The sequence below is a fragment of the Salvelinus namaycush genome, chromosome 25 (assembly GCF_016432855.1).
Source record: "Salvelinus namaycush isolate Seneca chromosome 25, SaNama_1.0, whole genome shotgun sequence".
NCBI lineage: Eukaryota > Metazoa > Chordata > Actinopteri > Salmoniformes > Salmonidae > Salvelinus > Salvelinus namaycush.
Window position 1 is genome coordinate 436,347 of NC_052331.1, and position 112,312 is coordinate 548,658.

At 42.1% G+C, this 112,312-nt stretch overlaps 1 protein-coding gene across 1 annotated transcript; it reads left to right on the forward strand.

Annotated features, from left to right (window-relative positions):
* Positions 1–34,738: 34,738 nt before the first annotated feature.
* On the forward strand, positions 34,739–97,006 carry LOC120020502 (unconventional myosin-IXb-like). Its single transcript, XM_038964206.1, has 40 exons — positions 34,739–35,551; positions 48,689–48,783; positions 49,291–49,353; positions 50,834–50,933; positions 57,107–57,207; positions 57,862–57,985; positions 58,111–58,200; positions 58,676–58,792; positions 59,083–59,217; positions 59,383–59,504; positions 59,745–59,886; positions 60,171–60,360; positions 60,580–60,658; positions 61,923–62,009; positions 62,213–62,252; positions 62,436–62,558; positions 62,768–62,848; positions 63,455–63,688; positions 63,828–63,977; positions 64,209–64,366; positions 64,469–64,726; positions 66,496–66,678; positions 67,538–67,697; positions 69,520–69,726; positions 71,549–71,679; positions 71,810–71,913; positions 73,376–73,548; positions 74,046–74,153; positions 75,829–76,075; positions 76,244–76,254; positions 78,718–78,829; positions 87,262–87,335; positions 87,436–87,628; positions 87,883–88,011; positions 88,303–88,408; positions 88,740–88,871; positions 89,125–89,248; positions 90,326–90,447; positions 90,891–91,018; positions 96,582–97,006. Exons 1-40 carry the CDS (start codon positions 34,739–34,741, stop codon positions 96,767–96,769), a joined length of 5,934 nt encoding a protein of 1,977 aa, XP_038820134.1. The 3' UTR covers positions 96,770–97,006.
* Positions 97,007–112,312: the final 15,306 nt, after the last annotated feature.

The following is a 112,312-nucleotide window of genomic DNA, read 5'->3' on the forward strand; positions in this document are numbered from 1 at the left end:
TTCATCCAGTTCTTCCATGGCCTGCATGGAAGAACTTTCTCATTATGGTGTATTGTGTGTAGATGGACAAGAACAATAAATTGATGTTTAACATAAGGGCTGTAAAACCAACAGCCGTGTCTCTAATATAAGATTTCAAGAATGTTATAGTGGTGGAAATATACAAAGTGTGTGTGTGTGTGTGTGTGTGTGTGTGTGTGTGTGTGTGTGTGTGTGTGTGTGTCTGTGTGTGTGTGTGTGTGTGTGTGTGTGTGTGTGTGTGTGTGTGTGTGTGTGTTTGTGTGTTTGTGTGTGTGTGTGTGTGTGTGTGTGTAAGCTGTCTTCTTTCTCCAAAGGGTGACAGACCAGTCCTCCATTATTCCTCCTCTTCTAAACTACTGAACAATCATGGTGTCTCTGCCTCCAAGAGAAAGTTTACAAATAAATCAAGTCAGATCTTACCAGTTCATTGCATTAAGTCAAAGCTACTGTGGGTCAGTACAGATTCAGTAGATACTTTCATGCTGAGTAAAGTACCATTAAAAAGAGATTGCCAGTTCTATGATGTGTGTGCTGAATATTGAGTGTCTCCCTGGATAGCAAGATGGTGGTGGCTAACCTCACTGCGCTGACACCACCACCTTGAGTCCCAAATGGCACCCTATCGGCCCTGGTCAACAGTAATGCACTATATAGGGAATAGGGTGCCATTTGGGACCACTCCACATCTATCTGGGCAGGCCTCTGGACCTGAGCCAGCTCTTATTCTCTCTAACGTTGGCATGTTTAGTATTGTTTACTGTTGTCTAAATGTGCTGAACGCTAGCCTCACTGCCTCTTTATCTTTAAGTTGTAACTAACCGTGTATAATTGTGAGATTAGCTCATGTACTGAATAGGAGAACTCCTGCATTCACTGTTTTTTTGTATGACAAATCTGTATTGATACAGAAGTTTTCTATGTAATACATATTTTTCTTTCACAGCTTTCTGAAAAATGTCCTGCATTCACTGTTGTTTTCTGTATGACAAATCTGTATTGATATCGTAGTTTTTTGTATGACAAATCACCTTAATTGACATCTGTATAAGAAATGTCCTCAACTCTCTTTCATTCAAAGTTCTCTGAGAACTGTATCATAAGGATTTCCACAGGAATGGTGAAGCTAGTTGTCTTTCAATAAAGTTCCAAGAGCGGTCAGTGCTACTGCTAGTACCACGTTAACACATCCTCAACACGGAAACAGGATTTGTTCCTCTCCCCCTTTTGAAAAAAAGAATGTCTGTCTATTTACTGGTTACTGGTATTACTGGTGACTCAAGGCTCCACCACGGGTTTACCACAACGTAGTTACTCAAACTATAACATCTCCTCCCTTCTATTCTGTGCTCAGTACTTACTGAACATGATTCTGGAATTTGGCAGTAAGTGACTCCCACAAACCACTATGAGGTCGAGGGTCATAGAGCTAGTTCACACTTCCCAGATGTTGTTTACATTAAATCAAATTTTTCACATGCGAAGAATACAACAGGTGTAGACCTTACAGTGAAATGCTTACTTACAAGCCCTTAACCAACTATGCTTAAAAAAAATTGATAAGTAAAAAATGTAAAATAGAAAATTAAAGCAACAAATAATTAAACAGCAGCAGTAAAATAACAAAGCGAGGCTATATACAGGGGGTACCAGTACAGAGTCAATGTGCGGGGGCACTGGTTAGTTAAAGTGTCTATGCATAGATTATAAACAGAGAGCAGCAGCAGCGTAAAAGAGGGGTCTGGGTAGCCCTTTGATTTGCTGTTCAGTAGTCTTATGGCTTGGGGATAGAAGCTGTTAAGAAGCCTTTTGGACCTCAACTTGGCGCTCCGTTACCGCTTGTCGTGCGGTAGCAGAGAGAACAGTCTATGACTAGGGTGGCTGGAGTCTTTGACAATTTTTAGAACCTTCCTCTGACACCGCCTGACATAGAAATCCTGGATGGCAGGAAGCTTGGCCCCAGTGATGTACTGGGCCGTACGCACTACACTCTGTAGTCGGAGGCCGAGCAGTTGCCATACCAGGCGGTTATGCAACCCATCAGTATGCTCTCGATGGTGCAGCTGTAGGATGTTTTGAGGAACTGAGGACCTATGCCAAACCTTTTCAGTCTCAAGAGGGGGAATAGGCTTTGTCGTGCCCTTTTCACGGCTGTCTTGGTGTGTTTGGACCATGATAGTTTGTTGGTGATGTGGACACCAAGGAACTTGCAGCTCTTAAACTGTTCCACTACAGCCCGTCGATGAGAATGGGACCGGGCTCGGGCCTCCTTTTCCTGTAGTCCACAATCATCTCCTTTGTCTTGATCACATTGAGGGAGAGGTTGTTGTCCTGGCACCACTCGACCAGGTCTCTGACCTCTTCCCTATAGGCTGTCTCGTTCGTTGTTGGTGATCAGGCCTACCACTATTGTTTCATCGTCAAACTTGATGATGGTGTTGGAGTCGTGCCTGGCCATGCAGTCATGAGTGAACAGGGAGTACAGGAGGGGACTGAGCACGCACCCCTGAGAACGCACCCCGTGTTGAGGATCAGTGTGGCACATGTGTTGTTCCCTACCCTTACCACCTGGGGACGGCCCATCAGGAAGTCCAGGATCCAGTTGCAGAGGGAGGTGTTTAGTCCCAGGGTCTCAACCCTGACAGACTCAGTCAGGGTTGAAAATGTCAGTGAAGACACTTGCCAGTTGGTCAGCGCATGCTCGGAGTACAGGTCCTGGTAATCCGTTTGGCCCTGTGGCCTTGTGAATGTTGACCTGTTTAAAGGACTTACTCACATTGGCTACGGAGAGTATGATCACACAGTCGTCCAGAACAGCTGGTGCTCTCATGCATGTTTCAGTGTTACTTTCCTCGAAGCGAGCTTAGCAGTAATTTTGCTCATCTGGTAGCCCTGCCACATCCGACAAGCGTCGGAGCCGGTGTAGTACGATTCAATCTTAGTCCTGTATTGACACTTTGTCTGTTTGATGGTTCGTAGGAGGGCATAGCGGAATTAGCTTCCGGGTTAGAGTCCAGCTCCTTGAAAGCGGTAGCTCTATCCTTTAGCTCAGTGCAGATGTTGCCTGTAATCCATGGCTTCTGGTTGGGTATGTACGTGCTTCTACACCTGCATTGCTTGCTGTTTGGGGTTTTAGGCTGGGTTTCTGTACAGCACTTTGAGATATCAGCTGATGTATGAAGGGCTATATAAATGAAATAAATAAAAACAATTTTGATGTACGTACGGTCACTGTGGGGATGATGTCATCGATGCACTTATTGATGAAGCCAGTAACTGATGTGGTGTACTCCTAAATGCCGTCGGAAGAATCCCGGAACATATTCCAGTCTGTGCTAGCAAAACAGTCCTGTAGCATAGCGTCTGCTTCATCTGACCACTTTCTTATTGACCGAGTCACTGGTGCTTCCTGCTTTAGTTTTTGCTTGTAAGCAGGAATCAGTAGGAATGAATTATGGTCAGATTTGCCAAATGGAGGGCGAGGGAGAGCTTTGTACATGTCTCTGTGTGTGGAGTAAAGGTGGTCTAGAGTTTTTTTTCTGTCTGGTTGCACATTTAACATGCTGATAGAATGAGGTAAAACTGATTTGAGTTTCCCTGCATTAAAGTCCCCGGCCATAAGGAGCGTCGCCTCTGGATGAGTGTTTTCCTGTTTGCTTATGGCCGTATACAGCTCATTGAGTGCGGTATTAGTGCCAGCATCAGTCTGCGGTAGTATATAGACAGCTACGGAAAATATAGATGTAAACTCTCTTGGTAAATAGTGTGGTCTACATCTTGTCATAACATACTCTACCTTAGGCGAGCAAAACCTTGAGACTTCCTTAGATTTCGTGCACCAGCTGTTGTTTACAAATATGCATCGACAGCCGCCACCTTGTCTTACCAGAGGCCACTTTTCTTTTCTGACGAAAAAGTTTAAAACCCGCCAGCTGTATGTTAATCATGTCGCCATTCAGCCACGACTCGGTGAAACATAAGATATTACAGTTTTTGATGTCCCGTTGGTAGGATATACGTGCTCGTAGTTCATCTATTTTATTATCGATTGATTGTACGTTGGCTAATAGGACCGATGGTAAAGGTAGATTACTCTATCGGCAACGGATCCTTACAAGGCACCCGGACCGTCATCCACAATACCTCCTGCGAATGACGGGATGAGGGCCTTGTCGGGTGTCTGGAGTAAATCCTTTCAATCCGACTCGTTGAAGAAGAATTCCTCCAGTACGGGGTGAGTAATCCCTGCTCTGATATCAAGAATCTCTTTCGGTCATAAGACACGGTGGCAGAAACATTATGTACAAAATAAGTTACAAATACCTCGAAAAAACATACACAATAGCACAATAGGTTACGGGATCGTAAAACGGCGGCCATCTCCTTCGGCGCTGAAGCCATTACCTCCCCACTGCTGGACCTTCTCATGGGTCTGGGAGTGGAACTCAGGGTGTGACGCGGAAGGTGTTGAGATTATGTACATATTTAACATTCTGGGGCCAGATTTACTGCATCAGTGTAAAATAACATCCATCTGTAGTAGTTTTCTGTGAGTTTTCAAATGAAAACACAACTATACAGTGACATGAACTCCTCTATTCAGGGATACGTTTGATGCTTTTTTCTTTCTTTGAACTTTTTGCTCATTTGCTCACTTCACATCAGAGCAAACAGCTTTGTTTGGTTTGGTTGAGTTTGTATGCTTTTTTTTCTGAAATAATTGTTCATTTCCATTATTAAGAGCACTAAGTGGTGCTCACTTACCTATCTATAACATAACAAGAGATAACATTTCTCTGTATGCTACATGTTCTGAAATTCTCATTTATAAAAGGCCTTCCAGGACAAAACATATTCCCTCTTATAAACAATTTTTTTTTATTACTTTTTAATGTAAACATTTACTGAGTACATGTAATTGCAATCATGGCGCTGCAGAGATGGATAGCTGCTGTATCACGGGTTCCTGATACTATTTTGTGTTTTTTTTACACTGATCTCTGAACTGTTTTTGCACATAATATTTCCGCTATCATTTCCTATGACCAAAAACAGCTTCTGGACATCGATCCCTAACCTCAATATTGATGAAGATTTCTATTTCAACGAGTCTGCAGCTGCAACTACCCAATGGATATTGACTTAATTATTCACGTCATTCTTTTTTTTAAAGTATGTATTTGTTTCATATTTTTTGTATTTTATTTTTAGGCTTTGGATCAGCTTTAAAATTGTGGATAGATTGTTGCTTCCATCAAGGGCGGCAGGTAGTCTAGTGGTTAGAGTGTAGGGCCAGTAACCGAAAGGTTGCTAGATCAAATCCCTGAGCTGACAATGTAAAAATCTGTTGTTTTGCCCCTGAACAAGGCAGTTAACCCACTGTTCTTAGGCCGTCATTGTAAATATGAATTTGTTCTTAACTGACTTGCCTAGTCAAATAAAGGTACAAAAATGTAATTGTCTCTATCATTTCCAATCCCCCATATATTTTTGGGGTAAATATATATTTATATATATACACACACACACACTACCGTTCAAAAGTCCTCAACTGGCAGCTTCATTAAATTGTACCCGCAAAACACCAGTCTCAACGTCAACAGTGAAGAGGCGACTCCGGGATGCTGGTCAGAACTGATCGATTTCTGCTAGATAGGCCAGCTGAAAAGTCAAAATGTGCTATTTTTTCATTCTTCATTTAAGGTTAGGGGTAGGCATTAATTTTAGCGGTTTTGTTAAGGTTAAGGTAAGGTTTAAAATCAGATTTTATTACTTTGTGGCTGTGCCAGCTATGGACCACTCTGCAGAGCTGCCTCCAGGGCAAGATTCATAACAATAAATGCCAACCAGTGACATCATCATGTCCCATGTATACAAACATAAAACAAGCAGGGGTCTAGCCCCATTGAGGTTCTTGAGAGTGCAGCCAAGGAAGTGATAGAAGGGAAGAAGTCCATTCGAGCAGCAGCAAGGGATGAAAAAATAGACTGGTACATTGACAAAAAAGAAAAATGAAAGAGAGGCTATGATAGAGTAGCAGAGGCACACAAAAAGGTATTATCTGATGACACGGAGTCTGATCTTGCTAAACATATTAAGAATTTCAAGGAACAGTTTCATGGGCATAGTAGCCTCAAATGCAGAGACTTGTCTACGAATTCGCACATCGAAACAACATCCCTGTCCCAGACTGTGGTGAAGAAATAGAAGGGTAAGTGATATTGAACAGAGAGATCTACAGTATATCCGAAAGTAGGAATGCATTTGAAATATACAATATACCACACCAACATTCTATTAATTAAATTTTGACCTACCAGCACCATCACCACTTACCCCAAGGCGGCTCAACATACCCAGTCCCTATGCTCAATTTACCCCATACCCGGGGTAAGATGTGCCAAGAGACCTCTTTTTTTGGACAAGCTATCTTTTCAAAACTGTTATGTTCCTAATGTTTTGTACACTCAGTGTATGTAGATGTCTTTGTTAGAAAGAATACTATATGTCCATTGAAGTAGTGATGCTGAATGTAAAAAATGGCTCAACTTACCTCACTCTCCCCTATCAGAGAGGAAGAGGCGAAGCGAGAGGGTCCACTCCCGTCAAAATGTGTCCATGCGGGAATACAGTGATAAGCAGACCGATAAGTAGATCGTCTGCCTCCCGCCTTTAGGACAAGGACTCCCATTGTTAGGGTGGAGACATGGTCATGGCCTTTTCTCAATTGGATTTGCTCAACTACTGCGTCCTCTCTCCTCCGTCCTCTTTCGCCTCCTTTTTTAAAAGATCAAAAGGTTATTGAGGACAGGTGGCGAGGAGAGGGAATTTGGACGAAAATGTGCTTGTATGAAATGAGACTCTCCTCCACTTGCACGTCATCAGGCAAATTACGTTTACAGGGGTGGATCCCAAAATGTATGTGTAAAGTGATCCAAACTAATGAAGTTAGTTGTGCAAGACATTTTATAGATAAAACGATAAATAGCATATTGTTTTTAAACGTGTGCATGATTTTCCCCTCTGACAAAACAAGAGCTGATTCAAAGGGGGTGTGGCAGATGTAAAAAATATTCTGTGAAGGACTTAGGTAAGATCATAAAGAATGATAGAGAGTGCATCCCTATATACTTCCTATTATGGTGTATGTGAGCACATGGGCAGCACCAATGAGGCAATCTCCATTTTGAAGTAGTCCATTTTCTTCTTCATGAGTGGCTGATCCCTCCTGATGACCCGGTTGGATGTGACTCCAACAGGTTTATCAGGAGGAATTGGCCCAGTGGCACTGCTCATGCTAAAACAACATTTTGGCCACTAGAGGGCTCTATCATTCTCTATGGGTAGGATACGCATGACTATCCTCGATGACAGGTGGCTATCGAGGAGGGGAGGACACTCTTCTGTTCGCCTACTAACAAATTGAGATCTCAAATTGACCACTCAACCACTTATCGGTTTCCGGGTCACGGAGGAGAGAGGACGGAGGAGAGAGGATGGACGAATGACTTTTTCCCAAATGAGAAACGCTTGTTATTTAACACAATATCTCTGCCAGTATTCAACTCTACTGTGCATTCCCACTTCCTGGTCACCTGTCCATACTGTCCTGTGAACCATGACCAGTGACCCATGACCCAACATATAGTGCCCTCTAGTCTAGTGGACAAATTATATGGACTATACAAAGACAGAAACTACAGACAACACAACCACATGGGAATGCCTATATTGAAGCCAGAGCCACAGATAATGATCAAAGAGGTCCAGCGGTGCCAACTAGCCCATTAGCTGTTAATGCATCCAGCCAGCCAGGACACCCTAACCCTACAGTGCTGCCATCACTTTATACTGGATCTGATTTCATACAGCATCTCTTCTCCTCTCGTCTCTGGTTCCCCTCCTCTTCTTTCTTTTTGTATCTACTCTCCCAACTCCACTCCTCTCTTCACGTCTTCTTTATTCTCTTCTCTTCGCTCTTACATTTACATTTTAGTCGTTTAGCAGACGCTCTTATAGCAATTAGGGTTAAGTACCTTGCTCAAGGGCACATCAACCGATTTTTCACCTAGTTGGGTCGGGAATTCAAACCAGCAATCTTTTGGTTACTGGCCCAAAGCGCTTTTACCGCTAGGCTACCTGCCGCCCTCTCCCAGCTCTTTTCTTTTCCTCTCCTTTTCTCTCTCCTCCTAACTCCTCTCTCCTCTCTCTTTCCTCTCCTCTCCTCCCCACTCCACTCCTCAATACCATCAAGATACACTTTCCATGAAGCTATGAGGGAACTGTTAATCCTTGCAGAACATCCAGAAGTGAAACTCTGAAATGATGATCAGGTAACAGAAGTGTAATGGACCCTAGACACACGCACACAGTAATCCATACAGGGTGTCTGTATTTCAAAGTCCAGAAGTGGACATTGACTCAATCTGTGGGTAAAAGTGTTTTCTACCTCATCTGTTATCTTTGGTTTCACTGGCTCCTCTCTGCTAAGTGGACTGGATGCATTAGGGCTGGAGAGGAGCTTGTATCAGACTAGTCTTAAAAGGCAACATGAAAACCCAGAATATGTCCCAAATGGCACCCTATACCCTATATATTGCACTACTTTTGACCAGGGTCCATAGGTCTATGGCCAAAAGTAGCACACTATATTGGGAATAGAGTGCCATTTGGGAGTTATACAATGTTATAAACACAAGACAGCTTCCCCATTGTCAGCTGTCTGCCCTGGTGTAGAGGGACAGTGACAGGTATCCGACAATCCTTGCCTGGAAGTGCCACCTATCAAGTTCTAGACTTGAAAACAAAACACATATCTGGACTGGTGAGTGTGAAAGGAGTATGCTCCTCTGACGGCAGTAATTTACAGGCAGAGAAGAAAGGATGAAAGTCTTCCATCTCTACATAGAGTAATGGTCCTGAAAAATACCTTTGATGCCTGATAATGCTATCTCCCTTGTTTATCTGAGTCTCTCTAACTCACTCACCCATTCTCTCCCTCTCTCTCACTCTGCTCTTTTTCTCTGCTTCTTTACTCTCTCTCTCTGTCTGTGTCATGCTGCGGTGGAGGAGAGACTTATCACATTACATCAAATCTGTACTGCTAGCAGGGTGTGTACATTCTACACCTGTCCCATCCCATCCGGCCTCCCTCGCTCTTTTGCTTCTCATCTCCTTCCTTCCTTCCCTCTCTCGTGCACCTTCTATCTCTTTCTCACACACAGACTCCTTAACACAACCTCACACATACTTCATAAGGCAGTGCTTTAAGGAGCATAATTTTCCCATGCAACAGGATACAGAGGTAATACATCTGAGGTTTGACACTGTCCTCCTGATCCACACCAGGTGAGTTTTTATTCCATTCCTTACTTATCCAATACCTTATCTGTATCACTAAATACAGTAGCTCTGATGTCTTTACCAACGGAATGAGACCAATTCAGCTCAGAGTTATGTAATAATATAAAAAATATTGCTAGCAATGCCAAATAGTAAATACATGCAGTGTTAACAGTGTGTACTGGAAGCGAAGTCAGGTGCAGGAGAGCAGAGTGTAGTTAACAGGCGCACGTTTTATTCCGGTCCAAACGAAAGCACATAAGTACATAAAATGTGCCCAAAACACGGAACATAAACAAAAGTCTGGCGCGTAACAATACCCAGAAAACATCAAAACAATTTCACACAAAGACATGGAGGGGAACAGAGGACTAAATACATTCAGTGATTAGGGAATGAACGATGGCTAGAGCGGCGATGGCTAGACAGTCGGTGACGTCGATTGCCGAACGCCGCCCGAACAAGGAGAGGAGCCGACTTCGGCGGAAGTCGTGACATGCAGTATAGAATTTCAGTATAGAATGCAGTATAGAATTTCTGAAGAATTTGTCACTAAAGCAGAAGAATACAATTCCTGTCAACGCACTACAGCAACAGCAAAAATGTATTATTTTTAATTGTTCCATATCTTTGTAATACTACTGTCTATTGAGCTGAGACAGTTGGTCCTATTTACTTAGCTTCAATATCAGGATCTTGCCTCACAAAGATGGCAGCAGTCTTTTCTTCTCCTGAGAGGAGCAGCAGTGACATAATGACAGTCGGACAGGTAACTGACTTCTGACATGGATACCATTGAAACTATTCCAACTCCAAGTCTGAATCATGTTAACAATGTTTATACTGTTGCATTGAAACCAAATTAAATTATTTAACATGTGCAATTTTTTACATAAAGAAACACAGATGAATAGAAGAAAATGCCAACAGAAGCCAACTGAAATCATGTCATCTATACAGCTGCCCACATGGCTTATCACTCACTATAGGCAGTATGACCACAAAGGCATCAATAAGAATAGGATTGTTACAGGTATATGACACCTGCTCTCAAAGTATTATGACATCTCAATAGGCTTGGTGTATCTGTGGGAGTAGTATAACATTCCTGTGGCGTATATTATTTTGACAAATTCAAATCAAATCAAATGTATTTATATAGCCCTTCGTACATCAGCTGATATCTCAAAGTGCTGTACAGAAGTCCCTTCCCCTGGTGTGTTTGACCAACACCAGCTTAGCGCATATGTGTGTGTGCGTGTATATGTGTGTGTGTGTGTGTGTGTGCATACGTACATCTGCGTGTGTGTGCGTACATGTGCTAGCTTGTGTGTTTGACTGACACCAGCTCAGCATGAGTGAGCGAGAGAGTGTCTTGGGCTCCAGTTAAAAGAACTTCAACATGAGAGTTGTTGTTACAGTGAAGCAATACGGTGATGTCATACCATCTCTATTCGGCTGGTTAACAGTGCATCAGGTTGCATCCCAAATGGCACCATATTCCTCACCTTGTGCACTTTAAACCAGGGACCATAGGGCCCTGGTCAAAAGTAGTGCACTATATAAGGAATAGGGTACCATTTGGGAAGTTACCTTGGTCTGTAAGCACATCCTCCTGTCCTGAGGCTCAGGCACACTATCTGAGAACAAACACTCAGCTAGGAGACTCTGTCCTCCTCACACCCAGGTCCCAGGGGACAGGGAAAATACCCATCCAGTGAAAAGACAGAAGATACATATTTACATCTAATCATTCCCTCCACTTTTGGAAAATAACTTTTTTTCTGGGATTACATTATCCAAGATTTTATTGAATACCTGCATCAAGTTATGAAATCTGTGTTCACCCAAAACCATTACTGGAAGGTTAGTGTAATGGATTAAATTGGTCTTATGTTAACCATTTGTAATACGGTGTCCAATGGTCTATGTATCCTCTACTACAGCACTGACTATAACACTGCATCCTTTCTGATATTGTCCTTGTGTATGATGTGCATGATGGGGAATCTCTCTTTTCCTCTATAGGCTAGAGCAAACTGGTGCTATACTTTCTGAAGATACAGAACTTAGCTTATTGGTGAGCATTGAGCTACAATGATTTGTTCACAGTGGCTAAGTTTAGTGTCTGGAATGAAAACAATTTTATAGCATACCAGGGTGTCTTGCCTACCACTTCGGAGATGGGAAAAAAGGGACGAGAAGAGGACAGAATCCTGAGGTTGGAAAAGACAATTTTAGTGGCAAAAGAAACACACACCTGTTTAGGAGAGGTGCTGGCTAGCGGAGTAGAACACTTGAAAAAGAAAAGGAGAGACATACACTCTAGGAGCGCAGATCCGATTATGGAAAGGACAGGCCACCTGTAAAATTAGCAGGAATGTTCTTTAAAAGACTTGCATGTTCCGACACACAGAGGAAGATTGCCCTAGATCACACTCCAGAGTGTTATAGTTTTTTTTTTCACTCCGGTGCCTGGAACCAGTGTGTGTGTGTGTGTGTGTGTGTGTGTGTGTGTGTGTGTGTGTGTGTGTGTGTGTGTGTGTGTGTGTGTGTGTGTGTGTGTGTGTGTGTGTTTGTGTATTACAGGGCTGTGTACTCCGGTGCCTACTGATCTGGAATCAGTGTGTGTCTGTTGACTGCTGGCTCAGTTCAGCAGGAACAGGAGTGGCTTCCAATGTGACATCATCATCTTCATCATCATTATCATCATCACTATCTTCATCATCATGTTATTATCATCATGTTGTGCAATGTTCAACAATGCATGAAACAGCTATAAACATGTGATAAATATACCAACACAATAGACTTACGTAATAAATATGCCAACACCTGTCTTGTCTTGTTCTGTACACTATTCCAGGCAACCCATCTGTCTAGTGAGACTACAGTATGCTAAATGGATTTAAAAAACCTTCTCATCTTGATTGTGAAGCACAGCGTCAACACAGTTGTAATAGAATACAGTTGTAAAGAAGTGTCTGCATATATGTCCTTTAAGTAACTGTTGCCAGTCAGTGCAAGGCATAACAAAGAGTCAAATGTACAATAAACGGGATAGTGTTACACCTGCAAGGAACCTAATCCACAGAACACAACAACCAGAGATTAAACTGATTGTTATTACACACAAAAGGACTTGGTGGGTTCAAAGAAAGCTATGACATCATACTGAATTGTGTCACTTAGCATTTTCTAGCACACCAGGGTTGAATTGAAATTAAACATATCTTTGTGGAAAAGATTCTGTGTCTAAATTCAGTATTTGTTTACTAGAGGAGCAGTGGAAGTATGGAAAATGATACTGAAGTTAAATCATATCTCACTTTTTATTTCATTGCATACATTTATGAATGAATGATAATGTTTGCTGTAGGCGTAGGCTAGTTATGTCATTCTCACTAACCCACTGATAAAACATACTGTATATTGTGGGTGTTCTTATAGAGATGTATGATCCGTGAATAATGCATATGCTTCTGAGGACAAGGGGCAGAGAGTTTAAAACAGGATGTTATCTTCTACAATAAATAGTTTCAGTTTCAGTTAATCTGACTGAAATAAAATGCACACACACTCCATGTTGTTCTGTTTTATTGACGAAGCAGACGCGCTCATGAGCACAAGGGTATGATGCCGCGTTCAAGTGCTGGTCGGAACTAGGTCACTCGAAAATGTCCGACGAGCTAATTGGTTGAAAGCGGCGCGTGAATAACTACAACCAGTTAGCAAGTCTAATATTTTCGAGTTTCCAAATTACGACTAGTACGTCAACGCAGCATGTCACCCGTACCTAACCCATAGATGAAAGCGCGTGAACAGGCGATACAGGAAATTACAATTCGCAAGAACTAGAAACAACTTGTCAAGAAGATTTTCGATGACCATTCATGTTGGATTAAATCTTAATTAAGCGTCCAGCACTGCAAACCAACTAAAGTATTGTTTATTTGACGTTTCGGTTGCGCAGGTGAACTCGTTTTTTCTAATCAACTTGTTTTGTAATGCTGGTGGATAAGGGAGCTTCCCTTTTGTCAATAATGTTCATGTGTAACGTTACAGGATTCAAATAAATGGATCGTTATGCCAGGTGAGGAATAACATTTGATTAGTATTTATGTTTAGGTGTTAAGTGACTTTGTGGGTGTATAGGCTACTGTAGGCAATGGAGTCTGGTGGTAGCCAATACTCACACAATACTACTGTAGTCAAACTAATGGAGTCCCACCTCTTCCCAGGTGAATTCCACAGGTATAGAAAACTAAACAGTACTTCATATGGCCACCAGATGGCCTAAACTCTTACATGCAAATACAATCTTTCAATCCCAAAGAGACAGTAATAGCTGTTAAAACGCATAGGCCTATGGTAAGAAAATCAACGCCTGTTGTCATTCTATTTGGCAATGTAAGTAGTAGCCTTTAGGTCGGTTAACGTTGATAGAACTTTAGTTGACCGAGTTTGTTGCCATTTCTGTTTTATTGAAAGGGAATGATACCGCGTTCACGTGCTGATCGGAATTAGGAAACTCGAAAATGTTTGACTCGCTTACTCAGTGGTTCCCTACCAGCGGTACTAGGAGACGCCTCATGAGACCATTATTCTACTAGTAAAATGCACATGAGGGGGGTACTTCTGGGGTACTCCGACTAGAGCAAAATGCAGTTGTTGGGTACAGTAATCGAAAAAGGTTGGGAACCACTGTGCTAACTTGTTGAACGCGGCACTTGAATAACTACAACCAGATAACGAGTCCAAACTTTTCGAGTTTCCAAATTGCGACTTGCGCGTGAACTCAGCATGTCACCCGCACCCAACCCATCAATGAAAGCGCGTGGACATAAGATATAGGAAGTTACAATTCACAAGAACTTGTCAAGAAGATTTTCGATGTTACTTTACGCGTCCAGTCACTGCCAACTGACTAAAGCATTGTTGCGTTTATTTGTATATTTTGCAATAAGGACGGGAACACCTTTTTTCGCTCAACTTTCGGTTGCGCAGTTGAACAATTTTTCTCCCCTTATCAACTAGTTTTTTACTACTGGTGGAAAAAGGGAGTTCCTTGTCGTCATTAATGTTCATATGTACAGGATTAAAATAAATGGACCATAATGCCAGGTGAGGAATAACATTTGATTGGTGTTTGTTATTACATAGCAGGAACATTCCTAGACCTAGCCCATTCATAGAGGCGAACTACTTATAGCGCAGTGACTATAGTAGTCTATCTTCTGGCAGGGGTCGTTTTGTCGAGAAGGGTGCAATTGCCTCCTGCAATTCGGGGCATTCCTGTATCTGCAGGAACCCCTTTTTATACTTATAGTGGACCATTTTAAAATTAGGCCAGGTGGGAGCGCTCCAGTGCAGTAGGTGGTGCTAATGCACAATAACGTTGGATGCCAGCCACCGATAAACACCACAGAGAAGGGGCGGGGATGACAACGGTAGCTAGCTAGCTAGCTGTAGGACTAGTAGGCAGTGTCGAGCTAACAAAGGACACTGTGCTAGCCGTAAGGATGACTCTTGTACACAGCAGGCGGGAGGCAGGGGCAACACCGTGTGCTAGCTCGCAAACTAACGATAACTGACGTGGATGTCGATTATGGCACCTCACCTTTCTGATTCAGAGGGGTTGGGTTAAATGCGGTAGACACATTTCAGTTCCGTACTTGACCGTGTCCCGTACATGTGACCGTATTTTAGCCCCCCTAAAAATGTATACTTCCAGGTCAACTGTATTATGAATACCAACCTCCGCTTTCCAGCAAGATATGAAAGATATTTTCACTATTACCGAGTAGCCTTCGCTTCCCCCTACGCCATTTAAAAAAAGACCAGGCGGAGATCCATTGCCTTCTTCAAACATGCAGAGACGGGCAGCATGAAGGTCGTCTGTGGGGAAACTTTTTTTCAACCGATTTGTCCAACTTATCACCTCAAGATTTTTAATAAAACACTATGAAGAGTTTTTATATATTGTGTCATTACATATCTATTTGAAGGTTTGTGTCGAATTTGAATAGGGTTTTTAGGGTGGCGCTAAAGTTATCTTCACACATTAAACTGCGGCTTTGCGAATCATGATGGCTTGCAGTGATGACGCGAAAAATATATGCATTCAGTTGTGCAATTGACTAGGTATCACCCTTTCCCTGTCCTTTTCACTTTCTTGTTTTTAATCTGCGAGAGAAGCGCGTACGATACGTCCTGATACATCACAATGTATCATACAGCGTCAGAGGGGTCTGTTTAAAAAAACTTTTCTCGAATACTATTGGCCTATTACCATGTCAATCAACACTTTTGAATAGAAACTTCGTTTACACCACGTATTTTAATGCCAACAGTCTACAATTGCATTTTTTTTTATCGCATCCTCGTTTGAATGCCGTGGTACGCAAAATCTGTACGGAACATTGTTGGCGACTGTTAGCTAGTACACAGTGTTTCCCCAACCTTCCACCTGCTTTGCTAGCAGGAGGCGGTTGGCGACCGGTACTAGACAGTGTCCTGTGGGGCACTATATTCCCACTGTTCTGTTAACGAAGAGAAGGACAGGCGGGAGCGAAGGACATTGTCTGCCGGTATCGCTCACACTAGCTAGCAAGTAGGACTCCGTTACACAGCAGTCGGGAGTAGGGGTCAACACCGTGTGCTAGATAGCTAACTATCACGATAGCTAGCACACGGTGTCAGATGACCGGTAGACAGTGTCTTTCACCGCCCCATGTTTTTTTCCGGTACACAGGAGGCGGGGGCGACACCGTGTGCTAACCAGAAAGCTAGTGGGGGGGACGTTCATGCAGGAACCATTGGGTTGCTCGAGGGGGGTGCTGGGGGGTTGTTTATGAAGGACCCAATGGGATTCTCGAGGAAACTGCAGGAACGCCCACATGCAGGAACGCCCTGAATTGCAGGCTGCAGTTGCACACTTGGTTTTGTTAAGAGCCCCGAAGCCTGTTCTAAACGTTAACATGCATCACTTGCGGTACGGTTTTGGAAACAGGAGGAACATCTTTAATATCAGTGAGAAATAATTTTAGAAAAACAAAAGATGAAATTACCAAACACCTTTTTTTAGGGTTAGTGTTCCCACACAGCCATATTTCCATGTTACAGCGTTTGTTTAGCGTACGGAAGACCGGGTCGAAAAATGCTGTTGGCTGCAACTGTTAAAATCTGTTAAAACAGTGGACAGTAAGTTTTTATATTTTGCATTTGTGAAATTATTTTGATGTGATATGAAAGTATAGGGCTTTATGTTTCTAGAACGGTACTGCAATTGGGGAACCCCATACCTGTCCTTGGGCTATAAGGAGCAACATTAGGCTCCTTTAGTCCATTATTGGGCTAGGTCATCCCTACTATCCGGTGCCTTTTCTGTCCCCAGGAAATATAACCTCTTATCACCTCTTATTTAGTCTAAAATGTGGATTCCAAAGGGCTTTAAATATACAGTGCATTTGGAAAGTATTCAGACCCCTTGACCTTTTCTACATTTTGTTACGTTAGAGCCTTGTGTATAACATATTTTTTTTAAAATCCTCATCAATCTACATACAATACCCCATAATGATAAAGCGAAAACAAGTTTTTAGAAATGTGCAATTTTTAAAATAATAATAATAATATTTCATTGAGGTATTGTGTGTAGATTGAGGGGGGGAAAGTGAATTAATACATTTTATAATAAGGCTGTAATGTAAAAGTCAAGGGGTCTGAATAATTTCTCAACTGTAAAGTTAGGTGTCGTTAACCATAACTCAGATATGGATCTCAAAGGGAATTTTATGTATTTAGTTTTTTGTGGATGTAGGCGTTATTGCCATGTCCCCGGGTCCTATTCATCAACTTCTATGAGAAATATAAGCCATCAAATAATAAAATATTAAATCCTTCATTATTTTAATATCCTACTTAAAATCTCAACTTTTTTCAGAATTATTGTGTTTAATATTATGGTTTTCTGTGTGTCCCTGAACACTTTCTACCCTGTTAGTTTGTTGTAATTCCCCTTAAAAAAACAGACCCTTCCCACAATGGCATCATGTTCAGGAACTATCTTAATTTTTTGGGTGGGAAAACAATAGTGGAAAGCTAAATAAATCATTATACCTCAGTGAAATTAACAGGGAGAGACTATGTAGACACATCTAGTGCCCAAAATTGATGACATATGTCGCACAGCTCAAGTTTTACAGGGATGAACAAATTATCTTCAGTCATTCTTTCTAATGAGCCCTTCCCAGCTTGCTAGTTTATACTCATGGCTAGATACTTCAATGATAATTTGAAACTTGTCTGCCTAAATTGGGACTTGGGAGAGTCTTCAGAATCATTGTTTTTATCTGAGTATTTTCTTTAAAAAAAAATAGATGTTAACCTTTCTAGCGCTGGCGTTCCGCTAGCGGAACCCCTCGACAACATTCCGCTGAAAAGGCAGCGCGGGAAATTCAAAAATATTTTTTAGAAATATGTAACTTTCACACATTAACAAGTCCAATACAGCAAATGAAAGATAAACATCTTGTTAATCTACCCATCATGTCCGATTTCAAAAAGGCTTTACAGCGAAAGCACAACATATGATTATGTTAGTTCAGAGCCAAGTCAAATAAACACAGCCATTTTCCAGCCAAAGATAGGAGTCACAAAAAGCAGAAATATAGATAAAAATAATCACTAACCTTTGATGATCTTCATCAGATGACACTCATAGGACATCCTGTTACACAATACATGTATGTTTTGTTCAATAATGTGCATATTTATATCCAAAAATCTCAGTTTACATTGGCGCGTTACGTGCAGTAATGTTTTGATTCCAAAACATCCGGTGATCTTGCAGATAGCCACAGAAATCCCAGAAATACTCATAATAAACATCGATAAAAGATACAAGTGTTATTCACAGAATTAAAGATAGACTTCTCCTTAATGCAACCGCTGTGTCAGATTTCAAAAAAACTTTTCGGAAAAAGCATAATCTGAGTACGGCGCTCAGAGCCCAATCCAGCCAAAGAAATTTCCACCATGTTGGAGTCAACAGAAGTTAGAAATAACATGATAAATATTCACTTACCTTTGATGATCTTCATCAGAATGCACTCCCAGGAATCCCAGTTTGACAATACATGACTGATTTGTTCCATAAAGTCCATCATTTATGTCCAAATAGCCACTAGTTGTTAGCGTGTTCAGCCCAGTAATCCATCTTCATAAGCACTAAGCCCAGACAAAAACTCAAAAAATTCGGTTACAGGTCGTAGAAACATATCAAACGATGTATGGAATCAATCTTTAGGATGTTTTTAACATAAATCAACAATAATGTTCCAACCGGAGAATTCCATCGTCTGTAGCAAAGCACTGGAACGAGAGCTAACTCTGTCGGGAGCGCGCGTCACGAGCCTGAGACACTCTGCCAGACCATTCAGCTCCCATTCCCCCCTCCTTTATAGCAGAAGCCTGAAACAAGTTTCTAAAGATGGTTGACATCTAGTGGAAGCCTTAGGAAGTGCAACTTAACCCCATAGACACTGTGTATTTGGTATGCCAAGCTTTGAAAAACTACAAACCTCAGATTTCCCACTTCCTGGTTGGATTTTTCTCAGGTTTTCGCCTGCCATATGAGTTCTGTTATACTCACAGACATCATTCAAACAGTTTTAGAAACTGCAGAGTGTTTTTGATACAATACTACTAATAATATGCATATATTAGCATCTGGGACAGAGTAGCAGGCAGTTTACTCTGGGCACGCATTCCATGCAAAAGTGAAAATGCTGCCTCCTATCCCAAACAGGTTTTAATGCTGTATTTCTAAATTTTCTGTTAAAATCACTCCAATAAATGTTTTAGCTTTCACCCAGGCCTGATATTAGCTAGACTATCTAGCTACTTTCCTCTCCTCATTGCAGGACAGCAGCAGGCAAGCTCACCAGCAGATCCGACCCGCTTGCTTACAATTGCACTATGGTCAGACAGGCTTCCTGTGTAGATTAAAACACAGCAGAGGTGACATGAGATATGTCTCGGAAAATGTACCTCAATCCAGGTAGCCTACAATGTATTTTACTCTGAATTGTCCCATTATACCAACTGTTACAACGAGAAGAATAAACTGCTAGTTTTTCCTGAAACTCCCCTTTTCATACTTATGCTAGGTAGTAGTAGACAGTAGTAGACTACGGTAGGGATTAAAACCTGTAACCGGGATCCCAGGACCACTTTTCACAAAAGCCAGGTTTCTAGAAAACAGTCGACTATATTGATTTTAAACTGGTGTTGAGAACAACGCGGCAGAGGCTGGCAACAGTGGAGTGAGGAGAGGAGGAAACTGCCATTGGGCCAAGAAAAAGAGCAGAGAAAGGAAAACTCACCTTAGTTAAGATCAACTGAATGGTGAAAATATTGGCCTGTTTCGCAATTGACAACGATGTCATTGTTAACCTCTTGGAACTATAGGGGGTGCTGTTCCGCATTAGCATATTTGGGTCTCCAAATTAAACTGCCTCGTGCTAAATTCTTGATCGTACAATATGCATATTATTGTTATTATTGGATAGAAAACACTTTATAGTTTCTATAGCCGTTGGAATTTTGTCTCTGAGTGGTACAGAACAATATCTACAGCACTTTTCATGACAGGGGTCAGATTTCAGAAATTTTTACCCCTGATCTGGAGTCTGTTTTTAAGGCGACAGTGAATGCTATGAAGAAACCGACACTGCCTACGTCTTCCTCTGGGTGTCTGTACGTCATCACGTTTTGAATGGAATCGATTGCACAATCCCAGCCCATATAAAACCACAAAACGTGGGAGTACACTCTCTTTTGTTCGCGCGTCACAAGCGGGATGGACATCGGACTTGCCTCATTCCAAATCGTTGTTTAACCAGTAATATTTCTCTGGTCATGTTTTTACTCGTTATAGTTGTTAAAAACATCATAATGTAGTTAATTTGAACCGTTTTATAGCAATTTATATCCGTTTAGTGCGATTCTGAGGAATTTCTTTGTCGTGCACTTTTTAGCTTTGGGAACGTTTCGGGGGTCTCGGTCGTTGGTAGTGGACATTTCGAAGGACAGAGGACATCTATCGACCAAAAGAAATTTATAACATAGAAAGGATACATTGCCCAAGAATCTGATGGAAGAACAGCTCAAAGTAAGCAATATTTAATATGATAAATCGTTGTTCTGTCGAAATATTTTAAACGCATATTTCGCCATTTTGTTTGGTATAGCTTCACTTGGCGAACCCTGTATTGAAAAGTAAGGATAATTTTAAAAATGTAAGTCAGCGGTTGCATTAAGAACTAATTTGTCTTTCGATTCCTGTCAACTCTGTATTTTTTAGTCAAGTATATGATTAGCTTTCGATTAAACTAGATCACTCTGAAAGCTGACGTCCCTCATTTTGATGCTTGAGTTGTGACTATTTCCATTGTATAACCACGGTTTTGTATGGCTAAATATGCACATTTTCGAACAAACTGTATATGTATGTTGTAAAATGATGTTACAGGAGTGTCATCGGAAGAATTCTGAGAAGGTTAGTGAAAAAATTAATATATTTTGGCGACGATAACGTTATAGCTCCCTTTGCCTTGAATTCATGCTCTACTAACGTTTGCACATGTGGTATGCTAACTTATCGATTTATTGTGTTTTCGCTGAAAAACGCTTAGAAAATCTGAAATATGGTCTGAAATCACAAGAACTGTGTCTTTCCATTGCTATGCTTTGTCTATTTTTATGAAATGTTTTATGATGAGTAAATTGGTCATACACGTTGCTCTATCTAGTAATTCTAGTCGATTTGTGATGGTCGGTGCAATTGTAAACTGTGATTTCTACCTGAAATATGCACTTTTTTCTAACAACACCTATCCTATACCATAAATATGTTATCAGACTGTCATCTGATGAGTTTTTTTCTTGGTTTGTGGCTATCAATATCTTAGTTTAGCCGAATTGGTGATAGCTAGTGGTGGAGAGAGAAAATGGTGGACAAAGAAAGATGGTGTATTTTGCTAACGTGGTTAGCTAATAGATTTACATATTGTGTCTTCCCTGTAAAACATTTTAAAAAACAGAAATGATGGGTTTATTCACAAGATCTGTATCTTTCATCTGGTGTCTTGGACTTGTGATTTAATGATATTTAGATGCTACTATTTACTTGTGAAGCTATGCTAGCGATGCTAATCAGTGTGGGGGGGGTGGGGGGTGATCCCGGATACGGGGTTGAGAGGCGGTAAAAGTTAACAACATTGCTCTATCATCATTACTAAATATCAGTTTCACTTGCTGTGAAATCTTTATATAGTGGCGCAGCCAAGCCGGCAATGTGTTGCAGCCACAATCTTATTTTGGGAGAACCCTGGCATAGTGGTCATATCTAGGTTTTAAAAGCTTTAAATGGGCACTTCTGATTTTTGCGGTATTTCTCGGGACTCTCAGGATAAATATGAATTATTCCCGGTATTGAAAGTTGTTAAATTTTCTGAAAATATTAATCCCTACTGTACAATGACATCCATATAGTTAGTACAAATCAGGGGTTGGAACTGAAATATTTTCCAATCGTTCTATCTGAATGGAAACATCATTTTTTGTTCCGTTTCACTGTTCCAACCAGCAAAATAACGTTCTAAACCAGTTTCAACCAAAGAAAAAGTTACGGTTGATATTGTTCCTTTTTTAAACCTCTGAAATCACATTGTTTGTTTTCTCCAATTAGCTCGACATTAAATTTCTTCACCAATCAGTGCGGGTAGAGAAGCTTGCTATATGGAGCGGGCAGGCAATTTGTTTACATACATTGTGTAGGACGCAAGAAGCGACTGATTTTGTGGGTGGGGAGAGGGTGGAGGCTTGGCTTGAAGAGCTGGCCATCTTATGACATACATTATCTGACTTGGGCTCACAATTATACCTACGGAAGAGCGGCTTCAATGAAGGTGTAATATTTGTGTTGTGGAGAAATGACCAGGCAGGAGACGGGAGTACAGTTAGTTTTCGTTTAGTCAAAACCTCTCCTGCTCTACAGTTCCCGGGCACACTAGTGCGCATGTACATTTCCTATTAGGTGTAGTAACGTAACACTGTCGTAATACATCACCGCTTAGTAACAGCTTAGTAACTAATATAAACAGATGTAGATCCCAGATACTACACTCCTCCCCCATAGTTTTTAACTCCCAGAGAACAAGGTAAATATGTTAGGGAACTACTAATGCAATATCTGAACAATGCATTCTTAACTTCTTTGGGATACCCCCCCCCTTCTCTCAATTTCCGCCTGAAGACATACCCAAATGTAACTGTCTGTAGCTCAGCCCCAGAGGCAAGGATAGGCATATTCTTGGTATCATTTGAAAGGAAACACTCTGAAATTTGTGGAAATGTGAATTGAATGTAGGAGAATATAACACAATAGATCTGGTAGAAGAAAATACAAGGAAATAAACATACGTTTTTTGTTTTTATTGTTGCTGCATCATCTTTCAACTGAACAAGAACAGGCAAACATTCAGATATGATGCTGGGGATAATTCTGATGCAGAACATAAGATGGCAACAGTATTAGAAAAAAGTTTCAAAACGATATCTTCAGGAACGAGTGAGCTACATGACATTGAGCATGTAGTCACCCAGGTGTCCCACACAAGTTGCCCAAATGTACCCAAATGGCCAAATTGGTACAGTGATACATTTTGAACTAAATGACTATATACAAAATACTAAAATGCTATTCTAACACACACCCCAACAAAAAATAATAATAATAATATAAAAATTTGAAAATTTGAAAAAAAATTAAATAACAAGGGTAACTATTTACACACATTCAAAGTATAATATACAATATTGTGAAGACCCTCAGTCCTCTACATAATATTGTTCTGCTGATGCCATGCCCAATAGCAGTCTCTTTCTGCTGTAAAGCAGAGGCTTACTGAACAGGTGGTGCAGGTGATAGGGCATTTCCTGTGACAAAGGGCACAACGACGTCTCCCCACGGTGCCCTTTTTTCCCTGAGGCACATTCATGCCTGCAGAGATGAATCTGGGCAGGTGAACAGCAGAGGTAGAGGGGCCAGAAGGTGCTGCAGTAGACTTGCTGTAGCAAGCAAGCTCCTGGATGAGCAGCTCTCGGAAGGCTAGCTGTGAGATGTGGGGCTGTCCACGGCTCTTAGCCATTTCCTTCTGGAGGATGAAGGAATTCACCACAGCAATGTCAATGAAGTGATAGAAAAATGTCTTGTAAAGGCAGTTGATAGAGGGGAGCAGTTTTCCAGTAGTCTTTCAGGGTTTTCAACTTCACAATACCCATGTAAATGACCATTGACAGGAAACAAAAAAGATCTGACATGGAAATGGGCTTCCATCCCTCTTTCTTGCCTGCCTGCTTCTTAGCACCATACTTGTTAGTGTTCAACACCAGGGAATCAACAACAGATGAGGTGAAAAACAGCTGGAAAAGCTGCATGGGGCTATACTTAGATGTCATATCCAGCTTTGGGCCTAATGGCCTCTTTGGTCTGAATAATGGAGGTGGAGGCGCCACATCCTCCTCCAGCACAGAGTGCCAACGACCCTCCTCCTCTCTGATTGCAGGTGTATCTCTTCCCCATCGCCGCTTCTTTGTCACACCTGGCAGGGCGGGGGTAGATGTGGAGCCGGAGACAGCAGGGGTCCGGCTAAATGAACAAGCTCCCCTGGGGGATGGGCAACTTGGCAGTGGGGGCTCCCAATCAGAATCGGAGGGACTGTGAAATAAAGACACAGACACACAGATTATATATTGAGTAGTGAAACAAAATCATTTTGGGGATCTGTGGTTCTATTCCATGTTTAGATCAAATAAATGTAAAATATCTCATATATACAGACACACAGATTATATATTGAGTAGTGAAACAAAATCATTTTGGGGATCTGTGGTTCTATTCCATGTTTAGATCAAATAAATGTAAAATATCTCATATATACAGACACACAGATTATATATTGAGTAGTGAAACAAAATCATTTTGGTATTATTTTCAAACAACAGCATGAGAGTTACTTACCAATCGAGAATTGCGTCTTCTCCATACAAAAACATGTCCTCAAATTGGGAGTCCAAACTTGACACACAATCTGATACATCTTCTTGTAAATCTGTGTCACTTTCTCTAGCAATCTCATCAATAATTGCATGTAGATCTGTATAGCTGGACTTTGCCTTTGATTTTCCAGATTTACTCGCCATAATTATTTCAATAATATAGAGGAAAATGATCTTGACTCAATACTGCTAACGCGCAAACAACGTGGCTCCTTCGGGTAGAAATGTCAATGGCGAATGTTAGCGCAAACAACGTGGCTCCTTCAGGTAGAAATTTCAATGGCGAATGTCTGCGTAATGCGTGACTTTCGTTCAAGACCGGGTCTTCCCAGATATAACCATTAGATATTGTTGTTTACCTCGGCTCATTGGCTCTCTACCAAACTAGATTTCAAGACGATCAGTGGTCATTGGGCCAAAATACAGTCAATCAAAGAAGCACTGGTCATGTCATAGGCGCTCAATGAGGTCATTGTTTGGTGTGTTCAAATCAGTTCATTTCGGTCAATATGTCCCGTAGAAATAACCATCATGTATGGTTGTGTTACTAACAAACAGAGGATTACAATGAAACCCACCTTGACTAGATACAGGTACATCTAGTGTGAGTAATTACATCAACTGTTTCGTCGAAAGTTGAAGGAGTCGAAACTCATGACACAAGCCGTTTACAAAATGTGTCGTGTTATGCTATAAAAAAAAAAAATATCGAACAAAATGACCATTCATTGTGAAGATTGGACCTTTTGTATTGCCAAAAGAAGATGATTTTTACAGGTAATTGATAATTTTATTGCTATTTCTGACTTTTGTGACGCTACTGTTTGGTTGGAAAATGCTAGTTATACTTGTGTGTCTGGCGCGCTGTCGTCAGATTATCGTAAGGTATGCTTTCGCCGAAAAGCATTATTGAAATCTGACACCACTGTTGGATTAAGAAGTAGATAAGCTTTTAAATGATGTTAGATACATGTATTTACAAGAACGTTTAATACTACGAATGGTGTATTTAGAATCTTTGCGCTATGCTATTTCACCGGATGTTAGCCAGATGGGACGCTAACGTCCCAGCTAGCCTAGAGAAGTTAACATTTTTCAACTACTGGGTTGAAGCAGACTTTTCAGAGCCCAGCACAAATCCAGGGGATTATTCTGCCCCGAAGATGGAGTTTGTGTCCTAATAACTAACCCAGGTAATGTCCGTTTTCTTTCCTTTTATCTAGGACATATTAAAGTGTTTGTTTGTTTTACTGTCTGTTACCTTAAACAGCTCAACTCACAGGTCAAGCTTTTGAGGTGCCCTTCGCTGTTGAATAGGATATCTCCGCTCCTCCTGGGCTTCCGGTAGTGGGCCAGGTTCGGGTGGAAGGTCAGGCTCTGTCTCTCCCGTACGTCCACAGTCAGGAGAATAGTCCTGGGGGTCGTTATTGTTCTCTCGGCGTGTCTCTGCTGGGGCGTTGGACCGTAGCAGATGATCCACATGAACGTTGACCTGGCGATGACCAATTTGGACTTGGTAAGTCAAAGGTCCTTTGCGTTGCAAGATCACACCTGAGTTCCACAGGCTCTTGGGGTGTCTGAAATCACGTACCATCCCCCTCTCTCCCTCTTTGAATTCTCTGACAGTCTTTGAGTGTCTGTCATGAGCTTTCTTCTGCTGTAGCTGGTGCTTTGCCACAGTGCTTGACAAGTCTGGTTTCAACAATGTCAGGCGGGTACGTGGTTGGCGTCTCAGAAACAGTTCAGCTGGTGTACATTCCGTTACTGTGTGTGGTGTGTTACGGTAAGTAAACAGGAACCGGGGAAGCCTTTGGTGGGTGGGCACAGACTGAACCTCGAGTCTAGTCCAGGCCTTCTTAAAGGTTTGCACGGCTCTCTCCGCTGCTCCGTTTGATGCCGGATGGTAAGGTGGTGACAGGATGTGCCTTACTCCATTGTTCTTGAGAAACATTTCAAAATCGTTTGACGTGAAAGGAGGGCCATTGTCCGATACGAGCTCCTTGACTAGTCCAAAGGATGCGAACAGGTGTCTGAGAAGATTGATGGTCTTCTCAGCTGTGGTCAGTTGAGTAGGGAACACTTCCATCCACTTGGAATGGACATCGACGACAACAAGGAAATGTTGCTTGTCAATCTCGGCGTAATCCACATGGATGCGTTCCCAAGGTGTCGCAGCCCAGGACCATGGATGAAGAGCTGCAGCAGCAGGCTTGTTGCGAACAGCTTCACAAGGTGAGCAGTGGCCTACATGCTGTTGAATGTCCTGATCCAGTCCAGGCCACCACAGATAACTGCGAGCGAGTGCTTTCATTCGAGTGATCCCTGGATGTCCCTCATGCAGGTCAGATAGCAGTCTCCTCTGGAATTTGTGAGGTACCACCACCCTTGATCCCCACAGAACACATCCTTGATCAGTGGACAACTGGTCTTTCTTGTCGATGAATGGACGAAGGTTATCGTCATTTACGAAGTTTGGCCAACCTCCTAATGTTAAGTCCAAGACTTTGGAAAGCACTGGATCTTTCCTTGTTTCCTCTGCTATGTCTGAAGCAGATATGGGCAGTTCGTCAATGAGAGAGATCTGGAAGACTGCTCTATCATCTTCACTGTCGGAGTCACTATTGCATGGTAGTCTTGATAGTGCATCTGCATTTGCGTGATCACTGGATCGTCTGTACTCAATCTCGTAGTCGTAGGCTAACAATATCAGAGCCCAACGTTGCATTCGAAGTGCAGCAAGGGTTGGTATAGCTGATTTTGGTCCAAGGATGGCCAACAGAGGCTTGTGATCTGTCAGCAGTTGGAACTTCCTTCCGTACAGGTATTTGTGAAACTTCTTCACTCCGAATATTATGCTCAGGGCTTCCTTCTCAATTTGAGCATAATTTTTCTCACTTGGTGACAGAGTCCGTGATGCAAATGCAATAGGGTGTTCTTCACCTGACGATAGAACATGTGAGATGACGGCTCCTACTCCGTATGGAGATGCATCACACGCGAGTCTCAGCTTCATCTCTGTGTTGTAGTGGGCAAGCCACTTGCTCTTTAGCAGACGCTGTTTGCAAGTCTTGAATGCTTCTTCGCATTGTGGGGACCAATTCCACTTTGTATCGGCCTGCAGCAGTTGGTGAAGCGGATGCAACAATGTGGACAAGTTTGCCACAAACTTTCCGTAATAGTTCAGGAGCCCCAAAAATGACCTCAGCTCTGAGATATTTGTGGGTGCTGGTGCGTTTACGATTGCTTCCACCTTGCTGTTGGTTGGGTGCAGGCCTTGTGCATCAATCTTGTAACCGAGATACTCCACTGAGTCCTGGAGAAACTCACACTTGCTGCGTTTCATTCTCACTCCGTATTTCTCCAGTCTTGACATCACTTTGTCCAGCACTACAAGGTGCTCTCCAATGGTTGGTGCTGACACGAGGATGTCGTCCATGAAGCACACAACGTTGTCTATACCGTCCAAGATCTGATCCATTGTGTGTTGGAATATCGCTGGAGCTGTCGAGATTCCATAGGCCAATCGATTGAATCTGAATAGCCCCTTGTGTGTATTGATGGTCAGATACTGTTCTGACTCCGGATCCAGCTTCAGTTGCTGATAAGCGAATGCCAGGTCCAGCTTACTGAAAACCTTCCCACCAGCTAGAGTGGCAAACAGATCTTCAGCGTTTGGTAGTGGATATTCCTCTGGTAGTATGCAGCGATTTACTGTGACCTTGTAGTCACCGCACATTCTGACGGTCTTGTCTTTCTTTGGGACTACAACAATCGGAGCGGCCCAGTCGCTCCTCGCTACTTTCGTGATTATGTTATTCTTCTGTAGGCGGTCCAGTTCCTTCTCTACTGCTTCCTTAAGAGCATAGGGAACTGGACGTGGTTTGTGAAAGATAGGCTTGGTTCCTTCTTGCACTCTGACTTTTGCTGTGAAGTCTTGTATTTCGCCGTAGCCATCTTTGAAAAGTTCTTTGTGCTTCTCCAGCATGTTAGTGAGTGTAGCCTGACTCACTGGTTTGTCCTTTCTCAGACTGAAGATTTCTCCCCAGTTCAACTTGATCTTTTGTAGCCAGTTTCTGCCTAGCAAGGCTGATTTTTCTCCTTTAACAATGACAAGCGGTAGCGTCCACTCCTTCCCCTCATACCGGACTGGTACCTGGATCTGCCCTAACACAGGAATAGTGTCACCAGTGTATGAAGAAAGGCGGATGGACGCTGGCTGAAGAGGGCACTCTTTCAGTTTTTCTTTGTAGAGTCTCTCTGGAACCAGAGATACAGACGCTCCGGTGTCCAGCTGCATTTTTACCGGTTTTCCCGCTAACTCCATGTTGAGATAGATTCCATCTTTTTGTTGTTGAGCTGTGTACACTGTGGACAGTTCCAATACTGTTTCAGTAGTACCTTCCTCTTCTTGTGCTGCATCTGACACTTTGTGCGCTCTTGCTGTGCGTTTTGAGGCTTTACACACTTTCTGTAAATGTCCAACCTTTCCACAATTGTGGCACTTTACATTTTGGAATCGACATTCACTGTGCTGATGATTATCTCCCCCACATCTGTAGCAACTTGGCTTAGACCTTTGAGATGTGGGCTGCTTTGTTCTTGTGTAACCTTGAGGACGGGACTAAGAAAAGTGTGACTTTTGTGAGCCTTTTTCACCACGTGCATCACTGACCTTGTGAACACCTTTCTGACGTTCTGCATATCCCGATAGCTCAATAGTATCCCTGTGGGCAAGCTCGAGTCCAAGTGCGATATCACAGGCTTTCCGAAAGGTCAGGTCCTTCTCTGACAGAAGCCTTCTGTGATATGCTTCACCTGTGAGACCACATACAAACTTGTCTCGAAGAGCATCATCAAGAAATAGTGCAAACTCACATGTACTTGCCAGCCTTTTCAAAGCAAGGATGTAGTCAGCCACGGTTTCCCCTTGACTCTGGTGACGTTGGTAAAATCTGAAACGTTCTGCAATGAGAATTGGCTTAGGCTTGAAATGCCTTGAAAGAGTTTCAGTCAGTTCTGCATAGTTCAACTCCACTGCTTTTATTGGTTCAATGAGACCTTTCAGCAATCCATACTCAGTTGGACCCAAAACACTGAGAAATACGTCTGCTTTCTTTTCATCTTTGATTTCATTTGCAGCCAGCCAACGCTCAAAACGCTCCAAATAGGAATCAAAATCCTCTTTTGTAGCCTCAAACTCTGGTACGCGACCAATGGTTGCCATTTTCACAGTTAATTGTTCAGTTTCCTTATTCCTTGTATTCCTTAATTTTCATCTAATTCTTCACTTCAGAAGTTTCTGCAATTTCTTCGTTCACTGCACTCATTTGTAATAATGTACACACCTTGTTACGTTCCTTCTTCCTTTTTTTTTCTTCTTCTTGACAATATTTCTCCACTGAGATTTCAATGGGTTCAATGACAGCTTTTTATTTATTTAACCACCAGAGGGCAGTGTCGCTATTCTGGACTCCAATAGTCTTGCTACTTGGCAGCTCTTGAACACTGTACCTGCTAGCAGTGCTTAGCCTTTTTTTTACTGGCGAAAGAAAATAAAAAAATAACTGACGAATTACATAATTATTTTGAGTTTCATTACTCACGCAACATTCTTCCCTTCAAGCAATGTCCGTTAAAGAAGTTTAACCACCTCGTCGCCACTGTAATATTTGTGTTGTGGAGAAATGACCAGGCAGGAGACGGGAGTACAGTTAGTTTTCGTTTAGTCAAAACCTCTCCTGCTCTACAGTTCCCGGGCACACTAGTGCGCATGTACATTTCCTATTAGGTGTAGTAACGTAACACTGTCGTAATACATCACCGCTTAGTAACAGCTTAGTAACTAATATAAACAGATGTAGATCCCAGATACTACAGAAGGAACATTGAATGTCTTTGAACTTCAGAGTGTTTGCTTAATGTTGGACCAGAGCTAGCTGTGTGTGCAGATCAGCACCAGAATTAAAAACAATTAAATCCAATGTGAAACGTGATAACTATAGTATCCTTAACGAGCATTGAAAAAGTTGATCCATTCTTCTGTAATTAAAAATATCTATAATTTCTGAATCATGCTTGTAAAGTCAATAGGCTAGTAGACTATGCTCCGGAGAGGGAGGGGCTTGAAGCCTACACACGCACACACTGGCAAAGATTTTCAGATGGCAAGCAGGCAGACACTGGAATACGTTTCTGCGTGACCGAAACGGGGCTTTGCATAGGGCTTTGCATAGGCGCTTTGTTGCGTTTTTTGTGGGACTGGAAAAAATGCTTGGAACGTAAAATAATGTTAGTAATTAACTGGTTCCCATGTTTTCAAAATATCAGTACTTTTCAGAACAGTATAGATCACTTTTGTTCCCGGTCCTGATTATTTTCCTGTAAAAATGTACTTATTTTTCTGTTCTGTTCCTTGAACCGGTTCCAACCCCTGGCACTAGTACCAATATTACAAGTTATTTCTTGTGTAGGCTGCTATCCTACTCGAAATATAATCAAGTGGGATGGAACAAATTGGCCACGTTAGCTACTGCCAGCGACATAATACAGCTGCCCGGTGAAGGAACTACTGCCCAGTGGGAAGCACCTAGACACAACACCGTTGTACCGGTCATTCACACGAGCTTGTCGTTACGTTTGCTAATTGGCATGTGAAGGTGACATACAGATGGTGATCAATACTACAAGTTATTTCTCCCTCGCCCATCGAAATAAACAACTTTATTTTACAAGTTAACTACCACAATGCTGCTATTGCCAGCATTAAACTAGCTAGTTCGGAAGGGCTCTGCAGCAACTGACTGCAACAAATCCGTCTCCACTCGACTTAACTGTGTGACATACATCATCAATTTTGGCACCAGGTGTGTCCGTATAGCCACTCCAAAACAAATATATACACTCGGATTTATCTATTTTTACATGTTTAATGATGTTTGTCTAATTGTCTCACTCATACCTGTTTCGGATAAATTATAGAGAATTTCAAAATGTTAAAATATGTTTGTTATAGAAACATAAAATCCTCTTCAAATTTTACCATTATGCTAGCTCAAACTCAATCACCCACAGAGCTATGGCTAGTTTAGGCTCCACATTATCACCTAACAGGGTGGAAATGTTGTTAGAAAAGACAGTAAATAAATGACAGTCACTAATTATTTATATTTGGGTAATATATATATTTTTTTTTTTACTAATTACAGTTACATATGTGTGTATATACAGTACCAGTCAAAAGTTTGGACACCTACTCATTCAAGGGTTTTTCTTTATTTTTACTATTTTCTACATTGTAGAATAATAGTGAAGACATCAAAACAATGAAATAACACATATGGAATCATGTAGTAACCAAAAAAGTGTTAAACAAATCAAAATATATTTTATATTTGAGATTCTTCAAATTAGCCACCCGTTGCCTTGATGACAGCTTTGCACACTCTTGGCATTCTCTCAACTACCTTCACCTGGAATGCTTTTCCAACAGTCTTGAAGGAGTTCCAACATATGCTGAGCACTTGTTGGCTTCATTTCCTTCACTCTGTGGTCCAACTCATCCCAAACCATCTCTATTGGGTTAAATAGCCCTTACACAGCCTGGAGGTGTGTTGGGTCATTGACCTGTTGAAAAACAAATGATAGTTCCACTAAGCGCAAACCAGATGCATATCGCTGCAGAATGCTGTGTTAGCCATGCTGGTAAAGTGTGTCTTGAATTCTAAATAAATCACAGACAGTGTCACCAGCAAAGCACCATCACACCTCCTCCTTCATCCTTCACGTGGGAACCACACATTCGGAGGTCATCCGTTCACCCACTCTGCATCTTACAAAGACACGGTGGTTGGAACCAAAAATCTCTCATTTGGATATATTAGACCAAAGGAAACAATTCCACCAGTCTAATGTCCATTGCTCCTGTTTCTTGGCCCAAGCAAGTCTCTTCTTATTAACTTTTGACTGGTACTGTACATGCATGCATTGTTAAAACTATTTGGAAGTGTTATGTGAATGTCCCTAACAGTGTTGCAATATGATTGTGTGAACAATCTGCCTATAATTATTAGGATTTAAGTGCCTGAGCTTGACCAATATGTTCTTCTGAAAGTCAAACATGACCTTTTTCTGATAGAATACACCAAAAATGAATGATTTTTTCCTTCAAGTTATGAGGTCCAAAATGTCACCGGAGAGTAAGAATGACTCAGCTGTTGAATCTCATTGTCATTGGACAAAATATTATATTGTACGGAATGGAGGTTAGGGCAGTCGTGGGAAAGTTGGTTGCTCAGAGGGAATAGAGGCTATTGTCTTAGTGGAACAAATACTGTAGAAAACATTTGTTCCCTTTTCTGGTGTCTGCATGCATACAGGCTCGACAGACAACTATGCACTCACTTCTCTTAGAAGCTGGGCTAATTTGTTGTGTCGTGTTTCTTCCCTCACTGCTTCAGTGAAGCTCTATACTGTATAGATGCAGTATCCTATTAAATCTCTGCAACTATCAATGGCTAAACAGATTTATTCTTAAATTAAAGGGGAGAATTATTCTAATAATCCTATGCCACTTAAGTTCTGATAAATAAGTATTTACTGTCATGCAAATACTTTACTTATATTGCCAGTCTAATGCCATTTGTAATGTTTACAGTGCATTCAGAAAGTATAGAGACCCCTTCACTTTTTCCACATTTCGTTACGTTACAGCCTTATTCAAAAAAATTCCTCATCAATCTACACAATACCCCATAATGACAAAGCCAAAACTGTTGTTTAAAAAAAAATGTTTTGCAAATGTATTCCAAATAAAAAACAATACCTTACATAAGTATTCAGACCCTTTGCTATGAGACTCGATTTCGAGTTCAGGTGCATCCAGGTTCAGCTGATCATCCTTGAGATGTTTCTACAACTTGATTGAAGTCCACCTGTGGTAAATTCAATTAATTGGAAATGATTCGGAAAGGCACACATCTGTCTATATAAGGTCTCATAGTTGACAGTGCATGTCAGCGCAAAAACCAAGTTATGAGGTCAAAGGAATTGTCCGTAGAGCTCAGAGACAGGATTGTGTCGTGGCACAGATCTGGGGAAGGGTACCAAACATTTCTGTAGCATTGAAGGTCCCCAAGAACACATTGGGCAAACTTTGCAATTGGGGGGGAAGGGCCTTGGTCAGGGAGGTGACCAAGAACCCAATGGTCACTCTAATAGAGCTCCAGAGTTCCACTGTGGAGATGGGACAACCATCTCTGCAGCACTCCACCAGTCAGGCCTTCATGGTAGAGTGACCACTCTACAGTAAAAGGCACATGACAGCCCACTTGGAGTTTGCCAAAACGCACCTAAAGGACTCTGACCATGAGAAACAAGATTCTCTGGTCTGATGGGAACTCTTTTGCCTCAATGCCATGCGTCATGTATGGAGGTAACCTGGCACCATCCCTACGGTGAAGCATGGTGGAGGAAGCATCATGCTGTGGGGATGTTTTTCAGCGGCAGGGACTGGGAGACTAGTCAGGAACAAGGGAAAGATGAAGGGAGCAAATTACAGTGAGATCCTTGGTGGAAACCTTCTCCAGAGGGCTCAGGACCTCAGACTGGGGCGAAGGTTCCCCTTCCAACAGAACAACAACCCTAAGCACACAGTCAAGACAACGCATGAGTGGCTTCGGGACAAGTCTCTGAATGTCCTTGAGTGGCCCAGCCAGAGCCCGGACTTGAACCTGATCGAACATCTCTGGAGAGCTGTGCAGCGACGCTCTCCATCCAAGCTGACAGAGCTTGAGAGGATCTGCAGAGAAGAATGGGAGAATCTCCCCAAATACAGCTGTGCCAAGCTTGTAGAGTCATACACAAAAAGGCTTGAGACTAATCACTGCCAAAGTTGCTTCAACAAAGTACTGAGTAAAGGGTCTGAATATTTATGTAAATGTATTATTTCAGTTTTTTTACATTTACAAACATTTCTAAAAACCTGTTTTTGCTTCGTCATTATGGGGTATTGTGTGTAGATTAATGAGAAAAAACAGCAATTGTATCTGTTTTAGAATAAGGCTATAACTTAACAAAATGTGGGAAAAGTGAAAAGGTCTGAATGCTTTCCGACTCCACTGTATCTCCCATACTCCTCCCTGACTCTACCGCATTCTTCTCCCTCTCTCCCTACCCAGTGGTTACATCATGATTGGAGGAGGGCAGTGCTAGTGAGGTATGCTGGAGAGGTCCTGTTTGTGTGTCAGCCAGCAGGATGAGTGTGTCTGACGGTGTGATAGGAGCGGCCAGCCTGGACATAGATCAACAACAGCAGCCGCAGGCCGTCTTCCTCCAGATCTACCCACGTCTGTCCCAGGACAAAGCAGCATGTTGTACTCTCCAGGTCAGCCCAGGGGCCACAGCGGCCATGGTTATCCAGAAAGCAGTGGCCACTCTGGGCCTGGACATGACCAGTCCGTACGCCCTGCTGGAAGTCAGGCAGGCTGAAGGGGAGGAGAGGAGGCTAGGGGACACTGAGATGCCTGTGGAGAGGGTGTTGCTTTGGCCCCCAGGGGCCAGAAAACGGCATCCCCAGGAGAAGGGGTATTACTTCATCCTCCAAGCCCAGGGAGGTGCAGGGGCTCTGGGGTCAGAGACGGATGGTGGTGGGGTACCTTCATTAGAGGAATATGATGACTTGTGCAGCCTCTCCACCCTGACCGAGGACACTATCCTGGCCGCCTTGCGCCTGCGCTTCTACAAACACAACATCTACACGTACGCCAGGGGCATCCTGGTGGCAATTAACCCATTCAAGTTCCTGCCCATCTACAACCCTAAGTATGTCATGATGTACAACAACCAGCCACTTGGAAAATTAAGCCCTCACATCTTTGCAGTGGCGGACGTGGCATACCACACCATGCTGAAGCAGCAGGAGAACCAGTGTGTGGTGATATCAGGGGAGAGCGGATCAGGGAAGACCCAGAGCACCAACTTCCTTATTCACTGTCTGACGGCGTTGGGTCAGAAGGGCTACAGCAGCGGGGTGAAGAGAACCATACTGGGAGCTGGGCCTGTGCTGGAGGTAAGTGTGTGTGGGGGGGTGTTAGGCCTGCTTCAGAAGCAGCATTCCTTTGCAGGCAAGTAAAAGGCCCGTTCAGTGGTGCATAGTTTCTATCTCCAGAGAAGGTTTTGTGTCTGCATTTAAAAAGCCGTAGTGTAGCCTTAAAAACCAACAAACGTGCCGAGGTGCTTTCAAGGGCATATGACTGCAGTAGATATACACTACATGAACAAAAGTATGTGGATACCTGCTCGTCAAACATCTCATTCCAAAATCATGGGCATTAATATGGAGTTGGTCCCCCCTTTTGCTGCTATAACAGCCTCCACTCCTCTGGGAAGGCATTACACTAGATGTTAGAACATTGCTGCGATTCATCCCAAAGGTGTTCAATGGGGTTGAGGTCAGGGCTCTGTGCAGGCCAGTCAAGTTCTTCCACACCGATCTTGACAAACCATTTCTTATGGACCTCGCTTTGTGCATGGGGGGCATTGTCATGCTGATTGTTGCCACAAAGTTGGAAGCACAGAATCGTCTAGAATGTCATTGTATGCTGTAGCCTTAAGATTTCCCTTCACTGGAACTAAGGTGCCTAGCCCAAACCATGAAGAACAGCCCCAGACCATTATTCCTCCTCCACCAAACTTTACAGTTGGCACTATGCATTCAGGCAGGTATCGTTCTTTTGGCATCTGCCAAACCCAGATTCGTCCTTCAAACTGCCAGATGAAGCGTGATTCATCACTCCAGAGAATGCGTTTCCACTGCTCCAGAGTCCAATGGCGGCGAGCTTTATGCCACGTTCGGCCATGTAAACCCATTTCATGAAGCTCACAATGAGCAGTTCTTGTGCTGACGTTGCTTCCAGAGGCAGTTTGCAACTCTAGTGAGCGTTGCAACCGAGAACAGATGATTTTTGAGCGTTTCAGCACTCGGCGGTCCCATTCTGTGAGCTTGTGTGGCCTACGGCTGAGCCATTGTTTCTCCTAGACGTTTCCACTTTACAATAAGAGCACTTTCAGTTGACCTGAGCACCTGAGCAGCAGAAATTTGACGAACTGACTTGTGTGCTCAATTTTATACACCTGTCAGCAACGGGTGTGGCTGAAATAGCCGAATCTACTCATTTGAAAGGTTGTCCACATACTTTTGTATATATCGTGTAATTCCCTTGCCCAGCCCTAGCGGTCATGCATACTAGAGGTCGACCGATTTTATGATTTTTCAACGCCGATACCAATTATTGGAGGACCAAAAAATGCCGATACTGATTAATCTGCCTTTTTAATTTATTTTATTTTATATATATATTTGTAATAATGACAATTACAACCATACTTTTTGAACACTTTAATTTTAACTTAATACATCAATAAAATCAATTTAGTCTCAAATAAATAATGAAACATGTTCAAATTGGTTTAAATAATGCAAAAACAAAGTCTTGGAGAAGAAAGTAAAAGTGCAATATTTGCCATGTAAAAAAGCTAAGGGTTAAGTTCCTTGCTCAGAACATGGGAACATATGAAAGCTGGTGGTTCCTTTGAACATGAGTCTTCAATATTCCCAGGTAAGAAGTTTTAGGTTGTAGTTGTTATAGGAATTATAGGACTATTTCTCTCTCTATGATTTGTATTTCATATACCTTTGACTATTGGATGTTCTAATAGGTACTTTAGTATTGCCAGCCTAATCTCGGGAGTTGATAGGCTTTAAGTCATAAACGGTGCAATGCTTGAAGCACAGCGAAGAGCTGCTGGCAAATGCAGGAAAGTGCTGTTTGAATGAATGCTTACGAGCATGCTGCTGCCTACCACTGCTCAGTCAGACTGCTCTATCAAATCATAGACTTAATTCTAATATAATAACACACAGAAATACAAGAATTAGGTCATTTAATATGGTCAAATCCGGAAACTATCATTTCGAAAACAAAACGTTTATTCTTTCAGTGAAATACGGAACCGTTCCGTATTTTATCTAACGGGTGGCATCCATAAGTGTAAATATTGCCGTTACATTGCACAACCTTCCATGTTATGTCATAATTATGTACAATTCTGGCAAATTAGTTCGCAACGAGCCAGGCGGCCCAAACTGCTGCATTTACCCTGACTCTGTTGCACAGAACGCAAGAGAAGTGACACAATTTCCCTAGTTTAAAAAAAATCATGTTAGCAGGCAATATTATCTAAATATGCAGGTTTAAAAATATATACTTGTGTATTGATTTTAAGAAAGACATTGATGTTTATGGTTAGGTACACATTGGTGCAACGACAGTGCTTTTTTCGCGAATGCGCTTGTTAAATCACCTGTTTGGGAAAGTAGGCTGTGATTCAATGATAAATTAACAGGCACCGCATCGATTATATGGAACTCAGGACAAGCTAGATAAACTAGTAATATCATCAACCATGTCTAGTTAATCACTAGTTATGTTAAGATTGATTGTTTTTTAAAAAGATAAGTTTAATGCTAGCTAGCACCTTACCGTGGCACCTTGCTGCACTCGCATAACAGGTAGTCAGCCTGCCACGCAGTCTCCTCATGGAGTGCAATGTAATCGGCCATAATCGGTGTCCAAAAATGCTGATTACTGATTGTTATGAAAACTTGAAATCGGCCCTAATAAAACGGCCATTCCGATTTAATCGGTCGACCTCTAATACACACAGTACATAATAAGACCATTATTCTGCATTGAGAATTGAGGTGGATTTTTGTCATTTTATTCCTATTTGTTTTAATGGAAAACCATTTTTTTTTTTTTAAGAAAAAGGCAGTTGTCTATTTGTCACATCACTACTATTAATGTTAATAACGCATTAGGAGACTTCATAATAAAGTGAGAAGTGTTACTGAGCTAGACTTGTATCCAGAGACGAGATCCCGGTCGGAGCTACAGTAGTTTGAGTTTCTCTTTCTGTGAAAAGTCTTCAGATGAGAACTCAGCTCACTATGCAATAAACGAGGCACTCTAGGGCAGACAGGAAACTATGTACGTGAGTTGAAAACACACACACACACACATACACACACACACACACACACACACACACACAGAGAGAGCTTACTGTTTGCACCTGGAAGTGTGACCTCCAACCTACCCACTGCAACCACATCACAAACAATATTTCATGGTTCATTGAATAAGATATTGTTGTTCCTCTGTTTATTTATCACTGCTATTTACAACTGGATGAGTAGCAATGAGTAACCCGACAAACAGCTGTTGTCTCTCCGGTTTGTTTCCTATTCAGTTTTCAGGGCTAGTGAGCAAAACAGTTCTGCCAGAGCTGCATTCCAGCTGCTGAGTGAATAGTGCTCAGTCAGGTTTGAGGGGGAACACCTTTTCAGCGAAATGAATACCACCATTACAGTGATTGCTTCTGTAACAGCCAGTCAGCCAGCTAGTCACTCTGTCTCAGTTATGCTCTGGCCAGTGTTCCCTCTAAGCTACGTACATGCAACCACGAAGCTCCTGGAGCAGTCCCGTGCTGAAGAATTGCAAGCTGACGCAGAGATGCACGAGATTGAACTTCACTAAAATGTACACCATCTTTCCTCTACTGTGGATATATGGTTATTTTGTTGTAGGTTAAAGAGCGCGTCGGAGTAGCCTTGTTCTATTTCACAGGCATGCATGAGCAGTTGTAGAGTAGCCTATATGCCCATTTGAGATCACAGAACAACCGATTGTGCACATATCCCGATATTCTTTCCTAGCTTGTGAGTGACTTGCCCAGTTATGGCTAATTTTGTTCAGCAATGGGGGAGTGATTGTTTCCTACAAGATCACAAAACTTGTACATGTCTAACTGTATTTGAAAAGCAAGTCAGGTGAGCTTTTTTTTTGTCTTAAAGGGAAAGTGTCCTATTTTGAGACGGGCTTGAAAGTGCAAATAAGCCAATAGGCAGAGGGTAGCACACATTTCTGTATGATTCTCTTAATGGTAATGATAACAATTAATTGAAAGCGGTTTCTTGCATCCTATCATGATACAATGCCACTTTCAGTCACCTTTTTGGCCAATTGTGACAAGTTAAACATAATTCCTAAAATGGTTAATGCCAAGCATAATGTTTTGATAAAGTCTCATGGAATGTTGGCCTACATTGAACACCACATATTGGCTATTGTAGGCGATATCATAGAAGTCAACAGCTATATCCATGTGAAAATGTCCCACGGCACAGACGTCTAGTTTTGATTTACATTTGTTTTGAGTTGTCAACTAACGTGAAATCAACAAAGTTTCACCATGTCATTGGATTTTGGTTCAAACTTGGGTGAAAAAAAAGACGAAATTCCCTTATGCTAACTTTTTTCTAATCTAATGGGTTTTCCACTTTGATTCACCGTCATCACATTGCATTTTTGGGTTGAAATTATGTGAAAACAACATTGATTCAACCAGTTTTTTTCCAGTGGGGTTATGGCATTTGGTCCATTGGTTTTGTTGGTAGGCCTACATTATGCTCAACTAGCCACAATAGCCTATAGGCCACTGTCTGAAACTGTAAAGTACAGCCTGTGTTCACAGTTCATGCGTGCCGGAAGTTGTGCAAAATCATGACAAAAAGGTTAATGAGAGCCATTGGTTCTCTTTCAGTAGAAAACTGTGTGTAGTTTTCCATATCATTGTTGTGCCGGTGCCTTTCTCATTTACGGTCGTGCTTCTTTACTAACCTACACACTACTTTAGCATTGTTTCTTTTAGATACAAATATCTTGTTGACTTGATCTTGATTCTATTACAGTGCCTTCAAGAAACTATTCACACCCCTTAACTTTTTCCATTTCTGTTGTTACAGCCTGATTATTTATTTTTTATGGACTAAATTGAGATTTTGTGTCACTGGCCTACACACAATACCCCATAATGTCGAAGTAGAATAATTTTTATAGATTTATTTTTTATTCATTCTAAATGAAAAACTGAAATGTCTTGAGTCAATAAGTATTCAACCCCTATGTTATGGCAATCCTAAAGTGTAAAAATGTGTTTAACATTTCATTTCAGTCCATGCACATAAGTTGCATGGACTCACTGCGTGCAATAAGTTTTTAACATGATTTTTGAATGACTACCTCATCTCTGTACCCCACACATACCGTCAGTCTAGCAGTGAATTTCAAACACAGATTCAACCACAAAGACTAGGGAGGTTTTCCATTGTCTTGCAAAGAAGGGCACCTATTTGTAGATGGGTAAAACATTTAATAAAAAGCTGACATTCCCATATCCCTCTGAGCATGGTGAAGTTATTACACTTTGGATGGTGTATCAATACACCCAGTCACTACAAAGATGCAGGCATCCTTTCTTACTCCGTTGCCGGCGAGGAAGGAAACAGCTCAGGGATTTCACCATGAAGCCAATGGTGACTTTAAAACAGTTACAGAGTGTGTAATGGCTGTGATAGAATTTAGGATGGATCAACAACATTGTAGTTACTCCACAAAACTAACTGAATTGACAGAGTGAAAAGAAGGAAGACTGTACAGAATAAAAAATATTCCAAAACATGCATCCTGTTTGCATAAGGCACTAAAGTAAAATTGCAAAAAAATGGTCAAAGCAATTTAACTTTTTGTCTGAATACAAAGTGTCAATTTTGGGGCAAATGAAATACAACACATTACTGAGTACATCTTCATATTTTCAAGCATAGTGGTGGCTGCATCATGTTATGGGTATACTTGTTAAGGACAGGGGAGTTTTCCAGGATAATAAAGAAACGGAATGGAGCTAAGCACAGGCACAATCCTAGAGGAATACCTGGTTGTCTGCTTTCCACCAGACACTGGGAGATGAATTCACCTTTCAGCGGGACAATAACCTAAAACACAAGGCCAGTCTACACTGGAGTTGCTTACCAAGAAGACATTGAATGTTCCTGAGTGGCCGAGTTGTTAGATTTTCAAGCCAATTTAATTCCAAACTGTATGGCAATACCTGAAAATGGTTGTCTAGCAATGATCAACAACCAATTTGACAGAGCTTGAATAACAGGCAAATGTTGCACAATTCAGGTGTGGAAAGCTCTTAAACTCACAGCTGTAATTGCTGCCAAAGGTGCTTCTACAATGTATTGACTCAGGGGTGTGGATACTTATATAAATGAGATATTTCTGTATTTCATGTTCAATAAATTTACATACATGTTTTCACTTTGTCATTATGGGCTATTTGTGTGTAGATGGATGAGGGGGAAAGATGCATTTTAATACATTTTGAATTCAGGCTGTAATACAACAAAATGTGGAATAAGTCAAGGGGTATGAATACTTTCTGAAAGCTGCGTATGTCTGCTTAGACCACTGTTCTGTTATTACTGTATAAGTGCAGTACTGTCATTAGTAACGGGTTACATAAGGCACAAAGTAGGGCTGTGCCCCACACTCCCACCTCTTCCCAAGATAGTCTGTTCCCGGATCAAAGATTCTTCAAAGTAAAAGAATCAAAAGATTCTTCAAAGTAGCCACCCTTTGCCTTGATGACAGCTTTGCATACTTTTGGCATTCTCTCAACCACCTTCATGAGGTAGTCACCTGGAATGCATTTCAATGAACAGGTGTGCCTTGTTAAGGTGTGCCTCTGCAGTTGGCACTAATAAGCAACAAGGTCCAGGGTAGAGGTCTGCATGGGACTGATTTCTTCATCCCTCCTGCACCCGTAGCTTTTCATACTGCACCCTCTGGCTTTCTGTCCGACTCCCACCCACTACCACAATAACTGGTCCCAAGCCCAACCGCAGTCCCTCAATGTTATTTTAGGCATATGTGACGCAGCTCACTTGACAGCCATGGTTCCAGCAATTTTGCGCCCTATAGGCAATATCAAAATAACATAAGAAATAGCATAGGTTAAACTACCAGAGATTCTCCCATGGCACATTTTATATTAAGCTATCAGTATTACTGGGCTATAATCAGCCAATAGGCTTGACTTAGTTTGAAGAGGGCAGAGTTGGAGAGACTTGCACTTTATCTTGAGCTCTTTCTATGGCCTACCTTTTAGGAGCGGGAGACATGAGTGATACATTTTTATTTTTAGGCAACGTAGTAAACTATAGTATTTTGGAAGTAATGTGATTTACTCTGTGTCCCCCTCCAATCTTATTCATTATGATCTAAAAGGCAAAACTGATCCTAGACCAGCACTCCTATTGCCTGGCTACCCAGACTCCTTGCGCCGGCCAAACACCACGGCACGCTCACGGACGTTAGTTTCTTATCCGCAATGAGCCTGGAGTACCTCCCCGCCGTCTGATTTGGCCAGAGCCAGAACACACGTAGGTATAGCAGCAGTTTGAAAGTTCGCAATAGACTTTGATACTGTGATTGGTTGGAGATGAACCCATCGATGATTACTTTGTTTTGTAAAAGGCCCCTCTTGCCCCTCATCACCACAAACAACTTCAATGATGGCAGTCTCAGATTAAAGTATGTAGCGAACAACAGAGCAGCGGAATCATTAAGTGTGAGTCGTCAGGCTAGCACTCCTACTCTGAGACATTTTATTAAAACAAGCCCAGATTATCTACAGTGTTTTGGACCAACCTCTGGTGTCCTGATGGACTCCCCATTATGAGAGTTAATGCTATGATTGCAGGGACCTAGGCCCCACTTCCCTCTATCTGAGAGCATGCCAAAAACGACAGTCACTTCCCATGGTTAGGAGACGTAGGCCTGCAATAAACGTGTCTTTCCAGAGCTGGCCTACAGCAAACCTTCGGGCAGTGATCATTTAGAGCTGGAACTTTTTCTTCTGTGTATTGTTCTTTGGTTGAGCTCCATTTCACTTCCTTGAACACAGCAGAGGCAAACCGAGATGTATGGTTAGGAGCACTATTTTTAATAAACACACAAGACCAAGAGCTGTTGACTATTTCTAGCAGCCAGGTCCCTATGTTTAGGGTCTCGTTCTTCATTTTTTTTTTTTTTTTTTTTTTGTAACGAGTCAAACTGTTATGGGGAATATCTCTGTCCCTCACATGCCAATCAGAGAGTAGCTGATTGGCTGGTTATTGTGTGAGGGAGGGGTTGGTTGCTGCTCTGTTCGGGCCCTACAGCTCCATAGGGGAATGTGTATTATGGAGGCCGTGTTGGGGCGTTGGCTAGAGGAGACAGAGAGAGTAAGAGGAGAGGTGGAGAGACCGAGAGAGAGGGAAAGAGGAGTGGAGAACCCAGAACAAGCCAAGACGTATTTCCAGATATTTCTTGTTGGAAAGTAAAAGCTGTGTTTGAAAGAGGATGATAACTCATAGTGTTTACTTCACTATGGAGAGGAGGGAGGAACATTCCTCAGGCTCTAGCAGCCTAGCAGTCAGTTTTACTTGCACACTTGGCTGTTGTTGGGGGAGGGAGCGAGATATAGAAGAGGCGGATTTGGAGGGAGAGGAGAGAGAGGGGTAGAAAGAGAGCAAGAGAGAGACAAAGGAGATGGGAAGGGGGGGAGAGAGGGAGGGGGGAGAGAGAGGATCAGAGTGTTCAAAGTAATACTGTATGTACGGAGGCTGTATAGAGGCCTGTGAAGGCACAGCCCTGACGTGTCAAGACAGGATCCCCTACTGTACTGTAGCCCTCATTGGAATCCTCCAATACACCACCACCACCTCAACCCAAATACTGTTCTTCTGTAGGGGTGGAGTCTGGGTCATGTTCAGTGGGCCCAAAAATTGTGAAAATATGCTAACCTCTCACCATTACAATAACAGGGGAGGTTAGCATTTTGTAACTGTCTCACTCATCATTATTCACAATTCATTCAGGACTTTCTGTAATCATGGCAGCATCCACATTAAAGTGTTTAGAAACATATTCTATTTTTATTTACAAAAAATAGTTTCTCCAGAATGACACAATACATAATTTACCATTGATTTCTATTGCTTTTGGTCCCCTAAAATAAGGGGGGGGGGGGGGGGGAGACTATGTACAAAAAGTGCTGTAATTTCTAAAGGGTTCACCCAATATGTATCATTTCAAATTCAAAGTGCTGGACTACAGAGCCAAACAACAACATGTTCACTGTCCCAATACTTTTGGAGGGGTGTGTACGTGTGTGTGTGCGCGTGCATGTTTTCCTACATTATCAGGACCAGAACGTCCTGTCAAGGTTTGAAAACAAGAAAGAATGTGAAAAGTCAGGATTTTTTAAATATTGTTTTCCCCATGTCCTGAATTTGTTCTATTTTAGGCTTTGGGATTAAGGTATAGTGAAAATAGGATTTTGAATGGAAATACATTTTTACTCTCCAAAAAGTCCTGAAAATTCCATTTTATTCTCAGTAACTGGTGCGTATTTCCTACAAATCGCATACAAAATCATCTATCAATCAGGACTCTGATTGTGACTGTGCTTATGACTCTCTCTGACTAACGTGGTAATCTGAGAAGGACTGGTTTCATAATTGTCATGGTGTCATAATCACAACATCCCTCTGAAAACCATCACGGTGTCAGTGTTGGCCTTCCATGGTGATCTAAACATGCGGTAAAAAGTTAATAGACCAATAAGAGAGTTCTAAACCTCTCTGCCAATAACAGCACATTTTCCCTTTTCACCTCCCCACTCAAACCGCTCCCAGGTAATTGTTACCCAGAAATGATTTGATATTGAGATAATAAAAAAAAAATGCTGCATTGGACCTTTTAAACATACAGTATCCGCTCGTCAAACAGATTTAGTTAATGTCTCACAGCAACACCATACAGTACAGTGCCTTCAGAAAGTATTCACACCCCTTGACTTTTTCCACATTTTGTTGTTACAGCCTTTTAACATTTATAAAATTATGATTTTGTGTCACTGGCCTACACACAATACCCCATAATGTCAAAGTGGACATTTTGTTTTCAATTTTGGTACAACAGGAATTGTTTGTAGGGAAACACACCCCTCCTCCTCGACTCTTACCAGAACCCGCCGTTCGATATATTCGGAATATGAAGAAGCCTTCTGGTTGAATAGCAGAGTTCCGTGTGTGGTAAACTCAGGCTTAGGAGATCTTATACGTTTGGTTCTATGATATCTTCATCAGCTAATTACATTTTTTGTGAATTGTGAAGCATTTACAGTGCCTTCAGAAAGTATTCACAACCCTTGTCTTTTTCCACATTTTGTTGTGTTACAGCCTGAATATAACATTTATTAAATTGCGATTTTTGTTTCTCTGGCCTTCCATCAATACCCCATAATGTCAAAGTGGAATTATGGAATTGTTATTTAAAATTAAAAGCTAAAATGTCTTTAGACAATCAATATTCAACCCTTTTAGTTATTGTAAGCCTAAATCAGTTTAGAAGTAAACATTTGCTTAACAAGTCACGTAATAAGTTGCATGGACTCAATCTGTGTGCAACAATAGGGTTTCACATGTTTTTTTTAATGACTACAGCATTTCTCTACCCCACATAGAATTCTCTGGAAGGTCCCTCGGTCGAGAAGTGAATTTCAAACAGATTCAACCACAAAGATGAGGGAGATTTTCCAATGCCTCGCAAAGAAGGACACCTATTGGTAGATGGGTAAACAAAAAAAAGCAGACGCTGAATATCCCTTTGAGCATGGTGAAGTTACACCATTCAAAGTGTAATTAATACTGTGTCAATACACCCAATCACTACAACGATACTGGCGTCCTTCTTAAGAGGAAGGAAACTGTTCAGGGATTTCACCGAGGCCAATGGTGACTTTAAAACAGTTAGAGTTTAATGGCTGTGATAGGAGAATTGAGGATGGATAAACAACATTGTAGTTACTCCACAATACTAACCTAAGTGACAGAGTGAAAAGAAGGAAGCCTGTACAGAATACAAATATTCCAAAACATATTGGCAAAGAAATAACCTATATCCTGAATACAAAACGTTATGTTTGGAGCAAACACAGCACATCACTGAGTACCACTCTTCATATTTTCAAGCATGGTGGTGGCTGCATCATGTTATGGGTATGCTTGTAACCGGCAAGGAATAGCGCTAAGCACATGCAAAATACTAGAGGAAAATCTGCTTCAGTCTGCTTTCCAACAGACGCTGGGAGACAAATTCACCTTTCAGCAGGACAATAACCTAAAACACAAGGCCAAATATATGTATACAGTGCATTCAGAAAGTATTAAGACCCCTTTTACTTTTTCCACATTTTGTTACGTTACAGCCTTATCTAAAATGGATTAAATATATTTTTTCCCTCATCAATAGACACACAATACCAATACAGACAAAGCAAAAATAGGTTTTTAGAATTTTTGGACATTTTATAAAAAATCTACATGTTGCATTCAGACTCTTTACTCAGTACTTTGTTAAAGCACCTTTGGCAGCGATTACAGCCTTGCGTCTTCTTGGGTATGACGCTACAAGCTTGGCACACCTGTATTTGGGGAGCTTCTCCCCTTCTCTGCAGATCTTCTCAAGCTCTGTCAGGCTGGATGGGGGAGCGTTGCTGCACAGCAATTTTCAGGTATCTCAAGAGATGTTCCATCGGGTTCAAGTCCGGGCTCTGGCTGGGCCACTCAAGGACATTCAGAGACTTGTCCCGAAGCCACTCCGTCGTTGTCTTGGCTGTGTACTTTAGGGTCGTTGTTCTGTGGGAAGCTGAACCTTTGCCCCAGTCTGAGGTCCTGAGCGCTCTGGAGCAGGTTTTCATCAAGGATTTCTCTGTACTTTGCTCCATTCATCTTTTCCTTGATCCTGACTAGCCACCCAGTTTCTGCCGCTGAAAAACATCCCCACAGCATGATGCTGCCACCACCATGCTTCACCATAGGGATGGTGAATATTTCAATCTTGGTTTCATCTGACCAGAGAATCTTGTTTCTCATGGTCTGAAAGTCCTTCATGTGCCTTTTGGCAAACTGCAAGCGGGCTGTCGTGTCCTTTTTTTTCTGAGGTGTGGCTTCCGTCTGGCCATTCTACCATAAAGGCCTGATTGGTGGAGTGCTGCAGAGATGGTTGTCCTCCTGGAAGGTTCTCCCATCTCCAGAAAGGAACTCTGGAGCTCTGTCAGAGTGACCCTTCTCCACCGATTGCTCAGTTAGGCTGAGTGGCCAGCTCTAGGAAGAGTTTTGGTGTTTCCAAACGTCTTCTATTTAAGAATGGTGGAGGTCACTTTTCTTGGGGACCTTCAATGCTGCAGACATTTTGGTACCCTTCCCCAGATCTGTGCCTCGACACAATCCTGTCCCGTAGCTCTACGGACAATTCCTTTGACCTCATGGCTTGGTTTTTGCTCTGACATGCACTGTCAACTATGGTACATTTTATATAGACAGGTGTGTGCCTTTCCAAATCATGTCCAATCAATTGAATTTACCACAGGTGGACTCCAAGTTGTAGAAACATGTCAAGGAGTATCTATGGAAACAGGATGCACCTTAGCTCAATTTCAAGTCTCATAGCAAAGGGTCTGAATACTTATGTAAATAATGTATTTTTGTTTTTTAATTCTAAAAACCTGTTTTTGCTTTGTCATTATGGGGTATTGTGTGTAGATTGAGATTTTTATTTTAATCAATTTTAGAATAAGGCTATAATGTAACTGTGGAAAAAGTGAAGGGGTCTGAATAATTTCCGAATGCACGTACACGAGTTGCTTACCAAAACGACATGTATTCCTGAGTGGCCTAGTTACAGTTTTGACTTAAATTGTCTTGAAAATATATAGCAAGACTTGAAAATGGCTGTCTAGCACTGATTAAAAAAAAGAATGTACAACTATTGTACAATCCAGGTGTGCAAAGCTCTTAGATTTACCCAGAGACTCACAGCTGTAATCGCTGGCAAAGGTGATTCTGACATGTATTGACCCAGGGGTGTGAATACCTCTGTGAATTAGATATTTCTGTATTTCATTTTAAATCAATTTGCCAAAATTTCTAAACACGTTTTCGCTTTGTCATTATGGGGTATTGTGTGTAGATGAATGAGAAAATATATTTAACCCATTTTGAATTCAGGCTGTAACACAGCAAAATGTGGAATAAGTCGAGGGGTATGAATACTTTCTGAAGGCACTGTATTTGTAGTGTTTGTAAAAATGCCAAATATTAGATTTAGCTTATGGTGACCCAGCCCTTTACAGTACCTCATCAGTTTTTGTAACTGTAAATAATATCTCCTCTCGCTCTGTTTCTAAATAGGCGTTTGGCAACGCGAAGACGGCACAGAACAACAACTCCAGCCGCTTTGGGAAGTTCATCCGGGTCAACTATCTAGAGAGTGGGGTGGTGAGAGGGTGAGGCAGTGTGTTTGTGTTATCATGTATTGCATGACATATTTCATACCATAGCAACACCTGTCGCTGCATGATGGCTGTATCATCACAGAAACAAGATACCATTCACTTTTAAATCAGTGCGATGGTTCATTTTTTTTAGACTTGCCTGGGTGCCTGTTTGTTTCTGCTTTCTTGCCAACGTCTTATAGCAAAGAGCACAAACAGATCTGGGACCAGGCTATATTTCCTCACTGAATGGCAACCACATTTTCATCAGTGAGTTTCTGGGTAAAATTGAATTGGTTTGTTTATGTAGTTCCTAGCTGCCAGTGTCACAGTGAAGGGAGCCTGTCTCTCAAACATGACTGCTGTCATAACCTTTCTTTTTAGTTCACAGCACACTCATTTGGCTTTATTTTTTAAATCAGACATAAGTACATAAATCAGACATTTGTACACAAGCCACACTTCTATCAGTTGTTGGTATCGATTTTGAATTGATTGATCTGTGTGTCTCCCTTGCAGGGCGGTAGTTGAGAAGTACTTGCTGGAGAAGTGTCGACTGGTGTTCAGAGCTAAGAATGAAAGGTATGGCTAGACTAGCAGAGATCTGACACACACACACACACACACACACATAGATGGAGTAGAAGGGAAGAACTGGCGCTTGACAAACATTTTCCCGCTATTGACGTAAATTAATGATTCAAGCGAAAGCAGGTGCAAATCTGGCTTATCTAAATTTTGACTCTGTCCCTTACTGAATGAGTCATTGTTTGGGATATTGAAATGAGTGCATCCAAGAATAATTTTTTTATGAAGGTGTCAACACTAATTCAGGAAATTCACGCTCAGATCGTGAATTGTGCAGAAGCTTTTCATTTGTCATAGCAGCATCACATCAACTATTCTATGAAGCAATTTTCTGCTTCTTACTTTCACAGGCTGTAAGGTTAATGCCACATCAACAGCATGCGCTCCTGTGACTGTAATGCATAAAAGACATGTTATTTTATTAGCTTCTCTTATTTAAAGTTGAACCCTGGTCTGAAGTGTAACTTAGTCTACTTCACTTTCTTATTAATTCAAATCATGCGGAAAAGCATAGAGAAGGTATAAGTGATAGCACCACTATACATTACTCTCTTGCTGCAAAATGGAAACTAATAATGGAAACACTTAAAGATGGACTCCACATTAGGGGAAACGCCCTCCAGCGGCTTTGTTTTTTGTTTTGTTGACTAAACAGGTGAGCAGCATGGTAAAAAACATTGCAGTACATATTCTGCTGTTCTATGTCGTGTAAAACATGTTTTTTTTTGCTGTCACTTCTTTGTTGTTGTAATATCCCAAACAGACGTTGCGGTTTCACTATTTAGGATTCCAGCTTTAAAGGCCCAGTGCAGCGTTTTTATATAAATATCAAATATTTTCTGGGTAACAGTTAAGTACCTTACTATAATAGTTTTCCATTAAAATTGACAAAAATAGCTTTTTAGCTAAATTTTACTAGAACTATCTGGGAGTAGAACTTTATTTTTATTGGTCTATTAACTAATTTACCACCTGGTGTTGTCACCAGGCAATCTGAAACTCCCGCCCATGCAAACCTGCTGATTAGATGGTCCTGTGTAGATTGTTTTTTCAACCAGCAACGATTAGGTAATAACACTGATAAATACATTTTTTTTTTAAGTTTAGTGTTAGTTTCATCAGCTATTGTACAATATGATACAAATCACACAATCACACCATTTGAATCACGTTACAATGTTTATTACAGATGAATGTACTATATATACACACTAATGATTAACAGTCTGACTGGAGACCTATGTTTTTCCTGACCAGGGAATAACCAGAGCCTTACAGTAGTTGTTGCCTATAACTAAGGCCTGGAATCTTTCTTGGTCAGGTCATGCAGTCAGAAAAAAACTCCTTGCCCTCTCTACAGTACAGTATAACCTCTAACATCTGACCTTTAGGAACTACTATGTGTCCTAGTACCTGCTGGTGGGTGCTTCTGACTGAAACACACACAGTATGACCTCTGACCCTTGACCTCTAGGAACTACCATGTGTTCTACTACCTGCTGGTGGGAGCATCCACGGAGGAGCAGAGAGAGTTCAGTCTGCTGCAGCCTGAAGACTACACATATCTACAACAGGTACTCACTCACTCACTCACTCTCTCACACACACACATTCACACTCTCTCACACACACACATTCCCACTCACTCACTCTCACACACACACATTCACGCTCACTCACTCTCACACACATTCACACTCACTCACTCTCACACACACACACATTCACTCACATACACACTTACACAGGGTATACACCAGTTCAGTTGAGTTCATTAACGTCATAATCATTACACACTAGGGTTTAATAGCGGGAACCGGGTTACTGAGATTTCCCAACCAAACCCACTACCATTTCCCGGGATAAATAACTGCGAGAAACTGGTCAATTATAATAAATTATTTCAATGAACAGCATGACGTGAAATAGAACTGTTAAAATTATATGCGATGTCTAAATCTGGCTTCTCTGGCCTTCTCTGCTCTGCTATCTACATGATCAATCATCAACGCTCAGGGTGGGGACAGACAGTGTATGTCAGTATGGAGCGCAGTTCACAATGCATGTATCATCTCATCAGCTGGTAACTTTTTTTTCTTGTGACGAGTAGGCCTACAGTAGCCTAATATTAGGACTGAATGCGTGTCTAATTTACATATCTCCATCTAGGTTTTGGGGGTCACCGTATTTTTGTACTGTAAATATATATATATTTTTTGCAACTGCAGAGTTTTAATACAGTCAATCACTTGAATATCGTTGCTTTAAATCAGTGTGCACTCGAGCACTTTCTCAGTCTTACTCTCTCTCCATCCATCCCATTCAAATTGCATCCAAAATAGATAATCCTGTTCAAGATGGATGGATGTCCTATCTACCCCTTTCAGGTAAAACATTCAATGCAGCCTTGTACACTGAGTGTACAAAACATTAAGAAGACACACATTCCTAATATTGAGTTGCACCCCCTCATTTGCCCTCAAAACAGCCTCAATTCGTCGGGGCATGGACTCTACAAGGTGTCGAAAGTGTTCCACGGGGATGCTGGCCCATGTTGACGCCAATGCTTCCCACAGTTGTGTCAAGTAGGCTTTATGTCCTTTGAGTGGTGGACCATTCTTGATACACATGGGAAACTGTTGAGCATGAAAAACCCAACAGCATTGCAGTTCTCGACACAAACTGATGTGCCTGGCACCTACTACCATAACCTGTTCAAAGGCACTTAAATAATTTGTCTTGCCCATTCACTCTCTGAATGGCACACATACACAATCCATGTCTCAAGTCTTAAAAATCATTCTTTAACCTCTACGGGATGAGTGTCCCTAAACGGGGACGGTTGTTGCTAACGAGCGCCAATGTGACTAGAATGGCGTCGTATACAACAGCCAACTTTCTGGGACATAGACATGTCTTATATGGGCAGAAAGATTAACAATAATTTAAGTTTTCTGCAGTGTCCAATTAACAGTAGCTATTACAGTGAAAAAATACCATGCTATTGTTTGAGAGTGCACAACAACAACTTTTATCACGGCAACTGTTTTGATACATTCACCTCTGAAGGTAAATAATGTACTTACATTCAGTAATCTTGCTCTGATTTGTCATCCTGAGGGTCCCAGTGATAAAATGTAGCATAGTTTTGTTTTATGTTCAAATGTATGAACTGGGGTCTACAGTTTGATCCCACTGCTGTCTCTGGCTCCACACCCACCCTGCACGGCCATAGAGATGTGTGAAAGTTAGTGTATAACCTAATGATCCATCATGTATGACATTCCTGGGAGTGTGTAAACTTACATTTTTTATAACCATAGCATTTTTGTATGTTCTCTATAGTTATGTACTTGAAAATGTATCAATTGACCAATTCGGCACATTTGGGCAAACTCCTGGCAGACTTGATACAAAATATTGTGCAGTAATATAATTCTTCACTGGATCAGTCTGAAACTTTGCACACACACTGCTGCCATCTGGTGGCCAAAATCTAAATTACACCTAGACTCCTACCTGAAAGTATGGCTTTTCTCTTGCATTTCAAAGATGATAAAAAAATATATATATTAACGCATGTTTTTTTGTTTGTATTATCTTTTACCAAATCTAATGTGTTATTCTCCTACATTCATTTCACATTTCCACAAACTTCAACGGGTTTCCTTTCAAATGGTATCAGGAATATGCATATCCTTGCTTCAGGTCCTACAGGCAGTTAGATGTGGGTATGTCATTTTAGGCGAAATTTGAAAAAAAGGGTACGATCTTAGAGGTTTCTAACGTGTCTCCTCCCCTTCATCTACACTGATTGTAGTGGATTTAACAAGTGACATCAATAGCTTTCACCTTGATTCACCTGGTCAGTCTATGTCATGGAAAGAGCAAGGGTTCCTAATGTTTCGTACACCCAGTGTTTTTACCTAATGAATGATGGGTTAAGGGTTAATATGCATAAGCTTCTAACTTATAGCCTCTGTCATCATGTTCTCTTGCACAATACGCACCTGCTCTCCTCTGGCCTCGAATAACTAGAATAGCTTGTTGGACATTTTTTTGAGCAGGGATGCAAGCTTGCTCTTGTTTGCTGAATGTTAAATTACATTCTTTCAAACTCGTTGGGAGTAGCGGTACCACAGATATTGAAATGAGCAAGATGCAAGACTTCGCTCTCAAACACGTTGCACAACATTAGGGGAAATATTATGAAAGGTAGGGCTATATGCGTCAGCCTACTAATTATAAAAATGTGACATAGGCCATATTAGATTTCAACATTTTTTAAAAATCAAATTCACTAGCCTATAATTGTAACTTTGCAGGCCGTATGTCCTGCACCAGAACCAGAGTACAGTAATACAGTACACACTCAAAATGATTACTGGAGCGTGTTTCATTTATTTACCCAAGAGAGCATACATCTATGGGCCTTTAAGTTTTTCTGTTGTGCGTAATGTGCGGTAGCCTATAGCCCATTATATGTATTGCATAACGGCACAATCATTTGGGCTTGGTCTCATAAAATGTATTTTTAATGTAGGGTTCATCTAGCTCCGGTAGCGTCAGGCCTGAATTTTCATGCCGATCAAAGCTATCACTTCCGCTTTTGGCAGGAAATACCGGGATACCCGGGAGAAAAGTGATTTATTCTCGGGAGGGAACATTTTGTGTAAAATACAGGGAAAATATGAAATCCTATTACACACATCCTGGGGCTGTAATCAACTGAGAGCGCAGGGTGTTCCAGTGAGAACGTCGTTCCCCTAGTGATCTTTATTCTCAGATTCGTGTATATGATATACATTGTGCTATAAATCCATCTGAGCAATATTGATACAGTGCAGTATATCTGTGTGAAATATGCAGAAATCTATGTTTATTACTTTGTCACGAGAATTATGTTCTCAATGTTCATAACCCTATTAAACTACTCGGTCTGCAACCCAGAATTTATAAGATACTGGTTGAATGAAAACAGACGGAGGCCCAGCTATGATAGTCAAAATGTTTATTCACGAGAACGTTCTGAAGTCCACAATACAAAGACATCCATTTTATATCGGCGCACATACTTCCACACAAACAGTAGGTATCCTACGCACATACTGTATCAATACCCAGCCGACAAAGATTAGGGACCGTGAGAAGCACTCCCTGTGCTCCCTCAAATCTCTCTGTGGCCCCTAGCCAAGGTCGGCACCGAATCTTGCTCAGACAGTCTGTGTTTAAGATACTATAGAGACATATTGTACAGATCTATTGTTTTACCCTAATTCTGACTAAAACTACACATTTCATTTATTATAATTTTACTGACTAAGACTACACACATCATTAATAATAATTTTATGATTCTAATGTATTTCATTGATGATTCTAATCAATTACATACAGTTATATAGTTTCAGGGTCGAATATTCTAATCATTCATTTAAACATATAAATTACATTCACATACTTAACCTCTCTTGGGTACGTGAGACGTTAGCGTCCCACCTCTTCAACAGCCAGTGAAGCTGCTGGGCGCCAAATTCAAATACAGAAATTATAAAAAATTCAGAAAACAAAACATTTTACATAGGTTTAAAGATTAACTTCTTGTGAATCCAACCACGGTGTCAGATTTAAAAAATGCTTTACGGCGAAAGCATATTGTACGATTATTTGAGAACATAGCCCACTAGACAAATCATTACAAACAGTAACCAGCCAGGTAGAACAGTTGCACAATTTAGAAATAGAGATAAAATGAATCCCTTACCTTTGATGAACTTCATATGGTTGCACTCAGCAGACATTAATTTACTCAATAAATGTTCCTTTTGTTCGATAAAGTCTCTTTATACCCAAAAACCTCAGTTTTGTTCGCGCGTTTTCTTCAGTAATCCACAGGCTCAAACGCAATCAAAACAGGAAGACAAAAAAATCCAAATTGTATCCGTAAAGTTCATAGAAACATGTCAAACGATGTTTATATTCAAACCTCAGGTTGTTTTTAGCCTAAACAATCGATATTATTTCAACCGGACAATAACATCATCAATTTAAAAGGTAAACAAGAAACGCACTCTCTCGGTCGTGCACATGAAAAAGCTCTGTGACATTTTAGGGTCCACTCATTCAGACTGCTCTTACTTCTTCATTTTTCAGAATACAAGCCTGAAACAATTTCTAAAGACTGTTGACATCTAGTGGAAGGCATAGAAACTGCAAAAAAAACAAAAAAACTACTTCCTGAATGGATTTTTCTCAGGTTTTTGCCTGCCAAATCAGTTCTGTTCAGACACTATTTTAACTGTTTTGGAAACTTTAGAGTGTTTTCTATCCAAATCTACCAGTTATATGCATCTCATATTTTCTGGGCCCGAGAAGCAGGCAATTTATTTTGGGTATGCATTTCATCCAAAATTCCGAATGCTGCCCCCTACCCTAGAGAAGTTAAGATAAAAAAAGATGTGGAGCATGTATGGAAGTCAATACTTGTATAACTTTTCATAGAAAACCTGGTTTGGAGAGCTCTACCGTATTGCTGTATTTATTATTAAAATGTGTCCCAAATGGCACCCCATTCCCTATGTAGTGCACAACCTTAGAATAGGGCCCATAGGACTCTGGTCAAAAGTAGTGCAAACTATGTATGGAATAGAGTGCCATTGGCCCTGATCAAAAGTAATGCACTATGTAGGGAATACGGTGACATTTGCGACGAACATTACATGCTGAACAAACCGAATGCACGCGTTCACATGTTGATTTTGTACCCCCACACCAGACACGATCAGGACACGCAGGTTGAAATATCAAAACAAACTCTGAACCAATGAAATTCATTTGGGGACATATCGAAAAGCATTAAACATTCATGGCAATGTAGCTAGCTAGATTGCTGTTGCTAGCTAATTTGTCCTGTGATATTAACATTGGGTTGTTATTTTAAATGAAATGCACAAGGTCCTCTACTCCTACAATTAATCCACAGATAAAACGGTAAACCAAATTCCTTTCTCGTCATCTCTCCTCCTTCCACAGGCTTCTTTTTTACTTCTTTGGACTTTAATATGGCGGTTGGCAACCAACTTTACGGTGCATTACTACAGCCGACTGGAGTGTGGATGTCAGTTCATCTTTCAATCACCCACGTGGGTATATACTCCTACACACCAATGAGGAGATGGGAGAGGCCGGACTTGCAGCGCGTTGTGTCACAAATAGAACCTATTTCTATTTTAGCGCCTGGCCACGCAGGACCTCGCTGAGGCGTGTGAGCAGTGTGGGTGCAATGATTGAATAACGTGTATGTGTACATTTATTTTTGCAACACTCTCGCACGCGATGCGAGCGGTGTGGTCAGCATGTTAGTGTCAAACAGAGTTAATCTCTAGTCTCTGACGCAAGGCATTCTGGTACTTGCGTCAATAGCGTATTCCAATACAACAGAAATATGTACATAGTTCTCTCAATCTCCATCACATGAATTTTAATACAAGTACTCTTACATATGTAAATAACTGTAAAATAAAATATCTTTAGATACAGCTCCTTGAATTAACTGCAAACATTAACTCTGTAACCCATTAAAGTCCATAAGCCTGTACTCCAGCAATACAGATGCTAAAAGCATGTCTTCATATTTTCTCTTTATGTTCTGTCAATTGTCTCTCTATTTTCTATTTTTTTCTGTCTTAAGTGTATTGAGATTTTTTTTAATTGTTTCAATTAAAATACTCTCTGTCACTCTGCTCAGGAGTACTGTCATTTAGAAGACGCTGAGAATCTCAGACATGAGTTCGAGAGGCTTCATCAGGCCATGGAGATGGTGGGATTCCTGCCCTCCACTAAGAAACAGTACGTATGGATACTTCTAGGGTTAACTCTTCAGGCGAGCGAGACAGAGTGTGTGCGACGAAGAGAGAAAGAGTGAAGTAGACAGAGGGAGACAAACTATAGTTTATAGAGATATCTCAGAAACTTTATCCTCTCCTCTTTACGTCCCCTGTACCATACTCTTGTCATCTGTCATGATCCCTGATATCATCTTTTTCATGAAGAGTTTCTGCCACAGTCACACCTGATGGAACTAAAACAGTCCGTATGTAACAGTGCAACTCTCCAAGAACTCCACCGCTCTCTCCCATTTCCGCAGCAGGTTAGAACTTGTCAGTCCTAGCAGGAGAAAAATGCAGGGAACATTTCAGCAGCAGACATCTGATCATGGCCTTAGGGTGTGGCAGGTGGAACAGTAGAACTTAGTTGCTCACCTAGTGGCCTACTGTGGCTGTTTCTCAATGTAATTATATGGTAGCTTGTAAACGATTATGCGTGTATATATGTATTGTACCCTTGAAATAAGGATGATGCCATAACTCATACTACTAGCCAGTGAGAGGCGCTCATGGTGTGTGAAACTGTTATCCAGGTGTATTGCGCCCTATGTTTTCTTGTGCAGGATATGATCAGTAATCCTGGTGTATTTTATACTAATCGTGCGTTTCTGTGTAGGATATTTTCCATGCTCTCTGCCATCCTGTATCTGGGCAACGTGACGTACACCCAATCAGAAGACGGCCAGGGGCTGGAAGCGGGGCCAGCAGATGTTCTCTCAACCCTGTCTGACCTGCTCAAGGTAGAGGAATCAATCAGTCAATGTATTTATTGTGTAATCATTCAATCAATCAATATCTTTAGTCTCACCTGCTTAGAGGAACACCTGTACACAGCGTTAACTGACAATCTGCTCTGTTCTCATAGGTCAAACAGGAGTTGCTGGTGGAGGCTTTGACCAAGAGGAAACAAACAACAGCCAATGACAAATTAGTGTTACACTACACTCTCAAAGAAGTAGGGGTTCTAACACCAGTTACATTTATTTGACTTTTTCTTCCTCACATGACATGAGGGAAAACTCCAGAATGTAGTTATAGCCAGGACCTGGATATTTTCCTTGTCATGTCACGTGTGGTCAGAAAAAAATTGGTGCCCTGGTATTGTGGACTTATATGGCTCTTGTTAGCTTTGCAGCCCTTTTTTGGGGTGTTTCTTGCTGTTATCATATAGGCCATAACGATTGGTGTCTTGTCGTTGTCCTACCCAGGCTGTGACTACTGTTGTCTTGTCGTTGTCCTACCCAGGCTGTGACTACTGTTGTCTTGTCATTGTCCTACGCAGGCTGTGACTACTGTTGTCTTGTCCGAGTCCTACCCAGGCTGTAAATATTGTCGTCTTGTTATTGTCCTACCCAGGCTGTGACAATCATTGTCTTGTTATTGTCCTACCCAGGCTGTGACAATCATTGTCTTGTTATTGTCCTTCCTAGGCTGTGACAGCGCGAGACTCCATGGCCAAGTCTCTGTACAGCGCTTTGTTTGACTGGATTGTCCTGCACATCAACCACGCTCTGCTCAACAGACGAGACATGGAGGAGGCCGTCTCTGTAAGACAACCATTCACTGTACTAACCCTAACCCAGAGACAACCCTAACCTAACCCTTTCACTGCAGCTTTAAAGCCACGATCTGTAACTTTCACTTCCAGTAAAAAGTGCTGCCCCTGCATTTGTTTGACAACCTTTCGACGCAGCTTTAGAAAGTATTAGTTTGACTTTTATTACTTTTATTATTACACATTTAACTTTTAACTTTTCTCAATTTTCTTTCTCTGCATTGTTGGGAAGTAAGCAAGCAGTAAGCAGGAAAAAATTATTTATATTAAGATTATTTTTAGTGTTTGTCCATAGGTATTCTGGATATATTCGGTTTTGAGGATTTCCAGACGAATAGCTTTGAACAGTTCTGCATCAACTACGCCAACGAGAAACTACAGTATTACTTCAACCAGCACATCTTCAAGCTGGAGCAGGTGAGCTCTATAAGGGAAAGGAAAGGGGGATAAGTCGTCAGTCGCACCCCATAAAAAGGGTACCTTCATGTGAAGTTAAATCATCTCTAATTGGGAGTCAATCGTCGTTAATTCATTCATCCACCCATCTATTCACACATCCATCCGTCCATCCATCTATTCCAGAAGGAGTACCAGGCTGAGGGGATCAGCTGGAATACCATAGACTACACGGACAACCTGGGCTGTATCCATCTGATCAGCCAGAAACCCACTGGGCTTTTCCACCTACTGGATGAGGAGAGCAAGTAAGTCTGGGAGGGCCAAGAGTTTGAACCTAAAACTAGGGCCCAGAGTGTTTCTAGTCAGGTCACGTGGTCAGGAAAATCTCCTGGCCCTGTCTGCAAGGGCTGTATCTCAGTAGTCTGTAGTTACGTCTTGTCTTGTACCTTTATCACCACTGATTTAGAGGAAGTGGACAGGTGAAAAGAAGCTTACTGGTTGGCTTCCTCTATTGCTTTTGCCTAACCCAGTCTTTGTGTCCTTAGTCTCCCTCAGGCCACGGATGACACTCTGCTGAACAAGTTCAAGCAGCAGCATCAAGACAACCCGTACTTTGTCCCCACCATAGTGATGTTACCAGCCTTCGTCATCCAACACTTCGCTGGGAAGGTCAAATACCAGATCAAGGTAGAGAAAGTGCAAGGGGAGCAACCTATTAGTCTACACTGTCAGTCGAAAGGACATCACACAGCTAACTGTCCTGCTTCCAACCCTTTCTTTGTCCTGTCTTCCTCCTCTCATTGTGTCCCTCTCCCTCTACATCTCCTTCCTCTCCTCCTTCCTCCATCCCTCTTCCTCTCTACCGCCCTGTGTCTTTCTCTCCCTTCTCAACCCCTCTCCCTTGTCATCTCCTCTCATTCCCTCTCTCTACCTCTCCTCTCCTCTTCCCCTCCTCTCCTTATCACGATCAGGATTTCCGGAAGAAGAACACGGATCACATGCGTCCGGACATCGTGGCATTGCTACGTAGCAGCGAGCGGGCATTCATGCGTCAGCTGATTGGGTCAGACCCGGTGGCAGTGTTCCGATGGGGCATCCTCCGGGCCACCATACGCATCATAGCGGCCTTCAACGAGGCCGGAAGCCGCCGGGCAGTCCCAGGTAGGCTTCGCTTTAGATACCCTCTCTCCTAGACCTGTCCAATCAGGGTATTTCACGTTTACATGAACTGGCCGGGCAAGAGAAAACGGTGCTCTTTTTATTAGCATATAACTGGTCAAGAGTTTTTAGTTGTGAGTCTCTTGAGATATGACTTGCTACACTTTGGTGGCAACGATGATGATAAGATGACTAACATGGCAAGGCCTGTTTACTCTACAGGTCTGGTGGAACGCACCTCCCGTCGGTCTATAGGGGAACTGAAGAGGAGACCGAGCTCGGCTCTGCAGAGACTGTCCAGGCAAGAGGAGAGAGACTATGCTGCCACTCATTACAGTTGTAACGTTATAGTTGAGCATGTTTCACCTTCATCTAAAGAGAAGAGGCAGAAGGCCTTAGTCCAGGGGTGTGCTATCGTATCCACAGAGGGCTGATGTAGGGGCAGGTTTTTGTTCCAGCCAAACGCATCAAATCAAAGTTTGTTGGTCAGATGTGCCAAATACAACAGGTGTGGACTTTACAGTGTGTGTCTTCGTGTGTGTGGGAGTGTCAGTGTAAAAATAAATAATTACGGGGGTCAATGTAAACAGTCCGGGTAGCCATTTGATTACCGGTTTAACAGTCTTATGGCTTGGGGGTAGAAGCTGTTCAGGAGCCTTTTGGTCCCAGACTTGGCATTCCGGTACCGCTTGCCGTGTGGTAGCAGAGAGAACAGTCTATGACTTCGGTGGCTGGAGTCTTTGACAATTTTTTGGGCCTTCCTCCGACACCGCCTGATATAGAGGTACTGGATGGCAGGGAGTTTGGCCCCAGTGATGTACTGGGTTGTACATGCTACCCTCTGTAGCGTCTTGCGGTCGTATGATGAGCACTTGCCATAGAAAGCGGTGATGCAGCCAGTCAAGATGCTTTCAATGGTGCAGCTGTGGAACCTTTTGAGGATCTGACGGCTCATGCCAAATCTTCTCAGGCTCCTTCACGACTGTGCTGGTGTGTTTGGACCATGATAGGTTCTGATTGATGTGGACACCGAGGAACTTGAAGCTCTCGAACTGCTCCTCTACAGCCCTGTCGATGTTTCTTGTAGTCCACGACGAGCTCCTTGGTCCTTCCCACGTTGAGAGAGAGGATGTTATGCTGGCACCACACTGCCAGGTCTCTGACCTACTTCCTATAGGCTGTCTCATCGTTGTCAGTGATCAATCCTACCACTCGTGTCGTCGGCAATCTTAATGATGGTGTTGGAGTCGTGCGTGGCCGCAGTCGTGGGTGTACAGGAATTACAGGAGGGGACTGAGCACGCACCCCTGAGGGAGCCCCCGTGTTGAGGGTCAGCGTGACGGATGTGTTGTTGCCTACCCTCACCACCTGGGGTGGCCCGTCGGGATCCGTTTTCAGAGGGATGTGTTCAGTCCCAGGGTTCTTAGCAGCTTAGTGATGAGTTTGGAGGACACTATGGTGTTGAATGTGAACAGCAATCTCACGTAGGTGTTCCTTTTGTCCAGGTGTGGAGTGCAATAGAGATTGCGTCATCTGATTCAACTAACATGTTTCTCCACCCACAGCTCCCAACTGGACTTCTCGTTCGATCGGTCCGATGACAATCCTCTGGAGGTGATCGAGGACATCTTTGCCAACTACGAGAAAAAGAAGTAAGTGGACTGGAGGGAAAAAGCAGGAGCCAGGTTGTTGATGGGGATGTTACATACTGCACATTATCAACAAGAAACTATGCTGAAAACTAGCCTGCTGTAGCCAACTCTATCATTGTCAAGCCATGAATACATAACAATTGTCATCCATCTTGCCTGTAAAATCCAGGTCACCACCATCTCTCTGTCTTTTCTCCCCATAGGAAGAGCAAGGCCAGCAAGCACAAGCAGCTCATTCCTACGGTAATGTATTAGTAGTTTCTTGGGTCTTTTTATTGGTTTATGTTACTTCTGTACTGTCTTTACAGTTCACATAGACTGGACAGTCTCCTGGCCCTATCTATAAGCATATTACAATACTGTGTCATTGTAGTTGTGTAACAATGTGTGGTGATAATTGATTGATTGATGTAGTACGTCCTACAGAATCTGATGAACACTCGGTCCCTGAAGCACATCGTCGGCCTGACGCTCCATGACCGCGCCTCCCGCTCTCTGCTCCACCCACATCAGAGGAAGAAAACACCCAGCATCAGCGCTCAGTTCCAGGTCTGCTTGCCCAACACACACGCAGGCCGCATGCACACACACATGCAGGCACACACACCAGCCTCCTCCCACTGAGAGCTGACCAGAACAATGAGCTTGTCTTAGCATTGTGTGTATGTCATTAAAACTCCATTAAAGATCACTAATGGAGGCTGTAAACAGCATTCCCTCAGCTAACTGGTGTGATATATTGTAATGTTATTCTGCAGGCGTCTCTCAATAAGCTGCTGGAGACTGTGGGGAAAGCAGAGCCTTTCTTCATCCGCTGTATCCGTTCCAATGCTGAGAAGGTAGGATTACATGTACTGTATAAAGATTGTCTATGTCTGTCCCTTAAAGAAAAGGTCACATCATTTTACGTGAAATTTCACATGTGAAATTTTTGGGGGGGGGGAGCACTTCACATGTGGTCACGTGAAATTCATGTGGTTTTTCCATAAGGGAATACCTAGGACGATACAGTAGTTACCAGGGTTGGGGTCAATTCCATTTAAATTAAGAAAGTAAACCAAATTCCAATTCAGAATTTTTCTATTTGAAAAGCATTGAAGAGAATTTGAATTTGTGTACTTCCTGAATTGAACCCAACACTTATATTTATTTGCATTTTGGCAATTTTAGCACAGGGGTTTTCAAATTTCCTCCGGGACCCCCAGACATATCACAATTTTGTATCCCTAAACTAGCACACCTGATTCACCTAGTCAATGGCTTGATGATTACTTGACAAGTTGAATCAGGTTAGCTGGCTCTGGGAATATTTCAAAAACATGGAATGTCTGGGGTCCCCGAGGAACGGTTTGAAAACCCCTGATTTAGCAGACGCTTAAGTCACTACTGATGACAGAATTTCTCTGTTTAATGCATTGGGATGCAACTCTTTGTGTTCCTTGTAGAAGGAGATGCTGTTTGACAATGCTCTGGTGCAACAGCAGCTGAGGTGCACAGGCATGTTGGAGACGGTACGCATCCAGAAGTCTGGCTACAACGCCAAGTTTACCTTCGCGGAGTTCCTAGAGCAGTTCAAAGTGTTGCTGCCTAAAGAAGCCACCACAGCACCAGAGGACATAGCTAACCTGCTGCAGAAGATGGGCCTAGGACAGAGCACGTACCAGATTGGGAAAACCAAGGTAACACTTTACATCATAGCCATTATAGCCTCCATAGAAAAGCTGAAAAGTGATTAGTAATTCTTGCTTAAACAACTAAAATCATCATTTGACTTTATATTAAACATGTAGTCCCATCTAAATGTCCTTTTTCTCCCAGGTGTTCCTGAAGGAGAGGGAGAAGCAGCATCTCCAGGACACCCTGAACAAGGAAGTGATGCGTCACATCATCATCCTGCAGCGCTGGTTCAGAGCCTGTCTCAGCAGGAGCCACTTCCTCTACAAGAAAGACGCCGCCATCAGAATACAGGTTTGTACCTATATGGCAGAAAGCATGATCACACTGGTAACTATTGATTAAAATCACAACAATGTGTACAAGACCGATCCCAGCCCTTGTAAAATAATTTTCAGGGAGCGCTGTATAGAAAGCCCCTGTGTGATAGGGTAAGATTAATGTATTTTTACAGCGGTGCGGCTACTGTGTCCTTGCCCAATTTCCCCTCGGAGATAACAAAGTTGATCTCATCTTCTCCTATAGCGATGTTGGCGTGCGTTCCGGGCGGACACCAGATGCCGTGCGGCCACAGTGATCCAGGCAGCGTGGCGAGGCTCTCGGAAGAGGACCGACTACCTGAGAAAGAGGAACAGCATCAAGAAGATGCAGACACTGCTCAGGAACAAACGAGGTCCAAACTGGTACTAAGACTCATCTTTTTATATCCTAAAAATGTACAATAGAACTTTGAACCTCAGGGCCCTGAGTTTTTCTGACCAGCACAAATCTGACCCTACTTCTAGCTCAATGGCTGAGGTAGAGAAGCCCACACCTCCCCAGCTACCTTCCAAGCCCCAGCCCCAGCAGAGAAGCCTGGAGAGGAAGGAGCTGAGGAGGCAGCACAGTTTGGAACCAAGCCCCAATAGGAGCCTCCACCCAGGCCCAGAGGTTAACAGACAGCAGGCTACCCAGAGGAACACAGAATCGAAGAAGAGAGAGGGTAGAGGCTTTCCACCTCTCAGCAGACCTCTCTCCCTTCCCCTAGACCTCAAGGCTGGCAGGTACGATTCTCTCCCATCCCTCACCTCTCTCCCGCTCACCCCATCCTTCACCTCTGACCTATCCACTGTGATAGCTGATGTGTGGTGACCTTTATGGTGCAGAATGGCTGCCATGGCAGTGGCATCCCCCAGGTGGTTGCTCTCTACATATTGGTAGTGGATGAAGTGAGTGCCCAGTCTCCCACCCACCTCAATGCAAGTTAAGTGTTTTTAGCACCTGCTGAAAAATATTATGTAAATGTGTTATTATTCAATGTAAAGTGTTTTGTTAGGTGGAAAAGCACCATACCATTCAAACGTTTGGACACCTACTCATTCAAGGGTTTTTCTTTATTTTACTATTTTCTACTTTGTAGAATAATAGTGAAGATGTCAAAACTGTGAAATAACACATATGGAATCATGTAGTAACCATTTTTTTTAAACAAATCAAAATAGATTTTATATTTGAGCTTCTTCAAAGTAGCCACCTTTTTGCCTTGATGACAGCTTTGCACACTCTTGGCATTCTCTCAACCAGCTTCACCTGGAATGCTTTTCCAACAGTCTTGAAGGAGTTCCCACATATGCTGAGCACTTGTTGGATGCTTTTCCTTCACTCTGCGGTCCAACTCATCCCAAACCATCTCAATTGGGTTAAGGTTGGGTGATTGTGGAGGCCATCTAATGCAGCACTCCATCACTGTCCTTCTTGGTCAAATAGCTCTTACACAGCCTGGAGGTGTTTTGGGTCATTGTCCTGTTGAAAATCAAATGATAGTCCCACTAAGTGCAAACCAGATGGGATGGCGCATCGCTGCAGAATGCTGTGATAACCATGCTGGTTAAGTGTGCCTTGAATTCTAAATAAATCAGACAGTGTCACCAGCTAGGCACTCCCACACCATCACACCTCCTCCATGCTTCACGGTGGGAACCACACATGCTGAGATCATCCGTTCACCTACTCTGCGTCTCACAAAGACACGGCGGTTGGAACCAAAAATCTCAAATTTGGACTAATCAGACCAATTGACAGATTTCCACCGGTCTAATGTCCATTGCTCTTTTTTTCTTGGCCCAAGCAAGTCTCTTCTTTGTATTGGTGTCCTTTGGTAGTGGTTTCTTTGCAGCAATTCTCCTCTGAAGAGTTGATGTTGAGATGTGTCTGTTACTTGAACTCTGTGAAGCATTTATATGGCTGCAATCTGAGGCTGGTAACTCTAATGAACTTATCCTCTGCAGCAGAGGTTATTCTTTGTCTTCCTTTCCTGTGGCGGTCCTCATGAGAGCCAGTTTCATCATAGAGCTTGATGGTTTTTGCGACTGCACTTGAAGAAACGTTCAAAGTTCTTGAAATGTTCCAGATTGACTGACCTTCATGTCTTAAAGTAATGATGGACTGTCGTTTCTCTTTGCATATTTGAGCTGTTCTTGCCATAATATGGACTTGGTCTTTTACCAAATAGGGCTGTCTTCTGTACACCATCCCTACCTTGTCACAACACAATTGATTGGCTCAAACCCATTAAGAAGGAAATGAATTCCACAAATTAACTTAACAAGGCACACCTGTTAATTGAAATGCATTCCAGGTGACCTACCTCATGAAGCTGGTTGAGAGAATGCCAAGAGTGTGCAAAGCTGTCAAGGCAAAGGGTGCCTACTTTGAAGAATCTAAAATATACAATGTAGAAAATAGCAAAAATAAAGAAAAACCCTTGATTGAGTAGGGGTGTCAACTTTTGACTGGTACTGTAAATCCAATCCATATTATGTTTTTTTAACAGGGATGGAGAGAGGGCGCTCACCAGCCTGTCCCCTTACACAGGCACCCTGGAGCGCTACTCCCACTTGGAGGATATCAAGGAGCATGCAAAGAGGTGGAAGAGCAGGAGGGAGGGAAGACATCCGGAGGACTCCAGCCCTGAGATCCAGCGGCCCAGGGATAAACGCATGGCGGGGTTGCTGCTGTATGACATATTATTATGTGATGTTATCATAATGTTATGTCCAGTGGTGAAGTGGAGAGTAAACACCATTTATGCACCGGTGTTGACTCACCTATTGCGGGAAAAGGCATTGAAAGTATAGGGAGCGTTACTTTACTCACCGCGAACATCGTTTACCCACCTATTTTCTTACCGCTACATCACTGGTTAGGTCATGTCTTAGTGTTTCTCTCAACCAAGACCCTTCAATGTCCCCTCAATATGATCTTGGATCACTACGTAGATATACATCAAGTTGTTTCTTTCCCCATTCTCTGATGTAGCATACCACCCTGCATACCACTGCTGGCTTGCTTCTGAAGCTAAGCAGGGTTGGTCCTGGTCAGTCCCTGGATGGGAGACCAGATGCTGCTGGAAGTGGTGTTGGAGGGCCAGTAGGAGGCACTCTTTACTCTGGTCTAAACAAAGATCCCAATGCCCCAGGGCAGTGATTGGGGACACTGCTCTGTGTAGGGTGCCGTCTTTCGGATGGGACGTTAAACGGGTGTCCTGACTCTCTGAGGTCATTAAAGATCCCATGGCACTTTTCGTAAGAGTAGGGGTGTTAACCCCGGTGTCCTGGCTAAATTCCCAATCTGGCCCTCAACCATCACGGTCACCTAATAATCCCCAGTTTACAATTGGCTCATTCATCCCCCTCCTCTCCCCTGTAACTATTCCCCAGGTCGTTGCTGCAAATGAGAATGTGTTCTCAGTCAACTTACCTGGTAAAATAATGGATAAATAAAATAAAATGTATCTTTCTTTCATCAATATCTTATAGCAATGTCTTGAGTTCTAACAGAGTTTACAGTTGACATATTTCTATCTCTTAACTCAGGAACCGAGGGAAGTCTATCTCGCTGGACAACGTGTCCAAGCTAAGCTCCTCAGGGTCAGGCTCAGACAGCTCTTCCTCCATTACTGAGGTACTACTACTCTACTATTGTTTCTTCATACACGTTAGATATGTACTACTGAGGTATTCTTTTCTCGTAATGTAATTATTACTATTACACTACTACACCATTACGTATCACAGCTCTCCCTCTGCCACTGAGGTACTCTGGTCTCATACTGTATGTGACTGTCATTAATGTTATTCTATTGCCTCATTACTTATCACACACACAGGTACAGTTGATGTCGTAAGTTGACATACACCTTAGCCAAATACATTTAAACTCAGTTTTTCAAAATTCCTGACATTTTAATCCTGGTAAAAATTCACTGTCTTAGGTCAGTTATGATCACCGCTTTATTTTAAGAATGTGAAATGTCAGAATTATAGTAGAGAGAATTATTTATTTCAGATTTTATTTATTTCATCACATTCCCAGTGGGTCAGAAGTTTACATACATTCAATAAGTATTTGGTAGCATTTCCTTTAAATTGTTTAACTTGGGTCAAACGTTTTGGGTAGCCTTCCACAAGCTTCCCACAATAAGATGGGTGAATTTTGGTCCATTCATCCTGACAGAGCTGGTGTAACTGAGTCAGGTTTGTAGGCCTCCTTGCTCGCACACGCTTTTTCAGTTCTGCCCACACATTTTCTATAGGATTGAGGTCAGAGCTTTGTGCCACTCCAATACCTTGACTTTGTTGTCCTTAAGCCATTTTGCCACAACTTTGGAAGTATGCTTGGGGTCATTGTCCATTTGGAAGACCCATTTGCGACCAAGCTTTAACTTCCTGACTGATGTCTTGAGATGTTGCTTCAATATATCCACATACTTTTCCGTCCTCATGATGCCATCTATTTTGTGAAGTGCACCAGTCCTTCCTGCAGCAAAGCACCCCCACAACGTGATGCTGACACCCCCGTGCTTCACGGTTGGGATGGTGTTCTTCGGCTTGCAAGCGTCCCCCTTTTACCTCCAAACATAACGATGGTCATTATGGCCAAACTGTTCTATTTTTGTTTCATCAGACCAGAGGACATTTCTCCAAAAAGTACGATCTTTGTCCCCATGTGCAAACTGTAGTCTGGCTTTTTTATGGCGGTTTTGGAGCAGTGGCATCTTCCTTGCTGAGTGGCGTTTCAGGTTATGTCGATATAGGACTCGTGTAAACTTCTAACCCACTGGAATTGTGATTAAGTGAAATAATCTGTTTGTAAACAATTGTTGGAAAAATTACTTGTGTCATGCACAAAGTAGATGTCCTAACCGACTTGCCAAAACTATAGTTTGTTAACAAGAAATTTGTGGAGTGGTTGAAAAATGAGTTTTATCATACTTGCCCAAACCTACATGTTCCCGCAGTATCCATACTCATCTTGTTTGTTCTCAATTTAAAAAATATCTAACTTATCATTTGGATATTTCTAGGGCTTGTTATACTTTATGCCAATTGTTCTGTTTTATCTGTAGCCCACATTTTTTCAATACTTAAATAATAATGCATTTGATTCATCCACTGTCTTAATGATCATGTGATTTCCAGGTTTTAAAGTGAAATTTAAAAAAAATTCTACTTCATATTCATCATCTCCAGCACCACCAACATATGAAGTAAAAAATGTTTTTAAAAGAATATTCCCAATTAGGGAATGTTTTTTTTTAAATTACTGATGACAAAAGAATGGTCCAACCCACTGCACCCTCATATGCCATGTCTTGAAATAGTTGGATTAAAAGTAAACTTACATTGTAAATCTTCTGATAGCCACTTTCTAACTCTTAAGAAAATTCTACATGCTACCACCTGTTTCAAAATGTATTTTTCCCATTTTGTTCCTACTGAACACAACCCTTGGACAGTGAGGGGTCTCTCAGTCCCTCAACTCACCCGTGCCTCTTGACCTCTCCTGGCCACCATAGGTCAGGGTGCGCTCCCGCAAGCGGCCCAATCACAAGCGGAGGTTAGCCTACGCCCGCAGCGGGCTGATGTTTAACCTTAAGGGGTCCCAGGAGAGCGAGTTTTGGAGCTTCCCCCTCCCCCCCATGAGCCCCTCACCGGGGGTCAGTGGCATGGGCCAGTCCAACCAATCAGAGGTCAACATCTGTCCACGCAAACCTGAGGTCCAGGTACCACCCCGGCCTGACTATGGAAAACTACTACGGGCCCTGGCACTGCACGCTGACTGACGCTTGCTGTGCATGCACTGCAGGCTTTGTGTATGTTAAGACAGGGTCTCATCTCTGCTCGTCTCACAGTGCCCGGCTGGATGGGTCTGCAATGTTCTACAGTGTTCTGCGGGTTCTATATCCTGGCTTCTCTTCTTTAGGCCAGGGAAAGACCCAGAAAACAGAGCTAGTCACAACCATGAACCATCCTCTGCCACCTAAACACAGTGGCTGGATGGCTCTGGTTGCTGCAGCTTGTTTCTGACCTTTTTTGTCACAATGTTTAGGCAACACCATCAAAACCATGTACAGTTCACATCCCAATGATACAAGTTTAATGTTATGGGAGTAGTAATGGGATTAGTTCCCCAGTTGTCCTTGTGTGTATTCCCTCTTGGTAGAGAGAGAGAATAATTGTTTTGTTCTACAAACTATAGCCTCTCATATAGCACACAGGTTTGTGGCAATCAAGATACACACTGACAACTATTATTTTAGTCTTTGATGGTCATTGCTGCCCTCAATTGGCTACAGCAAAAAAGGTCATAGGTCAGGCGGAGGTTAGGCTCATGATGCTGCTGAAGGTGTAAACATGGGTTAAGAGGGAGTTTCCACCGTATTCCTTTATCTCAGTCCATTCCTTTGACGTCCATGGTGGGAGATTACTGTAAGAGAGCACTCTTCGGGGAGCAGGAAGGGGGAGAGACTGAACTCGGCTATGGGTGTGGTGGCTGCAGGCAGACAGGCGTTCCTGCTGGGGAATGGGTACTAACCAATGATGTATATACATCCGTGATTGATTATGCTATGTATTGGCCAATGAGCGGCTTTGAAGCCATTGGCCGCCACATTGGTACTCCTCAGAAGGAGCAGTCCTCCATAGGAATGAATGGAATTCTACAGTATTTCAATCAAATGTTTCAAGGACCAAATACCTGTATTTAAGTATTTCTTTGTTGTAGTGGGGACAGTAGCATTAGTACTCTCTAAAAATGATACTTTAAGGAAAATGTTGAAATATATTTTTAGTTTATTTTTATGTTCATTTCACATAATATAATTTTAAAGAATGCTTTAAAGCTAGAAATCCGCAGCTAAAACAATAACTAAGCGGCCACCCGGCCTTTGTTTTGGTAAAAAAGCGGAGGGATCGATGCTATGAATGCAATGACTGATCATTGAGGTAATTGTTTTTTTTAACCATGTTTTGAGGATGTACAGTGTTTGTTTACATTTAACTTGTTTACAAACATTGAAGTAAAAAAAAAAGCTTATGCTGGGTTCTGATGGGGTACGACAGTTGAACTAAGCTCAAGGAGGCATTTATAAGGTATATTCTTCAACAACAAAAAACATCAAGAATCAATGGGTTTATCATTCATTTATAATGTATGTAGCAACTAAGAATTCTCAAAAACGAATGTAGACATTAAAGGCATTTTTATAACTTCAAAAATATTTTTTACAATGGAGGAAAAATGGCTGCACAAAAATGGCTGCGCACTGGCTTCAAAACATCACTCCCTACAGTCATCTAGGGTTTATAAACATCATTGGAACTAACTAACTAACTGGTGTGGCTGGGCCTGGGAGTTTTGCACTAGTACTACACCTACAGACACTGGGGAAATGGCATGACATCTGTTCTCAATATTTTCTTACTATCTAGGCACAATCATTCCCCACATGTTACCGGTTAATAATGATGTATCTGATTTGCCCCCAGCATGGTTGTTGTCTCATGTCATACAATCTTAGATGTTCAGTAATTGTTTTCCCTCAGTTTCAGAAATCTTCAGATATTACCACGGATGTTGGAAGGTTCAGCCTCCCAGCCAGGAGTACCAATGAGAGCCAGGAGTACCAATCAATCATCAAAGACTACAGTCAATCCCAACCGGCCACACTTGAGAGGTAAAGGCGGGAGGCTGTAAGGAGGCTGTAAACCATAATTGATTTGTTTTTTAGTTATTTCCTGCATATTGAATGGAGATGATACTGTGTTCTTTGTCATGGTTAAATGTTATCCTTTTGTGTTCCACAGGCTTGGATTTTTCAGTAAGATTAGGAAGAAATGGCCCAATAGAGAGGCTCAGCCACCTGAGTACGGGAAGGGGACTAATGCGAATACACAATCTGAAAAAGAAGGTACTGTAGTCCTGCCCCCTACAGCAAACTGCTCACTGTGCCTTCCAGCTTTAGGGCTCTATTTTAGGCTGACGTTAAGGTGGCGCTAGTGTCAAACGCACATTAGTTTGCAAGTTCATCATGTAAAAACTGGAGCCCTGCATTTTCCAGCCTGAATGCCAGGTTTGGCAATTTACCTGTCTTATATCAGCTCGCTTTCGCTCAGATGGGCAGGGTGGAAATATTTGCGGTGTGTCCTTAAAAACATGATCCAAAAGGCCAACCAAAAGCTGGTTCTAGCGGTAACAAAGTTGGTTATGACATGAATTTTGACAGCGAAAACTCAGCCTATCCAGCTGTGACGCACACTGCCCATATGCGCATGGAACAAGAGTAGACTAATGTGCTTTTGGTGCCTGTAGACTTCGTATTTAGAAAGAAAAAAGTGTTTCCCCCATTTTCGGTTTATTTGGTCAAAAAACAAAGCATAGCCTCCCCTCCTCTCAATTAAGGTTGTTTTTGTCTGCCCAATGTAATCTGGAAGTAGTCAAGACTGTTGATAAAGGGTTTAACTCCTGAGACCACTTGGAAGTAAATCTTAATCACCAAAGCTTTATTAAAATATCACGTTTGAGAGGAATCAAACAGTGAGCTGAAATTAACCTTTTTATCTATGCATTGTAGACAGTCCCACATTATTTTAGCCATGCAGGTCCATTTTGGATGTGCGTAAAAACCCTCCATAGTGTGTTGTTTTTAATATTATATGCCCACGGGGAGAAATGATGGTGCCTGTAAGTGTGACATAGCCTATTTAAAACAAGTTGTTGTTTTGATTAGAATTAGTTATTTTTAGGCCGTAACAATAATGAATTTAATGTTGCTTATTGTCCATGTTTGGCATGTCCATGCTCAGCCATAATGAAATGTACAGTAAGCCTAGACCCTATTTCAGTGTGAATGCTATTGAAGACATACAATTACTTAGAACAATATGGACTGCAAATGGGTTCAAGTTAACCTATTTAGCAAAGAGGGGATAGGTCTACATTTAGTTTCTGTAAGCCATTTAACAAACTATAACAGACTTACATTGAAATTGGAGTTGATTCCAAGGCAATACATAAAAGATTGTAAACACAATCTGAAACAACCACATATTTTGCCATGGAGCACGTTCTGATTGGCCAGTGAGGGGCCAAGCCTCGACACACCCACACCTTGTTTATTCATCAAAACCCAGCCCTTTTGTGCCAACGTCAGCAAGTGCACTGATAATTTTGACACACCCCTGGACCTGTAGCGTTACCGGTATCGTTTAGATTTAACATTACATTAGGTTTGTTAAAATAGAGCCCAATGACTGATACATTTTTTAGTGCCTTTCAAATCGTGTCTCTTTACTACCATCTAGTGGTCAATGGTATAATCTCAACCACATGTCCCCTCTAAAAGCACACACACATCCTTCCCTTACCTACAGCCATCTCTCCATACTCCTACCCCTTGTCGTGCGAGGGCAGCGGGCAGCCTCATAACCCCACCATCAGGATCAGCCAAGCCTCGAGAGTTTCTGAGAAGTGGAATGCTTCTCTGGAACGGGAGATCACCAACACCAACGAGCTCAGAAACCTGGACGAGTTCCTGGGGAACCAGGTGGGATACCTGTCTCTCACTCACCTGGTATTCACATCAGGCTTAGGAGTTAGCCCTATTGCAACTGCATATTGTTTTATAAAAAAAACAGTATCGTACTGCCTATTGGTTAATTAGGATGTGTTTTAGTCTTCAGAGTTTTTCAAGAGCAGTTATTGACTGACTAAGATCGCCCTGTCTTTCATTCACCATCTTTCTTTCTCACTCATTGACACACTCACATGTGTACTAATAATTCGGAGACATGGCACCATATAGACTTAGTGCACTAACATTTTCCTGCATGTTCTTGCAGTGCATCTTTATAACATACCGACTTACCAGTTCTGGTCAGAGAATCTGAACGGGACATTTTGGGGGGGCCATTTTGAATGATAGATAATGATACATGTAGAGATCCATAAATAAGAATTTGTTCTTAACTGACTTAGTGAAATAAAGTTAATTTTTTTTATGTAAAAAAGATCCATGTAACTTCATACCCACCATCTCTCCAGGTAAATGAGCTACGTACAAGGGCGAAGGAGCTGTCAGCGACAGAGAGCATCTTCCTCACAGCCACCATGCAGTTCAGAGAGACCATCAAGGGCATGTACTCCGTCTCGGTAAGTATACAAGTCTATCCACCGGACTGATCAAATCAAATCAAATGTATTTATATAGCCCTTCTTACATCAGCTGATATCTCAAAGTGCTGTACAGAAACCCAGCCTAAAACCCCAAACAGAAAGCAATGCAGGTGTAGAAGCACGGTGGCTAGGAAAAACTCCCTAGAAAGGCCAAAACCTAGGAAGAAACCTAGAGAGGAACCAGGCTATGAGGGGTGGCCAGTCCTCGTCTGGCTGTGCCGGGTGGAGATTATAACAGAACATGGCCAAGATGTTCAAATGTTCATAAATGACCAGCATGGTCAAATAATAATAATCACAGTAGTTGTCGAGGGTGCAGCAAGTCAGCACTTCAGGAGTAAATGTCAGTTGGCTTTTCATAGCCGATCATTAAGAGTATCTCTACCGCTCCTGCTGTCTCTAGGGAGTTGAAAACAGCAGGTCTGGGACAGGTAGCACGTCCGGTGAACAGGATAGGGTTCCAAAGCCGCAGGCAGAACAGTTGAAACTGGAGCAGCAGCAGGGCCAGGTGGACTGGGGACAGCAAGGAGTCATCATGCCAGGTAGTCCTGAGGCATGGTCCTAGGGCTCAGGTCCTCTGAGAGAGAGAAAGATAGAGAGAATTAGAGAGAGCATACTTAAATTCACACAGGACACCGGATAAGACAGGAGAAGTACTCCAGATATAACAAACTGACCCTAGCCCCCCGACACATAAACTACTGCAGCATAAATACTGGAGGCTGAGACAGGAGGGGTCAGAAGACACTGTGGCCCCATCCGATGATACCCCCGGACAGGGCCAAACAGGAAGGATATAACCCCACTCACTTTGCCAAAACATAGCCCCCACACCACTAGAGGGATATCTTCAACCACCAACTTACCATCCTGAGACAAGGCCGAGTATAGCCCACAAAGATCTCCGCCACGGCACAACCCAAGGGGGGGGCGCCAACCCAGACAGGAAGATCACGTCAGTGACTCAACCCACTCAAGTGACGCACCCCTCCTAGGGACGGCATGAAAGAGCAACAGTAAGCCAGTGACTCAGCCCCTGTAATAGGGTTAGAGGCAGAGAATCCCAGTGGAGAGAGGGGAACCGGCCAGGCAGAGACAGCAAGGGTGGTTCGTTGCTCCAGAGCCTTTCCGTTCACCTTCACACTCCTGGGCCAGACTACACTCAATCATATGACCCACTGAAGAGATGAGTCTTCAGTAAAGACTTAAAAGGTTGAGACCAAGTCTGCGTCTCTCACATGGGTAGGCAGACCATTCCATGAAAATGGAGCTCTATAGGAGAAAGCCCTGCCTCCAGCTGTTTGCTTAGAAATTCTAGGGATAATTAGGAGGCCTGCGTCTTGTGACCGTAGCGTACATGTAGGTATGTACGGCAGGACCAAATCGGAAAGATAGGTAGGAGCAAGCCTACTGATCTGGGCACCTTGAACACAGAGATCGTTTTATGGAGCTCTAGGTATTTTGATAAGGAACTATGCATGGGGGTAATTAACCAAGTTCGAAAGGGTGTCTTGAAACTGGTTTTAAAATAGATTGGCATTCACTGCCCAAGACGGATGTAAAAATTTGGGATGTGCTATACTGTACATCAAATCACCCCCACACTCTTCATTAACCCTGTCCTCCTCTCCCATGTGTCCTCTCCGAACAGAAGCCCCACATCAGCTACAAGGGCTTGATGAAGGGCTACCAGAACCGGGTGTCCAGTCTTGCCGAAGCCAAGCAGCAGACTGAGGTCCAGTCGGTGGTCAACCTGTTCCAGTCCGTCCTGGATGGCTTCATACGGGGAGAGATCAAACGAGCGGAGGCTGGGCCGGTCAAGGTAGTTCTGAATAAACACACACAGACCATACACATGCACGCACACACACACTCGCAACAGTTCTTTTACATTGCTTGTGAGCAGAATACACTTTTGAAAGTTTAAGAGCTGTGTATGTAATTTTAAGAGGTGCAGATGTTCCATGTCTACTTTTCAATGTGTTGCAGACCATGAAAAAGACAAAGATGAAAGGGAAAAAGAGCAAATGTGTAAGTTAAATTGTATGATAATAACCTCTGAATAGCACTGTCAAAAGTAAACCCAGATTAATGGTCCGGGGTCCTCATTTGTTAACAGTGCATGGATTTCTCACTAAATTCTGGTGTATGTGGAGATTCTAGGATTTGCATGCACAACAAATGATTGGGATTTATCAAACTGTCGCACGCAACATATACACATTTTCATTGATAAATCAGAGCCATACTACACTGCTCAAAAAAATAAAGGGAACACTTAAACAACACAATGTAACTCCAAGTCAATCACACTTCTGTGAAATCAAACTGTCCACTTAGGAAGCAACACTGATTGACAATAAATTTCACATGCTGTTGTGCAAATGGAATAGACAAAAGGTGGAAATTATAGGCAATTAGCAAGACACCCCCAATAAAGGAGTGATTCTGCAGGTGGTGACCACAGACCACTTCTCAGTTCCTATGCTTCCTGGCTGATGTTTTGGTCACTTTTGAATGCTGGCGGTGCTTTCACTCTAGTGGTAACATGAGACGGAGTCTACAACCCACACAAGTGGCTCAGGTAGTGCAGCTCATCCAGGATGGCACATCAATGCGAGCTGTGGCAAGAAGGTTTGCTGTGTCTGTCAGCGTAGTGTCCAGAGCATGGAGGCGCTACCAGGAGACAGGCCAGTACATCAGGAGACGTGGAGGAGGCCGTAGGAGGGCAACAACCCAGCAGCAGGACCGCTACCTCCGCCTTTGTGCAATGAGGAGCACTGCCAGAGCCCTGCAAAATGACCTCCAGCAGGCCACAAATTATATATGAAATATCACATTTACATAAGTATTTAGACCTTTTACTCGGTACTTTGTTGAAGCACCTTTGGCAGCGATCACAGCCTCAAGTTTTCTTGGGTATGACGCTACAAGCTTGGCACACCTGTATTTGGGGAGTTTCTCCTCTTCTCTGCAGATCCTCTCAAGCTCTATCAGGTTGGATGGGGAGCGTCGCTGCACAGCTTTTTTCAGGTCTTTCCAGAGATGTTCGATCGGGTTCAAGTCTGGGTTCTGGCTGGACATTCAGAGACTTGTCCCGAAGCCACTACTGCGTTGTCTTGGCTGTGTGCTTAGGGTCATTGTCCTGTTGGAAGGTGAACCTTCGCCCCAATCTGAGGTCCTGAGCGCTCTGGAGCAGGTTTTCCTTAAGGATCTCTGTACTTTGCTCCATTCATCTTTCCCTCGATCCTGACTAGTCTCCCAGTCCTGCCGCTAAAAAAACATCCCCACGGCATGATGCTGCCACCACCATGCTTCACCGTAGGGATGGTGCCAGGTTTCCTCCAGATGTGATGCTTGGCATTCAAGCCATAGAGTTCAACTTGGTTTTATCAGATCAGAGAATCTTGTTTCTCATGGTCAGAGAGTTCTTTAGGTGCCTTTTGGCAACTCCCAAGTGGGCTGTCATGCGCCTTTTACTGAGGAGTGAGTGGTTTCCGTCTGGCCATAAAGGCCTGATTGGTTGAGTGCTGCAGAGATGGTTGTCCTTCTGGAAGGTTCTCCCACCTCTGCAGAGGAACTCTGGAGCTCTGTCAGAGTGACTGGCTTGTCGGCCAGCTCTAGGAAGAGTCTTGGTGGTTCCAAACTTCATCCATTTAAGAATGATGGAGGCCACTGTGTTCTTGGAGACCTTCAATGCTCCAGAAATGTGTTGTTACCCTTCCCCAGATCTGTGCCTCGACACAATCCTATCTCGGAGCTCTACGGACAATTCCTTCGACCTCATGGCTCGGTTTTTTCTCTGACATACACTGTCAACTATGGGACCTTATATAGACAGGTGTGTGCTTTTCCAAATCATGTCCAATCAATTGAATTTACCACAGGTGGACTCGAATCAATTTGTAGAAACATCTCAAGGATGACCAATGGAAACAGGATGCACCTGAGCTCAATTTCAAGTCTCATAGCAAAGGGTCTGAATAGTTATGTAAATAGGGTATCTTTTTTTTAATAAATGTGCTCAAATTTCTGAAAACCTGTTTTCGCTTTGTCATTATGGGGTAGTGTGTGTAGATTGAGTAAAAAATAATATTTAATCAATTTTAAAATAAGGCTGTAACGTAACAAAATGTGGAAAAAGTCAAGGTGTCTGAATATTTTCTGAACACACAGCATATAATAAAAGTAAAATAAATATATTCGGCGGCATGCTGCCATTGCGATTCTCTTACCAAAGGAAAATTCATATTTTATCATTAGGGCTACGTTGTAATGTTTTTATTAGCCTATCATTATTATAATTCCTGTGCATCAAACACCACCATTTCCCCCAAAGAACAATATTTGCTTCCAATACAGTTGATCAACCATTAGAAGTTGTTCGTACGCAAGGTCTGAGATTTGCGTGGAGATATGCACACTTTCCTGTCAAGTTCACGCAAGGTTTAGTATTTTTTTTGTCGCACGCAACTTTGATATGTAAGGTCCCAGGTTGCCTGTCATTCTCCCTATCTGATGTGTGTTATACTGTTTCAAGCCCAACAGCCCTCTAGATCACATGTTCAGTACGTACCAGGTGAACATCATGCAGACCTGTGACCTGTGTGGTTCCTACATCTGGGGCATGGAGAAGGCCTACATGTGCAGCGGTGAGTAGCCTACAGATAACACTGTCTGTTGTTCACCATCTTAGAACATAAAACTAGAACATAGAATAACCAGTTTATTATGTACACCCATCTCGTACCGGGTCAGACACCCTTCTTTGCCTCCAGAACAGCCCGAATTCTTCGGATTACAAGGTGTCGGAAACGTTTGTTGCTGAATTGGTATCAAGGGACCTAACGTGTGCCAAGACCACCGCCACCAGCCTGTACCGTTGACACCAGGCAGGATTGGTCCATGGACTCATGCTGCTTTACGCCAAATACTGACTCTGCCATCAGCATGACGCAACAGCATTCGTCAGATCAGGCAATATTTTCCGAGTCCTCCACGGCCACCTGACAATCTGTAGGAGCGATACATTTTTGTGAACGAGGTGGTGTACCTAATAAACTGGCCGGCTAGTGTATATTTATAACATAGATGAGAACATTACAACAGAAATATACACGATATATATACACAAGTATGTGGACACCCCTTCAAATTAGTGAATTCGGATATTTCAGCCACACCTGTTGCTGACAGGTGTATAAAATCGAGCACACAGCCATGTAATCTCCATAGACAAACATTGGCAGTAGAATGGAAGAGCTGAAAAACTGAAGAGCTCAGTGACTTTCAAAGTGGCACCGTCACAGGATGCCACGTTTCCAACAAGTCAGTTTGTCGAATTTCTGCCCTGCTAAGCTACCCCGTCAACTGTAAGTGCTGTTATTGTGAAGTGGAAACATCTAGGAGCAACAATGGCTCAGCCGTGAAGTGGTAGGCCACACACAATCTCACAGAACGGGACCGCAGAGAGCTGAAGCGTGTAGCGCATAACAATAGTATGTCCTCGGTTGCAACACTCACTACCGAATTCCAAACTGCTTCTGGATGCAACTTCAGCACAAGAACTGTTCGTTGGGAGCTTCATGAAATATGTTTCCGTGGCAGAGCAGCCGCACACAAGCCTAAGGTCACCATGCCAAGCGTTGGCTGGAGTGGTGTAAAGCTCACCGCCATTGGATGCTGGAGCACTGGCAACCTCTGGAGTGATGAATCACGCTTCACCATCTGGCAGTCCGACAGACAAATCTGGGATGCCAAAAGAACGCTATCTGCCTGAATGTAAAGTTTGGTGGAGGAGGAATAATGTTTTTCATGGTTCCTTAAGCCCCTTAGTTCCAGTGAAGGGAAATCTTAATGCTATATCATATTCTAGACGCTTCTGTGCTTCCACCTTTGTGGCAACAGTTTAGGGTAGGCCCTTTCCTGTTTCAGCGTGACAATGCCCCCGTGCACAAAGCGAGGTCCATACAGCAATGATGTGTTGTATCGGTGTGGAAGAACTTGACTGGCCTGAACAGAGCCCTGACCTCAACCCCATCGAATACCTTTGGGATGAATTGGAACCCCAACTGCTAGCCAAGCCTAATCGCCCATCATCAGTGCCCGACCTCACTAATGCTCATGGCTGAATTGAAGCAAGTCCCTGCAGAAATGTTCCAATATCTAGTGGAAAGCTTTTCCAGAAGAGTGAACGCTGTTAAAACAGCAAAGGGGGAGACCAACTCTATAATGCCCATGATTTTGGAATGAGATGTTCGACGAGTAGGTGTCCACATACTTTTGGTCATGTCGTGTAGCTGCAAGAAGCAATGAAAGGAGTTCTGGCTTATGAGCAGGCTTGAAGCATGGAAGCATTATACCTCATCATCCCTCGTGTACATGTAACAATTGAAAACACTGTGCAAGTTAAATTGATAGAGCGAAAAGTGAGTTTTGGGTTTAATTGAGTATGCAAATAATTTTTTACAAAGATTACATTTTCTCTGATCTTGACATATTGCTTAGCTTTTCTTAAATGTACAAGAGATAGACATGACTAACATACATTCTGAGTTGAGTCCATCCGGTGTATATTTTGATAAATCCAAAATGGCAGAATATTCAATATGGCGGATCCGCCATAGAATTTTCCGCCATTTTGGATTTATCACAACATTGTACGTTTGATGGACTCCAAACTCAGAATGTATGTAAATCATGTCTATCTCTAGTACATAGGAAAATGTGTTCCTTATGATTAGAAAAATGCATATACATTCTTTAGTGGTTGTATGTCGAACGGGCGTGGGGCCTTAGACTTTGAATGCTTATTACAGAATCACCTATGGGCCACTTAGCTTTTTCAAACTTAGTAAAGACTGGCATGATGAACATATATTCTGAGTTTCGAGTCAATCGGATTTTACGGTTGATGAGAAGAAGATTTTATGAAAATTTAAGATGGCGGAAAATCCACTATGCCGGAATTCATGGGTCTTGAGGCAACTCTGTTCCTTACTATGACAAGCACTTATTTACCAAGTTTCATGGTTGTATGTCAAACGGGGCGGTGAAGCTGAGCCTTAGAATGCTTATTACAGCGCCACCTAATTGCCATTAACTTTCATCCTTTGACATATTGCTTAGATATGTTCACAATTAGTAGAGACATGCATGATTTTTATGCATTCTGCATTTCAAATCAATCAAATGTTCGGTTCATGAGAAGATTTGAAGATATGAAAAATCCAATATGGCGGAACTTATGGGTCCTTTAGGCAAATTAGGTGGTGTGCCAAAAGCCGACAAACGTGAAGCTGAACGATCCCCTTCAAGGGAGGAGCAGATTTTTTTGTTTATGACAGTAATACATTCTTATGATGACTAACATTTGTTAGCACCTTCAATTCTTGAACATTTTCTCATTAAAAGTATATTTCAACAATGTCAGCTCAGGCAAATTTGCCAAACTGCTAAACTTGGAACCAATCAGAACTCCCGTACATACCCCTTGTGATGAAGGCAGCCAATGGCCTGCTTCTTTTCTACGATGTAAAGACAGCCTCACTTCAAAACTTGAGCTGTTAATGTCAATTTGTCTGCTAAGGAAGCTAGTGTTACATTAGCTATCTCTTGTCTTTGAGTTAAAATTGTTTTTGCATGATTGTGTCTTATTTCAAGTAACTAGCTGCAGGCTTAAGGAAACATTTAATCATATACTTTGCATAGAAACCAAATAAAAGCACATTGACAGAAAGATGTGTGTGTCATGTACTGTATGCTAGAATGGCGATTTAAAAACTACAGCTGCATATGCAAATTAGGCAACACAGCATATCCTACACATACAGTGCCTTCAGAAAGTATTTATACCCCATGACTGTATTCCAAATTCTGTTAGACTGATTTAAATAAATACAAATTTCACCCATCTACACACAATACCCCATAATGACAACTTTAGACATTTTTGCAAATTAAATACAGAAATATATCATTTACCTAAGTACTCACACCCCTGAGTCAATACTTTGTAGAAGCACCTTTGGCAGCGATTACAGCTGAGTCTTTCTGGGTAAGTCTAAGCGTTTCCACTCCTGGGTTGTGCAACACATGCCCATTATTCTTTTCAAAAATATTCAAGCTCTGTCAAATTGGTTGTTGATCATTACTAGACAACCATTTCCAGGTCTTGCTGCAGATTGTAAGCAGATTTAAGTCAAAACTAACTCAGCCACTCCAGTGTAGATTTGGCCTTGTGTTTTAGGTTGTTGTCCGGCTGAAAGGTGAATTAATCTCCCAGTGTCTGGTGAAAAGCAGACTGAAACAGGTTTTCCTCTAGGATTTTGTCTGTGCATAGCTCCATTCCATTTTTCTTTCATTAAAAAAAACCCCTCCCCTGTCCTTAACAATTACAAGTATACCCATAACATGATGCAGCCACCACTATGCTTGAACATATGGAGAGTGGTACTCAGTAATGTGTTGTATTGGTTTTTACCCAAACATAACACAAAAAGTTAATTGCAGTATTACTTTAGTGCCTTGTTGCAAACAGGATTCATGTTTTGGAATATTTTTATTATATACAAGCTTCCTTCTTGTCACTCTGTCAATTAGGTTTGTATTGTGGTGTAACTACAATGTTGTTGATCCATCCTGGGTTCTCCTATCACAGCCATTAAACTCTGTTTTAAAGTCACCATTGGCCTCATGGTGAAATCCCTGAACGGTTTCCTTCCTCTCTGGCAACAGAGTTAGGAAGGATGCCTGTATCTTTGTAGTGAATGGTGTATTGATACACCATCCAAAGTGTAATTAATAACTTCACAATGCTCAAAGGGATATTCATTATCTACTAATAGGTGCCCTTCTTTGCGAGGCATTGGAAAACCTCCTTGGTCTTTGTGGTTGAATCTGTGTTTGAAATTCACTGCTCGACTGGCAACCCTGTTACGTCCAGTAATGGATACAAAAATCTTGGGTTATACACATCATCTGGTGTACAATCTGTAGACCACTCCAACTAGGACTTTTGACAGGGATAATGTGGCATTTCTTATTTGATGACTATTAGCTTTACAATAATTGTCCTATAGATTTTTGTAGTCTAAAATTATTAATTTGAAAAAATGGTAGCAAAATCTTCTTGTCCCGGAATGACATGCTAGTGATAAAGCTACTGTATCTGCTCGTGCTAGCTAGCAACATATCTACTTGTTGTAGCTAGCTAGCTACATTCCTAAGGTTGCTGTGTTCTAAGTAGGGAGTTATTTTACAGTTTTTGAATTGATGGTATCATGTTTCTAGAACTAAATAGATTCAATATTTTTTTTAACACCTTGGAGCAGGGCCCATGATGTAGTTATTTCTCTAGTAGACTGCATCACTACAGCAGAGGCTAGGTGGCCAGCCGATATGCTGTAGTAATAGTGTCCACAATCCAATGTGAGAGTCTGTATCGATAGGCTCTGGCCCAGAACTCAACATAGCAAAAAAAAATGCTGATCAGACTATTGTATTGCCTGTGTCCAAGGTCCTGATTTTGAGCACAGCACACTTGGTGAAACACCCAAACTCGCAAGCAGCCGTGGGAGGGGCATATGTGGACAACTGGGAGGGCCGGTTCACATGTCTGTCAGACAGGACCCCCGGCAAGAATGAGGGGTAACTATGAAGGGAAACACTCCTCGTCTGGACCCATTTGGCAAACATTCAGTGCTCACTGAAAAAGCATGAAGTTCACTCACCCTCTTAGTGGAGGTAATAGCCAACAGGAATGTCGTCTTCATAGATAGGTGCTTCGAAGACATTGACTCTAGGGGCTCGAGGGTGGATTAGCAAGCACCACGTCAAGGTACTGATGGAGGCCAGACCCCAGAGATTGAACCCAGAGGTCAAGCCCACAAGGTACTGATGGACCCCCAGACATCCTCTTCACCAGGAGTTTGAGCTAGTCCCCTCGGGGCGACTTTACAGGGACCAGGGCACAAAAGACATAGAGCCAAACAATCCTTTGTCCCAGCATCAAAAAGGACCAGCGGGCATAGCTTACAGTTAACAAGTGTAGTTGATAAAGCCCATGTCTGTAGTGTACAGATGAACCATTGATTGCTCACGAATTGCATCTTTTCTTGATGTATTTGTCCTTTGTCGATCTTTGATTATGTGGTATGTATGAAAAGAGCTGCAACCAAAATATCCCCATGGGGATAATGAAGTAATTATCTTAAGGTCCAGCTTGGCACCGAGCGAGCCATTGCTGGACACGGACGTCAAACTCCCTTCATAAACTTAGAGAACAATGGGTGGCCACCCATGGGTCCCTCCTGCCGAAATAGCAGCTAGATACACTCGATGTGGATCCTGCTCGGCCCGCATCAAGCAGTGACTGAAAACTGTAAATACGTTTGCAGATATGCCCCACCGGCTTTGATATGACGCGTTGGTGGAAGAAGCCCTGGCGCTCTGCAAAGTGTTCACCACATTGTCCTGAAGGCCTAGAATGGTCCGCTAACGCCTCTGAGGCCAAGCCCAAAGCTGGAGGCGATGCGGGTCCGGATTCCAATGTGTCCCCCGAACAGTGGGAGGGGTGTATGTGGACAACTGTAATGGCCAGTTAACCTGTCTGTCAGACAGAACTCTTGACCAGACCAAGGGGATAGGATGGAGGTCAACACTCCATCTCAACTAATTCGGAAACATTTAACCAGGGCGTCAACACTAGAAGACCCTGAGACATTAGAGGTGGCATAAATATAGCGGTGGCCGGCATCGGAATTGGAGTTCATAGCCTTCCATTATTGTGTTGAGTACCTATGGACTGCCACGCAGAAGAAATATCGTCCCGCACAGAGAAGCACGAGATTGTACTTCACTCAACTTTCTGGAGTTTTCCCCTTTAGTTAAAACTATCAACGTTTCTCTCAACTGTCGGAATTGTGCTTGACTCAACGCAATATTAGCCACTTTCAATGTAACATGCTGAAACAAAACGAACTATGCAAGACTTAGTATGCAAAACTAACTGCGCAAGAGATTTTCTTGTAGGCAGAGCGCATTGGAGTAGGATTCTATTACATTGATAGGCAGGACTCAATCAAAGCTGCAGTAGGCCTATACATATATGGCAATGGCTAAATGCAAATTGCCATATATGGACCTGTGCCATTCACTTTGAACTGGACTGTGTTTACAGCATGAGCAGTCGCAAATAGATGTGCTTGTTTTTAGATCAAAGCAAGAGCTGGAGGTTCTCCTGTGCACATTTATTCATATTATTTGCTAGTTAGTGAGTTAGCCCAGTTATAGCTCATTTCTAGTCAACAACGAGGGAGTGGTTGCTTCCTACAAGAGCACAAAATGTGTACATTTCTAGCCATCTTTGAAAAGCGAGTCAGATAAAGAGCTTTTTTTATGTCTTAAAGGGGCAGTGTTGTATTTTGAGTCTGTCTTGAATAAACTAAGTAGCCAATAGGCAGAGGGTAGCATAATTTGTCTGATTCTATGTAAAGGTATGGGAATAATAATGAATTGTATTTGTATGGTGGTTTCTTGCATCAAACAACATTGTCACCTTGTCTGAAGGACAATTCAAGTGGATTAACAGGTTAATGTCAAGCCCTGCATGTTTTCTTTCTCAAAAGTCTCATGGAATGTAGGCCTACATTGAACACCACACATTTCCTACTACTGTAAGTTGAATGATAAAACAGCTATTTCCATATTAAAATGTTATGGGATGCATTTTTCTCCATTGTTTTTGATGGTAGTCTACTCTGGGATACATTTATGGGAGTTGATATATGGAGTGAGCGACTCTAGTTGTTCACAGTAAATCCAGCCCACAGAATTTTCACAATGTTGAAGTTTGTGTTCAACAGACCTGAAATTTGCTCAGTGCTGGAAAAAATTACAGGTAACATTGCCCATGGACACTCCACTTGCCTCTCAACTTAGATGTCGGCACACCACCTCAAGCTCAAACTCGACAAGACGGAACTGCTCTTCCTTCCGGGAAAGATCTGCCCGCTCAAAGACCTCTCCATCAGAGTTGACAACTTCAAAGTGTCGCCCTCCCAAAGTACAAAGAACCTTGGTGTGACCCTGGACAACACCCTTTCGTTCTATGCAAACATCAAAAGCAGTGACTAGCTCCTGCAGGTTCATGCTCTACAACATCGCTAGAGTAAGACCCTAACTCACACAGGAAGCAGCGCAGTTCCTAGTCAAGGGACTTGTCCTCTCCCATCTACTGCAACTCGCTGTTGGCTGGGCTACCCGCATGTGCCATCAAACCCCTGCAACTTATCCAAAATGCTGCAGCCCGCCTGGTTTTCAACCTTCCCAAGTCCTCTCATGTAACCCCGGTCCTCCACAATCTCCACTGGCTTGCAGTCGCATCCACTACAAGACCATGGTGCTTACCTAGGCAACAGCATGAGGAACTGCCCCTCCCTGCCTTCAGGCTATGCTCAAACCCTACACCCCAACCCGAGCACTCCGTTCTGCCACCTCAGGTCTCTTGGCTCCCGCTCAGCCCAGTCCAAGCTCTTCTCTGTCCTGGCACCCCAATGTTGCCAGGACAACAGAGTCATTGCCCGTCTTCTGAAAAAGTATCTTAAATAATCTTCCTCCTCCTATAGTTTTGTTGTTCTACGTTAAACTGGGCAGCGGGGCTGAGCCTTGGACTTTGAATGCTTATTAGAGCGCCACCTATGGGGGAATTTGTGCTGTTTTTGGTGTCTGAGTAGCAGTTGTTGGCTTGTTGGTTCTATAGGCTTTGAATGGTATTCAATGGGCAAACATTTCTGCATCCGGCAGAAATATATTAATCCAATGTTATGATATAATCGTCAAGCCCATTGAAAAGACCAGGGACATGAATATGGAATTATGCCGTAAGAAAGTGTCACTTGCACGTGTATTGCCAAAGTATACTTTTTTTTTACCAATTGGGCGTTGAGATATTGTGACAAAGGTGGAGGAAAAAATGGAATTCATTCAAAAACGAGCTTCGCTGCCAGCACCCCTAATTGTAACATTAGAACAGACTCCACATTTCTTACCATTGTGTTCTTGTCCCCCTTGTTCGGTCCTTTAGCTTGCAAATTGATATGTCACAAGAAATGCCTCTCCAAAATCATCAACGCTTGCTCAACACGATGCGCCAGGCTGGTAAGCAGCACTACATGGGTCAAGTGTTTTTAAAGTTTGTCAAGTAAAGTTTGTCAGGACTATTGTTTGATCCAGTGTGCATCCTATGTCTGTGTGTTAGGACGATGGGGTACCAGGCCATCTGCACTTTGGGGTAGAGGTGTGTGTTCTGACCAGTAAGACCTACCCAATCCCTATGGTGGTACAGATGATGCTGGAGCATGTGGAGATGAACGGCCTGTACACAGAGGGCATCTACCGCAAGTCTGGCTCTGCCTGCCGCGCCAGGGAACTGCACCAGCTACTGGAGACCAGTAAGACCACTACCTTAACCCTGAATGTCCTTTTTGGTTTAGTACAATCAACAAAACCTTTTTTATTGTATTAAACTGTTCTAATTGTTGGTCAATCAATAATGGCACTACATTCACGCACTATTGTAGTATACTGGTAGTTACAGCATTTACCATAAAGTCATGTTTCTGTTTTTCATTTATACATTCATTCAATTTATTTGTACAATTCTTACCACACACAAAAAACACAAGACAATTGTATTTTTTGTCAGACCCAGAGAGGGCAACTCTTGAGAACTACTCCATCCACACGGTGACAGGTCTGGTGAAACGCTGGCTCAGAGAGCTGCCTGAGCCCCTCCTTACCTTCAGCCTCTACAACGACTTCCTGCACGCTGTGGGTGAGTTTGTCTGGTGGGCTGTGTTCAGTAGGGCACAACGTAGCAAAAAATGAAATTGAGTTGTCATAGTTGTGTGAAGTTCAATAAGTATTTTTCCATTTGTTTTTCATTAAGAAATGCCAAAGAAATCCGTTTCAAATACTTGTGGTGATCTGGATTTAGCCCCATACACTGGATTCAATGGAATAGTCCTTTGTCCACCCTGCACGCCAATCAAGCTAAATTAGCCACCTGAAGTACTTTAGTAGTACAGTATTTCAAAGTGTTTGACACTGTTCATTTCATCTGCAGAGTTGCCAGAGCAATCTGAACAGCTGCGTGCGGTCTACCAGAAACTGGACGACCTCCCCCCTTCTAACTTCAACACGCTGGAGAGGCTGGTCTTTCACCTGGTCAGGTAGGTAGCAGCAGACCGATGGATCAGTTTTATCTACAGTATATGGGTATAATGGTCTTTCTACTTATCACTCGTTTTCACATCACTCAATAACCTGTACAGTACATCGCCATGCATCTTGACTGACAGTAGCAATCCACCATCTTCCATACAAAGGCTTTCATATGCTATGCTTTGGGCCTTGAGTTTTTCCTTCGGTCCCGGAGTGTTTCCTAATCACACTTAACCAGGAAAAACTTTGGGCCCTGATTATGCCACATGACAGGTTAACCATGTTACAGTATGAGAATAGACCTGTTGTGTTAGACTGATGGATATTTCCTTCCTCTAGAGTGGCAAAGGAGGAAGAGCACAACAGGATGTCTGCTAACTCCCTGGCCATAGTGTTTGCCCCCTGCATCCTGCGATCCCCTGACACCACAGACCCTTTCCTTAGCATGAAGGACATCTCCAAGATAACCACGTGAGACCACACTACATCACTACAGTGGTAGTAATGTTGACAAAGAGGGCTGATGTGGTTATTTTAGAGCGTTTACTTTTTCAAACAGATTTTATTGTTAGTGGCATTCTAATGTGAGAAACGCCTGTAGACTCACTTTCATGTACAGCCAATGCACTGATGTGATGTTTGCACTTGAGTTTAAGATGTAGTCTTTAGTAAACATTTTGTGTGTATTTTGCTGTAAGAAGCCCTGTCCTTTCTCTCCCACCAGGTGTGTAGAGATCCTGATCTTAGAACAGTTTAGACGGTACACTGAGAAGATGCAGGAGATCACACAGCTGGAGTTCGCTGAGGCCCTGGCCGTCAACAAGCTGATGCTCAAGAGACAGAACACTGTAAGTGCATTACATTAGTACAGGACCTTTTTTATTTCTGTTATTTGTATTTACAATGTATGTAGTTATATCCTTGAGCTGTTCCGGTCTATTAATGTTCTGTATTATGTCATGTTTTGTGTGGATCCCAGTCAAAGTAGCTACTGCATTAGCAACAGCTAATAGGGATCCTGCTAATAAAATAACGAATAACTGTCGCTACCATGTCACACTGTAGACAGGACACTGGAAGAACACTTTGGTTCCACCGTAACTTTGCTTTGATATCACATTGGGTTGCAAAATTCTGAAAACGTTTTCAGGTTTCTGAGAAATCGTCCAGGAAAAACAAACGAGCTTGGGGAAAGCTGGAGTTTTGCAACCCTAGATCAATGACGTGTTTACAACATACTTTATAAACTTGATATACACTGCGTATACAAAACATTAAGGACACCTGCTCTTTCCATGACAAACTGACCAGCTGAATCCAGGTGAAAGCTATGATCCATTATTGATGTCACTTGTTAAATCCACTTCAAAATCGGTGTAGTTGAAGGGGAGGGGACAAGTTAAAGGATTTTTAAGCCTTGATACAATTGAGACATGGATTGTGCATGTGTGCCATTGATGGTTAATGGACAATACAAAAGATTTAAGTGCCTTTGAACAGGTGCCAGGCACACCGGTTTGTGTCAACAACTGCAGCGCTGCTGGATTTTTCACGCTCAACAGTTTCACGTGTGAATCAAGAATGGTCCACCACCCAAAGGACATCCAGCCAACTTGACACATCTGTGGGAAGCATTGGAGTCAACATGGCCCAGCATTCCAGTGGAACGCTTTCGACACCTTGTAGAGTCCATTCCCTGAAGAATTGAGGCTGTTCTGATGGCAAAGGGGGGATGGGTGCAACTCAATATTAGGGAGGTGGTCCTAATGTTTGGTATACTCTTGTGTGTAATACATCTGAGAATATGTACACCTGGTGATCCAAATACCAATTCCCACTGGGAATTTCACTTTGGGAATATGGTTCCCACGTTCCCAAAAAGAGTTGTCTTGTCTGGTATATTGACTCATACTATATATCTGCAGCTCTTAGAGAAACCTTCATCAGAGCTGGACGTACCTCAAATGGATGATCTTAACCGGTCGGATATAGACATGAACTCAGAGAGGACCCTCATCGAGAGGATCAAATCCATCAAACAGGAGAAGTGAGTGAAGAGACTGACTCCTAGTTCTCTGTTCTGGGGTACAAAATCTTGTTCTAGCCCAGCACTAACACATCTGACTGAACTATGCACCATATACCATACAGCTCAGCGTTTCTCAATACATTCCTGGACCATTCCTGGGTGCACAATTTTGTTAAACCCAGCACTAACTCACTTGATTCAAACAATCACTGAGCCCTTGGTTAGTTGAATCAGGTGTGTTATAGTGCTGGACTAGAACAAAAAGATGCAGTCCCAGGAATATATTAATAGACACTGTCTTAGTGGTACAATATATAGTGTGTGTGTGTGTGTGTGTGTGTGTGTGTGTGTGTGTGTGTGTGTGTGTGTGTGTGTGTGTGTGTGTGTGTGTGTGTGTGTGTGTGTGTGTGTGTGTGTGTGTGTGTGTGTGTGTGTGTGTGTGTGTGTGTGTGTGCGTGCAGGGAGGAACTGGCGTGCAGCTTGCCAGAGTTGGAGCAGGAGAACTTTGACGACTCAGAGTCCAGATTGTCGTTGTCTATCAGCTCAGAGAGCCTGCTGGAGGATAGAGTGAGAAGCCTAGAGTCAGAAGGTCAGTAGAGGGGTACGGTAAGCCTTCACCATCCTCTGCCTTCATTCACTTCAACTCTTTGTTTTCGGTAACACATTCTTTTACAGCCTACACTTTATTTTACAGCCCAGGTAGTTACTTTGAAATTACTTGTGAAAATAATTGTGTTGTGATTGCACTTGCATTCTTAAACCAGGCTGTAAAACAAAGTCTTGTTTTCTACCTCTGGTGCATTGGAAGTAGCATGGTTGACATATCCGTTTGTGTTTTACCCAACTCCTGCTAGCGAACTCCTGACTATATTAGGGGAGAGATTTTTGAAGAAACAAGTGGTGGATTCCCTTTTAAGATGCCACCTTCTACAGTAGCTAGTTGTAAAGTGGGTCTGCATGCTTTTAGTGCCGGTTTTGTGTAACCAGGAAAAGGATTTACCGTTTACAGTGGTGTTTCAGGGTGTGTGCTTGCTCAATCTACTGCATTTCTGACTGACTTTTTGTATTAGTATCACAAGCAGGCCGACTATCAGCCAGTCCCTGTTGTACAAGTGTTACGAAACCGATTAACTAGCTTGCTAATATTGTTCCACCTGCTAAGTCTAAGGGTCTTAATCAAATCAAACTTTATTTGTCACATGCGCCGAATACAACAAGTGTAGACTTTACCATGAAATGCTTACTTACAAGACCTTAACCAACATTGCAGTTCAAGAAGAAAATATTTACCAAGTAGACTAAAATAAGAAGTAATAATAAAAAGTAACACAATAAGAATAACAAGGCTATATACAGGGGGCACCGGTACCGAGTCAGTGTGTGATTGCAAATAAATCATTTCTTAAATTGTTTTAGTGAAATCCCAATGGAACTGCACTTGCAAAAACAGTTCTCTAATTAATTTATAAAATGGACAGTTACCGCAGACCATCTTAACGCTTTGCATGGGTCCAAATCTATCTGCAAAAACGTTATTGCCACTTGGTCTTTAGCAAATTGTACTCAACTACTAGCTTCAATAATGCTCTCAGTACAGGCTAGTTGAGGAAATCTGTACGTGTAGGTGGGGGCGAAGTGACTATGCATAGGTAACAAACAACCAGCGAGTAGCAGCAGTGTTCAAAGGGGGGGGGGTCAATGTAAATTGTCCGGTGGCGATTTGATGAATTATTTGGTGGTTCATTTCTTTACTATCAAATGAGGAGAGACAAACTTATCACACAAGTCAGAGTTATACTTAAACTAAATCTTTAATAGTGAGAGCTTTGCAATAGCGATGGCTGGTCGACGAATCACCATCTCTGATGATCCGTTGAGAGCGCCAACACAAAGGCTACTGAGATCTTTTATAGCAAAGATCCACCCCCTAGTCTACATAACAAACCACAGATGTTTTGAACGGAAGTATCCCGTAGCCAGGAGTATCCCGTAGCCAGATAGCATTCGCTATAAATTATCGTTCAGTTTGGCCCCTAAGACGAGGTTCCGATCTCGTTCCTGGTACTCATAAAACAAAAACACCAACTCGACCAATGGCATAAATTAATTGTCAGCTACAGATACTCCCATCTCAAGTAAACCCCCTTCTTGACCACACTCCTGGACAAGCTCACTGAGGGGAGTGAGCCTCCAGGATAAGTGCAACATCAGAGATGACATACAATGGTTCCAGACACTACCACACACATCCCCCAATGCCAAAGGAGGGAGTGACTGGCTCAGACATTGTGGAGACAAGTAATTGGTTCCCCATTAATCACGCCATCCCTTCACATGGTTTAAGAATAGGTAAAGACACATTCATATGTGAAGACAATGTCCCTCCTGTCCTCTTCCCTTTCTGATATTCTGCATAGCACCAGGGACATGTGAAAGACAAGCCTGACCTCTCCCCTCTCTGGGCCCCAGGTGACTGAGCCCCAGCTGAGGGAAGAAGTGCAACTGCCAACACCAGAGTCCGAAGAGATACATTCTAATAACAAGTATATCACATAAGCATATTATGCAGATAAGACATCTTAATTATCTATGTTACACAACTAATTCTGATTCTTCCGCCACAATTGTTCAGCAGTCTTATGGCTTGGGGATAGAAGCTGTTGAGGAGCCTTTTGGTCCTAGACTTGGCGCTCCGGTACCGCTTGCCATACGGTAGAATTGAAAACAGTCTATACCTTGGGTGACTGGAGTCTCTGACAATTTTATGGGCTTTCCTCTGACACCGCCTATTATATAGGTCCTGGATGGCAGGAAGCTTGGCCCCAGTGATGTACTGGGCTGTTCCCGCTACTCTCTGTAGCGCCTTACGCTCAGATGCCGAGTAGTTGCCATACCAGGTGGTGATGCAACCGGTCAGGATGCTCTCGATGGTGCAGCTGTAGAACATTTTGAGGAACCGGGGACCATGCCAAATCTTTTCAGTCTCCTGAGGGGGAAAAGGTTTTGTCGTGCCCTCTTCACGACTGTCTTGGTGTGTTTGGACCATGATAGTTCGTTGGTGATGTGGACACAAGGAACTTAAACTCTCAACCCGCTCCACTCCAGCCTCGTCAATGTTAATGGGGGCCTGTTCGGCCCTCCTTTTCCTGTAGTCCACGATCAGCTCCTTCGTCGTGCTCACATTGAGGGAGAGGTTGTTGTCCTGGCACCACACTGCCAGTTCTCTGACCTCCTCCCTATAGGCCGTCTCATCGTTGTCGGTGATCAGGCCTATCACTGTTGTGTCGTCAGCAAACTTAATGATGGTGTTGGAGTCGTGTTTGGCCACACAGTTGTGGGTGAACAGGGAATACAGGAGGGGACTAAGTACACACCCCTGAGGTGCCCCAGTGTTAAGGATCAGCATGGCAGACGTGGTGTTGCCTACTCTTACCACCTGGGGGTGGCCCGTCAGGAAGTCCAGGATCCAGTTGCAGAGGGAGGTGTTTAGTCCCAGAGTCCTTAGCTTTGTGATGAGCTTTGTGGGCACTATGGTGTTGAACGCTGAGCTGTAGTCAATGAACAGCATTCTCACATAGGTGTTCCTTTTGTCCAGGTGAGAAAGGGCAGTGTTGTGTGCGATTGAGATTGTGTCATCTGTGGATCTGTTGGGGAGGTATGTGAATTGGAGTGGTGTCCGGGACATGCTGTTGATGTGAGCCATGGCCAGCCTTTCAAAGCACTTCATGGCTACCGATTTGAGTGCCACGGGGCGGTAATCATTTAGGCAGCTGGTGCTCTCGTGCATGCTTCAGGGTTGCTTGCCTCGAAGCGAGCATAAAAGGCATTTTGCTCGTCTGGTAGGCTCGCGTCACTGGGCAGCTCAGGTCTGGGTATCACTTTGTAGTCCGTAATAGTTTTCAAGCCCTGCCACATCCGACGAGTGTCAGAGCCGGTGTAGTTTGATTCAATCTTAATCCTGTATTGACACTTTGCTTGTTTGATGGTTCGTTGGAGGGCATAGCGGGATTTCTTATAAGCGTCCGGATTAGTCTTCTGCTCCTTGAAAGCGGCAAGTCTAGCCTTTAGCTCGATGCGGATGTTGCCTGTAATCCACTGCTTCTGGTTGGGATATGTACGTACGGTCACTGTGGGGACGACGTCATCGAAGCACTTATTGATGAAGCAAATGATTGAGGTGGTGTATTCCTCAATGCCATTGGATGAATCCCGGAACATATTCCAGTCTGTGCTAGCAAAACAGTCCTGTAGTGTAACATCCGTATCATGTGACCACTTCCGTATTGAGCGAGTCACTGGTATTTCCTGCTTTAGTTTTTGCTTGTAAGCAGGAATCAGGAGGATAGAATTATGGTCAGATTTGCCAAATGGAGGGTGGGGGAGAGCTTTGTATGCATCTCTGTGTGTGGAATAAAGGTGATCTAGGATTTTGGTAAAATTTGGTAAAACTGATTTAAGTTTTCCTGCATTAAAGTCCCCGGCCACTAGGAGCGCCGCTTCTGGGTGGGCATTTTCTTTGCTTATGGCCTTATAGAGTTGGTTGAGAGCGGTCTTAGTGTCAGCTTCGTTTTGTGGTGGTAAATAGACTGCTACGAATAATATAGATGAGAACTCTCTTGGTAGATAATGTGGTCTACAGCTTATCATAAGGTACTCTACCTCAGGGGAGCAATGCCTCGAGACTTCTTTAATATTAGACATCGCGGTACCAGCTGTTATTGACAAAAAGACACACACCCTCAACCCTCGTCTTACCAGAGGTAGCGTCTCTGTTCTGCCGGTGCATGGAAAATCCCGCTAGCTCTATATTGTCCGTATCTTCGTTCAGCCACGTCTCGGTGAAACAACATAAGATGTTACAGTTTTTAATGTCCCGTTGGTAGGATAATCTTAATTGTAGGTAATACATTTTATTTTCCAATGATTGCACTTTAGCGAGAAGAATGGAAGGCAGTGGGAGTTTACTCGTTCGCCCCCGGATTCTCAGAAGTCTGCCCGATCTGCGTCCTCTTTTCCGGCGTCTTTTCTTCACGCTAAAGGTATGGATCTGGGCCTGTTCCAGTGAAAGCAGGAAATCCTTCTCGTCTGACTCGTTAAAAGGATACGTTTCTTCCAGTCTGCGGTGAATAATTGCTTTTCTGATGTTCAGAAGTTATTTTCGGTCATAAGAGACGGTAGCAGCAACATTATGTGCACAATAAGTAAAAAAATAAGTTACACAAACGCAAAAGAAATTACAAAATAGCACAATTGGTTGGGAGAATGTAAAACGTCAGCCATGTTCTTCTTCTTCAAGAAGACGGCGCCAATCTTAGGCCTAGTTAACTGGTCTGTAACCAAGTGGTGAGGCCAATGACATCAGCAGGCACCATCAGACCAACTCCTTGATGCCCTATTCTTTGAAGTTTGCAATTGTACAAAAAAAAAAAAAAAAAAAACATTTGCACAAAACATATTTATACTTAGGATTTCACTATTCAATAGGAGTTGAAGTTCAAAAATCGGCAGAGGACGGTGACAAATCAGCATATGAGGACTGTGTTGTATGTACATGTGCCCAGGTGACAGCAAACTTACCGGCATCAGCTCCGTCATTACCTTTTAGATCAGCCAGTCCAAGCAAATTATTGTTTGTTGTTCAAAAGGGTGACCCCCCCCAAAAAAAAAGATATACAAAAAGAAAACTACGAAGAGGTATGCCTGAACTAAAAAGGCCAAGAGGCCTCTGGTCACAGGTAGCTAATCCACTGATTTCTCGCACATGTAGACTTATCAAGGCTTCCAGCCCCTATTCGGTTGGTGCTGCCATCTGGGAATGGAGTGTGGATGTGTGTCATGGTAGTGTGTTGCCTAATTGTGTGCTAACATTAAATTACCCCCATATCATAACACTAATCTGGTCCTAGATCTGTATGCGCTTTAGCCAACTAGTCTTCTGTAGCTCAGTTGGTAGAGCATGGTGCTTGCAACCCCAGGATAGTGGGTTTTCTATTCCCGGGACTGCCTACATGTATAATATTATATTAACTCCTCTGACTATAATTGTCATGCCCAGCACAAACAGATCTGGGATCAGCTACTATTTGACTAATCCAGAGTATCTCTACCAGGCTGTCTACTATTAGACTAATCCAGACTGGTGTCTCCACCAGGCAGAGTGAACCTGTTGTGGAGGAGCCAGGGGCAGGAGTGCCCTCCTAAGCCTACTGACCTGGCCCAAAGAACTACAGCCACAGGCCCCAGAGACCAACCAGATGGACATAACCCCCAGCCCAACACCAAGGCAAGGAGCAGGAACCTCTCAGACCTGGACATCCCCTTCATAGATGAGGAGGACTAGTCTGGGTGCCAGTCTGTTTTTGTTACATATTGAATTGTCATTTCAAACAATTGCAGTCAACTTGAGAACTAGAAATACCTCTGAAATACAGGAGTAATCAGTGGAGCTGTATTATGGCACCACAAACAAGAACCATGCACTTTCTGTACATTTTTCTACATCCGTTAAGGTGTGTGTGGTGTGTGTGGTGTGTGTGGTGTGTGTGTGTGTGTGTGTGTGTGTGTGTGTGTGTGTGTGTGTGTGTGTGTGTGTGTGTGTGTGTGTGTGTGTGTGTGTGTGTGTGTGTGTGTGTGTGTGTGTGTGTGTGTGTGTGTGTGTGTGTGTAAAATGACCAAAGCGGTTGTGGTTTTCTAATGGGGAAACATAATGGAATAACACAAGACACAGTGCAGTCTATTGTACCAATACATCATGAACCATAAAGGCTGCGTTTACACCGGCAGCCTAATTCAGATTTTTCTCCTCATTAATTGGTATTTTGCCCAAAACTGCACTGCTTGTGTAAACACAGCCCAAGTAAAGAGATGTGCCTTTGATTTTAGCCATATACATTCTCATATTATTTTAAAGCAAAGTATTTTGGATGTGTCTTGCCTGTGGACAATACTGTAACGAGGACCAAATCATTTTAATATTTTATACCAAGTGCCTTTTTTGTAATGGACTACTAATATGCCACTTAGCTTGGCTTTTTCTTTTTCTGGTACTGTGTGAAATAAGTTGTTATTTTATTGATTAATAATTAACATAAAACTAATGCAAGATTGTATTTAGGGTTATTAGTGGGTGTATATGTTTTTTCCCCCGTTTTTATGTAAAAGTGAGGGATATAAAGCCACTGTGCTTTACCAGTATTTCCACCATTATCCTACACTAGTGTTGCTGCAGGTAGAAAATCCTTGGGAAACTTCTGTAATTGAAACAAGCTGTCTCCAATCAATGTGTGTGGTTGTGCCTGTGTGTTTGGCGGGGGATCATCTGATTCAGGGGAGGCGTAGGTCTGTGAATATTAAATCGCACAAAAACTGTTATTTAGCAGGGAATACTATTCTACGCCTCACTTTTGTTTAAGCAGATACTCTCCAATGGACTCGGAAGTTGTTGCTAAAAATGAGTAAATTAAGGGCAGTTAAAAGGGAGAGTCAATGAGTATGTTTACATGCTCACTAATAATTTGATATTAAACTGATAATTGCAGTAGACCGAGTATACATTAGTCACGTAAACGCCTTATTCTGCTTATCTTAATAGCTGTGTGGTCATAATCAGAGTAAGCATACGCTGATTAAAACACCTGGTTTTCTGAGCAATCTTTCCGAATTATAAGAGCATGTTAACACCTTCATCTGAGTTACAATAATGGCATTGTAAATAAGAATTTGTTCCTAACTGACTTCCCTAGTTAAATAAATCAAAAATGTGATCTGTGCATGTGCTAGCACCAACAACGCAAGTTTGAGTTCGGAAGAACTGAAAGTATGCATCTTAGACAGGTTTTACATATAAACTTTATATATGTCCAAACTCCGAATCAAATAGGATTCCCAAAAAGAAGATGGTTGCTGTAGTAGAACATTTATTTTGATTGGCGATCGTTCTCGCAAAGCATGTAAACGCTTTAATCAAACTATTACATTAATCTGACTAACAATAATCGTATTATTGTGTGCCTGTAACCGTACCCAATGAAACCAACCATGGAAGTATATTGTAGTGAACTTGAACCCGGGTCCAGCAACTGTCAAGCCCAACACCTTAACCGTTTTTTCTAGCTGCAGCAACACTAGTGGATATTGCTGGACATAAATTGTGATGTAAAGAAAAATTATTTCAAGTTCCTCTGTTGGAGTAGGCTAGAAGGACACAGCTTTGAAGGAAGTAGTGATCGTCCCGCCTCGCTGCCTCCTAATAGATTGATTGACTAACTGCCTGCTCAGAACGTCTTTTTGTACAGTACTTTACCAAGTATCACAAATTCATCCATTTTAGCATGTCTGTGTATTATGAATGGGGTAATTCAGAATTATATACATTTTGTTTGCAATCCTTATTGTGTTTTGTATTTCAACGAAATAAACAGACATTTCAGTGTTGGGGTTGATTTTGCCTACGTGGACCTTCAAGCACACAGACTTATGTGTGTGTGATCTCTACACTGGCCAATGTGTGATTATGTAGAACCAGTAATAAACAACACGTACTGTATCCAATTTCACTCTCACTATGAAAAGCACAGGTGAGTTTCTCATATTAATATGATCGTTTGTTATTTTATTGGAAAAACAATGTGATTTTCCTCTAATTCTGATCTTTTGACCAATTATTGGCAAAAAAAACTATTGGTGGGGAAAAGACCAGAATTGGGCTGCCTCTGTAAACGCAGACTATGATATTTAGATGGAGGTTTTCCCTTACATATTATTTGATGGACAAGTCTCAGCTATTTTTTTCTATGCTAAAAAATTATGAAAAAATTACTATTGTTCATTAACCAATTAATGAACAATAGTCTCAGAGCATGTGTTTACTGTACTGCTCATAATAAGGTGTGAGGGGGGGTCAGAGAGGTTGGGTTAACTGCGGAAGACACATTTCAGTTGAAGGCATTCAGTTGTACAACTGACGAGGTATTTCCCTTTCCTCGTGACATTTGTTTAATCGTAAGACCCAAGGCATCCTGATCGCACTTCTGGGTCACGGATTTTTGGGGAATTGTCCGCGTTCTCCGGAATCCTTGGCTCCTCCCTACTTAATTTACACGGTTATTGTTCTATTTAGTTATTAATACTTATTTCCAAGTGAAAAAGGTCTTAGGAACGTGTATATGTAAAACATGTTTTATTCAAAAATTTTCTGATCAGTTTTCATATGCACTTAAAATAGTACGTAACCTTTTTATTTAAATTATTATTTTGTATTTTATTTCTCAGAGTAGTTCCTGATTACACTAAAGAGGGTTTTTAGTCTCTCTTACTACTGAGAACCCTTGGTTTGGTCTTGAACATAATTTTCTGATGAGTTGAATTTCAAAAGCCGGATAACAACTAACTCAAGAGTTTATGGTATCAGCTATTTTCACTTTAAGTTGACTTAAATGGCGCAGATCTCGGTTCCTTATCGCTTATGTTCACTGCTCCTACGTTTTTTACTCATCCTACAGTTTATACTTTTATATAATCTTTTTTGGTTTGTCTTTGTCTATAGTTTCTCCTAATGCTAGGGGGTTACGAAACAATGCGAAAGGCCTTATTTTTATTTGCTAAACAAAAACATATTTTTGCTTTTTTCAAGAGTCTTACTCAATTTCTGCTGATGCCAACTTCTGGAGGTCACAGTGGAGCAACAATATTTGTCTTTCCCATGGATCTGAACGCTCCGCTGGTGTCACTACAATGAAAAATACATTTGGTGTTAAAATTCTACACTCTGAATGTGACCCCTTTGGTCACTTTATTTGTCTTGTGATCAGTTACAATGACATTTCGCTCATTACTGGAAACTTCTACGGGTACAACACCAAAAATGAGAAGGATGAGTTGCTTGAATATGTAGAGAAACATATACTTAATTGGTTATCTAAATTTCCCATTTTGTTATTATTCATAGGAGGGGACTTTAACATTAATTTAACAAAAATCTAATTGCAAGAACTGGGAGCTCTTACCTTAGAAAACATGGTAGTAATCTTGCTAAGACCAGAAGAGCTGAGGAGGAAAAGGTGATCATTAAGATAACTTCCTTCCTCAGAGATCGCCAGCCGGCCCCTCGGGGGAGGAGAAGATGGAACTGGTTGAGTTACAAAATGAACTGGATAATATATATATAGATTAAAAGCAAAAGGAGCCTTTATTAGATCTAGGAAAAAATGGAGGGAAAACAGAATTCATCCTATTTCTTTAGACCTGAGAAATTTCACTCTACAAATAACACTATCCATAAGTTAAACATTGATGGTGTTATTACAGATGACCAACAATGTATTGCTAAATACTGTAGCAATTTTTATGGGAAATTGTATAGCTCTACGTACGGTCAGGAATCCACAGATGTTTTTTGACTCACTGAATAATGTTCATTCTATCAGTGATACAGAATCGGAACAATGTGACAAACCCATCAAAGTTGAAGAGATTATAGTCTATCAAACATCTAAAGAACAATAAATCACCAGGTGTTGATGGAATTACTTTAGAATAATTTTTAAGAGAGTATTAAAAATAATGTTCTCCCTCCTACAATGAGTCAGGGGTTAATAACACTGATACCTCAGCCTAAAAAAGAAGTGCTGCTCATCGATAACTGGCGTCCAATTTGTCTTCTTAATAATGACTATAAGATATTAGCCTTACTACTTGCAAAAAGATTCAAAGAAGTCCTGGATGCAATGAAACACAGTCTGGCTTTAACAGACATATTTCTAACAATATCAGACTACTATTAGACATACTTGACTACTCAGACCTAATAACCGAGGATAGCTTCATATTATTTTTAGATTTTTATAAAGCATTTGTGTCGCGATCGTCTTCGGGTGAAAGAGAGGACCAAGGCGCAGCGTGATATAAAGACATCATGTATTTATTTAAGAAAGACGAATAACACTAAAACAAACTAAACAAAACAACAAACAGACGACCGTGAAGCTATACAAACAAATAAGTGCAGACACTGGCAACTTACACATAGACAATCACCCACAACCTACCCAATGACTATGGCTGCCTAAATATGGCTCTCAATCAGAGACAACGATAGACAGCTGTCTCTAATTGAGAACCAATCTAGGCAACCATAGACTTACCTAAACACCTACAATGAACACAACCCCATGAACTCTACAAACACCCCCTAGACAATACAAACACCCTAGACGAGACAAAAACACACAAACATCCCCCATGTCACACCCTGACCTAACTAAAATAATAAAGAAAACAAAGATAACTAAGGCCAGGGCGTGACAATTTGACACAGTAGAGCATCAGTTCCTCTTCCACTCCCTTGAGAAATGTGGCTTTGGGGATTCTTTCTGTAAGGCTATTAAGACTCTATACAAATGCTAACAGCTCTATCAACTTGAAATATGGCACCTCACCTAGATTTGAGTTAAAGAGAGGAATTCGGCAATTATTATAAAACTGGCTGATGATACTACACTTTTTCTGAAAGACGCTAACCAAATTCCCATATCGATCAATGTGATACAATCCTTTTCCAAAGCGTCTGGTCTATATCTTAACATGAATAAATGTGAACTCATGGCTGTCAAAGATTGTGTGACACCTTCATATTATGGTATTCCAGTGAAAGAAGAACTTATATTTAGGCATAACCATTACTAAGGATCAGAAGTCTAGAGGCTTACTAAATGTGAACCCTCTTATTAAAAAACCCCATAAGAAGCTAAATCAATGGCTAAAGAGGGACTTATCTTTAAAAGGAAGAGTCCTAATAACCAAGGCTGAAGGTCTAGACTAACATATGGCGCTCTGTCTTTATATCTTGACGGTAAAATAAGCAAGGAGATAGACCAGATGCTTTTCAACTTTCTGTGGAGAAACCGTGCCCATTACATTAGGAAATCTGTTGTAATGAACACGTATGAGTATGGTGGGCTGAATTTTCTGGACTTTACTACCTTAAATAATACTTTTAAGATCAATTGGATAGAACAATTCCTAAGAAGACCCACTTCTATGTGGATTTTTATTCCTCATCATGTCTTCTCTACTTTTGGTGGCCTTAACTTCATGTTGGTTTGCAATTATAATATTGACAAAGTTCCAGTGAAACTGCTTTTCATCGGCAGGTTTTCTTTTCATTAGAGGTCGACCGATTATGATTTTTCAATGCCGATACCGATTTCTTGGAGGACCAAAAAAGACGATGCCGATTTAAAAACAAAAAATTATAATAATAATTATGTAATAATGACAATTACAACAATACTGAATGAACAATGAACACTTTTATTTTAACTTAATATAATAAATAAATAAAATCTATTTAGTCTCAAATAAATAATGAAACATGCTCAATTTGGTTTAAATAATGCAAAAACACAGTGTTGGAGAAGAAAGTAAAAGCGCAATATGTGCCATGTAAAAAGGCTTACGTTTAAGTTCCTTGCTCAGAACATATGAAAGCTGGTGGTTCAATATTCCCAGTTAAGAAGTTTTAGGTTGTAGTTATTATAGGAATTATGACGCGTCGACTATTTCTCTCTATACCATTTGTATTTCATATACCTTTGACTATTGGATGTTCTAATAGGCACTTTAGTATTGCCAGCCTAATCTCGGGAGTTGATAGGCTTGAAGTCATAAACAGCGCTGTTCTTCAAGCATGGCTAAAAGCTGCTGGCAAACGCAGTAAAGTTTGAATGAATGCTTACGAGCCTGCTGCTGCCTACCACCGCTCAGTCAGACTGCTCTATCAAATATCAAATCATAGACTTAATTATAATATAATAAACACAGAAATACGAGCCTTTGGTCATTAATATGGTAAAATCCGGAAACTATAATTTCGAAAACGAAATGTTTATTCTTTCAGTGAAATACGGAACTGTTCCGTATTTTATGGAACGGGTGGCAACCCTAACATGCTGACCAGACCGGACACGTCCCGTGCGCGAGCGTCGCAAAATAAATTTAGAAATCCATGTTATTCAATTATTGCATCCACACTGCTCGTGTGCGCCAACGAGCATCTACGTTGCCAAGGGCTAAAATAGAACTCCTTTCTAATTCTGATGCAGATCGCGCTGAAAGTCCTGCCTCTCCCATCTCCTCATTGGTTTATAGAAGCAGGTACCCACGTGCCATCTCCTCATTGGTTATACCCACGTGGGTGATTGAAAGACGAACTGTTTTGCCGGTCGTCGTGGTAATACTATGAAAGTGTAGATGCCGATCACCATATACGTTCAAAGATGATGACGAGATGACTAGAAACGATTCGGTTGGCCGTTTTATGTGTGGATTAATTGTCGGAGTAGAGGACCTTGTGCATTTCAGGTAAAATAACAACTCAATGTTTATATCCCAGTACAAATTAGCTAGCAACAGCAAGCTAGCTAAATAGGACAAATTAGCTAGCAAGTGCAAGCTAACTAGCTAAATTGCCATACATGTTTAATGCTTTTCGACCTGTCCCCAAATTAATGTCATTGATTCAGAGTTTGTTTTGATATTTTAACCTGCGTATCGTGATCGCGTTTGGTGTAGGGGAACAAAATAAATGTATGCACGATAGCGCACGATGGCACACAGCCGGTTTGGGTTCCGTGTAAGTCTAAATATTGCTGTTACATTGCACAACCTTCAATGTTATGTCATAATTATGTAAAATTCTGCCAAATTAGTTCGCAACGAGCTAGGCGGCCCAAACTGCTGCATATACCCTGACTCTGCTTGCATTTTATGCAAGGGAAGTGACACAATTTCCCTAGTTAATAATGCCTGCTCACATGAATTTCATTTAACTACATATGCAGGTTTTAAAAATATATACTTCTGTGTATTGATATTAAGAAAGGCATAGATGTTTATGGTTAGGTACATTCGTGCAACGATTGTGCTTTTTTTGCGAATGTGCTTTTGTTAAATCATCTCCCGTTTGGCGGAGTAGGCTGTGATTTGATGATAAATTAACAGGCAGCGCATTGATTATATGCAACGCAGGACAAGCTAGTTAACCTAGTAATATCATCAACCATGTGTAGTTAACTAGTGATTTATGTGAAGGTTGATTGTTTTTTTATAGGATAAGTTTAATGCTAGCTATCAACTTACCTTGGCTCCTTGCTGTACTTGCGTAAAAGGTGGTCAGCCTGCCACGCATTCCTCGTGGAGTGCAATGTAATCGGCCATAATCGGTGTCCAAAAATGCCGATTACCGATTGTTATGAAAACTTGAAATCGGCACTAATTAATCGGCCATGCCGATCGGTTGACCTCTGCTTGCCATGGTCCTTAATTTATAAGCATAATATTTCTCCACACAGATATTATATATGGAATAATCGGGATATATTGTATAAAAATACTTCTTTGTTTTTAGGATATTGGTTCCGAAATAATATGCTATTGGTGAGCCTACTTGTAAATGCAGAGGGTTTTTTACTTAGTTATAAGGAATTCCTATCACTTTACAAGGTCCCTGTAACACCTACAGATTTCGCAATTGTTTTAGATGCCATTCCCTCAGGTGTTGCTTTATTATTCAGGAACGTGTCAAGACCTAACCCTCAGAGCTTACCTTCCATTAACCCTGTTGACTCATCAGTAGGAAAGATTTGTTTCTCTTTTGGTCCATTCAACAACAGAGCGATACGAACCTTGTTTCAGCAGGATGTTGTATGTCATGCCTTATTGGAATTGTTTGATTGATAATATCTGTTGGGAAAAGGTTTGGATGTTGCCACACACATACCTACTTTAAAATTAAGGAATTTTCCTTTAAAATGGTTTGTAAATATTATCCTGCCAACCACTATATGAAGAAGTTTAAGGGAAACAAACTCAAATTGTACCTTTTGTAATGTCCACCCAGAAACAATGTTGCATCTTTTTTGGCATTGTATTCATGTAAGGAAACTGTGGCAAGACATCAGTAGATTTATAATTGAACACATTTATGAAGATTTTACACTATTGTGGAGAGATGTACTGCTTGGATTCTTTACCTACGATTAGAAATAAGCTGAAACAATTTTGTAATTTATTTCATTATTCTTTTGGCCAAATTTCATATTCACAAATGTAAATTTACAAACAAAACATCACATTTTCTAACCTTACAAAAAGAAATTGAACTATATTTTTTAGACAATTAATTACTCTACTAACAAAAAAGCTGTTAGAATTATAAGTGCATGTATGTCCCTTAAGGTCCTTGTGTAATGTGATCTTGTACCCCCTAGCCCAATTGTCCTTTGTATATTATTTATATATACTTGTGTTCCCACATGTACTTCCTGTATTGATTTGTTGTTAATAAAATAAAATAAAAACTCCCTACTCCATTGAAATGGTTAAGGTAGGGGTCCTTCAGACGTCCCAAGGATACCAGATAACACTGACCTTTTTGAAGGGTGTTAGGGGTTAAGCAATCTTTTGTGGGCAGATTAAACAGCAAGAACCACAACTTTGTATACTACTTTATGCAAATTAGGTATTTACGCTAATTTGTATGTACGGAATTTTAAAAGCATGTTAAGGCAATTCATTTCAAGTAAGGTGGTCATACTAACATACATTGATGTTTTATGCAGAACTGAGAGCTTGTAAATATTTCCTAAAGCAATACTAAATAATTATGAATTTTGCTAATTAGTTGCTAATTAGTTTTAACGCTTCTGCACTTTTAAACTAGACACACCAAATAGTTTTTTTAAATTTATTTTTTTTACTTTTGCAGTCAGGACGAGTTCTCTTGATGGGCACAGTAGTAGTTAAAACATGTGCCTGGAATACTGCAGTTCCAGTACTGCCTATAACACTTAATGTGCTGTTACTGTAATATCTGCATATTCAGTGCATTCAGGAAGTATTCGGACCCCTTGACTTTTTCCACATTTTGTTACGTTACCCTCATCAATCTACACACAATACCTCATTAAGCAAAAACAGGTTTATACATTTTTGCAACAAAATACATGAAACAAAAACTGAAATCGAACATTTGCATAAGTATTCAGACCTTTTACTCAGTACGTTGTTGAAGCACCTTTGGCAGCGATTACAGCCGCGCGTCTTCTTGGTTCTTGGGTATGATGCTACAATCTTGGCACACCTGTATTTGGGGGGTTTCTCCCATTCTTCTCTGCAGATCCTCTAAAGCTCTGTCAGGTTGGATAGAGAGCGTCGCTGCACAGGTATTTTCAGGTCTCCAGAGATGTTTGATCGGATTCAAGTCCATGCTCTGGCTGGACATTGAGACTTTTCCCAAAGCCACTCCAGCGTTATCTTGACTGTGTGCTTAGGGTCATTGACCTGTTGGAAGGTGAACCTTTGCCCCAGTCTGAGGTCCTGAGCGCTCTGGAGCAGGTTTTCATCAAGTGTTTCTCTGTACTTTGCTCCTTTTATCTTTCCCTTGATCCTGACTAGTCTCCCTGCCTCTGAAAAACAGCATGATGCTGCCATGCTCATGCTTCACCGTAGGGATGGTGCCAGGTTTCCTCCAGACGTGACGCTTGGCATTCAGGCCAACCTTGGTTTCATCAGACCAGAGAATCTTCTTTCTCATGATCTGAGAGTCCTTTAGGTGCCTTTTGGCAAACTCCAAGCGGGCTGTCATGTGCCTTTTTACTGAGGAGTGGCTTCCATCTGGCCACTCTACCATAAAGGGCTGATTGGTGGAGTGCTGCAGAGATGGAGAACCTTACAGAAGGACAACCCATCTCCACAGAGGAACTCTGGAGCTCTGTTTGTGATCATCGGGTTCTTGGTCACCTCCCTCACCAAGGCCCTTCTCCCCCAATTGCTCAGTTTGGCTAGGCAGCAGCTCTAGGAAGAGTCTTGGTGGTTCCAAACTTTTATTTAAGAATGATGGAGGCCACTGTGTTCTTGGGGATCTTCAATGCTGCAAAAAAAATTGGGTACCCTTCCCCAGATCTGTGCCTCGACACAATCCTATCTCAGAGCGCTACGGACAATTCCTTTGACCTCATGGCTTGGTTTTTGCTCTGACATGCACTGTCAACTGTAGGACCTTATATAGACAGGTGTGTGCCTTTCCAAATCATGTCCGATCAATTGAATTCATCACAGGTGGACTCGAATCAAGTTGTAGAAACATCTCAAGGACGATCAATGGAAACAGGATGCACCTGAGCTCAATTTCGAGTCTCATAGCAAAGGTTCTGAATACTTATGTAAATACGATACTTCTGTTTTTGTATATAAATAAATAACCTGTTTTCGCTTTGTCATTATTGGGTATTGTATGTAGATTGAGGGGAAAAAATATAATTTAATCCATTTTAGAATAAGGCTAACGCAACAAAATATTGAAAAAGTCAACGGATCTAAATACTCCGAATGCACTGTATAAACAAAAAAATCTGATTTTCATTTATGTTCTATGATCTATACAATAGGCTATTGTAACGGTTTTCTTCTGTGGAAGGAGAGGACCAAAGCGCAGCGTGATTAGTGTTCATCATGTTTAATAAAAGACAAAAAACTGAACACTTCCAAAATACAAAAAACAACAAACGTGAAAACCGAAACAGTTCTATCTGGTGCAGACACACAAAGACTGAAGACAACCACCCACAAAACCCAACACAAAACAGGCTACCTAAATATGGTTCCCAATCAGAGACAACACAAAACACCTGCCTCTGATTGAGAACCATATCAGGCCAAACACAGAAATAGGAAAAACATAGAAATACAAAACAAGACTGCCCACCCCAACCCACGCCCTGACCATACTAAATAAAAACACAACAAAGGAAATAAAGGTCAGAACGTGACAGTACCCCCCCCCCCCCCCCCCCCAAAGGTGCGGACTCTGGCCGCAAAACCTGAACCTATAGGGGAGGGTCTGGGGGTGGGCATCTGTCCGCGGTGACGGCTCTGGCGCGTCCTTTTAGCTGCGATCCTCGCCGCCGACCTTGGCCTGGGAACCCTAATAAAGGGCCCCACTGGACTGAGGAGCACCTCTGGACTGAGGGACAGCTCCGGACTGAGGGGCAGCTCAGGACTGAGGGGCAGCTCAGGACTGAGGGGCAGCTCAGGACTGAGGGGCAGCTCATGACTGAGGGGTAGCTCATGACTGAGGGGTAGCTCATGACTGAGAGGTAGCTCATGACTGAGAGGTAGCTCATGACTGAGGGGTAGCTCATGACTGAGGGGTAGCTCAGGACTGAAGGGTAGCTCAGGACTGAGGGGCAGCTCCGGACTGAAGGGCAGCTCCGGACTGACCCGCTGGGCAGACGGGCGGCTCAGGCGGCGCTGGGCAGACGGGCGGCTCAGGTGGCGCTGGACAGACTTGCGGCTCAGGCGGCGCTGCACAGACGGGCAGCTCTGGCCTGCTGAGGCGCACAGTAGGCCTAGTGCGTGGTCCCGGAACTGGGGGTACCGGGCAGGGAACACGCACCTCAGGGTGAGTGCGGGGAGCAGGAACAGGGCATACTGGACCCTGGAGACGCACAGTAGGCTTGGTGCGTGGTGCCGGAACTGGTGGTACCGGACTGGGGACACGCACCACTGGGCGAGTGCGGGGAGCAGGAACAGGGCATACTGGACCCTGGAGACACACAGTAGGCTTAGTGCGTGGTGCCGGAACTGGTGGTACCGGACTGGGGACACGCACCACTGGGCGAGTGCGGGAAGCAGGAACAGAACACCCCGGGTTGTGAAGAACGTGACAGCTATCGTTGATTTTTGCCTCAATAGGCCTGACGTATGACCTTTTTCAAGGAGCTTTCCGTTCTATTAGGGTTATTTCGCCTAAAAACCTTTTAGGCCTACCTATAGAAACATTTTTACAAAAGAACTATGCAGCCCAGCCTGGCAAGAGTGGCCCAACGAGTATTTAGCATCCTCAGTGGCTCTGCAAGTGCGGAGAGGGTATTCTCCCCTGCTGGCCTGCTCTCCAGGCACTGAGCCTAATAAGGCAGTATTATTTAATTCTAAGTCACAGCCTATATAAGGATTTAGTAGCCTTAATGTTCTTGCCAGCCTAGTGTGTCACTCTCGCAAATTTTTCACAATTTATTTATTTTGCAGGCTATAGTTTTGAAATAATAGGCTAATAGTATATCCTAAATTCATTTTAGGCTACCTGTTTCGCTCCTGACCTATTTGTGTTTATTTGCTGTTTAGTATGACATGTAGCCTATTTTAAATGATGAGCGCTTCTTAGTCATCTTTTCATGTTGTTTATTAAAATACTTTTCATTCAAATCATATAGTTTGGTTTCAATACTTCGAAACCAAATGGTAGGTCCAGGTGGTCCAGGTAGTTGGTTAAATGGTGACTTTAATGAACAGATTGAATTTGGAGCCGCAGTTTTTTTTTTCTTCCTGTGAGCGATGAGTGGTTTTTAGCAGAGCGGTTTGAAAGGAAGTGGAGTGCCAGAGCGGTGCTTAAGTAGAGCGATGAGCGGGATTTCTGACTGCTCAACACAGCTCACGTGGCTGAGACTCAGATTTTTCACTTAAAATGTATGCCAAACAAAAACCCTTGATTTCAAAGTTTAACAAACACTACAACTCTATACACAACGATCATTTTGAACCATTTTCACTGAACATTTTACAAAAACACATTCACTGGAAGAACTGCAGTTGCAAAGTTTGGTAACAGAATTTTGGTAAAATCTCCCTCAGTTTGTGACCACGTTTTCAAAAAACTCTAAAATATCTGCTCTGAATACAGATTCAAAGATGTCTGCAGACACAGTGGGGTGTCAGCTATGACGTGACACCTTGAGTTTAAAAAAATTGCTTTTGGTTATTGAACTTGTCACGTTCTGACCTTAGTTCCTTTGTTTTGTCTTTTGTTTTAGTATGGTCAAGGCGTGAGTTGGGTGGGTTGTCTATGTTAGTTTTTCTATGATTTTCTATTTCTGTGTTTGGCCTGATATGGTTCTCAATCAGAGGCAGCTGTCAATCGTTGTCCCTGATTGGGAACCATATTTAGGTATCCTGTTTTCTGTTGGGTTTTGTGGGTGGTTGTTTTCAGTCTTTGTGTGTCTGCACCAGATAGAACTGTTTCGGTTTTCACTTTGTTGTTTTGTGTTTGAAGTGTTCAGTTTTGGATTTATTAAATAAGATGAACACTAACCACGCTGCGCTTTGGTCCTCTCCTTCCACCGACGACAACCGTTACAGAACTACACTAAGTGAAGTGGATTTACATCTGGTAAAATAATTGTGGTAATGGAATTGCATCATGGACCCCTGATCTGTACTACACAGAAATGCATAATTATGGATATGAATGTCACAATCACCATGAAGAGAATATCTTAAATGGGTATATAAATATGCAATATCTGCCTTTGCATATTTGGTATTATTCTACTCACTGGTTATTATTTTAATGAGCTCCGCCACCAAACAAGACCAAATTTGGTTGGTCCAGACCAAATCTGAACCAATCATAGACGTCTGTTTCACAAGTTTGGACATCAAAGAACAGTAGAGTTCAGTAGAGTGTAGTAAAGTACAGTACATCATAGTGTTCTCGAATCTAGTGCGCTCTGCTGTATACTGTGCTGCACTCAACTCCACTTTTTTTTTGCTGTACTCAGGGTTGGAACAAACTTAAAATGTAATGTAATTGAGAAAACCGGTGTCATATTGTATTTTTTTGTGAACATCCTTTCTGAATTTCAAAGTAATCCAAGAAGTAATAATCTAGTTTTTCAGAAGTATCTGTAATCTGATTGCAATATTTTTGCGGTTAACGTAACGGATTACTTAAAAAAAAAAATATTAGTTGGCAGGGGTCTTTACTTCAACATTATTGTGATTTGATGTATATTTCTAATACCTTTAAGACTTTCTTGGTAGATATTTTCTAGACCCCTTTTCCATCTGTTTGACAAGAAATCAAAGCCTTTGCTTTTTCCTAATTGTTAGGATGGACAATGTACACTACCGTTCAAAAGCTTGGGGTCACTTAGAAATGCCTTTGTTTTTGAAATACATTTTTTTCTCCATTAAAATAACATTAAATTGATCAGAAATACAGTGTAGACATTCAGGTTGTAAATGACTATTGTAGCTGGAAATGGCAGATTTATTTTTATTTTTATGGAATATCTACATAGGCGTACAGAGGCCCATTATCAGCAACCATCACTCCTTTGTTCCAATGGCACGTTGTGTTAGCTAATCCAAGTTTATCATTTAAAAAGGTGAATTGATCATTAGAAAACCCTTTTGCAATGATGTTAGCACAGCTGAAAACTCAACGTCAACAGTGAAGAGGCGACTCCGGGATCCTGGCCTTCTAGACAGAGTTGCAAACAAAAAGCCATATCTTAGACTGGCCAATAAAAATAAAAGATTAAGATGGGCAAAAGAACACAGACACTGGACAGAGGAAGATTAAAAAAGTGTTATGGACAGACAAATTTAAGTTTGAGGTGTTCTGATCACAAAAAATAACATTTGTGAGATGCAGAAAAAATGAAAAGATGCTGAAGGTGTGCTTGACTCCATCTGTCAAGCGTGGTGGAGGCAATGTGATGGTCTGAGGGTGCTTTGGTGGTGGTAAAGTGGGAGATTTGTACAGGGTAAAAGGGATCTTGAAGAAGGAAGGCTATCACTCCATTTTGCAACGCCATGCCATACACTGTGGACAGCGCTTAATTGGAGCCAATTTCCTCATACAACAGGACAATGACCCAAAGCACAGCTCCAAACTATGCAAGATCTATTTAGGGAAGAAGCAGTCAGCTGGTATTCTGTCTATAATGGGGTGGCCAGCACAGTCACCGGATCTCAACCCTATTGAGCTGTTGTCGGAGCAGCTTGACCGTATGGTATGTAAGAAGTGCCCATCAAGCCAATCCAA

What these genes read in the sequence shown, in the direction of transcription:
- LOC120020502 (XM_038964206.1), top strand. Translation starts at nt 34,739, where the DNA reads ATGAGTGTGTCTGACGGTGTGATAGGAGCGGCCAGCCTGGACATAGAT. An exon ending in TTCAGAGCTAAGAATGAAAG is followed by an intron (nt 49,354 to 50,833) that starts GTATGGCTAGAC and finishes CTTGACCTCTAG; the next exon opens with GAACTACCATGTGTTCTACT. An exon ending in GCATCAGCGCTCAGTTCCAG is followed by an intron (nt 62,559 to 62,767) that starts GTCTGCTTGCCC and finishes GTTATTCTGCAG; the next exon opens with GCGTCTCTCAATAAGCTGCT.